This window comes from Malus sylvestris, chromosome 3 (genome assembly GCF_916048215.2).
Source record: "Malus sylvestris chromosome 3, drMalSylv7.2, whole genome shotgun sequence".
Taxonomy (NCBI): Eukaryota; Viridiplantae; Streptophyta; class Magnoliopsida; order Rosales; family Rosaceae; genus Malus; species Malus sylvestris.
In genome coordinates this window covers 30,908,861-31,053,039 of record NC_062262.1, presented here as the reverse complement: position 1 = coordinate 31,053,039, position 144,179 = coordinate 30,908,861, and the positions used below count along the sequence as shown (strand labels likewise).

Sequence of the window (144,179 nt, the reverse complement as noted above, 5' to 3'; positions counted from 1 at the left end):
CCAGTTAGTGTGGGATTATTTTATTTGTTTGAATTCACGTCATTTTGAACCTCGATTATTTATATTTATATGCCATTGTTAGGTTATATGCCGTATAAGTTAAAATGGAAAAAGTTGAGATAGTAGTCGGTTTTCTTAAATACATTACTAATTTAAAATGCAGAATAACACAAGTGGGCTCTTCTTTTATAATTTAGCTTTCCTTTGTTGGCCAACTCCCTTAAAATGACATGCTAAAATATACAACTAATAACATAGATTATTGATTTATACCAAAATTAAAATTATGAAGGTGTTAGGCTGTTAGCTAACTTTCGTTGTCTAGGAAACCTTTGCAATGCTATACTAAAATCATGTAATGGCCCCGGAAGATGAGGATATTGCCAAACCAAATAATTTTCGGCAGAAAAAAAATTAAGACTAATTAAGTAAGAAACCTTCTAATTGAATTATCAATTAATCATAAAATAAAATGAATGATAGAGTACCTATAATTTCAAATTATATATTTCATGATACTAGCACTAGCCTAAAAGTTGGATTATTTTAACGGATAATACTTGCATTCTTTTTTGGGAGGATGAGTTTATTCCTTGTTGCGGATAACGTATCTCGACTGTACAAATTTAATAATTGAAACTGTTCAATTCCTTAATTTTCATTTGAAGATTACTTGTACAAAAATCATTTCAATCGGAAATCATAAATCATTCAAATGTATAAAACAAATCGACGGTATAGATACAAAGTAATATATTGATGATGAACCATCTATTTATTTGATATGTTGAGATAACATTTTTTGTAGGATAGGTCTTCAAATGAAGGGAAGTGAGATCAACGGAGGAGATGAAGGAAGCAAGGAGAGAAAGGAAGGAAAGGAGGGAAAGGAGGGAGGGAGATGGCCAATCGGGGGGGGGGGGGGGGGAATAAGGAGGGGAAATGAGAGAAAGGGGAAACAGGGGATTCTTGACCTGACCCGATTGGCTCCTTACTCTTCCGACGACTTTCCACCATTTTCCCGATGAATTACATCAAATCATCACTTGGAAAACCCTCCATGATCTTCCATCTTCCTATTACACCTCAAAAATCAAGGGATTTGGCCTTGAAATTAGGTGAACCCGCACGATGGGGTGTAGCGGCTTTGTGTTAGAATCACCTAAATCTGAAGCTAACTACATGCATCTCCACCACTAGACCCGGCAATTTTTGACACGATAAGAAAACGACACAAAAATAGCGGGTTTCGGGTCAACACGATAATTAATCGGGTCATTATCGAGTGACCCGTTAATAACAGGTTCTTAACGGGTATACACGCGGGTAACACGTGGGTAACCCGTTTCGACCGGTTAAGAAAAAAATTATTTTGATAATTTTAAAGTTTAATTACTAAAAGATTTATTATAAAATACAATAGCCATATTAATATATACAATATATTCTATATTAAATATATAGTTTTGTATTATTATTCAATAAAGTTAAAAAAAAAAAAAAACAGGTTTTAGTCATTATTTATTTTTATTATGAGAATTCCTTATTATCATTACTAGGATAAACATGTTGTGTTTGTACCATACTTGACAAATCCCGAAACTACTGAGCACCGGTCAACGTTATACCGTCAAGGACCCAAAAGAGCTTCCCTTCAACCAGGAGGTCAATCACAATGCAACACGTGTCGACATTAGAAGCCAATCACAGCGCGACACATGTCAACATCAGAAGCTAATCACAACACGACACGTGTCACTGTCAGAACAAAACTAGAAACTCTCTTCTATAAATAGGGATCATTCTCCCACAATAATCTCTAATGTCATTTTGTACTAAACTATTCATTAGAACTCACAAAAGGAGAGCTTGAACCTATGTATTTGTGTAAACCCTTCACAATCAATGAGAACTCCTCTACTCCGTGGACGTAGCCAATCTGGGTGAACCACGTACATCTTGTGTTTGCTTCTCCGTCTCTATTCATTTATGTACTTATCTTCACTAGTGATCGAAGCAACCAAGCGAAGGTCACAACCCTGACACTTTCTGTTGTACCAAAGTCCTCGCTGATTTTGTGCATCAACATGTTGTTTTCCAAAATTAAAATAAACTAGTATAGTATTTGTATAGGCAAGAACTAAGAAGACATACATACAAGTATGAAAAATGTGAAAGAATATATAAACACTCGTGATTCATCATTATTTCTCCATGAGTAGATAATGGTTACACTTACATTATCGTTTAGATTTTTAAAATCCTCCAAACCCTCATGAATAATGTTTTTTATTTAAGGGAAAAATTAATAATAATTATTGTAGAAGTGTAAAAAAATGTAAAAAAAAATATACAATCACTCATAGTGACAAGCTTTACAACTTTCATGAGGGGGTCAGCTTCGAAATCTAACACTATAATCCATAAACCTTAAATTTTTATGTAATCGTCGATTGTCATTTACGCTTTATTCTTCTTACTGAATTTCATTTTTAAAATTTTCTTTTTTGAAAACATGATCATCTGGCGGATGTTAGAAGATGAACGGTTCAGATCTTTGATATCATGTTTCGATATTTATGGTTAATTGAAATATGAGTCGATATCATATAGTTTGTAGAAACTTTATAAACATCAAGCAATATTTTCACTAACCGTGTTGATGCACAAAACTGGATGGTCTTGGTACAACGTAAATCCGACCGTGAATCTGCATGTAATGTAAATAACACAAGATGTATCGTGGTTCACCCCAAGGTTTGGGCTACGTCTACACTGAATATGTATTTATCTGAGGGAGAGAGAGAGAGAATGAGCTCTGTAATGTGAGAGCTTTGAGAGGGGGTGAGAGGCTTAGGGTTTGTGAGGGTGAGGAAGACCTTTTATAGAATAAGGGCTCCTCTCCTAATTACATATTTGCCTATTCCTTTATTACATAATTACATTTAAGTCCCCCGAGTATTTATACTAGGTCTAAATACGAGGCCCTAAATATGGTATAAACAGTAGTCCCCCAAGTCTTCAGTCAAGAGAGTCTTTTGGCTGGAGACTTGAAATTCAGTCCATGTGTGGGCCAAAGTAACTAGATGTTGTCTTGAACTGATGCTCGATATGAGGCGGTGCTCAATCTGAAATGATGCTCAACTAGAAGTAGCACAAGCTGCGAGGCTGCTCGGCTCGTGGCTTATGTTGGTTGGCTCGACTTGTGGTATTTGAAGGTGAGAGAGTCCCTTTTATAGAATAAGGGCTCACTCCTCAATACATAAATGATGGGTTAGAAGTGATGCTCATGGCGATGCGGTTGCTCAGCTGGCGGCGGTGCTCTCTAATGAATGTGAGGAAGTCCCTTTTATAGAATAAGGGCTCGCTCCTCAGTACATAGATAATGGGCTAAGTCCCCCAAGTATTTTCATGAGTGTTTTCTAATGAAAGTGAGGGAGTCCCTTTTATAAAATAAGGGTTCGCTCCTCAGTACATAGATAATGGGCTAAGTCCTCAAAGTATTTTCCATGAGGCACAGTTGAGGCCCAATATATGGTACATAATGTAGTCCCCCAAATCTTCGGTCAATAGAATCTGTTGGCTGGAGACTTCAAATTGAATCCATGTATGGGCCGAAGTGGCGGTTGTTCGGAGGCGGTATTTGTATACCCTGCACTGAAGCTTTATAAGTGAAGCTTTTGCAAGTGAAGTTTTGAAGCTAGAGCTCTGTAAATGAAGCTTTTAAAGCTAGAGCTCTGTAAATGAAGCTTTTGAAGCTGTAGCTCTGTAAATGAAGTTTTTGAAGCTAGAACTTTTGTAAATGAGGCTTTTGAAGCTAGAGCTTTTGTAAATGAAGCTTTTGAAGCTGATTGACATGAGTGATGCTCATGAATGTTTGATTGACATAAGTGATGCTCATGGATGTTGATATGAATGATGGTTATGAATGTTTATGTATGATTGACATGAGTAATGCTCATGTATAATTTGGAGTACTAGGCGTACTTTTGATCACCTGGTTGGTGGCATGAAGGGGAGTACAGGTTGTACATTTCATCACCTGGTTGGTGGCATGAATGGCTAGTTGCCAAATTAGAGTACGGGTTGTACATCTCATCACCTGGTTGGTGGCATGAATGGCTAGTTGCCAAATGATATTTAGAGTACGGGTTGTACATTTCATCACCTGGTTGGTGGTAATAGCAACGGGTTGACGAATAATTTTGGAGTACTGGGCGTACTTTTGGTCACCTGGTTGGTGGTAATAGCGGCGGGTTGCCGAATAATTATGGAGTACTGGGTGTACTTTTGATGACCTGGTTGGTGCTATTTTGGGCTTATGGGTCTTCGCCCTCTACACAACATTCCAGCCTATTTATTTTGGGCTTTGCCGTTTTTTTTTTTTTTTTTTTTTTAGTATTATCACCCTCTGATGGGGTTTATACAGATGTCTCCGAGAGATAAGAAAAATAAATTACATCACTTTAAAGTAAGGAAAATAAATCACATCATTCTGGTATGGTGTTTGTTCCTTGCTTTTGCTTTCTGCTTTCCGTCGCACTTTCTCTGTCTCTTCACCCGGTAGACAAAAGGAATCGTAATAATAGGAACCTTATAATTTTGCCCCTTTTCTTCTTTTCTCTTTTCCTTTTCTGCTTTACTTTCTCTTTTTCTTTTGCATTGTCCCCCATATGCTGGTTGATGATTTTCTTGCTTGTCCCACCTCACATGATTTTCTTGCTTGACACTAAAGTGACAGCTGCTTTCCTGCCATGCCATGTTGTTGGGTTTCTTCTCGGCTACATCAAAGTAGAACACCGGAATATCGAGGCTCAAAAGTGGGAGGGATACACACAGGAAAGGGAAAACTGGAAATAGCATAGAGATCCTTTTTCCCATCGTCCCCGTTGAACTCAACCATAAACGGTTGGGCTTTGTTGCCAATGAATTATGCGGTTACGGTTCTTAAAGATGCTGGGGGTCTTTCAGAGGTCTCCAAACCGCCGGCAAAAATGATTTGGGAGCCGAAGACGCCGCAGCCAGGCTAGTGGCAAAGATTCTTGCCATGTATGGAAGCCAAATCTCACAGCAAGGGCAATTGACCAGCACCGGAGGAACAAAGGTCGCATACTTTGGTTGTCACGAGCTCATCGCCGCCGTCAACAGTAAGAGGTTGAACGTGAATCTTACAAGAGTATGATAACAAATCTATGAGATTGATGGCGTGGACATTGTAATGAAGGCCATCATCCACAACCAGTTCCGTGCAGAGATACAAAGACCTACACTCCTCAGATGCAACATGTTCCTTGTATCTTTCTACTTGAACTACTGGTTCGAACCGGAGAAGTAAAGCGTAGTGAGCTTAGTGAGGACCATAACTCTGGTTTGGGAGTCAACGAAGACCAAGCCGTGGCGCGACCAGACATAGCCGAGCTGAGAGAAGACTCGGAACTGGTGAGTCAGAGGGTTGCAGACGACGAGTCGACTCAACGACTCAACGACTTGGACATGGTCAGAAGAGTCTGGACTCAGGATGAGGTTCAGCTCTCTCTGTCTCTGTTCGAGTCTGGACTCGCGTTGATTACTACGATAGCCCTCCATTGAGGAACAAGTGGTCTGCGATGGAATCTTTGTAGGGATCAGTGCTGGAGGCCGTATTTGGGGTGAAGCACTCAAACTCAACAACAGGCAGCAGCAGTGCAGAATCTCCCCTTTTTTTAGGGTTTTGCCAAGCTCCGCCAATTGCTTAAGCGGCGGATCTCCTCATTCTCTTCCGCTTCTATTGTTACTGCTCGCCATGGCTGATTGATCACCAAATCAACTTTGTACTTTTAGAGAGAGAGGGGAGAGAGGAGAAAGAGAGCTTGTATTTTCGCTTAGTTGGCTACTTCGCTGGTTTCCATTGCCGACGACGTCGTAAGGACGACCTTCCGGAAGAGAAGATATTTGGTCTTGTAATTGGAGTACCAACAGAGGGTGCTGCATGGGCAAAACACTTGCCAGCAGAGACTGTGACCGTTGCATGCCCTGACCACCTTGTACTTACTGATCTTCCTATGGCAAAGGGCATTGGTGCAGTAACCACCACTACTATTTGTTAAGAATGTAGGCCACAGGTCCCGTCGCTAGCTTGGAGAACGCGTCCACTTTTGTGTTAGCTGTGATTTTCCAATTGCTATCTATGGACACCTGAGCCCTTGTGAGCATGCTTTTTGTCTGGATTGTGAGGCAGGTGAGATTAGCAGAGCGCATGGGAGGGAAATGCATGCAGTTTTGAGGGGAAAGAGATGGAGAAATGAAGTCCATGTAACTGGAACCACACAAAATAAAAGGGATATGATGTACAAAGGAATGAGGGATTTGCTCAGATCCAAAGGAAAATCCAGGTTTTGGGTGTTGGGTTTTTGCAGATTCACGATGGAGGTTGTGAAAAAAATGAGAGAGAACCGACATAGCTTTTCGTGTCGATTCCCACAGACGGTGCCAAATGTTGATGCACAAAACTGGATGGTCTTGGTACAACGTAAATCCGACTGTGAATCTACATGTAATGTAAATAACACAAGATGTATCATGGTTCACCCCAAGGTTTGGGCTACATCCACACTGAATATGTATTTATCTGAGGGAGAGAGAGAGAATGAGCTCTGTAATGTGAGAGCTTTGAGAAGGGGTGAGAGGCTTAGGGTTTGTGAGGGTGAGGAAGCCCTTTTATAGAATAAGGACTCATCTCCTAATTACATATTTGCCTCTTCCTTTATTACATAATTACATTTAAGTCCCCCGAGTATTTATACTAGGTCTAAATACGAGGCCCTAAATATGGTATAAACAAACCGTAAAACTCTAAACATAATATCAACGATCCAAACGTTCATCTTCCTACACCCTCTAATAGATCATGTTTTCGAAAAAGAAAATTCGAAAAAAACAAAATTTGATAAGAAAAATGAAGCGTAAATGTAAACAACAATCAATGATTAAATTTTGATCTATGATTTATATGATTATAGTGGCGAATTTCAAAGTTAAGCTCTTCACAAAAGTTATAAAGCTTGTTATTACGAGCATTTATGACACATCCCGACCTAGATCATGGCATGCTGGCCGTCACGTGAGGGTGACGTAGCCATGTGCATAGTGCGGAAGCAATAAAGATATAAGAAATGCAAATAAATAAAAACCAACTAACTAGAGTACTAGATAAGATAAGGTGCAAGTGCGATATTAAGTGTGAGTTCACAATCCGAGTATAAGTAGCCTAAGTGCATTCCAGCAGGACAAATACTAATTATACAACACCAAGATAATCCTACATTGGTGACAATCTGTCAGAGCTGCCATGAATTCCTCATAAGCCACCAACAAGCACTCCTAACTAGAACCTAAATGGGCGCAAAACAGAAAGTGTGAGTGGGCAAAAATAAAGCTTTTCAAAACCATTTCATTTATCAAAAGTTCTAACCCCTCGCTGTAAAACCTGTATAATTTCCCAGAAAATAGAATGTATATATATATATATATATATATATATATATCTCTCTCTCTCTCTCAAAACCATGCTCAGAAACGATATTCATAAATATGCCATGCCAAATATCTAAAAAATAACAGAATAAATAATTCAGGTGAAATAACATATCAGCCGGATCCACCTAAAGTGGCCTGTACGGCTGAATCTATAGCTCAACAGGTATGCTTGCACACGAGTCGAAACCACCAAAAGTGGTCTGTACGACAGGATTGGGTGTAAATAAATACGCTCTAGTGCTACGATCACGTGAAGACTGTGCGAATAATCGCGGGTCACTTACGAGTCGAAACCACCTATAGTGGTCTGTACGACAGGACTGTGCACCTAACTTGGATCCAAGGTGAGTGTATGGTGCAGGAGGTGAACATCAAGTGAAGACCTGTGCCCTGGCCAGAGGCTAGAGCACTAACATCGGGGTGCAGGTTTATGAATTCTCAACACATCTCACATAATCATTAAATCACATATACTAATTCATACTCTAAGTATAACTCAATATGCATGGCATTTCAAAACATAGTTTCATTTAAACGTATTTTCTAGGAAAAATACCAAGTATATAGTATATACTGAAAACCAAAAGCCCACTCACTGATATGTGGAAGGGTCGTAACCCCCTAGCCTTGCTTAATTGCGCTCGTCCTCCGGATAAGTCTCATCTATATGCGAAACAACTATATAAACGTTATTTTAAAGCGCATACACAAAAAAGGTAATAACTTCTTATACATAGCTTAATTGGGGTATTTAAATATACCACCATGACCTACTCAACTTCAGGAACACCCTCATATTTTTAGAAAAATTTTCCCAGCACCCACGCGCCGGCCAAGGCACGACCAGACGCGCGGCTCACGCGCAGGCATGTGCCTAGCACACTAACGGATTCCCTAACAGCGTTAGGGAATATTCCGTTAAAAATCAGCATATACCGTTAAAGATACCTAACGCCGTTAGCATATTCCATCAACTTTGACGGAATATTCTCCTCCTTCAACCTTGGTTCGCCGAAGTTCGGCGCCGGCCACCTCTTCTATCGCCGGATTTTGGAAAATTTTAAAAACTTATGATCTCTTCCATTTCTCAACCAAATACAATAAAATTTGTACCAAAATGAAGCTTACAATGAGAAGAATACATTCTTACCACTTTGGGGACCTAAATTCAACGGAAACTCGCCAGAAAAACTCGAGGAAACCGGCCAAACCCTGCAACTATATACACCCGAGTGTTCTTACGTCAAAACCACTCCAAAATTGATCCAACGTGCTAGAAAAGCAAGAATAATACCTTATTAGGTCTCAAAACAACTTAAAACCTTCGTGATCACGTCAGAGGAAAAATCACCCCTCGCTGGAGTTCAGGTAACTTAAGTTCTACAAGCTTTCAAGACCAACTAAGGGTATGAATCGACTCCAGGGCTTGCAAGAAACATGAAAACCACCTTCACAGTCTCGATCTGTGCCTTCAAAGGTTGGTTTGAAATATGTTCGTACAATTGTATGGAAATGGAAAGAAGTCCTAGAGGGAATGAGAGAGAGAACGGTCAACGGGATTGGTTGATGTGTGTGTGTGGTCCTAGTTGGTCACCAACAAAAACAAACAAAATCTTGAGTTCCAATTGGGTCCAAATCTTTAGGAAATGAATCAATTGGTTAAAATATTAAGCTCAAACACACAACACAACTCAACGTCCAAGGGTATACTAGTCACAGTTTATATATTTTTTCTATATTTTTTACACTTCTGCAATAATTAAAAAACTATTAAAGAAAATGTGCAAGGTTCCAATGTTCTAATGTTCCAATGTCCTTAATTTTGCAAATCTTTTGAACATTTGATATTTTGTAATGTTTTAATGTTTTTTTTTTATTATGTTCTTATTTTGGGTATGTAAATATATACTTAAAAGAAAATTGCGTTTTTATGTTTTGGATGTGACAATATGGTATGTATATACTTATTTAGTATTATGTTTTTCATTTGATTGTTTATTGGTTTAAAATATATTTTCCTTAACGGGTAACAGGTCGTGTTATATTACCTGTTAATATTAACTGGTCAATTTCAGGTTGGGTCATTTTTCCCGTTTATTTTAACAGGTGTTACACGTTACTACCCGTTAAGATATCGGGTATGACACGAAAACAACATGAACATGGAAAACACGACACGAATGCCAGGTTTATCCACCACCATTAGACTTTCCTTGAGGCCTGGAACAAAGCCCAAACAACTATAGGGACGGCGAAACACCGGAAGTGATGGATCGAAGCCACCCATTCTTAGGGTTCTGGCGGGTTTGAGATGAATTGAAGCCTTTTCCGGCCAAATTAGACTTGGCCATAGGTATAAAACTTGCTCTACTCATTGATATCTTCATTCCTGTAAATTTTGGTAATTTTTGGAAATAGTTAGATTTTCCAGTGAGTTGGGGCGGGCAGCCGACCGGCACCTGCGGCGGCAAGTGGGCCAAGGTTCCTAGGCTAAATTTGATACCCCAATTCCATATGTAAAGTCCGATTGATGAAATTTCATCGTTTGAACATAGTTATGATAGAGATCGTCACTTGATCCTTATATGAATTGACGATCCAACCGTTGGATCGTCACCAAACTTTAATAATCTATAATACGTAATATTTGAGGACAATAGGAACTAAAAGATTAGGAATCTGACATACGGATATTCTTGAACTGAATTTATAAGCTTGTAAATAAAATGTCGGCCGCCACTTAATTCTAGCAATTGGCGGAGATCCAACCATTGGATCGTAATGAAATTTTAGTATGATGTTCCAGAAGTATAATGTGGATCTTTGGAACTTACATATTGGAAATCTGAGGTGCGGATCTTCTGGATTGAGTTACATAGGATTATGGACCCTGTCGTCGACCTTTGACCGACGGTTGACTTTTGGTCAATGAGTTTCAAATCATTCTAGAACCTCTTTGGGGATGTATTTTATGTAAGTTACGTGTTCTATCGATAAGAATTATGAGACATTATTTGATAATTGTTCTAGGCGACGATGGTTCGTGACGCCTCAATATTTATGCTAGAGAATTGTAGAGCAGACTTCAGGTGAGTGGGTATTTTCCTTTTTATAGTATATATATGATTGACAGTTCCACAAATGCCTTTAAATTGATTTATGCATTTTATGCCATGTCATATATATATATATATTAAAATACTATGATATGGTTGAGTTTTAGATTGCATCAAGGCATATCCATATGCATATTACCTGCGTATAATTGTTGTGAATGCTTGGAAGTGCTAAGGTGAATGCGGGACACGCAGGTAAGTTCAGGTGAGTTTATGGTGTTATTTGAAATGATTGAGTTATGACATGACTATATTTATGTTTTATGCAACTCCGACATTGTCGTACAGATTGCGATAGGCAACTCCGATACTGTCGTACATGGTAACGATGGTGGTAGGGATGATGTTTGCAGCGAGGGAGTGGTGTTGCTAGCAATGGTAGTGGTTGGGGTGGTGGTAGTAATGGTGACAATAGAGGTGTCAGTAGTGGTGGGATATAGGTAGTGAATAGCGGGGTAAGGAGCAATGGTGGTGGCAAAGATTGGTTTTGTTAATAGTTGTGAGGGATAGTTGTAAAAAGTTTGGTTAAGAGATGGTAGGAATGATGGTCACGGAGATTGTGTTGGTGGTGATGGCCATGATGAAGGTCCTGATGGTGGGAGGTGGCGGTGGCAGGAGTGCTTTCCTAGGCCCCCGGTCATCCCAATCTGGTTAATAAAAGGTTTCTTCTTAATTCAAGTCAAGAAAGAAGAGCGACAAGCGTACTACTAGAAAATGATTCATATATGGGTGAGAGGGTGGGGGGTGATGGCGGTGGCGAGATGGTGAAGGGTGGTGGTACTGATGGTGATGGTTGTGGTGGCATACATGATTTTATATTGTTCTTAAAACTCCAACTTTGTTTTTTAATGTGTTTTTTTTATTATCCTGAATTTTTTTTTATTTTGAACAAACAATATTATCTACACTCAATGGGTGGGGGAGTGGGCTAAGCCTCACAATGGACTAGCAATAATATGGTTCAAATTCACCTTTGACGAGAATTGAACCTAAGACCTCTCAATTACAAGTAAAGATGAATACCACTAGATGATAGTACTAAGTGACAAAATTTGTTTTTGGAAACAAACCAAATTTCAATTTGATGTTCTACATAATTTAGGCTAAACATGTTTTCTGCGTTTTTTTATTTTGGCCTAATTGGATTATTAGTCCCCGTGGTGATATGGTAGTTCGAAGATAGCTCATGTGTCAAAAAAAAATTAAGATTTAAGCTCATATGGTGAAGTCGGTTAGGATTTATGCCTAAAATTGAAAATATCGTGAATTCTCCGTTAATTATTAGCATGTAAGCCAAACATTTTAGGCTAAAACAAAATTCTCCATTAATTGTTAGTACGTGTGGTTTACATGTGAGGCTAACTTTATCTTTTTAGTTTCACATGTGAGCCTTATGTGCTAACAATTAATGGAGAGTAGACGAAATTTACAATTTTGAGCCTAAATCCTAACAGATTTCATCACAAAGACTTAAATCCTAATTTTTTTTAATCACAAGGGCTATCTTTCAACTACCCTATCACCACGGAAACTATTAATCCAATTAAGCCTTTTATTTTTAGAGTTTATTTTCATTAAATGCAATTTTCCACTAATTTTTATATTAGAGAAAACGAAAAATTGTTTTACAAAACATTAACGAACATGTCGTTATGTACTTCTTAATTTGTTCTCCTTGTTTTAATGTCCTAGAAGATTTACATAAGCAGCATGGGGAGATTGAGCACTTTGCCACTTTGCCAATTTGCCGCCACTTTCCTTTTCTATTTTTTTTTTTGAAAGGAGAAAATGCATCATGAGTAAGACTACGCCAACTTCTAATGATTTTACAAACGGCAAAGAAATTATGTTCTGAGTCACCTCTAATTAAGATCGAGCTTCTTTCTCATAGTCATTTATCAAGCTCAAAAACTACAAGAAACATAAAATGCTTTACTCGACAGCGCTAGAAAGTGGCCAAAACCACAAAGCCTCATTTACAACGCAAAAGAGCGACACAAACTAGGAGATGTACATAGTTATAAGATAAGAGAAACATGATAGAGAAGAGAGGGAAGAGAGAAAATAATTGCACAAATTCAACACAGACTTGAGCCAACCGATGTAGTGAGCATCCAAAAACTTGAAAACCCAGAGCTGCATGAGACTCAATGACATCACTGCCTTGTGACATTTATGCATGTTTACATACTTGAAATCAGAATAAGAAGGAACTAAAACGAGTATGATTCGGGTTATAAACATATCATAGTGGGCATGAAAAGGAAACAAGAAAATTCAGTTATAAGGTTTACTTTTTTCTTTTTTGACAAAAATTTGTAATAATGTTTACTAAATTTTAGGAATTGAAATAAAATAAAGTTTGAACTCTCTCCCTTCCCCTAATACTAGTAAAATAAAAAAAAATATATATATGGTATAATATCTTAATGAATAAAGTGTTGAGTTTCTACTCACATGTCATAGGTTAGAAACTTCCTCATCCTCTAAATTAGTGTAACAATTTCTGTAACACCCCAACCCCCAATTATATGTATAATTTTTCTGTTCCCCAAAATGTTTATGAAATTATCAATTTAGTCTATATTCCTTTACCCAATTGAGCTGCCACATGGCAATACCCTATCAACCTTCATGTTCTCTCTCTGTCTCCTACCCTGTAACCCCGTTCTTTCTTCTCTCTTTCTTTGCAATTACTCTCATCTCTCTTTTTCTCATCCTCCCATGAACCCACACCCACACTCACGCACACGCACACACCCATCACCAACCCCGTACCTGCAACACTTCCATCATCATCATCACCCTATAGTCTATTTCTATCTCTTTTGTTGCTGCGAGGCACAGAAGAACCCAGAAAATACTCCGGCGAGTTTCTCACCTTTTCGATGACTGGTAAGCCTCGGTTCCCTTGAAATTCTTTCGTCTTTGTCCTTTTTTGCCAAATTCTAATCTTGATTATGTTTTTGGGACGACGAAATCACACTGAGGCGCCGCAGGTGTGCTAAACCCAATTTTCGGCAAGCCGTGGGTTGCGAGCCCAAGTCCGGCCACCTCCGGTTCTTTCACGGTGAACCAAAGGTAGTAAACTTCTCCTCTCACCTTATGCTTTCGTTTGGTACCTAGAACGGAGTCTAGGGTCGTGGTTTGCAGTCGGGCGGAGCTGGGAAGGCTCTGGCATTCTTCTTCATTATTTCCGGCGACACCAGGCCTTTTAGGCCGTTTCTCAAACCCACGGGCTCTGGGCCCGTTTTAGCCAGCCCAGTTTCCCTTTTGGTTATTTGGCCTGCGGGCCGTGTCATACATGGGCTCTGTGCGTGTGTGTGTTGTGTGTGTGTGTCCGTGCGTGTGTGTGTGGTGTGTGTGTGTGTGTCCGTGCACGTGTGTGTGGTGCACGTGTGTGTGTGTGTGTGTGGTGCGGTGCATGTGTGCATGTGTGCGTGCTGGAGTGTGTTGTGTGGGTTTAGGCTCAAGCCTAAACCATTATTTTTGTCCCTAAACCTATCCCAACCTAAAACCCATTTTCTTTTATTTAATTTGTTTTAAATCAAATAGGGCCCCTTGGGCCATTTTCTAATAAGGGCTTTAAGCTCAATCTCTAAACCCTTGGGCTTTTGGACCTAAGCCCTAATTCGGATCCAAGCTTAAAACCCGTTGACCTAGTTTGACCCAATTGACTGACCCGTTGACTTTGACTTTCGGGTTGACTTTTAGCTTTCGTCCGAGACCCCCTAGGCTAATTTTGACGTCCTGAATCCGTTTTCGATGTCCGTTTTCCCAAATTAAATCGTTTGAGTAGAGTTTGACTAAATGTGCTATTTATGTGCTTAGGGGCAATTATTGTGATGTTTCCGTCTTCACTAGTGGCGTAGTTTCTGGCGGCTAAGTACTGTGAGTGGACCCCTTCTAAAATTACATAATTTTATAGTTTATTAGCATAAATGAAATGCATGCCTTATGAGTTTATGAACTGATTTTATGTTAAGCATGTTTACTGAAATGTTGATTATCGTCTCGTTATTTTGTAAGGAATTAATTGTTAGCCTATATTGAGCTATAGTTTGATATATCGTATTTCTATAAAAACCATGAACTGGTAGACTATCTGATGGATGATAATAGGATGCTAGAACATGTTTTAGAAACCCTTCTTTATAGTATAGACGATGGATGACTTTATACTATGAAGTGGTTATTTATGAGAGGCATAACTATTTGTGCATACCTAGTGGACACTATGCCACCTGGGGCGAGGATCTGGTGTTGGCAGTTAGGTTGGGAGAAATAATCCCTAGCGAAAGGTTGAGGGACACAGAGACAGGCATGGGGCCGGGATGAAGTTATCTTTGGCTACGGGCACATAGACTTAGGTGCAGGCATTGGGCCGGGAGTATTATTATTCAGTGATCTTACTGGCAGCACACCGCGCTTAGGAGATGATCTGTGAGACTAGTGATGTTTTGATTTCCGCGATGTCTTCCATGATATGTCTTTTGAGATGTTTACGGCATGCTAGGATTTTCAGAGAAACCTATCATTTATTATGCTAGTAGTTTTCATTATTAAAACTTTGGGGGTTAGTATGTTTATAACTGTTTTTGTATTATGTATGTACAGAGAGCTTAAGGGGAGGGATTCCCATTTTTTGAAAAAAATGGGGATTAGGTGTGGGGCCCACTTCACATCTAATTTCAACGATCCGAACCGTCTATTTTGTTAGTCTTCATTCATAGATCATCCTTGCAAAAATTCAATTCAATCCGAAACCATTTGCCTATTTAATTATCAATATCAAATTTCATATTTTCTTATATAACAAAGTATTCGTTCATTTCCTTGAACCCAATTAGATGTCTTAAACATTTCCAATTTAGCTAATATTTTGCAAGGATGATCTATGAATCGAGACTAACAAAATAGACGGTTCGGATCATTGAAATTAGATATGAAGTGGGCCCCACACCTAATCCCCATTTTTTTCAAAAAATGGGGATCCCTCCCCTTAAGCTCTATGTATGTATGTATATAAACTTGGTCTACTCACCCTTGTTTTGTGCCCCCTTTCAGGATTTAGAATCGAGGCATACGATCCCGACATCAACGCTTTCGCATTGGCATATTCGAGTCCTCTCGGTGTAGGACCTACATCCTCTTATTTATTCAATTTTATATTAATTCTTTTAGAGTTCTAGTTAGTTGTATGCTCTGAACACGTTTCTAAATTATTAACTCATTGTATTTAAATTCATAACCCTTATTTACTTCTTATTCTTAGCTTTTGTATCAATTAATGGCTTTCGTCACCCTTGGGTGTCAACCAACACGTGTCTATCCTGGTATTCGGGGAATATCAGGGTCGGGGCGTGTCAATTTCGAACTCTCCCCCTCCCCTAATAATAGTAAATTTCTTTCAAATAAAAAATAAAATAAAAATAAAGTTGATTTCACATAACTTGTTTACTAATAACTACAAAAAATCAGAATAAAAATTAGTTTGATTACTAAAGATACGCATGTACAAAATAAGTTTATATTTCGTCATAAAAAAAAATTGAATATAGTTTTGGCATGAAAAGTTGATTCTTATTCATACTTTTACATTCCAACTCCCCTTGGTGAATCCCATTTTTTTTTATACATTAAGAATGTCATGTAGAACATTCTTATTTAAATAAACAAAGTGGTAACCTGAAATGGAAATGAGAATACGAGGAAGGGAATTGTCGTCGAACGACCCCTCGACACCGCAAAGAGTATCCCAAGCCTCTAAAACCACCACAGGATCTCGACAATACTAAAACAAGTAGATCCATCACACACAACCAATTTGGAATTGACCAACATGCTTTGAGTTGAGAGTGAGTTTTTTTGCCTACTAGTGTTGTTATTATCTTTTACTAGCGATTGTACACGCTTGTGTTTATTAAAATTTTGAAAAGAAAAAAAAAAAAGAGAAAATATAAAATAATCGGTAAAATTTTTTTGGTAACAATCTTCAAATGATTTTTCGCCGTGACGAGGCTATTTATGTCTTTAGAGATTTTTTTTAAATAATTATTTCGTCATTAAAAGTTTATTTTAATTGAGAGAAAACCGTGAAAGAGAAAATGGGGGCAATTGGCTTTGATGCTTTGAAAAAAAAGTAAAATGATTTTGTGTTTAGTTCACTATATTGCCCATAACTTTTATTTTTGTTATTTCTCTTTAATTTGTTTACAGGGTTAATTTGATACTTTTACTATTTTTTAGTTGACAAAGATGATTTTATTAATAGATAGTTTAGATGATTGGGACATAGTAGTACAATTATTAAAGGACATGAAGAAAAAGATTCAAAACACAAAAAATTATTTTTTGTTGAAAGCGGGCCAAGATTCCAAACAAAATAAATCAATTGGACATTTAAAATTGATCCTCACGAGCAAAACTATCGTTTTCTATCATGCTGTCATAACATTAAAAAACATTGTAAAAGTTTACTGAGGTCACTTCCATGTTATGGTTCAATTTAACCACGTTTAGTAAAGAAATGTCATGATCATCTTGCCTTGAATGGTTGCAGCCAATCAAACTTGGAAAAGCCAGTTTTAAGACAAGTTTGAAGAATGGAGCATGATGAGGACTCAGAAATAAATAAATTTAGTGTACCCTAAGTAACAACCTTGATTAGGGTTGGTGGTCAGTGGTCGAACTAGCATGATGTTATCTCCCTAATTAGCACCACTTCTTGATTAGGTTTCCTAGTGTTGGTAAAATGGTAAACTGAAAAATGTTGATGTCTAATTGTCTATACCATCCTCTCACATAACTAAAGGAAAATAGTGTGTTAAAATTAAGCAAAAAGTAAGAAAACCATTCTCTCAAAGAGAACAATTTTCTTTCTAGAAATTAAACATATATATCATTTATTTTATATCATATTGTTCTTGTGAAAAAAGAAAACAGAAGCAAAATATTAATAATAATACTTACGAAAGCATGAATTATTTGTGGACATCCAATAAAATTAGAAGAAAACCTCATCGAGCTTGTTCATACACTCGTATGCACGTAACAATGCAATAAGCATGCGCAAGTCCTTTATAACTTAGGACTGCACCTTTTTTTTTTTAAACAAGGTAAATTTTCGAGATATCCGTATTTTTCAGTCCACCAAAATTATCATTTAAAAAAATTTAGTCTAAATCTCTTGTCACTTTCAATTTTTTTTTACAATGGCAATCATAGCAGGGTTCAACAGCATAATATAAAAAATAGATTCGAACGATAGAAAATTTAATTGAATTTGAATATAAATATTTACATTAAAGGTTAAAGTATTAAACAATCATTCTGACTCAAAACGGTCTTATCTATAAAATCCCTTGCCACCCATCCAAAACCACTTCTTCTCTTACGACACGCTCCATCACAATTCACCTTAATAATAGGAAAAAAGATTATATTCACACACCCCAAATTACTTATCCTTCATCTTTTTAATATTTTAATATTTTAATATTTTCTACACATCACTAACACTTGATAGAAAAATATTAAAAAATTAAAATCCTCCATCCAATTTTTGCTAGCATTGCAAGGTTGAAAGAAATATAAACATGATTTTTTGCATATGTTACTTTTATACTATCTTTATTTTTCACTAAAGATGCTATTTTTATAAGCTAAAATCTTTTGATCCATACAAGATTACATTAAATTGTCAAAAGAGTACTATGAGAAAAAAGAAAAGACAGTTTCCAAAAACACCATGTAAATTGTAAAGTAATCAGTAAATATAAATATACAAAAAAAGTGGTCTGTAAGAAGGGCATTGAAGCTTAAGCAAAAGAAAGAAAAAACAGGAAAAAAAACAGAAAAATATGACGTTGTTGCTTTTGCTTAAAAAAAATCTTATCCGAAATAAACTTAAAAAAAAAACACACCAAATAAATGCGCTGGGTGCCAGCGCATTTTTTTAGGGGTGGAGATGCCTTGGTCTATTACTGTTCACTCCAGTCTATTACTGTTCATTTGAGTGGATAAATGCGTTGGGTGCTGGCGCAAAGTCCACAGGGGTGGAATTGCTCTTAACCTTCTTTCAAGGGAAGAGAGAGAGAGAACATAAAAAGGTGGAAGGGGGGGTCACTTTCAGAAGGCGTGGATGGTGGCATATAAAGGATCTAATCTACCGAAGCATCGTGCAGACACTGAGTGCCCTTGACCTCAAACCAACGGTTCTAACTTGTGTTCACTAAGTCACTTAGTATTACGATCTAATGGTATTTTACTTTACTTGTAAATGAAATGTTTTATGTTCGATTATCGTCAAATGTAGGTTTGAGCCACATTATTGCTAGCCGATTGTGAGGCTAATCTCACATTCTTTCCCTTAGTGTAAATAATATATTTTGTTCAAAAAAAAAAAAAAAAACTTGTGTCCACCATAAAACCTGAAAATTATAACAACTGCTAGAGAGGTTATGGGATAGAAACTTCGATATGTTTGTCTGATTAGGTCAATTCTTGAACTAGACATGTGTATAAAGTACTTACACACAATGCTATATATTTTAATTTTCACATATGATTATACTATCGGTGTTACATGGTGTGTGTAAGTCTATTGATCAAGGTGAAAGAAAAAATAATAAGGCTCATATCTTTGTGAGAAGTGCTTTAAAAATTAGGGTAATTAGTTGTCATAATCAATTTTTGACATTTGGTTGTAGAAATGATCAGTTTTTAGTTATGCCGACATATCGACGACATAACAATCACACAATGATGATATAATGACGATATGTAAAAACTGATCATTGTTTCAACCAACTCTTAAAAAATGAACATTCCAATTAGTTACCGTAAAAACTATGTGATTCGTCCCAACTGAAGTGTTTTCCTTCGTAGCGAAGTATTTTTTTTGTTTATGAAATGACATTCTATTCTAAAAGTGGGGGTATTTGGCTTAACCTACATAATACCTCAACCATAACTCTTTGGTTTCGAATACACAACTTATGTGAGTCAAATTTGAACCTTATACTTCCACGTGAACGAAAAATATTAATATACCATAGGAGAGTTAAAAAGAAAAGGGTAAATAAGGGGAAGGAGTCAAATTTTGGAGCTGACTGATTGAAATAAATGGAGAAAACCCAAAACAAAATAGTTTGGTCTTTTTCTTTTCGGTATTTTGTGTAGTTGTATGTAGAGAGTGGAAGTAGTACTAGTGTGGTGGAGGACGTGTAGATATACAGTAGAGAGAGAGAGCAGACGCAATGATGAGATCACAGAGATCTTTAATCCTCTTTCTGACCAAACACTGCCAACCTTACCACTGCCATCATAAACTCCCCCTATACTATACCTATAGGAGAATACCAATTAAACTGTATATTTCACTCATCTTCCCCCTATAATTCCCCCCAATTTTTCTCTTTCTCTCTCTAGAATTTGGGATTTGGTCTTCTTGTTGTTGGGTTTGCCTGCTCTGCTGGCTATTGTTAACCCCTATGACCAGTTTTGGTAATTAGGTCAAGTGAGTCAGTCCACATAATAGGGCTGAAGAAGCAAGTGCACAATTAAGAGGCACAAATACCAAAAGTAGAGAGAGAGAGAGAGAGAGATGGGTTAGGCAGGCAAGGGAGCTGGTTTAGCCTCTCTCTTTTAGTCTGGTTTGGGTTTAATTACGGGAGGACCCTTTTGGAAAAAATTGGTGGTGGTGGTGGGGTTGTTTGTGATATGGAACTGAAAACATTGAATGGCAGAACCTTTTGGGAGAACCAGAAGCAGAAGAAGCAGAACCAGGAAAAGCAGAAGCACCTTCAGGGCTCAGAGGGGAGGTGGCAGCACAAGCATCAGGAGGTCACACCAGCAAAGAAAAACCACTAGCAAAAAAAAAAGTCTATTTGCAAAAGTACTTGTTTGTAGAAGCAGAAGCAGTTGTACTGTTCCATTAAAAACTGGAAGAGGAAAATCACAAGGGTCTGACTCTGGATCCTCAAAGGATTCACCACCACCATTATCTCCACCAAAACCCAATTCTCAATTTTAACCATCTTGTCCAAGAAGAAGAAGAAGAAGAAACCCAGCAACAAACCCAGCAGAATCACCACCAAGCTTTCAACTTTCCGTATCTCCACCAAGACCCACATACCCAGCAGCATTTCTTTGGAGAAACCCGGCAGTTGCAGCTGCAAGAACAGCAGCAAACCCAGCAGAGAGCTCCAAAGAAACGCAGCTTCACTTCTTCTTCTTCTTCTTCTTCAACTTTGGTGGAACAGAGCATCGAATATGCAAGATCAAAAATGGGAGATTCCCACCACCACCACCTCAACAACCACCAAGCAACCACGTCGTCTCGCCTGGGGATAAGGCCGCCGTCATCCGGCGGAGGAGTCAGCACCGACATCGTGGAGGTGGTACGAGGCAGCCACATTGTCCGGGCGACGGGCCGGAAAGACAGGCACAGCAAGGTTTGCACGGCAAAAGGCCCGAGGGACCGCCGCGTCCGGCTCGCCGCTCACACCGCCATTCAGTTCTACGACGTCCAGGACCGGCTTGGGTATGACCGACCCAGCAAGGCCGTCGATTGGCTAATCAAGAAGGCCAAGGCCGCCATAGACGAGCTCGAGGAGCTTCCCTCATGGAACCCACATTCCATTTCGACCACCGCGGCTGTTCCAGCCATGGAGACCCAGAACCCGTCCGCCACCGGCATCCACTGCTTCGCAGCAGTGGACGCAATTGGGTCTGCTAATCGAAGAACAATGGTGGGGAGTGGAGTTTCGGAGCAGCAATTTGCTCAGAACCCAAATAGCAACTCGACTTTCCTCCCACCGTCGCTCGACTCGGACGCCATTGCAGACACCATCAAGTCCTTTTTCCCAATGGGTGCTTCCGCCGCCGCAGCTGCCGCCGAGTCTCCATCGTCGACGATACAGTTCCATCAGAACTACCCACCTGATTTGCTCTCTAAAACCAGCAGCCAGAGCCAAGATCTGCGCCTCTCCCTGCAGTCCTTCCAAGACCCAATTCTCCTCCACCACCACGACGCCCAAAATCAGCACCACCACGCTCAGACCCATCAAAACGAGCAAACCCTTTTCTCCGGATCCCAAAACCAGCTCGGGTTTGATGGGTCCCCCGGCTCGTGGGCAGAGCATCACCACAACCAACAACAGCAAGAGATGAACAGATTCCAGAGAATGGTGGCTTGGGACAGCGGTGGTAACGGCGGACCATCGTCGGCAGGCGGGTTTATATTCAATTCGCTGCTACCAACACAGCAGGGTAGTACTAGTCCTTTGCAACAGCAGCAGCCGTCGTTGTTCGGCCAAAGTCAGTTCTTTTCTCAGAGGGGACCCCTTCAGTCCAGTAACTCGCCGTCAGTTCGTGCTTGGATGGTGGACCAGCAAAACCAACAATCCATTTCTCACGACCATCATCATCAAATCTCGCAATCCATTCATCACCAACAGTCCATTTCCGGCATGGGATTCGCCTCCGGAGGCGGATTCTCCGGGTTCCACATCCCGGCACGAATTCACGGCGAGGAGGAGCACGACGGTACTTCCGACAAGCCGTCCTCTGCTTCCTCCAATTCTCGCCATTGAACCAAAGAAATAGACTGAACTTCTCTTCAAAAGGTGCTACCTTTGCAAATTTTGGTTCTGTTTTTCAAGCCCGTTTTGCTTGTTTTGGATGAATTTTCACATTGTTAGCTTGTTGTGTTGGTTTGTGTTATTGCAGGGCTCAAGCTCTCATCTCATCTCTGCCTTCCACAGAGAGATTACAAGAGCTACCTGTTGGTTCCCAATTCATATATGGCCAGGAGACGATTTTTCGGTCGCTTTGTTCAATGGCGTGCGCCTTGGGAAGAAGAAATCTGAGTGCATTTTCGGGTTTTTATCGATCCCTCGGTTCGTTTTAGCTTTTATTTCATCAGTTTGTTGCTTCTTGTTTTAGAAGTTCTGTTTTCATGTTTGAGATGAGCTTTCAAAGCTCAAACTTTTTGCTTGCTCTATGTTGGATTTGTGTTTCTGTTGCTAGACTAGCAGTATGTTGCTAAATTTGACTTGTTTCATTCCTAGAGTTAAATGCAATTCTGTGTTTTGATACATTAGCACAAACCCGAGCCTCCAAATTCTGAATTCTTCCGAAAGTTTGAGAGAACCCCAGATCACCCAATATAGGAAATTTGCAGATTTTAGCCTCTTTTATTCCAGAAATGAAAGAGAAGCACAAAGGGAATTGGGGCCTTTTTTCTTCATCTCATTTGGAAATAGTAAACTTCATTGCGAGAAAGAGAGTCTGTAGTTCCCTTTGTCATTCTTTTGTTCTTTACTACTTTTGAGTGAAAGGGTACATAGTCCTCAGCAGCTTGCCTCAAACCTTCAAAAACAAATTGAAGCAGAATGTATTGGCTTTTCCATCTCTATCATTTCCTTTCCTTTCCTTTCCTTTCCTTTTGCTTCATGCAAGTCTCTGTCCTTGTTTCCGAAGATGGAACAGAAGTCATTTTCCATAAACAGTAGAAATTGTTGGGGATGGAGTAGACTAATAGCTTGTTGTTTAAGTCCATTTTCTTCCCAAAGATGCAATCTTTGGTAAATTCCCAACTTAAGCAGGGTTTTCCCTTTTAGCTCCATATTGCTCTGCTTTGGCATTGCAGTATATAAGGAGTAAAATTTGAATGTGGAGACTAGGATTTTGAAATGGCTAAAACGGCTCGTTTGTGTGAAAGTGATAGCATAGTTTGATGAATCTTGAAAACCACATTTACCCAATTGAGTGTGAGCTGAACATGGTCCTGTCTGCACTTTGACTCCAACAAGAATAACTGTCAACCTTTCTACCTACATTGAATCCCTTTTTTTTTTTACCTCAACTGGTAGAATTTTAGTTCAACTAGCTTAGTTTGGTTTAACTGACTTGGGTAGGGTGTCTGACTGCATCATCTGTAGGGACGCCATTCATAAAAACTATTGAACCCTTGTATTTTGATATCACTGGATTTCACACTGGACGCATCCGATGTGATAGCCACCTTAGTAAAGGTTGTTCCCTTAAAATCACTGGAACAACTTGCATTTCAACTTTTTCGCATAACATTGCATCATTAGTTTGAGACACTGTCAGAGTCGCACGCCCCTGGAGGCATAACCGGTGTAGGTAAGTCTCCCTTCAAAGTTTCATTTGAGTTTTGACACAAGGGTGTGTTCATGCTTTGAAGGAATCTAAGGGTCATGGTCTATGTGATATAGAATGAGTAGGGTAAAGACCAAGTGGGGTTAAGTGGAGTACATCTGCTGGAGGAGGGAGCCATGAAAGGGAGGGTATTGGGATGATCACAAAAACTCTCAATTATGGAGAGAGAATACCCAGATGGATACCACCAAAATTCTGGTACTTGCCCATCTGTCTATAATGGTCCCCTTTCCTCTCTACCCCTTGTAAATCTCAGTGCCTAACAAAAGCCTTTTAAGACCCCCTAGCTGGAAATTTCCCCTTTTTATTTTTATTTTTATTTTTTTTCCTTCAAGATAAAACACCTACTAGCTAGCTTCTATTGAGATGGCGACACTGCAATAGAAAGTGAATGCAAGTATGGAGAGCCCCCCCTTATTGTTTTTTGATTCCATATAAGAATCAATAGTTTTCGATTATTTTTTCGCAGGATAATATTTGAAAAGAAACCTAAAAGATGGACGGTTGGAATCTGAGTTGCATTGGAGTTGTGATCGCATGTAATCCCACTTCAATTTTTTAAAAGAATTCCTTTCGAGTTACTATCACTTTTAGCTCTCTTTGTTATTATTCGTAGGATGGTTGGAATTTGAGTTGCATTGGAATTGTGCTCACTTGCAATCTCACTTCAATTCACTGGAGGGATTCCTCTTGAGTTGCTATCACTTTTAGCGCTCTTTGTTGCTATTCATAGGACGGTTGAGATCTGAGTCGCATGGGAATTGTGCTTACATGCAATCCCACTTCGATTCTCGAAAGGAATTCCTCGTGTTACTATCGTTTTTACCGCTCTTTGTTTCTATTCATAGGAATTCCTTTCGAGTTACTACCACTTTTAGCACTCTGTCAATATTCGTGTTCAAGGGAGTGAATAAATATAATGTAGATTTACACATTTTTTCCACTTCTTAAAAGAGGGGGAGCCCTATGTAGCTTCCCCGTTGGAGCAAAATAGTTTAAATCCCCATTTTCCCACCCCGGAAGTGAAACTTCAGCATTCCGAATTAAGCTCCGATGGAAGAAGATTAAAAATGATTTAAGTCGAGGAATGTATTGTCGGGGTTTAAGGATGATTTCTGCAGAAAGATTTAACAAATGATAAAAGGGTGAAGGCTTAAGAGTGTTTTAGAAAAACTTAGGTGAAACGGATTTACTGTATCTTATCATTTTAGACCACTAAAACAAGACCATGTCTCTCTTCATGTCGCATTGTTTTAGAGGCTCGGAACGCTACGATAGTACTGAACTCGTCTCCTTATATCATGTCTGGATGTAGACGACCAAACAAACCAAATAAAGCATGTGGGTAATGAATGGACAATGTGAATCTAATATGTTAATTAGCTGTAATCTAATATATTATCTGTTCACGCATGTAAGGTCGGTCCCTGCATGCTGGTTTTCTGCTCTACAGCTTTTGGGCCATAATCCACCCAACATTCATACAATTTCTAATTCATTAGTTAATACAGCATTAAAAACACAAAAAAAATAATTAGAGATTAAAAGATTCAAATATTGGGTTGAGCAGTTGCGATTATAGGTTAAGGACACACACATGATCTAGAATTAATTGCACGGGTGGGCATTAAAAATAACAAGTAATATATTTATGCCATAAAATAAGAACCATAAGAATCCAAGATACAAAGCCCATGAGCTCGCACCAACCACAAATGTACAAAAGCAGCACACAATGAAAATGACCCCTATTCTATGAGAAACTTTTCAATGTGCCAGTAACACGTCTGATACACCAAGTATCATAATTTAAGTTGTTAAAAAACAAATTCTAAGTATCCAACGACTTATGACACACTGAATTTTTTTTCCCTTTTCTACAAGAGTTGTTTTATGGGGAGAGAGAGGATAGACGTCGAGGTATTTAGGATTGGCAATGATGGGTGGGGAGAGGAGAAGAACATTCTACATATTTCAAGAGATCGTGACCAAAGATTTTGAGTTGACGAACCCTCACAATGTATTTGTTGGTAGAAAGTTTAAAGAAAGTTTAAGGAAGGTTGCAGTGTTTTGGCCGGGAGGGAGGAAGAAGACGACGCCATAAGAAAAGAAAAACCTAGACCTAAGAGAAAACCAAGATGAGGGACACCTTGTAAAATTATGTCTCCTTGTATTAACATATGAAAATAGTGCTCCTTAATACTACAGTATAATGGTATTAGTACCATACATACAAAGTTGGTAGGAATCCTACACTAATTACAATGAGAAATTACATTCCTATGCAGTAATTATGGAGAAGAACACCTGCTGCACTTTTTAAAAATTTCGCCCTTTAGTTTTCCATTTTTTTTTAACAAACGATATTATTGAATTTAGTGTAGGAGTGGGCTAAGCCTCATAATAAGTTAACAATAATGTCCTTTAGTTTTCCTTTTATTATTCAATTTAGTGGCTAGCAACGAGAAGGAAGTGTAGCTGGTTCAAGGGGAGTGCATAAATCAATTCTCTTCGCACACTATTTTTCTCGTTCTACACACTTCTTTTGATTTATGGCTATTAGATTGATTATAAATTAAACAGAAACAATGACATGATTAAACACAAATGTGCATGAGAGAAAAATGGTGTGGTTATCATCTAATTAACTCTTCAATTATCCATGTTTGTTTAGTTTAGTGGCACGCAATTTTCACTTTCTAACTATGTTAGAGGAGATGGTAGGTTAAAATCTCGTGCACGGCCACTACAACAACAACAACAACAACAAAGCCTTTTCCCACTAAGTGAGGTCGGCTATATGAATCCTAGAACGCCATTGCGCTCGGTTTTGTGTCATTTGCTCCGTTAGATCCAAGTACTCTAAGTATTTTCTTAGTGCCTCTTCCAAAGTTTTCCTAGGTCTTCCTCTACCCCTTCGGCCCTGAACCTCTGTCCCGTAGTCACATCTTCGAACCAGAGTGTCAGTAGGCCTTCTTTGCACATGTCCAAACTACCGTAACCGATTTTCTCTCATCTTTCTTTCAATTTCGGCTACTCCTACTTTACCTCGGATATCCTCATTCCCAATCTTATCTTTTCTCGTGTGCCCACACATCCCACGAAGCATCCTCATCTCCGCTACACCCATTTTGTGTACGTGTTGATGCTTCACCGCCCAACATTCTGTGCCATACAACATCGCTGACCTTATTGTCGTCCTATAAAATTTTCCCTTGAGCTTCAGTGGCTTACGACGGTCACACAACACGCCGGATGCACTCTTACACTTCATCCATCCAGCTTGTATTCTATGGTTGAGATCTCCATCTAATTCTCCGTTCTCTTGCAAGATAGATCCTAGGCAGCGAAAACGGTCGCTTTTTGTGATCTTCGCTAGATTGCTCCGGTCATTAGTGTGGATAAGTATATAAATGGATAGAGATAGGAAAGCAAACACAAGATGTACGTGGTTCACCCATATTGGCTACGTCCACGGAATAGAGGAGTTCTCATTAATTGTGAAGGGTTTACACAAGTACATAGGTTCAAGCTCTCCTTTAGTGAGTACAAGTGAATGATTTAGTACAAAAGACATTAGGAAATATTGTGGGAGAATAATCTCGTAATCACGAAACTTCTAAGTACCGGAGTGTGGTATCGTCTTGATTTGCCTTATCTGTCTCGTAGGTAGATGTGACATATTCTCTGGAAGTACTCTTCCTCCATCCAGGGGTGGTATCTTTAACTGGTGGAGATGCACAAGGTAATGTATCAATTTCACTTGAAGTTTACTTGTAGTTTCAGGCTTGGTCAAGCGCGATACAAACCATGTAGTAGGAGTCCCCCAAGTCGCCGAGCTAGGGGATCTGCTGAAAGAGGTGACAGACAAGGTAAGCAATCAGAGCTCCAAGCAATCAGTCCCAGATCAGAACTTTGATTTCGAGTTCCGGCTGATTGTTCACATTCTCCCTATCTTGCAGGCAGCATGAAGGATAAAGAGAAGAAAAATGAGAAGAGATGATATGGGATACTTTTGCTTTTGAAGAAGTAACTTTCCACAGGCTTATTCTTGAACTGGGCTGGAGGGTTTTCTGGTTTCCTCCAGAGTATAAGGCCGACTGAAGAATTTGAGGGTCAAAACAAGTCCATCAAAACTATAGTACGTTCGACCCTGCTGATATGGGATACTTTTGCTTTTGACAGAGTAGTGAATGTATCGGCACGTGTGTTGTTACGCTTGTCTCCACATGCTTCCTTGTATCCTTCTCACTTGCCCTATCTGTTTCTCAGGCAACTGCGGTATCTTCCCTGGAAGCATAAGATGTTGAAGATGAGTACTCGAGAGCAATGCCAGGTAAGTAATCAAGTAAGGGGTTCCAGGCAGTCAGTTCCTGACTGGAAGCTTGATTCCAAGTGCTGACTGATTGCTCTCTTTCTCCTTGTCTTGCAGATAAGAACAAGGTCAAAGGAAAAGACAGGGAAAAAGCATGATATGGGATACTCTTGCTTTTAACCCTGATGATATGAGATATTCTTGCTCTAGTATAACTTGTCTGCAGAGGTATTATCGGGGGGAAAGAAAGCTGAATATTTCGAAAGGCTTCGTTGGGAGTGCCCTCTCAGATATGAGGAAGGGTTGAGCATTTTTGCAGGTCTGCATGTCCGTTAGGGATAGAGGTTGACATATATAGGAGTCTCCCTAACAACGAGTAGTAATGCTATTCCTTTACCCTGCTTGGTCATAGCACGGTTGTGGGAGCTGCCAGCTTCACATGTTTTAACTCTGTTAGAGCACTTTGAAAAAGTGGTCTGTGGTATCTGGAAAGTTGATGTTGCGTGTGAAGATTACAGACAAGCTTTATCCAAGGAGATCCGGCTCTTGAAGTTGGGAAAGTGGTGCCTCTTCGGTTTTCGAACAAGTAATCCTGTCGGGGATCTGGCTTTCGAGATTCGGAGAACGATGCCTTTTCGATTTTTGAGAAATCAATCCTGCTGGGGGTCTGGCTCTCGAGATTCGGAGAGCGGTGTTTCTTCGATTTTTTAGAAAGTAATCATGTTGGGAGTCTGGCTCTCGAGATTCGGAGGGCGGTGCCTCTTCGATTTTGGAGCAAGCAATCTTGTTGGGAGTGTTTTCTCGAATGTGAGTAAAGGTTGGGCATGTTTGCTAGTCTACCTTGCCACGAAGCACAGAGGTTGACACACAGGGACTTTCCAATTATCCAGCAATGGTACTGTTCCTTTACCCTTGTGGGTAATAATATGGGAGCTAGACCTTCAAAATTTATGTGTCTAAACTTTGTTAGTGCTGTTTCTTTGCTATTCTTTTACCCTTCTTGGTCAGAGCGATGTAGTGGGAGTTGCAAGCTTCACGTGTCTCAACTTTGTCAGAGAACTTTGGCAAAGTTATTTGTGGTACCCATGAGCTAATGTTGCGTGTGGAAAGTGGGTGATTGAACAGTAAGATTCATGTGCTTTCTACTTCACCAGAAATCTTCGACAGAATGCCCATAATTTCCGCAAAGCTGAGTGTGCGTGTGACAAGTGCTGACAAGGCTGGAAAAGTAGGTGCCTCTTCGATTTCTAAGATCGACCCTCGTGGTCTCTGAGCAGCCCAGCTTTTGAGAAAGCAAGCGCCTCTTCGATTTCTGAGATCGGCCTTCGTGGTCCTTGAAAAGCCCAACTTTTGAGAAAGCAAATGCCTCTTCGATTTCTGAGATCGACCCTCGTGGTCTCTGAGCAGCCCAGCTTTTGAGAAAGCAAACGCCTCTTCGATTTCTGAGTAGGCGCCTCTTCGATTTCTGAAGCTCCGTCAAGTGCAGATTTTTATAGAGGCTGGCATTAAGTTCCAAAGCACATTTGAATCTCTACCAGTAGAAGCTCCATTCTTGCACTTCTAAGATCTTGATTTGTCCGACCTCGTCTCTCTTCACACCTTTGAAAATGTCTGGCCCCTCCGACCGTCGTTTTGACTTGAACGTTGTTTAAGAGGCAGCCACGCCTTTTCCAGACAACATATGGCGTCCATCATTCGTCTCCCCTACTGGTCCTCTTACCGTTGGGGATTCCGTGATGAAGAATGATATGACCGCTGCGGTAGTGGCCATGAACCTTCTCACTCTCAAAGATAACAGACTAATTTCCAAACGGTCTAATGAGTTGGCTGTTAAGGATTCTCTGGCTCTTAGTGTTCAGTGTACAGGTTCTGTGTCTAATATGGTCCAACGCCTATTTGCTCGAACCCGCCAAGTTGAATCATTGGCGGCTGAAGTGATGAGTCTCAAACAGGAGATTAGAGGTCTCAAGCATGAGAATAAACAGTTGCACCGGCTCGCACATGACTATGCTACAAACATGAAGAGGAAGCTTGACCAGATGAAGGAATCTGATGGTCAGGTTTTACTTGATCATCAGAGATTTGTGGGTTTGTTCCAAAGGCATTTATTGTCTTCGTCTTCTGGGGCTGTACCGCATAATGAAGCTCCAAATGATCAACTTCTGATGCCTCCTCCTTCTAGGGTTCTGTCCGGTACCGAGGCTCATAATGATCCCCATCCAGTGCCTTCTCTTTCTGGGGCTCTACCGACTGCTGAGACTTCTCCTAAGCAATCTTTGTGAAGGTTTCCTCTTGTTTGTTTATTTTGACTCATGTATATGTACATATTTGTAACTTATCAGGGATATCAATAAATAAGTTTTCCTTTATTTCAACGTATTGTGTTAAATACACCAAAGCCTTCTTCGCTAAGTTCTTTGAATTTTCTTTTGTTGAAGCTTATATGTTGAAGCTTTGTGAGTGGATCATGTAGGTTGAGGTAGTGTTCCCTTAATTTCCCGAGTGAGGAAAACTTCTTGGTTGTAGACTTGGAAAATCCAAGTCACTGAGTGGGATTGGCTATATGAATCTTAGAACGCCATTGTGTTCTGTCATGTGTCATGTCCTCCTTAGATCCAAGTACTCTAAGTCTTTTCTTAGGGTCTCTTCCAAAGTTTTCCTATGTCTTCCTCTACCCCTTCGGCCCTGAACCTCTGTCCCATAGTCGCATCTTCTAATCGGAGCGTCAGTAGGCCTTCTTTGCACATGTCCAAACCACCGTAACCGATTTTCTCTCATCTTTCCTTCAATTTCGGTTACTCCTATTTTACCCCGGATATCCTCATTCCTAATCTTATCCTTTCTCGTGTGCCCACACATCCAACGAAGCATCCTCATCTCCGCTACACCCATTTTGTGTACGTGTTGATGCTTCACCGCCCAACATTCTGTGCCATACAGCATCGCCGGCCTTATTGCCGTCCTATAAAATTTTCCCTTGAGCTTCAGTGGCATACGGCGGTCACACAACATGTCGGATGCACTCTTCCACTTCATCCATCCAGCTTGTATTCTATGGTTGAGATCTCTATCTAATTCTCCGTTCTTTTGCAAGATAGATCCTAGGTAACGAAAACGGTCGCTCTTTGGTATTTCTTGATCTCCGATCCTCACCCCTAACTCGTTTTGGCCTCCATTTGCACTGAACTTGCACTCCATATATTCTGTCTTTGATTGGCTTAGGCGAAGACCTTTAGATTCCAACACTTCTCTCCAAAGGTTAAGCTTTGCATTTACCCCTTCCTGAGTTTCATCTATCAACACTATATCGTCTGCGAAAAGCATACACCAAGGAATATCATCTTGAATATGTCCTGTTAACTCATCCATTACCAACGCAAAAAGGTAAGGACTTAAGGATGAGCCTTGATGTAATCCTACAGTTATGGGAAAGCTTTCGGTTTATCCTTCATGAGTTCTTACGGCAGTCTTTGCTCCTTCATACATATCATTTATAGCTTGGATATATGCTACTCGTACTCATTTCTTCTCTAAAATCCTCCAAAGAATGTCTCTTGGGACCCTATCATACGCTTTTTCCAAATCCTTTTTCTCATCTCTATATCTTTCCATCAATCTTCGTAAGAGATAGATTGCCTCCATGGTTAAGCGCCCTGGCATGAACCTGAATTGGTTGTCCGAAACCCGTGTCTCTTGCCTCAATCTATGCTCAATGACTCTCTCCCAGAGCTTCATTGTATGACTCATTAGCTTAATACCCCTATAGTTCATGCAATTTTGTATGTCGCCCTTATTCTTGTAGATAGGCACCAAAGTGCTCGTTCGCCACTCATTTGGCATCTTCTTCGTTTTCAAAATCCTATTGAAAAGGTCAGTGAGCCATGTTATACCTGTCTCTCCCAAAACTTTCCACACTTCGATTGGTATATCGTCTAGGCCTACTGCTTTTCTATGCTTCATCTTCTTCAAAGCTACAACCACTTCTTCATTCCGGATTCGACGATAAAAAACATAGTTTCTACACTCTTCTGAGTTACTCAACTCCCCTAAAGAAGCACTCCTTTCATGTCCTTCATTGAAAAGATTATGAAAATAACCTCTCCATCTGTTCCAAATTGAAAATTGCTTAATACAAAGTTGAGAATAAGGATAAACTCACAAGACTAATCGTGAAACCATAACTTCAACAGTTTTCTGTGAGTCCTTCACCTGGAACTCAACAGTTATGCTGCCATGCATTCAATACCAGATAATCTTAACAGCTTACAAAAATTGGATTAGATCCATTTCCCAGAACAAAAAATATCTGAAAATACATGAATCTGTCGGCCTTTTGATATCATTACTCTTTGGAAATGGACCGCCGGACGTGCAGTGATCATTTGAATTATCAAAGGACCAGACAATGCATTTGTTTTTCCCTAAACCGTAAACCCTAGACAATGTATTTTTTCCTTACCTTTTTTGCAGATGTATAGCTTGAGCTATAAGCCAAAATTGGTGACCAGAATATAGTTGGGAGACTTTACCCAAGAAATGGGTAAAGCTTCGTTCAGGGGTTCACACAAAGTATAGTGAGCCTTATGGTTCTAGTACCACAAAATATATAACCCATACAATGCTAGTTCCCTCTAATAGATGTAGTTTGACTATAGTTAGTAGTAGTATAGATTAGTTAGATACGTAGAACGAAAAAAAAAAGGTCACTTCCTAGCGTTGCCTGCTTGGCTGTACACTACTACTAAAGCAACGTTATTTTGCTATTCTACCTCTTGAAAATGGTTCCTAAAGCTACCTACTAGCGCTAGCAGGAGGTAATAGCAAAAGCAAAGCTAGTAGCCAGCCGCTGCTATCTCTTCCTATATAGCATAGCTTCAAAATAGCCCAAAGCAATTGTCCTATAGAGCTTCCACCTTCCCTACGCTAAATCAAAGGAAGGGAAGATAATGACATTGAAACAACATCGTATTCTTGGGATCGGAAATAGCCATAGGAAGAATTATAGGAATGATATCTCTTATCAATATAAAAATCAATCTCTTTTTCGCAATCGCCCATCGAAAGAGTGCAACCATGGTCCATGGCAAGCAGGACGCAAATAGAGCTGTCTTTCACAAAAGGATAGAATACTTCATTGAAGTCCACACCCTCTATCTGGCTATAGACCTTAAGAAAGAGCATCTGGTTAATCACGGTCTCAGCCAGCTAAGTCCGTGCCTGTAAAAAGCGAAGGATATGTAGCAGGTCCAGTCTCACCAATTAAAATAGAGAGGCACCGGGGCTTGTAATACAAAGAAATCGCACGGTTAAACAAAGTAAGGCTGATAGGAGGAACAAAACTAGTACTGTAGTGATTCCAGTCTGATCCTGGAGGCGGTCTTCGCTGCCAATGCCAAGAAAAGAAAAAAACCAGCTACGTATATGGAGATATAAGCACCGGTCAGGCCTTAGGTACGCAAGCTTAAGGTGAGTTGGGAGGCTGCTGTATGAAAGTCTTGAGTGCCGCTAAACCAACTGATCATGGGTGTGCATTGTTTCTTGAGTGCTCCTAAGCCTCTTGACCACCCCAACTATATGGATTGGCAACCATTTGGATTTTACTGGAACACGTACTGCTACAAGCAAGAAGGCTAATGATGCTATAAGCAAAAAGCAAAACATACCTGCAAAGGAAGGCAAAGAGAAGATTCAGGTGGCGAGTTGATGAAAATTAGGTTAACTTCCTCATGAAAACTTAAAGAGCATGGGTAACCAGAAGAGGCTAGACATACGTCTTGGGGATGCTATGAAATTGCTCATACAGAAAAACAACAAACAAAAGGAACTCGGTGCAATAGTAGTAGAGCTCTTCATTATATATTGTAGTATTTTATTTGTCGATTTCTGATTTGAGATTCTTACATTCTGCAACGTTACCTCAAGTTTCTTAAGCTTAATGTGTGTGGATCCCTTGACCATACAGTTTATCGCTAGATCAAATTTGATCTTATTCTACTCCCCTAAATGCAAATAGCTCAGTGCAGTTGTTGCTTGTACCCTAAGCGCATACTCATGCAAAAATTATAATATACAACCGAAGCGTAAAACTATTTACACGTTAGAATGATTTAGCTTAGATGCTGAAAATGCAGCTTAAATCCGAGCGACAGCTATATCTTCAATTGGTTTTCGGGGACACCAGGAAGTGCATTTGATTTTTTTGGCACCAGATCGTACCTGTCTTAGAAAATAGGATGTAATGTATGAGTGCAGATTAAAATAGTAACAGACATAAAATTTGAGAATTACAACCACAGGCAGCTCCTTTAGTAAACAATGAGCGAATTTCCAAATGAAAACCTCAATATGCTTCGATGTTCGGTCTATCTTTCAGAGGTTAAGAGCAAGTCTACCCTTAAAAAAATGCATTGGCACTTAGCCCATGTAATCCACTCAGTGAATAGTGATAGACTCTATGAACAGTAAATTGGCCAAATGCTTCTTCAACCCTAAAAAATGTGCTGGCACAAAGTCTAAAATTGCGCTGGCACAAAAGATCTTTGCTCCTACAAAATGCGCTAGCACCCAACCCATTTAAAATATTAAATAATTATTTTATAAAATAATAAATTTTAAATTTAGTTTTAATTTTGGATAGGATTTTTAACCAATCTCGTCACAGTACGTGTCCTTATCCGAACGTACTATTTTGTGAATGGATTTCCGCTAAGATTTTTAACTAATCCCGACGCGCCAAGTGTCACTATATGTTTACAATAATTTAGCCAAGATTTCGATAAGATTTTCAACTAATCTTGTCAAGCCACGTATCTTTAACCGAATGTACTATTTTGTGGATAGATTTCCGTTTAGATTTTCAACTCATCATTTCTTTTTTTGTCCATATAAACCTTACATCCCTACATCCATCATCATTCACACACCAAACTCAATCATTCTTTTTAGCTCAGAATCCTTCTTCATCGTTTTTAAATCTTGAGTTCTTACAATGTCTTCTTCAAGAAGATTGTCCAAACAATTTGAGGGGCAACAGAAAAGATTGTTGGCACAACAGGAAGAATTGTTCAATCTCGAGGAAGGTGAAGATGAGGCTATTGCAATGGAGGAGGATGAGGATGATGAACATAAAAGGCAGAGGGCCTCACATTCTCGTCGTGTCATGGAAGTTGTGGGTTAAATATCCAAACTCAGACGTGCTGCAAACTTAGTAGAAAGACGTGAAAACGAAGTAAAGGTCTATTGGAAGAATATTTTATCCCCAACTGTGTATTCCGTGATCATGTTTTTAGACGTTGTTTTAGAATGCAACGAAGTTTGTTCGACAAAATCATGAGTGCTATTTGCAACCATGATCCATACTTTGTGCAAAAAAAAGATGTTTTTCATGTTCAAGGTCTTATTCCTGAAGAAAAAAAATTACTGATGCCTTGCAGATGCTTGCATATGGAGCATCTGCAGATCAAGTGGATGAGATAACGAGGATGGGAAAATCAACTATTTTGGAGTCCCTAATGCGGTTTTGCTCCGCAATCGAAGCTTTCTATACCAATGAGTACCTTTGGACACCCCCGCCAAGGGACCTGCGAAGGCTGCTGAGGAAGGGTGAGATGAGAGGCTTCCCTGACATGATTGGAAGCATTGACTGCATGCATTAGACCTAGAAAAACTGTCCAAGTGCGTGGCAAGAAGCTTATGGCTATAGAAAATGAGCCAAAAGTATCATTTTGGAAGCGGTGGCTTCATTTGATACATGGATTTGACATGCATTTTTTGGTGTTCCAGGAGCTCAAAATGACCTAAATGTCTTTACCCAATCTCCAGTCTTCCATGAAGTGCTGCAAGGAAAATCACCCAGAGTCACATATTGCGTCAATAGCCATAGATACGAAGGATCGTACTACCTTGCAGACGACATTTACCCAAGGTGGACAACGTTGTCAAAATAGTGCCACATCCACAAAGTGAAAAAGAAAAGCACTTCGCACAATGTCAAAAGGGGTGTAGAAAGGATATAGAGCGTTGTTTTAGTATCCTGCAAGCTCGTTGGATGATTGTCAGGTCAGCTACCAGAATGTTTGTTATTGAGGCTCTAAGATCCATCATGATGATGTGTATCATTCTCCACAACATGATTGTGGAAGATGAGTATGATTATGATACCGTCGATGAATACGAGTCGGACATAATGAACAACTCAAGAACATGTATCTATTCTGCTCATGACAGCACCGAAGATCCCGTGCAACACGAGCCATTAGAACGGGATGGACGTTATAATCAATTGATCGTTGAGTGGTACACTTCAATACAAGAGCCATACTGGCATTGTACCCATCAAAGTGACTTAATTGAGCACTAGTGAAGATTGCAACAAGGTGAAGATAATTAAAAGGAGTTTGTGGTGGAAGAATAAAGTTCTTGGTTTATGTAATTTTATTTCGTGTGTTTTTTTAAGTTTATTTGGTTTCGTTTATGTAATTTTATTTCGTGTGTTCTTTTAAGTTTATTTGGTGTGTTTAAATAAAGTACTAAAAATATTTACGAAATATCATTTATTACTAAAAAAATAAGAAATTACATAAAATACTACAAATAAATAAGAAATTACATAAAGTACTAAAAATTAAGACGAAATTATATAAAGTACTAAAAATTAAGACGAAATTAAATAAAGTACTACAAATAAATACGAAATTATACAAAGTATGTGGAGCTAGGTTATGTGTGCTAGGGTCTTTGTTGCTAGGATTTGTATAGCTAGAACCCCCTCGACTTGTTTCCGTATCTCTTGCACGCCTCATTAGCACCACGTCTCTTTTTTTCGATGTCCAAAAATATTTTGAATTTGGAGACAGTCCTACTAAAGGCTTATTCATAGTGTCACGATCTGCTTGAGCTATCCTTTCTTCTCTAAGCATTTTATTTTCTCGATTAAGTGCTTCTCTAATCATCTCATTTTCTTGATTAAGTATTTCTCTTTGTCTCTCAGCTGCCGCATCACGTCTCTCAATAGCTGCTAATATTGCTCCCATAGTAGCAGTTTTTTCCTCATCTCTAGCCAATTCCCGCACCATGTTCAGTTCACCTTGGTGAGCAAGTTCGTCCATATATTTTCTGTAGTCATTTTTTGAAGAACTCCTTTTTTTCTTTGCCGCCTTTTACCTTGAGGCCTTAGGGACCAACAAGTCGGCTGAGTCTCCGCTACTTTTTCGGGCATCCCTTCTGGCACTTCTTCAAATATTTCTTCTTTCTGTGCAGCTGTGTTTGGTTCTAGCGAATTGTGTAGAGGGACGCCGTTTATGACGACGTCTGGATTTGTTGGCAGAATTTTGTATCTGGGACAATTTTTGACAATTTCCCAACATTCTCATTTGTTGAATGATTTGTTGTGGTTCTTCGAATTGTAGAATGCTTGTGTTTGTAGTGTCTACAAAATGTCAGATAAGACAATATTATAAAATACGGGTGTAACACAAATAAATTAATTAAAATATTGATGCGGGTGGAATACATATAAATAAATAAAAATATAGTCACCTGATCTGCTAAACTTGTCCCATTACGCAAATTACTGGAAGCAATCGAGATAGCGTTTTTCAAACAAGTGAAGGATATGTTGAGTTTTTTCCAACGCCCTTAAAGACCTTGACTACTTCTAGCGTCTTTTCCATGTATAGCGCAAAACGCTTCCGTAATTCTACTCCACATTTCTAGTAATTCCATCTCATTACCCGTAATCAGGTCATGAGTGACTTGAACCCAACATTCACACAACGTAACATCTGCAATGAGCTTCCACGTAGCCATTTTTTTCACACAAAAAGTATATGAAAGCTTTGGTAGAAAGTGTTGAAAATATTTTAATGCGGTGTAAGGTGGAATATGAGGGTTAGGTATTTATAGAAAAAAATAATAATTTTTTTTCTGTATTTTTAACAATTTTTAATAATTTTTATTTAGTTAATTAATTTGAACCGTTGGATTTGAAAAAGATTCAAATCCAACAGCCTATATGTTGACACGTGGCCAACGGTCATAATTATGACTGTTGTGCCTTTTTTTGGGGCGGAAAAACGTGGACCGTTGGATCGGACGGCCCAGATCACGCTATGTCACTAGCCATTGGATTTCAAATTCAAATTTTTTTTTACCATTGGAAATTCAATGGTCCAGAAAACTAGCTGTTGGAAATCCAACGGCCTAGAACTAGCCATGTGGCTTCCCCATAAGAGCCGTTAGTGGGCTTGCACATGCGAGCCCCACCCGTGTTTTCTTGTTGAGGATGTGAGCCTACTCGCACATGCTTCCCAAGCGCCTGGCACAAAAAAATAAATTAAAAGGGCATGTGATGTCATGTTGGCGTCAGCATGAAGTCACATAGGCCGGCCCTTGGCTCAGCACATATTGGGCCGGCCTATGGGACTCCTTAGGCTGTCAGCCGACCTATAAGTCTGGGCTGGAGGGGATTGGCTTAGTACGGGGCCATTTTGGCTACTGGGTGTCGGCCTAAATGACACTCCTAACCCTGATATTCCCCGAACACTAGGGTAGGCATGTGCTGGCCAACACCCGAAGGTGACGAAGCCATATTAGAATGAATGAGAACAAGAATAAAGAAGACTTATAAATTTAAGTGTAATTAATATGCAAATGAGGAACGTGTTCAGAGCATATAACTAACTAGAACACTAAAAAGAAATAATATAAAGTTAGATGAGTAAAGGAATAGGTCCTACACTGAGAGGACTCGAAGATGCCGATGCGGAAGTGCTTTGATACCGGGATTGTACGCCTCGATTCTAAATATTAAGGGGGCGCAAAACAAACATGAGTAGATCAAGTTGATATATATAATAATAAAACAGTTATTCAACATACTAACCCCCAAAGTTTTATGAAAACTCATAGCATAATATGTAATATGATTTTCCGAAAACCCTAGCAAGCCATAAAACCTTCATAAAACATATCTTGTATATAGCGTGCTAGCTAGTGGTATCAGTATTAGTATCTCTTGGCCCGAAGTCGGTAACATATACCTCCTGCCAACCATATATCTCCCTTAGCCGTATTTCTCTCTCGCCCGTAGGTAGAACAGTGACCACTTGATACACACAAAACCATGGAACATAGTCTTTCCAAACATAGGTTCATATATCTCAAAAACATCTTCATAGTATAAAGTCATCCATCATCTATATTATAAAGAAGTGTGTAAAAGCATGTTCGTAAGCAGTATAAAGTCATATATCATCTATACTACAAAGAACATGAGTTTTATAAAATATGGTAATTCAAAATATTCTAAGTAAGCATAATATCTCATAAAACGTAATCATTAAATCGTGTTTTTCATGTATACATTTCTACTATTAAAACATGCGTTTTAAAAGGGATCCACTCGCAAATACTCCGTCGTAGTAGAGCCACGCAAACTAGCGAAGACGGAAATGCCACAAATAATTGCCCCTAAGCACATAAAGGATACAATTGATAAAAATCTATTCAAACGACTGAATTTGGGAAAAGGAATGTCAAAAACGGATTCAGGACGTCGAATTACCCTAAGAAATGTTCCGAGTAAATTTTGAAAAAGTCAACATGGGAATATTCCAGAGAATATTCCGTCAGGTGGGTCAAACGAGCTTTAGGCTTAGCTGGGTTGGGTTGAATGGGTTGGCTCCCTTGGGTTTGCACACACAGGCCTGGGCTTGAAAGCTTGGCCTAAAGGTTTGGGTTTTTAACACAAAAATAAAACAAAACAAAAAGGTTGGGCTTAGGGGTTTAGCGGGCCAAAGGCCTGATGCTGGACATTGCCCGAAGGGCCTAGTCTCCTTGGTTTGGGCTTGAAAACCCGTGACTCACTGGGGAAGAAGACCGGATTTCAGCCGGAGAATTCCCGAGCTCCGACGGAGCTCAAAACATAGTCAAAACAAGTGAACCAAAAAACCAAAATGAAGCCTGCAAAGCAAGGAGTCGAAATATACCTTCCTCGTAGCCAGTCGTGGCCGGAATATGATTGGAAAATGTTTGCAAGTCATGGCACCTCGCTTGAAAACTAGAAATGCTTCACCCGAAGTGTTTTCTGCGTTTAAACCACCCCAATGTTCATCAATTAACCTAATCTAACCTAAAACAACAACTAAAGAGGTCTAAGGTGCTTACCATGGTCGAAGATTCAAGAAACTCACCGGAGGAGGAGGTGTACAATGGCCACCCACGATGCCACGAGACACGGGGAGCTTGCGTGGTTCTCATTTGCTCCAGATTTCGTGGAGCTCACGGGGAGAGAAGAATGGTGGTCGTGTGGTTCTCATGGAGGGGAGGAGAGAGTTGCAGAGAGAGTTGCAGAGAGAGTTTGTTCACCAGGGGGAATAGAAGAAAGAAGAATGAGTGAGAGAGAAAGAAGAGTGGGCCGGGGACAACATCCAAAGGTGGGCCCCTTAGGCACACCTATTAAGGCCCTAAAACAATACTTTAAACCAAATGAAATCTGACCAAAGTGAAAATACGTAAATACCCTCTTCGTTCCGATAAAATCAGGACGGGTTGTTACATTAAATGTCCCCGGTGGACTTGCTCCAACTTTTTCATAAGACGGAATCCCTGAACTCATTTGTATTAATCAAGATGCTGCTGATATGCCACAGTACAAAACAGTCACATATATAGACCAGATACCATTGAGAAAGATGCAGGGTTTACTTCACAAATCAACCACATAAATCACATGCACGCTGGCCACTACTGCAATTATAATTGGTGACATAGCACTAAATCTATTCATTATTTCTCTCATTGAAAATTTGCAGTTGCATGTAAAGATTCTAGACATTATCATTAATTCCTCCCTTCTTCCACCTATTGCTTCAATTAAAGTACAAATTGCATAAATAAATAATAAAAACATCCACAAACAAGAGAACCAAATTACAAAATATACGAAACGGGATCGAAAAAGGAACCGAATGATTCCGGATCAAAAGCCTCTCTAGATACAAATTGTTGTTGAGGAATGAGCATTGCAGTGAATTTTTACAGAAATAGGACAACAGAAACTAGAAGCAACACTTGATGTTTGGGAACATGCATAAAGAAGATGGTTGGATTAGTGGGATAATATATATGACAGAAGTTGAATTAGAATACAAAAGCTTAAACCCTAAACCTAAGAAGGAGGGTTTAAAGGTTATTTCAACACCAACAAAATTGATTTATAGTGGTATATGATCTTCGGAATTAACACTTAACAGTCGAACAACACGAAAGGGATAGAATCTCATATAATATTGCAGAATATCAAATGGTTGTTAATATGGTGAAATTTCAATGTAAAATTTAGGGAAAATAGGTCAAAAAATAAACACAAATCAAAGTATGGTCCCGGCGGGGCTCGAACCCGCGACCTTCGGCTCATAAGACCAACGCTCTAACCAACTGAGCTACGGGACCTGCTTATTGTAATGGACTCATTTACATTATTAATCTAATGTGAAAAATAGTTATACGGTTGAAACTTCTAATTATTACAGTTATTCTCTTAGTTTGTGTAATCTAAACCTGTTCATCTAATTCGTAAATGGGTTTTGTATGGACTAGAGTCCAAAAAAAAAAAAAAATAGTAATTAAGGACCGACATCCTTATTGGCAGTTGGAATTCTTAATTATTGTAGCATTAGTCATCCTTTTTTTTTTTTTTAAGAAGAAACGATAACAATTTTATTTATATAAAAAAAAAGGCATACAAACCTTAAAGAGGATATCCTAGATTATATCCGGAGGTTCCTCAAACCAATGAAAATTAGAAGCAAAAACTAATGCCAACTTGGCCAATCTATGAGCTCACCATTGGCGGAACGAGGAATATGGCAGATTTTAGAGGAACCAAAACCTTGCAGACTCTCCTGGACGTCACCAGCAAATCCATAGAGGAAGACCCCCTCCTCACGCTCCCAACTCACTGAACGACTTGCAAAGCATCGCTTTCTAGGAGAATACTCTGAAAGTTCCGTTGCATCGCCCAAAAAATGCCTTCTCAGGCAGCAAGCAGTTTAACCGTATAGGGGTTATTGACATGATATATTCGGCAAAAGAAACCTCCAACATAGCTACCAGCTTTGTCACGGAATATCACACCAACCCCCCTCCATTTTAGAAGTAGCACAAAAAGCACCATCAACATTGATTTTAATCCATCCAGTGGAAGGAGGAGACCAACGGGAAATCAAGTGCAAAGACTAAGGTTAGGATGCAGGTTGGGCTTTGGTGAAGGCGTCCAGTTGAAGACTCGCAAAGTAACTAACAAAGGCCAGATTCGCGAGCTTACCATCCCATAACAAGGCGTTCTTGGCGTGCCAGATTGAATGAATAAGCATCAAGAACAAGTTACAGAGAGTAGGAGAAAGAGAGCCAATAGACGTAGAAAACCAATCCCAAAATGAAGAGTATGCCGTAGGTCTCTAACCCAAATTCATGTTGGAGGAGAAGAACACTGCTCGGGCAAATGGACAAGCACTAAACACATGTAGCATCGACTCCGAAGAGGAACTACACAAAACACAAATATTGTCAACCGCCACCTTTTTTTTCTCCAAGTTCGAATGAGGAGGAAGGACATTGAGACAAGCCTTCCAAGCACAGATTTTGACCTTACTGAGGCTCTCCAGAGTTTGTTCCAGGTAGAGGTACCAATTGTGCTTTGATTGGATGGGGAAGCAAGATCACACAAAGAGATGACAACCTTATAAGAACTTTTGACATACAACAGCCCATTAGAATCATAATGCCACATCAGGTAATCTAGAGGCAATCTGCGACTTAACAGGATTGAGAGAATCAAGGATGCCTCGCAAGGAGGAAATAAAGAACTAATGAGATCAATGTTCCAAGAGGCCGACTCTCAGATAATCAAAGTCATTAGTCACCCATTTGGACGTTTATTCACTTGATTCATACTATAGAACGATCTATTTCAAAATTCCATTCTATGTATACGATAACTTAGGAGGACTTACCAACTCTAGCCAAGTTGGGTGAATAATGCGTTATGAAATTGCCAAGGAAAATAGAGGGGCTTAACCTTGTAGCACGTGTTTGTAGCTAGACTAAACATTAAAGTAATTTGTCGTATAAGCAGTTGAATTCAGTGCTAGACTCATCACAAGGTACACCCTGCCCACAATGGGTAGGTAGCTAACAAACATTTGATATTGAAAACAAAGAAAAATAGACGAAGTTGATTCAAAATAGTATGATAGATGATGCTTTACCATAGTAGCACAAGGCAATCATATATGTACACTCTAATATGGATTTGATCTCTATCGCTTTCTTTCTCTCGTGACGACTAACTATATAACCTATTAACGTTATCGATCTACTAAAAAAATAGTATGAGTCAAGTGATGAATTGCCCTAGTGGTTAGGGTCTTTCTCTTTAACTTATTGTGTCCCGAGTTCAAATTCACCCCTCCTCTTAATATAGATTAGTGTAAAATATCGCTTGTAATTTTTTTATCAAAATAATAAAATGTTTACACCATTTTCAAGATGGGACCAAACCATTCCGGAGACCCTATCATCCATCCATGCAAACCGCTAACACGATTATCAAAAGAAGCCACAGAGTGAACCACTTTATTACAATTTTGCGAGCATAAGAACTGCTCAATGGACTCTAATTGCTTGGCCATCTTCACAATCCCATCAATAGTAGCATACTAGCAAGTATGCCCGCGCGTTGCTGCGGGTTTTAAAGCAATATAAAACATGTAAAACGATACATACATACATACATACATACATATATATAATGAGGAACAAAATAGGTGTCCAAGAATGAGGTACTATTTACATAGATATGAAAATTCATTTTCAACCTTATTTACAATGAGGAACAGAATAGTCCAAGGGTGGAGTAATATTACATACATGAGTAACAAAATAGGTGTCTAAGGGTAGGGTTCTGCATTTCTTCTCACATGTAAGTTTTCTTTTGTCTATTACATTACAGATTGGGAAATTGGAAGTTGTTAATGTAAATAAATGAGAGTCTTAGTGTAAATGAGAGGACAAAATACAGGTGTGGTTTGAATTACAGATAAAAACAATGAAAATAAGTTGAAGAGTACTGCCTTATTTAAGACAAAAGGTCCTAAACTTTAAATCCTATATGAATCAAGTTTCTGAAACCATTCATATTCAAACCAATCAATTCAATCATGCTCAAACCAATTATGTGTAATACGTAAGGAAAAGTTAAAAATTATATTTGACACGTATAAATTAGCTCTGTTTATATAGAGTTTTTATGTGAGTTAGAAATATCCATTTAGTCGTTTCTTAGAAAAAAAATGCCCCCAATTCCTCACTCTTACACCTTAAATCTTATGTTTGTACTCCTAAATTGTACAGAACAAAAAAAAAAGATCAAACCTACCTACAAAAAATGTTATAAACTCAACAGTTGATATTTCTTTGTTCACACTATTTACCATGACAAAGTTACGAAACTTGAACAAAGGAATAGTACATGCTGTGAAAAGGCTACAAAACTTGTAATAGTAGAAAAATTAACTTGTTTCATCAACTAAAGGATTTACTACTTAAACATAGTTTGTTGTAACATGCACATGGACAAACTCAAAAGAAAATTCCAAGTAAAAACCTAAAAAATTTTGTACAATCCAGCGCAAGCAATGAAGAGAGTTAATAATGTAGGACATAAATATATGAAAAAATAATTAGGAAAGATTTTTAATTTTGGTGTTTTGGTAGAAGAAAAAGGAAAAAGATTTGAGGAAAGGTCTGACGTTTCTAAACGTATTGGGGAAAATAAACAAAGACAAACAAAGAAATACACATACGGTTCAGAGTTGTATAGGATAAAAATTAGCAAAAATTGATGAGTAGATACCTTAGCTGATGATAAGCAGAGTAACCTTGGGAGTCGATTTAATACGAAAGCTACAGTTTGCAGAAGTCACTAAAGTCAAATCCTTACTTGATGTTTGAAGTGGGAAGTACATGAAAAATGAAACAAAAATTTGATTAGTATTAAATGGTGAGAAAAAACCCATAGAGACATAATTACAGAACCAAAAAGAAGACAAAAAAAAAAGGCTGAGAATTAAAAGTCACCATGTAGGAAAAATAATAAGCAGCCATAGATAGTATCAAGGATGTAAAAAGTCTAGAGACGCTACCTCCTCCACAGGTGGTGACATTCAACCCGTTTGAAGTGTATAGAAGGGGTAAATAAGTAAATTCAATGTGCAACACACGTTAAAAACCTTAGAATGAGTGGCAAATAAAGGGCAAACTCGTCAAATCACTGTTAATAAACAGTGCTGGAGGAACTGAGTTTTGGTATATATAACTAGTAAGAGATGCCTGCGCGATGCTGCGGGATTAAAAACTGTATGAAATTTTGTGTATAGCACTATGTACATACAAAAATACTTGATCTGTATGTACATACTATTTTATGTGCAAAAGATTTGGTAGATAATCCTACTTACATACAAAAGAGAATGCTTGATGCATATGTATATGTATATAATATTTACATACAACAGATTTACGAAATTATCCTACTTACATACAAAAGATGGTCGAAAGATACTATGATAAAGAAATCTAGTCAACTATTTGAGTTTTAAGGGAATGGGATAAAGAGATCATGTTTAATAGGTCGTTTATAATTCAAAAAGTATAGAACTATGAAAGGGTATACATACTCTGTTTTGCAGCCATAAATATGGTTTCAGAGATAATTGGGGAATCTGATACATTTCTGGTTGGAGCCTTTGGAGTAAGAGTCGTGTCTGATATTTCCTTTGCTGCAACATCACTAATAAAAAGGTAAATAGAGGAAATGTTATTAAATATTGAGTAGTGTGGAATTTTGAACAATGAAAAACTATGAACTTGATATCAACGTTTGTGAGATGAATAAATTTGAGATGAAGATAATACATACTAGATTTTGGGACACATAAAAATGATTCCGGAATTGCTTAGGGTTGCTTTGATTTTCGGAGAAATGATAGGGGCACTGTCGAAATTTGAGTCATAAGCTGATACATTTTCTATGGAGCTTTTGTGTCGTCACTGAGATGTAAAACAAAGGATAATTAAAGACATTAGAGTAAGTCTACCCCTAAGGACTTTGTGCCAGCACTCAGCCCATTTATCCACTCCAGTGAACAGTAACAGACTCCAATGAACAGTAATAGGCCAATGCATCTCCACCCCTAAAAAAATGTGTTGCCACCCAATGAAAAAATGCGCTGGCACAAACGATCTCCACCCTTACAAAATGCGTTGGCACCCAACCCATTTAAAATATTTTTTATTTTTTTCTAAAAGAATAAAAAAATAAAATAGTTTTAATTTCGGATAGGATTTTTAACCAATCTCATCACGCCACGTGTCATTATCTGAACGTACTATTTTGTGAATAGATTTCCGCTAAGATTTTCCACCAATTCCGACACGCCACGTGTCACTTCTGTTTTGCAATAATTTAGCCAAGATTTCGATAAGATTTTCAACCAATCACATCATGCCACATGTCATTATCCGAACGTACTATTTTGTGGATAGATTTCCGATAGGATTTTCGACCAATCCCGACACGCCACGTGTCACTTCCGGGTTACAATAATTTAGCCAAGATTTCGATAAGATTTTCAACCAATCATGTAGTGCCACGTGGCATTGTCCAGAACCTCATCCTTTCTTTTTTTGTCCATATAAACCCTACATCCCTACATCCCTACATCCATCCTCACACCAAGCTTAATCTTTCTTTTTAGCTCAGAATCCTGGTTCATCGTTTTCAAATCTTGAGTTCTTATTACAATGTCTTCTTCAAGAATAGTGTATAAACAGTTGCAGGAGCAACAGAAAAGGTTGTTGGCACAACAGGCAGAATTGGCCAATCTCAAGGAAGGTGGAGGTGGAGATGAGGCTTTCTTCATGGAGGAGGATGAGGATGATCACCATAGAAGGCAGAAGGCCTCACATTCCCATCGTGTTATGGAAGCCGTGGGTCAGATAGCCAAACCAAGACGAGCTGCAAACCTCGATAGAAAAAGGAAAAAACGAGGTAAAGATCTATTGGAAGATTATTTTATTCCCAATAGCATATTCCCTGATCATATTTTTAGACGTCGTTTTAGAATGCAACGAAATTTGTTCGACAAAATTATGAGTGATATTTGCAACCATGATCCATACTTTGTGCAAAAAGATGATGCTTTTCATGTTCTAGGTCTTATTCCCGAGCAAAAAATTACGGCATCCTTACGAATGCTTGCATATGGAGCATCTGCAGATCAAGTGGATGAGATCTCGAGGATGGGAAAAACAACCGTTCTGGAGTCCCTGATGCGGTTTTGCTCTGCAATTGAAGCCCTCTACACCAAAGAGTACCTCCGGACACCCACGCCAAGGGACATGAGAAGGCTTATGAGGAAGGGTGAGATGCGAGGCTTCCCTGGCATGATTGGAAGCATCGACTACATGCACTGGACTTGGAAAAATTGTCCAAGTGCGTGGCAAGGAGCATATGGCGACAGAAAAGGAGCCAAAAGCATCATTTTGGAAGCGGTGGCTTCATTTGATACATGGATTTGGCATGATTTTTTTGGTGTTCCAGGAGCTCATAATGACCTAAATGTCCTTGCCCAATCCCCAGTGTTCGACGAACTGCTGCAAGGAAAATCGTCGAGATGCACATATTGGGTTAATGGTACCCAATACGAGGGATCATACTACCTTGCAGATGGCATTTACCCAAGGTGGTCAACATTTGTCAAAACGGTGCCACATCCACAGACTGAAAAGGAAAAACACTTCGCAAAATGTCAAGAATGGTGTAGGAAGGATGTCGAGCATTGTTTTGGTATCCTACAAGCTCGTTGGGCGATTGTCAGGGCTACAGCTAGAATGTTTGATGTTGAGGCTCTTCGATCCATCATGATGACGTGTATTATTCTCCACAACATGATTGTTGAAGATGAGTATGATTATGATGTCGTCGATGAATATGAGCCGGATCTGATGAACAACTCAAGAACACATATCTGCTGTGCTCATGACCGGACCGAAGATCCAGTGCAACACGAGCCGTTGGAACACGATGGACGTTACAATGAATTGATCGTTCAACGGTACACTGATGTGCAAAAGCCATACTGGCACGTAACCCGCCAGAATGACTTGATTGAGCACCAGTGGGGATTGCATGAAGGCAAAGATAATTAAAATGAGGCCTGTGGTTGAAAAATAAATTGTATATTTTTTTTAAGTTTATGTAATTCTATGTAGTGTGTTTTATTTCTAAGTTTATTTGGTGAGTTTATGTAATTCTATGTAGTGTGCTTTGTTTTCAAGTGTATTTGGTGAGTTTATGTAATTCTATGTAGTGTGTTTTGTTTTTAAGTTTATTTGGTGAGTTTATGTAATCTTATTTCATGTGTTTAAATAAAGTACAAAAATAAATAAATAATTACATTAAAATTGCATAATAAATTAAATAAAAATAAATAAGAAATAACATAAAAATTACATAAGAAATTAAATAAAGTTCAAAAGAAAAAATAAATAAATAACATAAGAAATTAAATAAAGTTCAAAAGAAAAAAATAGAAAAAACATAAAAATTACATAAGAAATTAAATAAAATTCTAAAAAAATAAGAAATTACATAAAAATTATACAAAGTCTCTCGAGTTAGGATATGTGGTGCTAGGATCTTGGTTGCCATGATTTGTGTAGCTAGAACCCCCTTGACTTGTTTTTGCATCTCTTGCACGCCTCCTTCGCATGACATCTCTTTTTTCCGATGCCCAAAAATATTTAGAATTCGAAGACAGTCCTACTAGAGACTTGCTCATAGTGTCACGATCTGCTTGAGCCATCATTTCTTCTCTAAGCATTTCATTTTCTCGATGAAGTGCTTCTCTAACTAGCTCGTTCTCTCAATTAACTACTTCTATTTGTCTCTCAGCCGCCGCATCACGGGCCTCAGTAGCTGCTATTATTGCTGCCATAGCAGCAACTTTTTCCTCATCTCTAGCCTTTTCCCATGCCATGTTCAATTTACCTTGGCGAGTAAGTTCCTCCATATATTTAGTGTACTCATTTTTGGAAGAACTACATTTTTTCTTTGATGCTTTTTTACCTTGAGGCCTGAGGGACTGACGAGTCAGTTGGGTCTCGGGCACTTGTTCAGGCGTCCCTTCCGTGTCTTGAAATGTGTCGGCTTCTTGTTCAGCCATATCTGGTTCTGGAGAACTATGTAGACTCATACCGTGCATGACAACTTCTGGACCGGTTGCCACAATTTTGTATTTAGGGCAATCTTTGACAATTTGCCAACATTCCCATCTGGTGAATGATTTGTTCTGGTTCTTTGAATTGTAGAATGCTTGAGCTTGTAGTGTCTATAAAAATGTGGGATAAGATAGTGTTAAAAAATGCGGGTGTAACACAAATAAATAAATTCAAAATATTGATACGGGTGGAATGCATAAAAATTACATAAAAATGACATAAGAAATTAAATAAAAATTACATAAGAAATTAAATAAATTAAAATATTGATACGGGTGGAATGCATATAAATTACATAAAAATGACATATGAAATTACATACGAAATTAAATAAATTAAAATATTGATGTGGGTGGAATGCGTATAAATAAATAAAAATATCGTCACCTGATCTGCTAAACTTGTCTCACTACGAAGGTTACCAGAAACATGAAAGATGGCGTTTTTCCAACAAGTAAAGGATGCGTTGAGTTTTTTCCAACGACCTTAAAGACCTTGACTAGTTCTGGCGTCTTTTCCATGTACATCGCAAAACGCTTTCGTAATTTTACTCCACATTTCTCGCTTATCCATCTCATTACCCGTGATCGGGTCATGAGTAGTGTGAACCCAACATTCACACAACGTAACATCTTCAATGAGCTTCCACGAAGACATTTTTTTCTCTTAAAGTGTAGAAAATATTGAAATGTAGATAGTATAGAAAGTGTAGAAAATATTGAAATGTGGTGTAAAGGTGGAAGATGAGGGTTAGGTATTTATAGAAAAAAAAAACATTTTTTAAAATTTTCTGTATTTTTTTAATAATTTTTCTGTATTTTTTTTATAAATTTTAATGATTTTTAATATAGTTAATTAATCTAGACCGTTGGGTTTGAAAAATATTCAAATCCAAGAGCCAGGGAGTTGCCATGTGGCCAACGGTCATATTTCTGACCGTTGGGCCTCTTTATTTTATTTTATTTTATTTTTTTTGTGAAAAAATGTGGACCGTTGATCTGTGATTGAACGGTCCATTTTAAAAGTTAAATTTAAATTTTTTTTACTGTTGGAAATCCAACGGTCTACAAAAAATAACCGTTGGAAATCCAACGGCTATGAGCATGCCGCGTCACTCATGGGGCTCTGGAGCACAAGTGGGCTGACAAACCTCTGCAACCTTGTCGGCTACTCGCCTTGAGCGCGAGTGTCGTGCACGCGCCAGCCAAATAAGCCGGCTCTTGGGTCTGTCAAAATTGGGCTGAGTGCCAGGCAACTTTGTGGGCTGGAGCAAACTGACTGAGGGCCAGTTTGTTTTTTGAACTAAAGGCTGGGACATTTTTTCTCCGGTGAACTTGCTCTTAGTGAACATTGAAAATGCAGAGGTTAAAATTAAAGGCATTATATAAATGTAAACCACACTCGCATTTATACGTAGGCAATAATGCTAACATGACACTACAGATGTAAAAATAAAAAATAAAATCTTGTCAAAACCCACTTCCCTGCCAGGTCATAATTTTACAACCACCAAAAAATAACGGAAGGGCATGCCATGATCTCTAGAAAATGATAATCGCAAAAAAACATTAAAAAACTCATGCATTCAAATTTCGAAGAGCAAACAAAATTAATAATAATAAAATTAAGAAGTGAAAGCTGACAGAGCTTGAGATTGAATATGCCCTTTCACACAGTAACAACCATCTCTGTCAAAAACCCCCATCTCTGTCATCAAACGAAAACTCCGAAAGCAACAACCCATTTAAAATTGAACCCAAAAAAATTAAAAGCTTCTAACATTTGGGCAACACAACCAAAAATGAAATCAAACTGCAAAGCAAAACTTAAGTTTAGAAATCACTAACCTTAATACGTAAAAATTCTCTCAAAAGAGAGGCTTGAAACAAAACCGTGAAAAAGACGAAATCGATCCACCGTACGGATGGCAGCCAAAAACAGAGAAGAACGGCCAACAATGGTTGCAAAAATCAAAGATCATGTCTCGCCGGACAGAATACCGCGAAACGAAAAGGAAGAAATTGAGAGAAATCAGAGCACACAACGACGACGAAGGAAAACCCAGTCGACGAAAGCAGAAAATGGAGAGCTGAAAGGTGAAGTGAAAGAGATGTATGGAAGGAGAGAAAGAAACGACACAGAACCCTTGGGATGAATGGGTAAAACCGGCAATTGACTGCACACATAAGGGCAAAGCTAAGAAAACCCGAGGGCATTACCGTCCTTTCACTGTTCATGAACAGTGAAAAACAGCCCTTGGGGGGACTGGGTTTTATTATATGAATATAATGTCTCAAGAAAATGGGTTTTTATGTAGTTGTCAAACCATGTTTGAATATTCAACAAATAAGTGAATATCGCTTGTAATTAAAAAATTAAAATAATAGGAGAAAATCATTAAAAAAAAAGAACTTTAATGAAAAGTTTTTTGTACTGTTCACTTTAACGAAAAATCACATTTTTATACTAAAAAGTCAATCCTTGTATTATTCACTTACAACACGTTTTTGTCATTTTTGTTAAAACTCAAAATTTTCAAGTCATTTTCATTAATTTTCCTTTCAAAAAAATGATTGCCAATGTTTCTAGATTCTCTTCTTTTCGTTTTAATTCAAAATCCCAATTTAAAGTGCAGAAAGATACCCTCCATTCAGGATATGATTGTTACATTACATTAAAAACATTATAAGTTATCTTTCCACAAATAAACCCAGCAAATACGTATAGAAATCTTGTTGATCATGGTATTTAAATTTCAAAACTACTCCAAACAAATGAAGGCTAAAACCGGTACTTGGATCAAACTACCATTGATTAAGGAGGGAGGATCTAAATTTAAATTTTTCTCCCTTTCAAGATTATCCCCCAAAGGTTATTTTCCAATCGCGTGTGAATTCTTTTTCACAGCTTTAGTAAGAGTCTCATTATTTATTATGTATGATTTGGCATGTGATCGTCAAGAAAATTCACTCAATATCCTAATTTAGTTCCAACTAGGGTTAAAAAACATGCAAAATAAGACCGAAATTGACATTAAAAATAGACTAGAAAAACAAATGTCATGTATGATCTTGTTCTTATATTGTATAGTGCTCTTCCTATTATTGTCACACATTTGATTTTATGGAATGCATAAGTGACATTTTTCATTGTTTTGTTCCATGATAGGCAAAATAGCATACCCTTTACAAAATAAGTATCTTTACATTATTCTCTTACTCAAAAGTAAAATGTATAAGTTAAAAAACTGCATATTTGTCTAATTTATGTTTGGTATGCAAGTGATGTGGATTAAACTGATGCAAATGATCTTCCTCTTCATCCCATTTGATCAGACATGGTTTGACAACTATATAAAAATCAACCTCATACTCAATTTTTCTGTAATGGTTGGCCTCGTATACACTGAGATGAAACGATAATGGTTTTGTTCGGTTGTCTTTTTTTTTTTTTTTTTTGGACAATAGGTAACTTTTATCACCAATAAAAAGCAAGTACAAACAAAGGCCTAGATACAAGATTAATACAAAAAGAAGGCCAACATAACACAAAGGACAAGGCCCAAAGCCAGCTTTGGAGCCTAGCCCACACAAAAACAGAACACAGAAACACACAATGCCTCCTCCTGCACCTACAACAGCTGCCACCAGAAAAGTAAACATCGATCACCATGATCCGATGCCCACCACCATCGCTAAAGGTCATACCTGCAAGAACCCCAAAATTGATGAAAAAGAAGGCCTCCTCATCCTTCAGGGACCACCATACCAACTGTCTCCACGAAGCAAAGGAAGCCCGCGAGGAAGCAAGCAGCATCGCCACCAAGGGCAAACACCGGGAAAGGCCAACTGAGACCAGCAGAGGTGGTGGTGTGAACACCCGAGCCAAAGTTCTACACACCCTCCCGTAGAATGGCGAAGTATCGCATTGAAAATAAGTGGAAATCGATTGGAAATGATGATGGAAAGAGAGATGACGGAGCCAACTAATGAAAAAAAAGATGAAGGGAGATGGATGGAAGGGTATCGAAGGGGATGGATCAAGGAGGATGAAGCAAGCAGATGACCGGGGATTGGAGTTCGAGAAGGTATGATCAAAAGCAAATATAGATTTCAGATGAGGAAACTGATATTTGCATGGATGGGGGAAAGTGTAGACAACATGGAGAGCAAAGAGAAAAGAAAAATGAAGAAAAAGTATGGGACTACCACCGACCCTAGCAGTAGCTAGGGCCGGCAATAACACTAGTTTAATCGAAAAGACCACTCACACTAAAATGAGAAAGGTTCTCACGGAAGGAGAAAATGTCTCTCACATAAGGAGAGAAAATTTTTTAGGTCATGAAGAAAATGTACAAACTTTCAAATAAGGTACCCTGAATTAAATTAATATGGTTTGACGACCCGTCCCTAATTTCTTATGTAATTTCTCCCTGAATATGTGTATTGTCGATTTTGCCCTTATTGGCAAGTGACGTGGACGTATTCATATCGCTTTTATTCTATTTCTCGCTATCACATTTAAATGGTACACGTTGTTACGAGTGTACGTAAATTTTATCAGCGTGAAAACACTATTCCGGATAGATTTTAGATTCACTTTTTGTACAAAATCTAAACCCTATCCCTAGCTTTTTCTTAGCCCATCCCGTACACCCTCCTCCATTATTTCACACACTCACCAATCCCATCCATTCCCGTATTTCTGTCCCTTAATCAGAACTCAGAAAAAGGAACTCTATCTCTCTCTCTTCCTTCTCTCTCTCCCGTATTCTCTTCTTCTCTGCAAAACCCTTAGGGAGCTTCAAAACTCTCAAATCGAACCTAAAAACCACACCATTGTACTCCCCTCATCCTTACTAACATAACCATGTTCTTGAAACTTAGGATGGACGAGTTTTTATGTTGAACTCATGAAGTCCGAACTCGGGCACATTGAGTTCGACGTATTTTCGAGCGAGTTAGGAAGTTTTGAAGCTTAGGGAAGTTTATACGCAACTCCTCGAGGCTCCTACTATAATTTGGGAGAAGTTTGAAGGTGAAACGACCGAGTTTCGAAGAGTTCACTTTTGGCCAGAACTTTCGAGGCTTTTTCCGGTGACCTCTGTCCACTTTTTGGACTCCAAACAGTGCTTTTGAAAAATTTCTAGAATTCCGGCGAAGTTGAGTTGCAGACGGCGGTGACGGAGAGGCTCGACGGAGAAGGAGACGAAATATTAGTGATGAAATATTCTGACAGCGTCAGGTAACGCCGTTAAATTCTGTTAGTTTTTAACGGAATATTCCGTGGAATATTCCTGACTGCATCAGGCTAACTGACGGCACTGGCCTGCGCGTGGGGGCGTGCCTAGTCGTGCCATTGCCGGCATGTGGGGGCACGTGAGCCATCCAAAAATTATTTTAAAAAATTGGGGATGTTCGTGATGTCGAGTAGGTCACGATGGTATATTTAAACTCTAAGTTTAAGCAAACTATGGGGGTTTTATTTAGGTTTCCGTATATGTGCTTTAATTAATTCTATTTTAGTTATTTCACATATAGAGGAAACGTATCCTGAGGACGTTTGAGGCCAAGCTAAGCTTAGGGGTTACGACCTAGCGACGTACTTGTGAATGGGTAGTTTTTTATTTTATATCTATACGTATTTATAGTTTCCAAAGTTGCATAATTACACCACTTTGCGTATATTTTACCAAATAATTGATAACTACGATATAATTGTGATAAATGTTGTTATATGGTTGAGATATTACTGTCATGGCATTCATACATATTTGTACATGCTCATCTTGCTGCACCCCGATGTTAGTAGTCGCCCGAGGGTCAGGGCCAGTCCTTCATGTGTATGTTCACATCACACCATTCGCTAGCCTTGGATCAAAGTTAGGTGCCAGTCTTGTCGGGTAGATTGCATTAGGCAATTCAACTTGTATGTGACTTGCTTCTGCACTAATCTTCACATGATCGTAGTACTAGAGCATATTGATTACATGTCACATCCCAGCTTGGGGTCCACCACATCTCGGGCCCAATCCACCACCGTAGTATGATATTGTTCGCTTTGGGCTTATCATTCCCTCACGGTTTTGTTTTTAGGAACTCACGAGCAACTTCCCAGTGGGTCACCCATCCTGGGACTATTTTCCTGAAAAGTGTTAAAGACTTGTGATTTGAGTTTTGTTATTATATATGGTTATATATATACTATTTTTCTGGGAAAGTATACAGGTTTTACAGCGAGGGGTTAGAAGTGTTATTAAATGAAATATTTTCGAAAAGCTTTGTTTTATTGACCCACTCAATCTTGTTTTGCGCCCCCCATGTTCTAGTTAGCAGTGTTGGTGGCTCCAAGGATTCCCACAGCGTTCTAACAGACTATTTAAATGTAGGACTCACCTTCGGGTGTTGTAATTTAGTAATGGTCCTACTTGACTGCACCTAGTACTTATGATCTGATTATGTGTGTTTCACACTTAAACTCACTCTAGCATGTTAGTTGGATATTATTGCTAGTAGTTGGTTTTTATTCCTTCGTATTTCTTTTACCTTTTTGCTTCCGCGTCGCATTTTTTGTTACGTCACACCCACGTGACGGCCAATACGCCCTGATTTTAGGGTCGGGATGTATCATTACACCCAGTCTTGTTCGTGTCAGAAATTATCTGTTCGAACTCGTGTGTCAGCTTAGATGGATGAGCACTTAGTTATACTTGTTTATCACATGATTATATTATTGTGGCATTCGATACATCATGACTCAGCATATTCTGGTTATAATACTGTTATAATATTGTGTTTTAGTGTTTACATACTTACATACTATGTTTTAAGGAAACTATACTTGTTTTACGGCGAGGGGTTAATATATTCGAAAATAAGGATTTTGTATAAGCATTGTTTTGCTTAGGCCTGGCAATTCCTGACACGACCCGATAACCCGACACGACACGACACGAAATTAACAGGTGTTCGGGTCGACACGATAACGAATCGGGTCGTTATCGGGTAACCCGATAAGCACCTGTTAAGATAACAGGTTGATTCGGGTATACACGTGGGTAACACGATACACGATAAGCAGAATATTAATTTTATAATTTTATAACCCTAAAAAAATATTGTAATAATTATATATATTAATTTAACAATTTTATACCCCTAAAAACTATAATAAATATATATATATATTAAATTAACTATAATAATTATAATAATTATACCCCAAAATATTAACTATCTATAATAATTATATATATATAGATTAAATTTTGAATTATAAAAACTATAATAATTATTAATTAATATGTATGCATCCATTGATTTGAATTTTGATTCCATAATTGATCCATTCCATTCCCTGCTGCAGTAGTGCCACCCTTTTTGAAGAAAAAAGGAGGGAAAATGAAAATGATAAGAAAAGTTGAAAAGGAAACAAAAAAGAGAGGGAATTAGGGAAAGATGGATGGATAGGATGGAGGGAAAAGTGAAAATTATATGAAAAGTTGAAAAGGAAACAAAAAAGAGAGGGAAAAATGAAAATTAATAGAAGTGCAGTGGTGAGAATATTTTTTTTTAAGTTATTAACTTTTTATCGCACATGATATATCCTACTATTTTTATAATGACACGTGATGTACTACTCTGTGTACCAGTCAATTATACATACAAAATAAATAGATTTAAATCTACTTAATATATATATATATACATACACCATTGAACTTGATGGGATATGAATTCTCCGAAACAAATTTCAACGATCACAACCGTCAAACTTGTTTGTATATACTTCGAGATCACATAACCAAAAAATCACAAAAAACAAACGTTCAGAGATCAAGTAACGGGACAAATCTTTTCGACGGTTATAAACGAAAAATCACGATTTAACGGTTATATTAACACCGATTTTGATTATTTTTTATAGCTACACTCCTTGACCCTATATGAATAGAATGAATGAATTCGATCTTCAATTTAAAATATTTACACAAGTGGATACCACAAAATCTTATGCTATACTTAATGAAAGTATAAATAAACTCTAAGTGTTAGTCAATCTATTGTTTTAATGGGATACAAATTCTCCGAAACTAATTTCAACGATCTCAACCGTCAAACTTGTTTGTATATGCTTCAAGATCACATCAACAAAAAATCACAAAAAACAAACATTTAGAGATCAAGTAACGGGACAAAACTTTTCGACGGTTATAAACGAAAAATCACGATTTAACGGTTATTTTAACTCTGATTTTGATGATTTTTTACAACTACAGTCCTTCACCTTATATGAATACAATGAATGAATTCGATCTTCAATTGAAAATATTTACACAAGTGGATACCACAAAATCTTATGTTATACTTAATTAAAATAGAAATAAACTCTAAGTGTTAGTCAATCTATTGTTTTGATGGGATACGAATTCTCCAAAACTAATTTCAATGATCCCAACCGTCAAACTTGTTTGTATATGCTTCGAGATCACATCAACAAAAAATCACAAAAAACAAACATTCAGAGATCAAGTAACGGGAAAAAACTTTTCGACGGTTATAAACGAAAAATCATGATTTAACGGTTATTTTAACTCTGATTTTGATGATTTTTTACAGCTATACTCCTTGACCCTATATGAATACAAAGAATAAATTCGATCTTTAATTTAAAATATTTACACAAGTGGATAACACAAAATATTATGTTATACTTAATGAAAGTATAAATAAACTCTAAGTGTTAGTCAATCTATTGTTTTGATGGGATACGAATTCTCCAAAACTAATTTCAACGATCCCAACCGTTAAACTTGTTTGTATATGCTTCGAGATCACATAAGCAAAAAATCACAAAAAACAAACATTCAGAGATCAAGTAACGGGACAAAACTTTTCGACGGTTATAAACAAAAAATCACGATTTAACGGTTATTTTAACTCCGATTTTGATGATTTTTTACAGCTACAGTCCTTGACCATATATGAATACAAAGAATGAATTCGATCTTCAATTTAAAATATTTACACTAGTGGATGTGGATATCACAAAATCTTATGTTATATACTTAATAAAAGTATGAATCAACTATAATAATTATATATATTAATTTAACAATTTTCTACCCCTAAAAACTATAGTAATTATATAATATAATTATACATATTAAATTAAATTTAAAAAATTGATGACCATTTGGATCGGCTGAGATTTAATCTTTTGAGAAAGACTTACAACCTTGAAAACAAAAACTCTTTCATTTTGAATATCCTTGCACATTTAATATTTGTAATAGATTAGTAGTGTATGTATTATTTTTTTATTAGGCTCTTATTTTCGAGTGTAGTTATAATACTTAAATGACAAATGTTTTAATGTTTTGAAGTAATATTTATGTGGCAATATGTGGTATGTGCAAATTAAAATATTTTTTTTTCTTAACGGGTCATAACGGGTCGGGTCACTTTACCCGTTGGGTAAAGTGACACGACCTGTTAAGGACCTGTTAAGATAACGGGTGTGACACGACATGATCCGTTAAGATAATAGGTGTTACACGAAAACGACACGAACACGACAGACACCACCCGTTTGCCCGGCCTAGTTTTGCTAATCCACTCAACTTTGTTTTTCAATCCTGCAGGACCTAGATAGCTATACTCTTTATGGCACTCGAGGAATCTCGGCAGTTCTGACATTTTCTTCTCTTTAGATGTACGAACTTATCACGGTTATGTAATAAGTGTACTTAGTTACTTTGACTACTCTTCTGTAGTTTCACTGTCTATTACGCTCTGAATAATTTTAGTAGGTTCTTTCCACGATTGTGTACTCTTTCACTATTTAGTATACCTATTTCTAAGTAGTTTTAATTTTATTCACTTTTTGCATCACTTACCTTTATGGTTACGTCACCTCACGATGATGGTCAGCATGCTTCGACCTTTCCAAGTGAGAGTGTGTCAAAAAAAAAAAATCAATAGTCACCATATTAATGGATATGTCTTTGTCCAAAAAAAAAAAAATATTGATGGATATGTATGTGTGACAAGCACAAAACGTAGCAAACCAACACTCCAAAACCGAAAGAGCTTCAATTTTACCACTCAGTACTACGATCTTGTGGTATTCCTCTTTACTTGTAAGTGAGAGGTTTTAGGTTCGAATATCGTAAATGACGAATTCGATACCAAATTAGGTTGTTATTGTGTGGCTTAGCCGAATTTCCCCTCTCCTTAGTGCAAGAATATATCGTTGTACTAAAAAAAAAAAAAGCTTCCATCTCGGCAACTAAAAATTCAATCACTTTATATATAACTTGTAGCATGGAAGATTTTTTATTTATTTTGAAAGTAACTCTTAGTCTAATTTCTCTTCTCAATGTTAAAGAAGTTTTAAGTTCAAATAATTCAATTTCGTTGATGAAAAAAAGGGAAGAAATTATAAAATGATCCAAAAACCAATTTCGAGATCATCATGCACAAAGAAAAATTTCACTCATACAAAACCAATTTCATATCTTGTTCACACTAAATACAACTTTAAACACACGACCCATCAATATTTATGATGCTATCAACCACAATAAATTATTGGTTGTCGAAGATTTTAATTCACCCCAAATGATTCAAATACCAAATAATGTTAAAAGAGATTCTCTCAAAAGTGTGACTTTTTATAGACTCTCTGTCACATCATTTTTTTTTTTGGCACAATGGTGTATAATATTGGCATATTAATTGACATTAAATTGTGATGCGACAAAAAGTTTATAAAAAATCTCACTTTGATAAAGTTTCTTTATAGCATTGCTCTTACATAGTACTCAATCCAATGAACAACCAATGAAAGAAAAACAAGAATGAGATAAGGCAAAATAAACAGAATCTTATTGATAGATGCCTTATATTTATGATGGATGCCTTATAGTTTGTGAATCCAACAAAATCTTTGGCTTCTTATGTGACAAAAGGAGTGGTGTCACGGAGGCTCCACAGTCCTCTATGGAATATATGGATGGTGGGTGGCTTGTTTTTCTTGAAAGGCACCATTTTTGTTTTGTTTTGAGAAAGTTGGATAGTTTGTTGTGGCCAAAGTGGGGTCTTTCAAGAAAGGTAGAGATTAGCTTTGCTCATTGGTATGTCACAAGGCAAGATTTGAGGATTCAATCATATATAGTCACCTCTCAACTTGTGGTATCTAATTTCTGTTTCAGATTATCAAATTTATGATTAGATTATGGTTACCTTAGTTTGACTCAAATCTTTGAATTACTGTCAATTTTTTATTGGATGGAATTTGAATTTAAAGTATCTAACTAACGGCTCATGGCTCATAAACCAAATGAAAAATAAATAAAGTAAATAGGATCTAGTGTGTTCAATTTTGGTAGATTTTCATTTTTCATGATAGATTGAACTTAAAACCTAAATCCAAGTTCTGATCACCATTAACTTTGAGAAATCTCCTATTCTAATCCTTTAATTATTCTCTTGATTACTATAAAACTGAATCATGCGGAACTATACGTCTTGGTTCTTAAAACATTTGGTGATCTCAAAAACCAACCAAGTGATGGTCACTTAAAAGCAAATATATCATTTGTATGAAAATTAAGCAAGCACTTTTGAAACATGCATATATATGATATATGTCTTCCTTTTTTATATAATTTACTTTTTCTTTGATGCAGTATTTACCATTTTGGAGAGCCTAATATATAACACGAGACGTATTTGTTTTGAATAAATTATATACTTGTGTTAACACATTTTTTTCTTTCTAAAAAGTGAACTTATTTTCTTCAGTTTCAAATCATCCCACACACCATCTAGTTATTATTGAAAGTATACGATTTATTTTTTTCCGGTAACAGAAAGTATACGATTTATATATAACATTGATGTTCTCACAGAAGCTTTTGATCATGTATATCCAATCGGAAGGGGGAAACATAAAAATTGATCCAGTCTGTATATCTATCTTCAACTATGTTCTTGCTATAGTTAGTAAGTAAATATGAACCGCAGAACATCTTTTCTTATAAAGCATAACTTTCAAAATAAGTTAACGTTATAAGTAAATTTCCTATTCAATTTCCATTAATAATCATTTATAATTGTTATCACTAACTTTCCATAAATAGGAAGTAGGAAATAGAAAGTAACAAGTTGAATTTAAGGTATAGGAAGGAAAGGATTAAGTTTAGGGTGACAATGGGGGTAAGTATGAAGGGATGGTAATTTAACCCATCAAATCCAATCCCCGCAAGTAACCGATCCGAATGGTTATGTTTTGGGTATAAAATTGTGGGTACCCATACCCAAAACCGAACCATTTCATCTATGAATAAAAAATATATAAATATTTATTATATGAAAAGGGGTTGTTAATAATCATGCATTATTAAATATGAAATTAATTATTTACTTTTATATCATTAATAATAGAAATTATATGCTTATAATTTTTAAGAGTGTAAATGTTTTCTGTGTGCTATTCACACCCCTTTTTACTTCTCACGCACCCTTTGTTAATTTCTACCCTTTAATCTTCTTTAATTCAGTCGATTCGACGGCCGCAAATTAAGGTGTATATGAAGTAAAAAGAGGTGTGTGGATAGCACACCCTTTATTTAATATCGTTTTTTTTAATATTCTTCATTTAGTTAATAATATAAATAAATATATAAATATCATAATGGGAAAAACCGTTCTCCATCAAAAATCCGTCACCCGACAGGTTCGATCATGAGGAAAACCCGTTCGGGAATTCTACGGGTTCGGGTATGGGGATGGCACATCTGAACCCAATCCGTCCCATTGTCATCCCTAGGTATGGCGATGGAGGATGGGGTCGAATTTGTCATTCCGTTCTCACATTTTTTTTTACTATTTTTTGCCTTGAAAAATGATACAATTTTGCTTTAAATAAAGAATGGTAGCCCAAAGATAAACGATGACATAATGAACGCACAACAATGTTATAACGACAACATGGTAAAGAATGATCATCCAACTAATTGTCCATCAAGGATATAGCACATATATTAGTAACAATGATAACTTCAAAGACATGTAGCACATATGATTGTAACAATGATAACTTCAAAGACATGTAATATGTCATTCACTCATTCTAATCAATGATATTCATTTAAAAACTTCAACCGTACGTACCAGACACAAATCTTAACAAAATTGTAAATGAAACAAACCGAAAAGGGTAAAATTAAAGGAGGCACAAACTGCATAAAAACTAAAAACTCACGTCACTAGATTAATTTCTAGTTTTCAACATCATTGCAAAAAACAAGAAGCACTTATCTCAAATTGTATAAGAATAGTTTGCATGTGGTATTTGTTTGTCTTTCTAGTGTTTCTAGTTTTCCTATCAAAGAAATTAGTATGTAAATTCAAAGGTAGTGCCAATCAAAGTTTGAACTTGTGTTATTTAAAAGGAATTTTGCCATGTGAACACAATGTCGATATTTAACTTAAAATGCATATGATACTCCCATATTGCACCACTTTATACTTTTCAAATCCCAAAAACATGCTAGTAAATATGGGTAATGCTAAAGAGACTAAATTTGTAAACAAAACTTTATAAACTAAATGACATAGAAATTGATGATTGAATTATTATTTAAACGTTAATAAACGTGCTCAATTGTATTGGTAACATCATTTAATTTGCAAATTTTATTTACAAATTTAATCTCCATAATATTATCCAATAAACATATATGTTACTACGTTAGGCAAATTTAATAGCGATGAATTTCATGTATATGTCGGTGTTGACGATACTTTAAATGGGTCCCACGTACGTGGGAGTTGATTTGGTAGGCCCTATACGCTAAAGCTGCAAAAGCCAGCCATGCATGGATGCCCAAAAATGAAACAAACAAGCAAAGCATTGGTGACACTGGTTCGTAGCTCAATTTGGTAACTCATAAACAAACCCAATTGGAATTTGAGGGCAAAAATATGGCTTTCAGCTTTTGGCTTATGGCTTTCGGCTTTCGACTTTTGGCTCTTGACTTTTGGCTCTCACTTGTCTTCTCAGGAGAGAAAGTAGTGAGTGAGTGAGAGAAAACAGAGCTCATAAGAGTCGGTCTAGGAAGCAAATGAGGAGTGGAGCGAGAATGTGGGCTACAAATTTGAGAAAAATATTAATCATAGTGTTCTAGATTTGCATGGTTTGAATTTCAAAAAAACCATACAAAAAATACAGATTTTTTGGTCATAAATTTGCATATATACTCTCTCTCTCTCTCTCTCTCTCATCTGATCTCTCTCGGACATGTGAGAAAAATCTGAAAACCTCTCAGATTATCTCTCTTCCGCTTCTCTCTCTCTCTCTCTCTCTCTCCTTTCCCTTTTTAATTTTTGTACTGTTTTTTTTGCTAAAAACTTGGCTAGGCTTTCGGGTTTGTTCCTCCCCAAGCGAGATTTTGGGCAATCTTAAATTCCTCTAAGAGTTTGTTTTCAAATCATGGTTTCTTGAAAATCAAGGATTTGGGTCTCTCTCTCCAATCTTTGTTTCGTTGTTTCCTTAAAATCCCAAAAAAAAATGATAAAAATACCCAAATTTTTATTCATGGAAGAGAAGAACAAGAGCAAGTACTACAAAAGCCACAAGAACATGTTCCTCCTCCAACTCAAATCACCATCAAGATTTAGATTTTCCCCCATAAATCCCCATTTCAAATCCTGAGTTTCTGAGTGTGATCCAGAAATCCCCTCTTTTTTATTATCAATCTTTTGTTGCTGTAAAAGTAGATGGATTTATTAACATAGCAAAAGAAATGGCTCATGAGGAAGAACAAACCCAAGACACTAGCACTGAAATTATTGGGTTGGGAAGCAATAACATCATCAGTAGTAGATCTTCATCCAAAAAAACAAAGCAGAAAAAAGTGCCACAGAGAGGACTTGGTGTTGCACAGCTTGAGAAAATCAGGCTTGAAGAACAGCAGAAGAAAGCAGCAGCAGCTGCAATTTTGTCCACCACCCCACCATCTTCTCTCTCATTACCAACAAAATCTTCTTCACATTCGTGTACTAGTTCGGTTCCGATCAGGCATTTTTATCAGCCTCCCTCTTCAATCCCATTTCCATCACTGGATCTGCCCTCCCCCAACTCGATTTTCCGTCCGCAGTTGATTCCACCGGCCCACAGCGGCGTTGATGGTAGGAAGCCAATGATCAGCAGTGGAACTTTTCCGTTTGGTGTGGGAAATAATAACAACAACAATAATATTAATGGTGGTGGGAATGGGAATCATGTTCCCAACTTGTGGAATCCATGTGAGTTTAATATTCTTGATCAGAAGGTGAGTTGTAATCCTGGGTTGGATCCTGGATTGGCATTCAGGTCTACTATGAATTTACCTTTTGAGTCCAGCAACAACAACCCCATTTGGCCGCTCTCCAATTTTCCAACAAGAACACAGCAATTTCATCACCAGCAGCCTCCTCCTCCACCGCCACCTCCTCCTCCTCCTTCAATGGTGACACATTCTTTCTACTTTATTTTCTTCGTTGTTTGTTTCAGTTTCCCCTTTCTCTTTGAGTTCTAGAAAAAAATCTAGTTATGTAAAGAAATGTTAGATTCAAGTTAGGCAAGTTAACTTAGGTAGCGTGCCTCTTTGTAGATTAAAGTAGTTTAGAATATCTTTGTATAAAAAAAAAATAGTTACATGAAGAAATTAATGAACTTTTGATGATCCACTCTTTTTAATTCTATTTGAGAATGAACTGTTGGTGTATGGGAAATATTGCAGGTTAATCTGTCAACAGCAAATTCATCATCTGTACTAAATTTTCAGATAGAGCCCCCTTCAAACCAAAGCTATTACAGCAACTATACTCCTATGTGGCCGGATGAAGAAAAGGTTTGTTCTGTTCACCTCTATATTTAGCCTATATGATTGCCTCTTTTTCCTGAAATATGTATCTAATTTTAGCATCTCAAAACTTAAAATTTCTCAGTACTTATTTTGCAAATTCTTTTTCCTAGTGGGAATTAGTCCAACAAGTGGGATTTCATTAGATTTGGAAATCCTATTTCACATATTGGAATTCAGAAAGAATTTGTATACTTTTATATTTCAGTTTGTTTTATTTTGATGGAATTGAATTTAAATTTGAGTACAATCTGTTTGGTAATTTTGTGAGGCACCTAAGAGATTAGTGTTCCTGCATACCTAGGCGTAGCCAAGTTGACTATAACAATGTGGTCCTCCTTCTGAACCCAAATTGTAATTTTCCTCCTCGTAATTTAGATTAGAATATAATCAATATATAGAATATCACTCAAATAATGCTTCATTTGACTAATTCTTACTATCTGTAATATGTAGTAGATGGTTGGCATGAAGAGGCCATATCCATTTTCTCTAGAGAATCCACCTGTCCCCTCCATCAAGTTCCCTACATTTGTTGCTCCTCCTATAAGAGCCGATGAAGCAACTTCATGTGGGAACAGATCTGCCTTCAATTTTGATCCCGCAATCAAAACAAATTTCAGGTCAGTTTATCTCTAATTATCTTCCATTTATTTACACCAAGCACATTATTTGGCTCACATGGATTTTCTTTCCTTTGCACCATATTCAGAGAAGGACCTTCATGCTCAACTTCAATTTCTGAGTCGAATTCAAGAAGCAGCATCAAAGAAAATGGGAGTGTCAATGGAGATTTTCTCACCCTAGCCCCTCCTTCAACTAGTTGGACATGTCCCAGCCCAAAGCTCAACCTCCCTCCATCTTATCTTGCGTTTCATAACCGTGAAATTCCGGATTTTGAATCATTTCACTATCAAGTGCGATAATCAACACAGCCCACTTCTCATTTCATTAACTTTGTTTAGCAGTTTCATTTCATTAATTATCTAATTTTTTTTTTCGTTCATTCGTATTGTTATAGGGGAATAATGCAGATGACACAATTTACCAGCCCGGACCAAGTGTTCCAAATCCACAACAAGCTTTCTACAGCTTCTTCCCACTAGCAAAGGCACAAAATGATAGGGCAGCGACCACTGTAAACAACAATTGCAATGGTGAAGTAGGAGAAAGTGTTGATCTCAATTTGAAGTTATAAAATCCGATTTATTTATTAATTAGGCCATTTCTTGTGGATCTTGTTTTCTCTGTAAACCATATTATAAATTTTTTTTTTTTTTTTTTTTTGCATCATTTAAATTTATACTTAGATGGGTCTTTTATTTGCATATGTAAGCTTGAGCCTTGTGAAGGGTGAAGAGTTTGGGAAGGAAAAAATGGACATGGAGATGCAGATTTGTCTGTATGAGTGGTTACAATTGTATTCTTATGAAGTCAAAAGTTCTTGTGTGCCTTGGGATTTTGGGATCTTTTGAGTTATGTTTCGAGTTTGTTTTTTGGTTGGTGGATGACCGAGGCACTGCAGTTGCTAACAAACTTTTGCATGTGGATTGTGGAAGATCTGACTGTGCTTTGTCCTATCGTTTTTTATGTGGGGTAGGCACATATGACATCCACTATAATTGCAAGCGTTTGATGTAGACCTGGCAATTCCTGACACGACCTGATAATTCGACACGACACGACACGAAATTAACAGGTGTTCGGATCGATACGATAACGAAACGGATCGTTATCGGGTAACCCGATAAGCACCTGTTAAGATAACGGGTTGGTTCGGGTATACACGTGGGTAACACGATACACGATAACAGAATATTAATTTAATAATTTTATAATCCTACAAAAATACTATAATAATTATATATATATATATATATTAATTTAACAATTTTATACCCCTAAAAGCTATAATAATTTTATTTATATATATATATATATATATATATTAAATTAACTATAATAATTATAATAATTATAATATACCCCCAAAATATTAACTATAATAGTTATATATATATATATATTAAATTTTATACCCCTAAAAACTATAATAATTATACATACAAAATAAATAGATTTAAATCTACTTAATAAGTAAATATATATATACACACACACACACACCATTAAACTTCATGGGATACGAATTATACGAAACTAATTTCAACGATCCAACCGTCAAACTTGTTTGTATATGCTTCGAGATTGCATCAGCGAAAAATTACAAAAAACAAACATTCACAGATCAAGTAACGAGACAAAACTTTTCGACGGTTATAAACGAAAAATCACGATTTAACGGTTATTTTAACTCCAATTTTGATGATTTTTTACAGCAACACTCATTGACCCTATATGAATACAATGAATGAATTCGATCTTCAATTTAAAATATTTACACTAGGGGATACCACAAAATCTTATGTTATACTTGATGAAAGTATGAATAAACTCTTAAGTGTTAGTGAATCTATTGTTTTGATGGAATACGCATTATACGAAACTAGTTTCAACGATCCAACCGTCAAACATGTTTGTATATACTTCGAGATCGCATACGCCAAAAATTGAAAAAAACAAACATTCAGAGATCAAGTAACGGGACAAAACTTTTCGACGGTTATAAACGAAAAATCACGATTTAACGGTTATTTTAACTCCGATTTTGATAATTTTTTACAGCTACACTCCTTTACCCTATATGAATACAATGAATGAATTCGATCTTCAATTTAAAATATTTACACTAGTGGATACCACAAAATCTTATGTTATACTTAATGAAAATATGAATAAACTCTCAAGTGTTAATGAATTTATTGTTTTGATGAGATACGCATTTTGCGAAACTAGTTTCAACAATCCAACCGTCAAACTTGTTTGTATATGCTTCGAGATCGCATACGCCAAAAATTGCAAAAAACAAATATTCAGAGATCAAGTAATGAGACAAAACTTTTCGATGGTTATAAACAAAAAATCACGATTTAACGGTTATTTTAACTCCAATTTTGATGATATTTTACATTTACACTCCTTGACCCTATATGAATACAATGAATGAATTCGATCTTCAATTTAAAATATTTACACTAGTGGATACCACAAAATCTTATGTTATACTTAATGAAAATATGAATAAACTCTTAAGTGTTAGTGAATCTATTGTTTTGATGAGATACACATTTTGCAAAATTAGTTTCAACGATCCAACCGTCAAACTTGTTTGTATATGCTTCGAGATCGCATACGCCAAAAATTGCAAACAATAAACATTCAGAGATCAAGTAACGAGACAAAACTTTTCGATGGTTATAAACAAAAAATCACGATTTAACGGTTATTTTAACTCTAATTTTGATGATTTTTTACATCTACACTACTTGACCCTATATGAATACAATGAATAAATTCGATCTTCAATTTAAAATATTTACACCAGTGGATACCACAAAATCTTATGTTATACTTGATGAAAGTAAGAATAAACTCTTAAGTGTTAGTGAATCTATTGTTTTGATGGGATACGCATTCTACAAAATTAGTTTCAACGATCTAACCGTCATACTTGTTTGTATATGCTTCGAGATCGCATACGCCAAAAATTGCAAAAAACAAACATTCATAAATCAAGTAACCGGACAAAACTTTTTGAAGATTATAAACAAAAAATCACGATTTAACGGTTATTTTAACTCCGATTTTGATGATATTTTACATCTACACTCCTTGATCCTATATGAATACAATGAATGAATTCGATCTTCAATTTAAAATATTTACACTAGTGGATACCACAAAATCTTATGTTATACTTGATGAAAGTATAAATAAACTCCTAAGTGTTAGTGAATCTATCGTTTTGATGGGATACGCATTCTACGAAACTAGTTTCAACGATCAAACCGTCAAACATGTTTGTATATACTTCGAGATCGCATATGCTAAAAATTGAAAAAAAAAAACATTCATAGATCAAGTAACGGGACAAAACGTTTCGACGGTTATAAACGAAAAATCACGATTTAACGGTTATTTTAACTCCGATTTTGATAATTTTTTACAGCTACACTCCTTTACCCTATATGAATACAATGAATGAATTCGATCTTCAATTTAAAATATTTACACTAGTGGATACCACAAAATCTTATGTTATACATAATGAAAATATTAATAAACTCTTAAGTGTTAGTGAATATATTGTTTTGATGAGATACGCATTTTGCAAAACTAGTTTCAATGATCCAACCGTCAAACTTGTTTGTATATGCTTCGAGATTGCATATGCCAAAAATTGTAAAAAAACAAACGTTCAGAGATCAAGTAATGGGACAAAACGCTTCGACGGTTATAAACGAAAAATCACGATTTAACGGTTATTTTAACTCCGATTTTGATGATTTTTTACAGCTACACTCCTTGACCCTATATAAATACAATGAATGAATTCGATCTTCAATTTAAAATATTTATACTAGTGGATACCACAAAATCTTATGTTATACTTGATGAAAGTATGAATAAACTCTTTAAGTGTTAGTGAATCTATTGTTTTGATGGGATACACATTCTATGAAACTAGTTTCAACGATCCAACCGTCAAACATGTTTGTATCTACTTCAAGATAGCATACGCCAAAAATTGAAAAAAACAAACATTTAGAGATCAAGTAATGAGACAAAAATTTTCAACGGTTATAAACGAAAATCACGATTTAACGGTTATTTTAACTCCGATTTTGATGATTTTTTACAGCTACACTCCTTTATAATATAATGAATGAAATCGATCTTCAATTTAAAATATTTACACTAGTGGATACCACAAAATCTTATATTATACTTGATGAAAGTAAGAATAAACTCTTAAGTGTTAGTGAATCTATTGTTTTGATGGGATACGCATTCTACGAAACTAGTTTCAACGATCTAACCGTCATACTTGTTTGTATATGCTTCGAGATCGCATACGCCAAAAATTGCAAAAAACAAACATTTAAAGATTAAATAACGGAACAAAACTTTTCGACGGTTATAAACGAAAAATCCCAATTTAACGGTTATTTTAACTCCGATTTTGATAATTTTTTATAGCTACACTCCTTGACCCTATATGAATACAATGAATGAATTCGATCTTCAATTTAAAATATTTACAGTAGTGGATATCACAAAATCTTATGTTATACTTAATGAAAGTACGAATAAACACACTAGTGGGTCACTTTCATTAAGCTTTGAGTTCCATTGGCAAGGTTTAAACTTTTGAGAAAGGCTTCACAACCTTGAAAACAAAAACGCTTTCATTTTGCATATCCTTGCACATTTAATATTTGTAATAGATTAGTAGTGTATGGATGTATTTTTTATGAGGCTCTTATTTTCAAGTGTAGATGTAGTACTTAAACAACAAATGTGTTTTAATGTTTTGAAGTAATATTTATGTGACAACGTGTGGTATGTGCAAATTTAAGAATTTTTTTTTTTCATAACGAGTCATAATGGGTCGGGTCACTTTACCCGTTGGGTAAAGTGACCCGACCTGTTAAGGACCCGTTAAGATAACAGGTGTGACACGACACGACCCGTTAAGATAACAGGTGTTACACGAAAACGACACGAACACGACTGACACGACCCGTTTGCCAGGCCTAGTTTGATGTGAGACTCTGCGCCTATGTAGTCTTACATGAAAAATGTTATCATTAGTCGTGCTAGTTAATTCTAGTCGTTAATTTTTGTATATTTCATTCGTGAGCAAACAATTATAATTGGTTCTTCAAAAAAATAATAAGATTTCGATTGAAGTTTTACTAATTGGAGTGGAGGATTATGAAGTCGAAGGGAACAACAATGAGGTGGGTTTTGAGGGGCAGACAAGAGAGGTGATAAATTCTCTAGAAGCTAAGGATATGGAGGATGATCCCTTTGAGTTAGCGCCTATTATTGAGGCGGTAATGAATGAATCAAAGAGGAAAAAAAGACCCTTTCAGGAGGTGGAGTATACGATGGTGGAGCAGTGTGTGGAGCCAAAAAACTCCAAGCCGAGGAAAAGTCTTGCTGCTGAGGCGGAGGGGACCAACCTTAAGGGGTCCCCCACGTTTCCATGAAAATAATCGCCTGGAACTGTCAGGGTATCGGGGGTGACCTGACAATTGACAACTTGATGGAGCAAAACCGGCTCCACACTCCCGACATAATGATCCTGCTAGAAACAAAGAACAACAGCAGAAACTATGTACACTTGAAAATGAGACTTCAAATGGAACACCTTTTTGCAGTAGAACCAAGAGGAATTGGAGGTGGCCTTTGTGTGTTCTGGAGGGATGATGTTCCGGTTATCCTGATGAAATTAGAGGAATTTATGATCGAGTTAAAGCTTTGGGATGAAAAACTTAACAACTACTAGCGTTTGTTTGCTATTTATGCTAGCACTGATGAGAAGAAAAGAAGAACCCAATGGCAGACTCTGGGTAAACGAATTGAGCAAGACAAGGGAAGATGTCTCATTTTAGGTGACTTTAACGATATTTTGTGCAATGAAGAAAAGGAAGGCGGCAACTATAGAGGTGCGGCTAGTATGAAAGATTTCAGAGGGTTCGTGGCCGGTAACGATCTCATGGATCTGGGGTATGAAGGATACCCCTTCACGTGGTGAAACAATAGGGAGTCTCTTCCCATCCAGCAGAGGCTTGATCGTGGGTTAGTCACCCATGGGTGGCACGACCTCTACCCCGATACTACTATCAGACATGTTGTCCTCGAAGGTTCAGACCATGCTTTGCTGCTTCTATCTACGGAGAAGTTTCAGGTCTGGAGAGGAAGGAAATTTTCGTTTGATGGTCGTTGGAGCAAAACGAATGAGTGTCGCGAGCTTGTTGTTGGGGAATGGAAAGATAAAATTAGTGGATCCCATGCTTACCGGTTCTGTGAGAAAATAAAAACGCTCAGGAGAAGATTAAAGTTCTGGTACAAAGGGACTGGCAAGAATTCTAAAAAGAAGATTGAACACTTGAAGAATGAGATCAGAGTGGCTCTTCAGTCTAAGGAATTTGCCTCTGAGTCGATTAAGCAAAAAGAGAGAGATCTTAGAGCTGCCCACAAGGAAGAAGAGGTTTACTGGAAAGTAAAGTCTAGAGTTCAATGGCTTAAAGAGGGTGATAAGAACACCAAGTTCTTTCACGCGCAGACACTGAAAATACGAAGGCTTAATCTTATCCGGGGGATTGAAGATTCCCATGGGGTGTGGCATGAAAAGGACAAGGAGATAAATGACACGGCCATTGCCTATTTTGCTGACCTGTTCCAGTCTTCTAGACCTAGTCAAATTGAAGACATTGAGAGAAACGTGGAGGCCAGGATCACACATGAGGACAACATTGCTTTGACTGCCCCGGTGTCTACTGGGGAAATTTTGTTGGCAGTCTCTCAAATCCCTCATTCTAAGGCCCTGGGACCGGATGGGTTCTCTGGATGTTTTTATCAAGATCACTGGGATACAGTGGGGGAGGATGTTGTAAAGATTGTTCAAGCATTTTGGCACTCAGGTACTCTTCTGCGGAAACTAAACCATACCAATTTGGTGCTTATTCCAAAAGTGAAATGCCCCAAGAACATGGTGCAATACAGACCCATTGCTCTGTGCAATGTAATTTACAAGATCTTTGCTAAGGTTCTCACCAATAAGCTAAAACTGGTGATGCCTAAAGTGATTGGTGATAATCAATCTGCCTTCGTAGCTGGAAAGCAAATCCAGGACAATATTCTTGTGGTTCACGAAGTCCTTCATTCCCTACTTCATCAAAGGATGGAGGATCAGGCTGGTATGGCTACTAAACTAGACATGGCTAAAGCCTACGATCGAGTTGAATGGGACTTCCTTATTACCATGATGACTAAGATGGGTTTCGCGCCTCTCTTTTGTAAGTGGATAAAGGAATGTATCTCCATTGTCTCTTTCAGCATTCTGGTTAATGGAACCCCGACTGGATACATCTTGCCGCAGAGGGGGTTGAGACAGGGAGACCCACTCTCTCCCTTCTTATTTCTCCTTTGTATTGAAGGTCTTTCGATGTTGCTCAGGAATGGGCTAAAACAAGGTGCTCTACATGGCTTTAAGTTCACGCCTAAAGGGATCCCGCTTACCCATCTATTCTTTGCTGATGATTCTGTAGTGTTTGGCAACGCCACTGTGGACGAAGCGAAAGCTGTTGTTGAGGTTCTGAAGGTGTATGCCCGTGGTTCTGGTCAAGAAGTCAACTTGACTAAGAGTTCGGTGTTCTTTAGCCCTAAAACCTCAAATCGAATAAAGATGGAAATTGAGGAAACATTGGGGATCCAATGCAAGCAGGGTTTTGGGAAGTATTTAGGGCTGCAGGCTGATTTCGGACATTCCAAAAAAGTTGTTTTTGCGGAGGTGCGTGACAAGGTGGAAGCTCGGTTGGCTGGATGGACTGAACAATTTTTATCTCAAGCTGGAAAGGAAGTCTTGGTCAAAGCTGTGGCCATGGCTTTACTGAATTATGCCATGAGCTATTTTAAGCTTCCTATTGGAGTTTGCAGGGATGTTGAGAAAGCCATTCGGAACTTCTGGTGGAAAGGCAACGATCAACGCAAAGGGGTTCATTGGGTTTCCTGGGAGAGGATAACGAAACAAAAGAACTCAGGAGGCCTGGGTTTCAAGGATATTCAATGCTTTAACTTGGCGTTTCTGGCTAAAATTGGATGGCGATTGTCCCTCAATTCGTCGTCCCTTTTAGCTATAGTTTTGAGAGACAAATACCATCTTGGGAGATCCTTTAAAGAAGCAGGGAGAGGAAAGAATACTTCATGGGATGGAAAGGTATTTTTGAAGCCCGTAAGGTTCTGCAGAATGGGATTAGATTGAGGGTGGGAAATGGAGAATGCATCAATATTAGGGAAGACCCGTGGTTCCCTAAACCCTCAACCTTTTGAGTTCGTCCTAGTGAGGACCTTGATGCCACCATGGTTAGCGATCTAATTGATCCGGGCTCAAACTCTTGGAAGGCTAACATCATTAATGCCGGTTTTCACCGTGAGGATGCTGATACTATTCTTAGTATTTCGTTAAGTCATTTTGGTTGTGAAGACAGATTGGTGTGGCATCATTTTGTGAACGGGGTTTATTCCGTGAAATCCGGCTATGGGGTGGCTATGGACTTGTTGGTAAATGGTGCTTTGGGTAAGAAGGGCCGGGGTGCCCCTAGTGAACAACAGCAGCTAAACCAAGTTTGGTCTAGGATATGGCGCCTGCAGGCCCCTAATAAAATCAAGCTCTTTATTTGGAGATGTTGCAGTAATGCCTTGGCTGTGCAACGCAACCTACAGATACGACACATGAGAGTAGATAATGTGTGTGGTGTGTGCAATGCGTTGGACGAAACGGAGAACCACCTATTTTTCTGATGTAACTTCAGTCATCTATTCTGGTTTTGCTCTCATTTTCACCTGAATTCCCACGAATTGGAAGGAGTTGATTTTCTTGAAAGTTGGGGAAAGTTCCATGAGTGTGTCAAGGGTAGGGAAAATGCAGATGAGATATGCCAAGAATTTGCTTTTGGTTTATGGAGACTTTGGAAAAACAGAAACGATGTTGTCTTTAATGGGCTGCATCGCCAGCCTTTAGAAGTTGTGGATTTATGGAGGAAGAACATCAATGAATTTAGAGCTGCTTCAGCTAGTGTGGAAGGTGACGATTGGGCCAAGGAAGTATGATCCTTTACAGCTGCTGCCCGTCCAATCCTTCACTGGCAAAGACCAAAGTACGGGACCATCAAGATCAACACGGATGCGGCCTGGTGCAAGAAAACTCATTGTGCTGGTGTGGGTTGGGTGGGGCGTGATTTTGCCGGAGTGCTCCAAGCTGCGGGTGGCTTGGGTACTGTGCTTTGTCACAGCGCAGATGCGGCCGAAGCTATTGCGATCCGCACTGCTTTGGCGGCTTGTATTAACCACAGATTCAATCATGTTTTTGTTGAATCCGATGCTAAGCTGATTATTCAAATGATCAGAAAGGAAGTGTCTGCTGACTTTAGCTTGGATTGTGTTCTTGGCGATATCAAGATTCTAGCGCGAAAGTTGACATTGGTGACGTTCGCATTTGTGCCTAGGGAGAGCAATCATGCTGCTCACTTGGTGGCTAAGTATGTGTTCAAGGAAGGTTGAGACTTTATTTGGGATTGTGTTGGCCCAGCTTTTTTGTTTAATGCTCTTGCTAAAGATGTAAACCTTAAGATTCGTCTTTAATATATTCTATCCTTTGCCAAAAAAAAAAAAAATAATAAGATAAAATTATTCCAACTGTCACAATAACTCTCTTACTAAGTGCTCTCTTGCACTCTTCATACACTTACCGACGACGATTTCGATTGAAGTTTTATCGCCTAATGATTAATTATGGTTTGAACCTCGTCATCAATCTCGTTTTGGTGATTTCTTCTTACTCTGGTTTTTATTTGTCTCAAATCTCAACCATCTTGTTGGATCCACACCACCCACTTTATATACACGACTAAATTTGGTGTTTTAGGTAGGATGGCGACACTGCTATACCAAAAGTATGAGTTCTGATAATCGAGAGGGTTATGAGTTTTAAGATGTATAGTTTAGAGCGTTTTTATTAATAAGTTGCAGAAAGAAAACTCTAGTTTAATTTTGTTGTTAGTTTTGTTGCATCTCTCTAAGAGAGTTTTTAATTTACTTTCACTTCAGTATGGATTTTCCGCTTTAGGTCGTTTTATCAATCTATATGTGTGACTCAAGAGATGTGATTTTGGCAGGTGAATTAGAGGTTTTCTTGTGTGTTGATTTCAAGACGATCCTCTCTATATATATCATTTTAGCTTTCTGTTTAAACTCGTTATAGAAAAAATATTGAGGTTTCACTAGGGAAGGATTTGATTCCATTCTTGCTCATCATATCACTGTCTATTGCAATTAGGATAAGGGAACTTTAACGAAAAGCTCCCGGTACTGTTCACTTTAATGAAAAACCAAATTTTTACACTAAAAAGTCGATCCTGGTACTATTCACTTTACCCTTTATTTTGTCCTTATCGTTACAACTTAAAGTTTTCAAACCCTTTTAATTAGTTTTCCTTTAGGATAACTCCTGTTTGTTTTTAATGTTGTATTACTTGGGCATCATAACTTTTTTAGACTTAAGGTCCATTTGAAACTACTTCTCTATGAATCACTTTTGCTCATAAGAACTTTGGCTATTACTTTTATGTGAAATGTGTTTAATTTTTATTAAAAAATCCAATTGCTTCTCGAATAAGAGAGCGGTTCTATGATTCGTAAGCACTTTTAAGTTTTTTCTCTGTCAAACATAGCCAAAAACATTTTTGTTTGTTAGAAAACCAACGTTTAGATTCTGCTAAGAATGATTTGGCTTATTTTCTTGATATTCTTTCTTTTCATGGTTTTTGTCAAATATATTGGAAGCGAATATGTCAATCACTAAGAAGATATTGAAATCACAAACTTCTTAAGAACAAAATTTTTGTTGAAAGCAAAACGTTCATAAGATCAAAACGAGCAATCCACTACAATAATACACGTGAAATTGAAACGTGCTCAAATCCTCATGCCACAGACACACTGCATAAACTGAAAACACCCTCCTAAGTTCATATGGCCCCTCTAGTCTATGACCAGCCCAAAATATAATCCAGGACATAAATCAGTGCGATGGAGAATGGGTAAAGTAGGAAAGCGATCGAAGATGTCCAAAGAGGGAAGACAGTGCGGAAACTGCAGAAAACCCCCATCACGATGCAAACAATGAGAATAATAAGGACTTCTGCTGAGAAGTCCCACGTTAACTCTCGAAAGTAAACAAGGGCCAAAAACACCGACAGGCACATGACGTTGTTCATGGTCGCTGATCCGTACAACTGCAACGAGAAACAAAAGAGATAAAGAGGTCTCATTTCAGCATCCACTGCAGTTTCCATATGTTACAGCTAAAAACAAAGCATCATAGCAGAATAACTACTTGAGAAAAGAATTTGACATGTAAGTACATTCTGATTTTTGTTGATTTAGAAGCCTATAGTTAAAATTGGACGTTTAGTGAACTTAATAATGATGAAACTGGACTATTAAATTGGAGAACAGTCGAACCTATTATGGATATAGTCTTAGCGGTCCACTTCTAACCACACCGATTATATTGTGCCCCAACTTGCATTCTACTAGCTGCCCAGCATGGCAGGGTCGAGGTTTTGTCGAAAAGGACCTCGGTGTAATAATTAGTAGTGAAACTACTCAATAAAAGTCATGTATATTTTCTGATGTAGAATTCTTCTATTCTTCAATAAGTTATTGACACAAATTTTCGCCATGTGAAGTACTGTCACGTTCACAGAGTGATAAAACATAGAGTGCGATTGGATATGTGATATACGAACCTGAGAAAATGTTAAAGAGGCGGTTCTGATCTTTTTGCGGCTAGCAAACATTATTGCAGACACAGCCTCACAAGAAGTAGCCAGAGGTAATGCAATGAATGAGATGAAGAAAGTCGGAATGCCTGTGGCAGTTGAGAAATTATCAACAACGTCAATCAAGGGATCTGCAGCTGCAGCTGCTATAAGAGTTCCTATCAACAACATTAGAACTGCTTTGAAGGATGTCCACTTGGGATTTTCAACACCTTCAATGATCTCATCACTTTGCCCCCCGAGAAGATCGTGCTCTTGCTTAGTTTTCTGCACGTTAGTTTCTGAGTAGTTAGTGTTGAAGTTAGAGCATGCAACTCAAAATCAATTGGAGATATCGAACCTTACCGAGTGAAAGTCAAACAAAAATTTCATCGTGCGATGATCATTGTCATCACCCGAACGCTTTGCCTCATGAATCCATTTTGAGATACCGAAGAGAAACTCATTCTTATCGATTTGAGAATCGTGAGAAGTGTCAAAATCATTCATCACTTTCTCCACAGCATCATTCTTATCCAACTCTATTTCGTCGAACTTGAGACCTACAATCATTGCTCTTAACTCATTACCTGAAATATGTCCATCCCCGTTCTGATCCATTGCATAAAACAACCTATACACGAAGAATGTTGTAAGGTCAAGAATGGACAGTATAAATAGTAACGTCATATGAACGAGGTAACTGAATTATAAAAAAATTAAAAAAAGTGCATTAATCCTAGTGAAAAATTTGACAAACAATGCTAACTTTATTATATTTTCTTCATTAGGTTCACCGTCATCCGTAAGGAGACTTCCGAAGCGCATTTTTAGATGTTGTAAGATTCCTGATATAACATGTTTGTGCTTTGCATACGCAATTCGCCTACGCTGGATCCAAGGCTGAAACACCTGCACCACAATTAAATGTGTTTTGTAAGTTCAGATTAAGCTTGAGTGGACATATCAGACTAGACAATTATGTAATTGATTGCTGCATGAACATCAAATTTACCTGATAAAGGCAGTAAGAAATAAATAGTGCGACAGAGATAACAAGTGCAACTAAAACTGCGATCTGGCTCCCGGATTTTGAATTGATAACCGCTGGTAATTGAACAATAATGAAAGGGAGGATAGATATAGTCATAATCCTTGCAGCATAGCTTGTCCAGATATCAGTACTCACACCAGAACCTGCAAATACAAAACATCTCCAAGTTTATCATTCCTCAAGTGAGAAACACAGTTATTTAAAACATTCAGGCAGCAAATACATAGGTATGTCATGTAAATTGAACGAGTTATTTCCGATTCCCAGTTCACAAAAGCTATTATGAATTGTGATTAATTATATTAAACTCATGCGCAAATAAACTACTAAGTAGAGGGTCAAGGGTTGAAATAAAGACGGTAAAAACGGGAGTTTTGTTCCATTTAACTGTTGAAAAAGGAGATCATGCTAGTCCATATTTTTTGTTTGAAACATGATTTGTGTTCTCTCATTAGCTTTTCAAAACTTAAAGGGTCTCTGAGGAGCGAACAACCATTTCGTAAAGTAACACTCCACTCTGCTGGAGGAGGTCGTGTTCAAATCTCATGGACGAGGACTGAAAAAAATAAAAAATTAGCTCCGAGGTTAAAAACTAGATGGAAGGTTTTCAAATATTGAGCATTGATCCTTTCCTCTTCATGTCTTTTGATGTGTTTCTGAATCCTCAGTATAGGAAATGATTTTACTGTAAGAACTTAGTATCATGTTTGACAAATGTAGACTGCATAGGAAAGAAAAAATGTAAACTGTATAAGGTGGACGAATATACCAGTTAAGCTAAAGCCTTTTGTATCTTTGTTATCGATGGCAACCGAGTTCCGGATATCGCACTTGCCAACGACAACGCAGGAACCCCAGATTAATGTGAGAATCAATACAGTTGAACCAGCTAGCAACCCCATTCCAACTGAGACCTGACTTTGAGCTGTTTCTTTACTCCCAGAAAGTCCGGATACTGCAAATTAAGAAGACTAGTTTAATTCAGAAACAATTTTATCCCAGTCTGTCTTCCGACACTAAAATTAACTACGTCTTGTAAACATTTTTGATAAATGCTAAAGGGACCCTCTGAAAAAATGACTCTCCGTCATCTCATAATTTAACATCAATTTCCGTACCAGCATTATAAAACACTCTACCGAAAAACACAAGGTAAACATGATGTGGCAGAGGATCCATAAAAAGTCTAATTTTTTATAGAGTTCTCTTGGCATTTCTCAACATTTTTTTTTAATATTTTGTCATGTTCATTGTTAATTTGGATAATCCAATCAAATTATTCCAAAAACTCCAACATTTTACGGTTATTTACTAATTCTGTGCATCTTGTTAACATTTTTTATATCTTGTCATGTTCGTTATTTATTTTTTTTCAATTGTCATGTTCTTTGTTAATTTAAGTATTTTTGTTGATGGCTTTTATATTATATATTGAAAAAAGTGTTTGATTATAATGCTTCTACGTTGTATACAATCAGCAGGATACTAATATACCACAAAATGTATTATAATTTACATAATTATTTTACAAAATATGATTGAATTGCATACAGAAGCAAAAAGATCCATGTAAACACATCCGAAACAAACAAGATGTAGATATTTCAAATTATCATCCGAAAATTCCAAAAGAAAACCACCGATTCCAGAAAAACGAAAGCTTCTAACTTAAAAGAAAAGTTTAATTTCAAAACGCTTTAAATAAAATATTGAAAACCTTATTTCTTATCCGATCTGTCTGAAAGTCACCCTATCATTGCCAATAATTTAATAAAAGAAAAAAATAGAAGACGTGTTTCCCTAATCGTGGGCCACATGTTTGTCTAAAAAGTAACTAACAATTTTCAATTTTTCATGCTTCCTCACTTTTTCAACGCTGTCCCCGGCTTTTCTTTCACTTTTTTCCCAGACTTTCCCGCCCAAAACCAAACAGAGAATGCAAGAGAGGGTAAGTCAGAGATATTCACCGAGAATGAGAATGGCGTCGGGAAGCGACCCGAGGACGGGGAGAAACAACCCTCCGACGATACCGGGGCCGAGAATCTCGAGCAATAACTCGCTCCCATTCGACAGGTACGTTGCTGCCAAGTACATCAAGTAACCGTACACCAAAATCAGGAACAGGTTCCCTAGCACGCTGTCGGTACAAGGTAAGAACCCGTACGTCTCCTCACACTCCCCCTCCACCTCCGCCGCGATGTCTCCGGGCCGGTTGAGAGTAAGGTAGGGCACAGTGGAGTTGTTAGACCGGCGGTGTACCCCATCAGACACATTTACATCGTGCGGTGAGGATTGAGGCCTGGAGATGTTGCGGCCTGCGGCCGCTCCGCCGCAGAGGATAAGAAAGAAGAAGAAACGGTGAAATAGCAGTGTGTTGGACATGGTTTTTTCAGGTGGATGTTGAAGTTCTTGTAATTCAAAATTTTTAGGCTCTTCAGATTGCAGTCCCAACTTTATGATAATCTGCATGCCACATAAAGCAGATTTTCAGCAGCAAGTCAACCGAGGTCCTCAGCCAATCGTGTGGCCACGTCAGCAATATTTGTGCCCACATTATCTTAAAAAATGTCAGCATATGAGTGGCCAAACTTGTAATTTATCCTCGAATAGTTGGCGATTTTGCCCCTCAATACTACGATATGATGATATTCCTCTTCACTTAGATATGAGAGATCTTAGGTTCAAATCTCGTGGATAGCGAATTTGATACCAAATTAGGCTGCCCATTATGTGGCTTAGCCTAACTCCCCCTCCCCTACCCTTAGTGTAAAAATATCGATGTACGAAAAAAAAAAAAAGTTTAGCTTCCGACACTTCCAGTTTGAGTATTTTAGTGTCCAAAGATAAACTGGGATAAAACCCCTAACCGTAATCGAAGTAAAAAATGTTTAGGTCAATCAAGATAGCAAGTGACCATTGACCACAGTGGTGGAAATGTGTTGAGTTCTTGCATAATAACGTAGGTTCAAACCCATTCAATGACTAATCTAACAAAATCTATTGTTTGACAAAAAAAAAAATCAAGATAACAAATTTCAGAAGGTATAACTCGAGATGTTAAAATTGCAATAACATATCAGGGTCTTGCTTATACGGAGAAAATTGTCTGATAATACAAGTGCCCCTACAAATCTCAAGTTCTGACGAAAATGAAACAGGCATACTCACAAGAACAGTATCAAAGATCATGGAAACCATAAGAAAATTGAAAACTGAAAAAACATGTCGATTTATATAAGCCGAAGAGCACTCAAATGGATTCGTATGACCTCATGTGTCTATGACCAGCCAAAAACATAGTCCAGGACATAAACCAGCGCCAGGGAGAATGGATAGAGTAGGTAAGCAATTGAACACGTCCAAAGAGGGAAGACGGTGCGGAGACTGCCTAGAAGACCCATCACAACGCAAACGATGAGAATCACCAGGACTTCCGATGAGAAATCCCACGTTAATCCTCTGGCGTAAACCAGGGCCAAAAATACCGCTAGGCAGAGGAGGTTATTCATGGTTACTGCACCATATAACTGCAACAAGAAACACCGATAAAGAGGTCATATTTCAACAATCGGTTCATTTGCTAAATATTACAGTTGACAACGGCATGATAGCAACAAAATCATATTGTGCATTACTTTTCACGTTCACGAATTGGACTCAAATTATGCAGTACTTTCATATATTCATTTTTTTTTTCTTTTTCTGTTCTTTTGGTTAGATGCAGCACCGTCAATAGCACCTTCAGTACAATAGTTATCAAAATAAATCTACCATGCAAATTATACTAGTGCTCTCGAGCACCCATCCATTAATATAGCATCCCGGCTTCAGTCAAATACTCAAAATAAAACCTTCTTGTAACATGAGTGCGTTATGTCAATCAACTACTACGATGGAGGGTGAAATCACATATTCAAATCCCTACTTGGAGTGTGGAAAAATGATACATTACTATGTAAGACACAATTCAAATCCCTACTTGGTGTGTGGAAAAGGGAAAGAAAAAGCAAAATTAAATATCATTCCTCCATCAACATAGTTAAATCAAGACAAACAGAAGATTGTTAATTGGCTAATTGTGCAGGATACCCTAAACAATGTTGGAATTGGTCAATAATATTTTAACAGGATTCAGTTGGACACTTTAGGAAAGATTTTGATCTTAGTGGAAATTTAAAACTTAAAGCTGTAAGTTTATGGCAAACTTGTAAAAGCTCCGACTGATAAATTATACAACTGTTGGAGATGTGAAACATTGACAGGCTTGCAGATTGGTAAAACATCAAGAGATGGGATATGTGAGACACAAACCTCAGAAAATGTTAACGAGGCAGTCCTTATTTTTTTGCGGCTGGCAAAGATAATCGCTGATACAGCCTCACTAGAATTAGTAGCCAGAGGTAGAGCAATGAATGAGATGAAGAAAGTTGGAATGCTTGTGGCATCGGAGAAATTATCAACAGCATCTACCAAGGGATCTGCAAATGCAGCTGCAATAAGAGTTCCTACCAACAACATTAATCCTGCTTTGATAGAGGTCCACTTCACATTCTCAACACCCTCAACAACCTCATCACTTTGGTCATCCGCCCTCAAAAGAGCGTGCTCTTCTTTTGTCCGCTGTACTCGACAAAGCATAAAAAGATTAGCATAGAAAAGTCGTATCAAATAAGCAAACCTTAACTCTATTTTCATAAGCAAACATTACCTTGTGAAAGTCTGTTAAAATCTTCATTGTACGATTACTGGGGTCAGTATTGATATCTCCTTGACGCTTTGCCTCATTGAGCCATTTTGAGATGCCAATGAAGAACTCAGGCTTACTGATACGGGAATCATGAGAAGTGTCAAAATCACTCATCACTTTCTCTACAGCTTCATTGTTATCCAACTGTATTTCATCAAACCGGATTCCTACAATCAGTGCTCTTAATTCAGAAGCTGAAAGAAACCCATCATTATCCCCGTCAATTGTACAAAACAATCTGACACATATACAATCAGAAAACGAGTTAGAACGAATTCCAACAATAAAATAAAAACAATGCAACAATCTCTCAGAACAAAGACACACAAAGCAGAGACATGACTAACTACTCCATTGGTAATACTACTATAAAATACTAACTTCCCGATAATGTCTGCATCAGGTTCACCCTCATCATTAAGAAGCTTTCCCAATGCACGCTTCTTCAGATGTTGTAAGAGTCCTGATATTACATGCTTGTGCTTTGCATAAGCAATTTTTCTCCTCTGGATCCAAGGCTGAAACACCTGCAACAACAATTAAATATAAGTCAATCGCAGTGAAAATAAGCGTGAAGATCCAATTTGTAAACTAGGAAAAAGAAAATGGAAACAGTTTATGTTACCTACGGAACTAGCATGACAGAATCGCAATGGGTATCCAAACCTTTGGTATAAAAGAACTTACAGAATATTAACGCACTTAAAAGTACTCAGACCTTTTAATAATGAAACCTATAAAGCATAGGCGGTTGCTCACCCTTGATTAATAATAGGGCTGTCCAAGCTATCCTGAATTCGCATTAGTAATTGGAGTTCATAGTTTAAAAATTAACAAGCGACAGTTCCACCAATCTAGTGATATGGAATCCTTATAAGAAACCAAGATAAATTCTGTGATCTTAGTTTATAATACCTATTAAAGATATGAAACAACCCAAACACCCCCTCTTTCACTAAAGGAGTGACCAATTGTTATGTCATCCTCAATTATTTTTCCTTTTTCTTACAGGTTGACAAAGTTAGCTTTACTAGGCATAAGTACCAGCAATCAATCTTCACATGAAAATGCAAATTACATAGATGGAAGAAAAGCAGACAAATTTGTTTGCCATAAATTACAAATAAGCTTTATAAATTAAGCAAACAGAAAAAAGAAAAAAAAAAAAAGAAAGATTGGTTACACTACACAGTGTATGTAATTGCTGACTTGCTGCATCAAATTATAATTACCTGATAAAGGCAATAAGAAAGCAATAGTGCTACCGAGACAATGAGTGAGATCAAAACTGCTAGGTGTCTACCCGAGGTGGAATTGAGGAGCTGCGGTAATTGCACAATAAGAAATGGGATGACAGATACAATCATAATCGTTGCAGCATAGCTTGTCCAGATATCAGTACTGACACCAGAACCTGCAATTACCAACAGTTCTGCTTTAGTTCATATCTACTTATATATCAGACATTCAAAATTTATGATTCCTGAAGTGGCAAACACAATAATTTAAAAGATTCAGTCAACAAGGCATATAAAACTGGGTTTTTTAAGATGAACAAGAAGGTCAAGTAGTCCAGTTTTCTTGTTGAAACATTCACAACTTGCTCTCTCTTGTTCATATACAGAACCGGAGATTAGGAAATAAATATACAACTAGTTCAACAAAGCATCTTTCCCACTACATGTCATCAGGAATACAAATTTTGTCTTAATTTCATTTTTCAATCTTTGTTTAGAATTTCATCACTTATGAAACTTTAACTGGTCAACACATGCATTGACTAAAGATGAAGATGCCACATCATGACTAGAGTTGGTTATTAGTTGTTATAAGTTTGTTACAAATGTAATTAGTTTGTTACACTATGTAATTAGTCTTAGATAGTTAACTGTCAATAGCCAAAAGGCTATATATATATATGTGATTGTATTATTCATTAATGTTTAATGAGAAAATACATCTTTCTTCTTCTCTAAGAAAACCTCTCTCAAGAACTCTGAGTTTCTGTATGGTATCCTTCGCCTTTTGCCTCATGGCCGATTCGATCCTCACTTCCGCTTCGTCTCTCTGATTCTCGACGATCTGTTCTTGTAATTCTTGCCTCTGACTGCCATGGCTTCTCTGTCTGATGCTTCTTCTCATAATGCATCTCTTCAAAATTCGGCCTCAAATCCCTCGACAAACCCTAATTTATCGAATTCGTATGCTTCTCTCACAATTCAAAAAATTGGAAGCATGGTTCCAATTAAGCTCAAGAGATCTAACTACCTTCCATGGCATGCTCTGTTTGCACCAAACTTCTCAGAGTTGTTAACGGTTCTGAGTCGTGTCCACCGCCATTCCTTCCAGATCGCTCTATTAATCCAACTTTTGAGATCTGGTATGGAAAGGATCAAAATCTTCTGATTTGGCTCAATTCTACACTCTTGAAAAATGTCATTCCTTTCACTGTTTGTGTCTTCCTCTCGAGATCTCTTAATCAAGCTTGAGCAGCATTTTGGTGGAGTCTTCGATGCCCACATCCATCAACTTCGGTCTCGTCTTTAAGCAATTCGAAAAGGTACTCAATCTATGGCGGATTATCTTCAACAACTCAAAGAAATCTCTGATTCTCTCTCTACTGTTGGTGCACCTATCTCTAATCGAGATTTAATGGCGGCTACTTTTGCTGGATTAACTGATGAATTCGAATCATTTATTGATTTTGTCATGTTACGTCTCTCTTCAACATCTCTGGATGAGTTACATGGCCTTCTACTCACCAAGGAGCTCTCAATGTCTCGCCATAAGAAACTTTCTTCCTCTAGCACTAAGTCTTTTCAGGCATTTTCTGTTCAATCTCAATCGCCCCTTCTTCCAACTTTGCCGCCTCAAGTTTATGTTGCACAACCTCAATAGTCTTTTCGATTCAACTCTAATCGTGGAAGGAATAACAATCGGGGCAATAAATATCACAAACTGGCCGGTTCAACAACAATCGTGGACACAGAGGAAATTATCGTGGTCAATCCTCCAATCGCACTCATGTTCCTTGCCAAATTTGTGGCTCTACAAGTCATGAAGTCAGTGACTGCTTCGATTGCATGAACCCTGACATTTCTGGGAAGATTCCTCCTGCAAAACTTGCAGCAATGTGTGCACACTATACCTCCAAGCCTTCCACCTCTTGGCTTCTGGATTCTGGGGCTACATCTCACATCACTAATGACATTGCCAACATTTCTTCACCAACACCGTACACTGGAAAGGAAAAGTTTATGTCGATGATGGTAAAGGTCTCTCTATACACCACATTGGTCCTTCTTTGCATCTTCTAATGCTGATTTTAAGTTGAGCATTGTGCTTCATGTTCCTCAAATGAAACATAATTTGTTATCTGCATACCAATTTCTTAAAGATAACTTGTGCCTTAACTCTTGACTCTTATAGATTTGTTGTAAAGGATCGTGCTACGGGGAGGACGCTTTTGCAGGGTCCAGTTAAAGATGGTTTTTACCCTTTGCAAAGTTGTCCCTCCACTAGTCAATCTCCTGGATCTTCTCATGCTCTTGTTAGTGCTTAAGGTTCAATTACACTTTGGCACAACAGGTTGGGCCATCCTTCCTCTACTATATTTTGAAGAGTAATCTCTAGTAATAAGCTTGCCATTCAAGGTACAAAATCTGTTGATTTCTTTTGTTTCAAGTGTGCTATAGCTAAAAATCATAAACTGCCATTTGGATCATCAACTACATCAACCTCTCATTCTCTTGAGCTATTACATTGTGATTTGTGGGGACCAGCCCCTGTCACTTCAGTGAGTGGTTTTCGGTATTATTTCTCATAGTTAATGATTTTAGCAAATATAGCCGGTGTTTTCCTTTAAAGACTAAATCGGAGGTGTACCCTACTTTTGTACTGTTCAAAGCTTATGTTGAGAATATTGTTGGCAATAAAATCAAGATCTTACGTTCAAACTCAGGGGGTGAATTTACAAGCTTACAGTTTAAATCTTTTCTACATACTCATGGTATTGTGCATCAACTTAGTTGTCCACACGCACCAAAACAAAATGGTTGTGTGGAGAGGAAACATAGGCATCTTGTTGAGACAGCTCGGACTTTGTTAATTGAATCTGGTGTTCCCCATCACTATTGGGTTGAAGCTTTTACCACTGCCATTTATCTCATCAATAGGCTTGCTATATCTGGAAATACTAAATCACCCTGGGAGTTGTTCCATAAGTATCCAGATTATTCCAAACTTAAAGTTTTTTGTTGCAGTTGCTATCCATGGTTAAAACCATATAGCTCATCTAAGCTTGATGGAAAGAGTAAGAGATGTGTTTTTTTGGGCTATAGTTTACAACACAAAGGTTATAGATGTTTGGATTTGGACACCAATAGGGTTTATATCTCAAGGCATGTCACATTTGATGAGGGCACCTTTCCATTTAAAGATGTCAAGCCTGTTTCATCCTCTGTTGATCATTCTCCCTCTCTGTCCTCACCTATTGATCTCCACTTTTCTATGCCCACATCACCTATATCCACCACACTTGTGCCTCCATCAACATCCTCCTCCACTGCTCCACAACATAATGCATCTTCACAATCTGTGCATTCTTTTCATTCAGTAACTATACACCAACCTGTGCACTCTTCTTTCTCTGCACCAAATGTTCATCCCATGGTTACTCGATCAAAAAATGGCATTTATAAACCCAAGGTCTTCACTGCTACCAAGCATCCACTTCCTTCCTCCACATACTACATTCCCAATACTTATCTTCAAGCCTCTAAGTTTGAAAATTGGAGATTGGCAATGCAAAATGAATTCAATGCTCTCTTATCTACTGGTACTTGGACTCTTGTGCCTTCCTCACCCTCTCAAAATGTAGTTGGTTGCAAGTGGGTCTTCAGAATTAAAAAGAATCCTGGTGGCTCTATTGAGAGATATAAAGCAAGACTTGTTGCTAAGGGTTTTCACCAAAAGGAAGGTCGTGACTATAAAGAATCCAATTGCCAAGCCAGTCACTATCAGGCTTTTGTAATCATTTGTCATCCAATTTAACTGGTTTCTCAATCAACTGGACATAAGCAATGCATTTCTGCATGGTGAATTAAAGGAGGATGTTTTCATGACACAACCCCCTGGTTTTCAAGATCCCAGCAAGCCACATCATGTTTCTAAGCTCAGAAAGTCTCTCTATGGGCTTAAACAAGCTCCAAGAGCTTGGTTTGACAAGTTATTTCAAGCTCTCAAATCTCTAGGATTTAGTTAATCTTCCTCTGATGCTTCTCTATTTGTTCTTAAAGCTCCAACTCTAGTTATAGTACTAGTCTATGTTGATGATATTCTGGTTAGTGGCCCTGATTTTAATATCTGTAACCAGTTTATAGCCAAGTTAAGTACTCTATTTCCTGTCAAAGATCTGGGGTCATTGCATTACTTTCTGGGTTTAGAAGTCCAAAGAACCACTGATGCTATGTTTCTTCATCAAAGTAAGTACTTGTTTGATCTATTATTGAAAACAAACATGGCTGGAGCTAAACCATGTTCCACTCCCCTTAGCTCTACCAAGTTAGATCACAGTGGTGAATTACTTGCCAATCCCACTTAATACAGATCCCTTGTAGGTGCTCTCCAGTACTTAACTTGGACAAGACCTAACATCTCATTTGCAGTGAATCAAGTCTGTTAATTCATGCATGCCCCTTCTGTCATCCATATGCAAGCAGCTAAACACATATTGAGATTGCTCAAAGAACCATTGCTCATGGTCTCTGGTTTAAGAAAGGTTCAATGCACCTGTCAGCCTACTCTAATGCAGATTGGGCTGGTTGTACTGATGACAGAAGGTCTACAAGTGGTTCCTGTGTTTTTATGGGCACCAATTTAGTTAGCTGGAGTGTCAAGAAGCAATCCACCGTGGCTCGTTCATCGATTGAGGCTAAGTATAGATCCTTGGCTCACACTGTTGCAGAGGTAACTTGGATATGCAAAGTGCTCAAAGATTTTGGTTTCCCTCTATCTCACAAACCCACTCTCTGGTGTGATAATATCTCGGCTATATCACTTGCATCCAATCCTATATTTCATGCTAGAACTAAGCATGTAGAGATTGATTATCATTATATCCGTGAGTTATGAGTTAGTGCTTGCAAACTTGGTTTCAGTATGTTTGTAGCCAAGATCAAATTGCAGATATTCATACCAAAGCCTTATCTAAAAGCAAGTTTATGTTTCTGCATTCTAAGTTTTCTCTTGGAACATTTGATTCTTCCAAGTTTAGCTTGAGGGGGTGTAAAGATGAAGATGCAACATCATGACTAGAGTTGGTTATTAGTTGTTATAAGTTTGTTACAAATGTAATTAGTCTTGGATGGTTAACTGTGAATAGCCAAAAGGCAATATATATGTGATTATATTATTCATTAATGTTTAATGAGAAAATACATCTTTCTTCTTCTCTAAGAAAACCTCTCTCAAGAACTCTGAGTTTCTATATTGACATCATGTGGATCTTAATCAATCCTTCGTTAATTGTCATTGTGTATTTCCCATTTACCATAGGTGAAAATAATTTATGACCACAGATAAACAAAATAATGTTTGTAAGGTGCAAACAATGCATAGAAAATTTGCAGTTTACATTTCTCAAGAAACGTGAAAAGAGAATATAGACATACCAGTTAAACTCAACCCTTTTGTATCTTTGTTATCTATGGCAACCGATCCCTCAATATCACACTTTCCGACAATAACACAGGAACCCCATATTACCGTAAGAAGCATTACAGTAGAACCAGCTAACAAGCCCATTCCAACAGAGACCTGACTTTGAGCAGTTTCTTTAGTTCCAGAAAGTCCGGATACTGAAAATAATACATTACATATCAGAAGCCAATAAAAGTTAGTTATTAAATAGATAATCTAAATAGGACGGATAAAACATAGAGCATCCTTTTTGTGGAACACACCACACATCCCCGAAAACCGAACATGTATAGCTAAAACTAATGCGAAGGTTTAAGGTATTTGAGAAAATGATATATTAGACTATTGTATAAAAGTAAGAGCCTATTTGGTATTCTACTTGAATCCAACTTTTTAGACTCAAAACCATTTTTTAAGTTTTACAACTTGAATACTTGTTTAGTAGGACTGTTTTAAAAAAAATGAATTCAAAACTAACTTGAAAATTAGCCTACTTCTAGAATACACAGAAAGTGAGTTTTTAAACTCCAAATACACTACTTTTTCTCTCTCTTCTCCTCTCACTCCCTATTTTTCTCTCTTATCATATTTTACTCTTTCCTCCCTTCCAGATCTCTCTCCTCTTTCTCTCTCCTCCCCTCCTCCCTCGAATCTCTCGCTCCTACTTTTCTCTCGTCCGTCTGCTCTTTCTCTCTCATCTCTCTCACCTCCCCTCCTCTCCCGAATCTCTCCTCTCACTCTTCTTTCTCTCTCATCTCTCTCGTTCTCTCTAATCTCCCTCTCCGCCCTCTAATTGAGTTGTTGTATGATATTTTTCTATTCTTTTTAATTATTAAAATTTAAAAACTATTCTTTTAAAGAAAATTGTTCTTAAAACATGTTCTTAAGAAATGTTTTGAAAAATTATGAAAAAAAATTTAATACGATACCAAACAGACCCTAAAGTTCCAAAATTTGCATATGCAAAGGGCTAATTCAGCACAATTTATATTGCAGAAACACTCTCTTCTCTTCTTGATTTAACTTTTAAGCATTCGATCTTTGTTCGTTAATTTTAAATTTGCTTTTGAAGTACGATCACTAAACCGAAACGGGTACAATTATTCCAGATCAAAATCTTCAAATCCGAGCAAAATTTTGGTATTAAGGACAAGGCATAAAGCTAAACAACTGGGGCCAATCCCAAATTCGAATCGCAAACAGATAGAGCAACTAACAAAAGTGGGATCCAATCTACATCACAATTCAAAATTCATATCGTTTTCTCTCTACTGGGATCCAAATGAAAAGATACATTCGAAAAAAAGTTGAGAATTCAAATTTGTTTTATTTAAATATTGAAAAGAAGAAAAGAACACAAAGCTTGCAAAAGTTTAAAGGTATAATCTTTCAATTTCAAAAGGAAAAAAGTTGAATTATCAGAAAGCAAACACAAACAAAACAGTGTGCATATTACTATGGTCTATCACTGTACATCACTCACATAAAGTCGATATTTAAAAATGCATAATTTCATCTGAAATAAACAAACAAAAAAATTATAATTTTCTATCAATTTATCGGCAACCAAACAGCGAGTAAGAAAAAAAGACTGGAAAAAAAAGACTGACCGAGAATGAGCATGGCGTCGGGAAGGGCGCCGAGGATGGGGAGGAACAAGCCTCCGATGATACCGGGGCCAAGAATCTCGAGCAACATCTCGCTGCCGTTGGAGAGGTACGTGGCGGCCAAGTACATCAGGTAACCATACACCAGAATCAAGAAGAGGTTGCCGATCACGGTGGTGGTGCAGGGCAGGAACCCGTAGGTCTGCTCGCAGGTGGAGTCCTCCGCCGAGAGGGCGTTCTTGAGAGTAAGGTAGGGCGCGAAGGTGTGGGACCGGTGGTGGTGGTGGACTCCATCGGAGATCAGATCGGATGACGTTGATTGGTTGAAGTCGGAGAGGAGCAAGCGGCCTCCGTGGGCCTGGCCGCAGAGGACCAGAAGGAGGAGGAGGAAGGACACGTCAGAGGGTTTAGACATGGCGGGAGGCGGGTGGGTTCGGTGCTGCACACCAGCGGGGGATTGGATGTGAGGTGGCGATTGGTGAGTGATAAGGGGAGGGACTGGGGGAGTCGGTCAGTGTCTGAATCGTGTTTTTCGGTTGGTGGTGGGGGATATGATATGACGTGGAGTGGGGAGACGATCTGTATTACTTAACTTTTAAGCATTAATTATGATTTAGAAGACTAATTTTTCCAACTATTTCTATTTATATTTTTAAAATGATATTTTAAATTCCAAGAAATTCCAACCAAATTTAAAATTTCTATTTTATCCAGATTTTTTTCCTTTTTAAGGTGTGCTCCAATTCTTATAAAAATGCTCCGTTTCTTTTATTTTAAAACGGTGATAACCACACATTTATTTTTATTTTTTTTCAGGTTCTGCTTAATTTTCAATTATCAAATCGTATGAATTAAAAAATATCAATAGACAAAAATTAACAAATATGTGTGAGAAGTAAAAAAAAAAAAATTTGGATAGCACTACTCTTATTTTATTTGGTTGAAATCTTGTGACTAAATATGACTCATTCAATCTTCTATGTATGGGCCACCCTAAACGAAGATTTTGTTTTCTTTATCAATTAAACAAAGATGAAAAAATATATTTAAACCCAACACATAAAGTTTAGGGGCTTGGTTTACTTTTATTTTTTATACAACGATAGATTTTATATTAAGAAATGAGGAAATATGTTAGTATCGAACTTGACATATATATTTTTATTTTCTATGCAATCATAAATTTTTTTTTTTTTTTGAACAAGCGATATTACATGCACTAAGGGATGGGTGAATGAGTTAGGTTTCACAATAAGCAAGTCACAATAATGATTTAAATTCGCTTTTAACGATGGATTTTATATTACAAGTAAGAGGAATATGTTAGTATCGAACTTGACATCTTTGAAATTTAAAATCTTTCACTTACAAGCAAAATAAATAAAATTGCTTTTAAATTGTCAAGCCCTATCTATGTTTCACATAAAAAAATTTAAATGTTTAGTGATTAAAAAATATATATTTTATTAAAAATATTATGTGCTTCTAATAATATGTTGCCACTTGTGAGGATTTTTTAAACAGACACGACCCTAGGGTTGGTTCTTATATGGTAAGATTCCAGGGATGCCTCCATTAATTGCATTACGTGGGAGTTTTGTACTTATCAACACGTGGAACCATATCTACAATAAATTTCATGTCGGTCATTCAAGTGCAAAAGCAATCAACCTACACATATAAATTTCTTCATAAATAGTTAGGGTAAATTACACAAAACGATCTTAATTATTGATCTCAAGACCGTATCATACCTCATTTTTAAAATTGACATATCATACCTAGTTTTTTAAATTTGGTCTAATGTTATACCTTCTGTTAGTTTGGCCGTGAATTTCTCAGTTAAATGCTGACGTAACTTGATCCAGGACCCACTTTCTATTAAAAAATTAATAAAACATTAAAAAATAATAATTTACCCTAAAAAAAATAAATAAATAAACCCAAAGACCTATCTTCCCTGACCCCTTTCCCTTCCCTGCAACCCAGATCCCTTCCCCTTCCATTTCCCTGCAACCCTCGACCATTTCCCTACCCACGCCAACATCACCCCCAGACCCACCTCTTCCTTCTCTGCCGCCCACCCCTCTTCCCAAAATGGACCAACCCAGATTCGTAATCGAAGCTTCCGAGGCCGAATCAATGGCCAAGCAGTCCAACCTCACCGTCTTCTAGCTCCTCTCCTCCTTCGTCAAGTCCACCCAGGCCCTCGCCCACCTGCCGCCTACTCCAACCAAACCCCATTTCGCCACCACCATCAAATGCATCTCCACCTCCACCCCTCATTCCTCATCCTCCTCCGACCACCCTCACCACAACATTCGCGACGAAGCTCGCCACCATAACACCACCCACTCCAACCACTTCTCCGCCCATTACGTTCCATTCAATGTCGACCCATCTTCTGCCACCACCACCAAGTCCTACTCCCTCGACAAGATCGTCTACCGATCCAACTTTGGCGGCCTCTTTGACGTCCCGCGTTGGTAAGTACTGGCGAGACCTCTTCGACTTTCACGTCGGTAAGACCACCTGGCCCTACCCCTCCAATGTCTGGAGCAAGAAGAACTGGGTCCTACCCGAGATCGAATTCTCAAATCCAAAAAAAAAAACCAAAAACATATTTTCCCCATTAAAACTCCAACTCTCCCTAACCTCCGTCACCGTTTGGTTTTTCAGCGATTCGACCTTTCTTTCGACCACCCTTATCCACCACACTTGCTCATCATTTCCTTCCCGTCAACGTTGCACGCCTCAAACAAGCTCAGCTGGCGCAACGTTGCAGATGACTCTCCTGTTCTTCACAGCCCATCTGACCTTCTGGGTTTGAGACTCCAAGATTTCCATTTCCTCTTCGATTGCTTTTGAGGTTATTAAACGGTTAAACGATCCGAAATTAGGGTTAAACTTCTTTAAGCTCAATAGGGTTAATTTGAGTAGTGTATGGACTTACAATTCTCTTTTGAGGTCTCTGTGTCAAATGGGGCTTCAAGATTTGTTAATTTTGATTTGTGGGTTTTGGAAGAAGTGCACACATTTATGGGGGTTTGGAGGGCAAAGAGAAGGGAGAAGGAAGAAGGAGGAAAAGGAAGAGCGATGGTGGAGAATGAGAGGAACAATGGTGGGGAAGGAGATGAGCTCTGGAACTCGAGGGTCCATCTGAGCCTGGTTGAGGCGGTACGATGTCAATAGGAATGAAGGAATGGGTGGGGAAGACGATTTCTTGGTTTTTTTTTCACTTTTCTTTAGTTAATTATTTTAATTATTTAATTTTTTATTAAGTGTTTAGCCACATGGCACAAATGTGGCACCACGTCATCCTAAATGGGGACCCCATATTTGCCACATCATCACTTAACGGTTTACTTAACGGATTTTCTAACGGATGTATGAAATTGAAATAAAATGATAAGTAAATGTATGAAACTGAAATGTTTTAAAGATGTTTTAAGTAATTGAAATCGACCTCAAATCTGAGTGGGTAAAATGTAATTTACCCATTAATTTTCTATAATATATTTACAAATTAATCTCTACGTGTTGGTTAAGTGGTTGACTGGTTGAGTGGTTGAAGACTAATTTCAGGCTCGTATCTCACACGCACTCATTGGTTCGATTTTTGGCGCTTGTGTATCACACGATGGTGGTTAAAGGGAGGCTGAAATGCCTTAGTGAGTCTTTTAATGCCCCAAAATGATAGAATGTCATGCCGAAGCTATCAGCTGGTCCTCCTTTAAAAAAAAATTAACGCTTTTATGTCATGCTAACAACAGTTCCCCAAAATGATTGGCACAATTCGCGTGCCAATATTATAAAAACATGAGGTAGCGTAGAGTTCATAGAGAGTCCCACTTTAAGAAAGTCTTCTTAGCATTTCTATATACAAAATAAGTTTAAAGAGTAATACAAGGTTGAATTTTGTAAACTAAATGACATGAAAATTGATGATTAGATTATTACTTAAATGTTGATTAACATGTTTATTTCTTATTGATAACATATCATTTAATTTACAAATTTCGTGTACAAATTTAATTTACCTACAATTACTATAGTTTAAATAGTTGATCTCCGAGCATTACTCAAATTTTTTTTTTCCTCAATATATTTACCCACTTGCAGATTTTTATAGCTTTACCACAAACGTTTCACTATCATTTACAACAAAATTCGTCATTTGGATATTTCAAACCATTTCACATTAACTATGGTGGATGCTCATCATCTGTCTTTAAGATAGCCACGTGTCTATTTTTAACTGTAGTTAACATTTATATTAGGGAACTGTTATTAGCACTCCACAAATCACATTCTACACTCCTCACAAGTGTATTTTTCTTTTTAATTATAGAAAGTTTGGAGTGCAAAATGAGATTTTTGGAGTGCCAATAATAATTCCTTTATATTAAAGGTTTACTAGCATTTACCTACACACTTTATGTGTATGAACACATTTTTATAGAAAATGAGAAGGAGAGAGGGAGAGAGAGAGAACGTGGGGGGAGTGGAAGGTTTTTGTTTTTTGGTTTTTTTTTTAATATTGGAGGTATTTTAACATCGCATGTAGATGAGGCTTCAATAAAAAATAATAAAATTTGAACATGTGAAATTACAATATTGCCCATCATTTTTTTTGTATGATAGAAAACTAATTTGTCTTTTCACCTTCTTTTGGATGACAAAGATGATTTCATTCATTAGTAGAGATTATTAAAATTTTAAAAGGTATAAAAAAGCTAAATAAACATTAAAAATACAAAAACCCAACAGTCAAGAAAGCTGCACCACCACCATCACCTTGCCACCATCGACGAACCCACAACAATGAGATTCAAACGCTCAATTTTGATTTAAAAGATTTACAAAACTAAGTAATCATGAAATAAATAATTTCAACAATCACCTAACCCAGTCACATCACCTCGCCTGTAGCAGCCATCTCACCTCCTTGTCGCCGGCTATTTTCTTCCCTTCAACCTCTCCTTCTTCTTCCCCCATCCAACCTCTCTCTCTCTCTCTCTCTCAACATTGTTCTAGGGTAAAGATAATCTGAAATGGGAGGAGGAGAAAGAGACCGCGTGTGGATGACAACGAAGGAAGCGCGCAAAAGCTCTAATGGGTTGTAGGTTTGGAAAAGAAGATGGAACAGTCAATTAATATATATATATATATATATATATATATATATATATATATTTAGGGTAAATTACACAAAACTACCTTAACTATTGGTCGAATCACAATCTCATACACCATGTTTTAAAAATTACAATGTTATACATCATCTTACAAATTTGTTGTAATGTCAGACCTCCATCAGTTTGTTTAGTTTTTCTATTAAATGTTGACGTGACTTAAAGTGAGAGCCACTCTTTGGCCCAAATGAATAAAAATATTAATTAAATATCAATAATTGAAGATAAAACTATTTATATATTTTTGTAAAAACATATGGGACCCACCCCCTTCTCTCCCCTCTCTGACATCCGATCTTTCTCCTCTCCTTCACATCCAATCTCTCTCCTATCTCTCTCACATCTGATCTCTCTCCTCTCTCTCTCACATCTGATCTCTCTCCTCTCTCTCACATCCAATCTCTCTTAGGGATGGCAATTCTAACCATTAACCGTGGATAACCGTCCGAATGGATTGAATTTTGGTATGAAAATTCGGGTATATTTTGGGTATCGGGAAAAACTGTGATTATTATTCGGTTATGGTTTGGATTTGGTTATAAAGGTCCCCAATCCGTATCCATCCCAAAATCCTCATGGCCGGCCCTGAGGGTAGCCCAAGTGGGCGCCCGCCTAGGGCTCCCACTTCTGAAGCCCCCAAAAAAAATTTATATCTTGTAATTAACATATAAATACAAAAAATATCATAATTCATTTGTTAGTGCAGTGGAAATGTTGGCTTCATTTTTCTTTGGGGTGTTGAATTTGAAACACGAAGCTGCCTTTTAGTCACTAGATTTTTCTTGATTTTTCTTGTTTTTCAAATTCACTACCAAATGCATTTAAAGTTATAAAATTCAAGTCTCTTTGCAATATTTTTTCTTTCAACTTCTCATTCTCTCCGTTTCTATCGAATATTTAAACCAACTTCTCATTCTCTCCATTTCTATTGAATGTTTAACCAACTATCATACAGTCTTAAAGATTGTACTTCAAGGTAATCAGAACTTTGAATTATATATTTTTCTTTTCAATAACTTTTTATTCAATGGATTATTTTAATATTCAATTCGTTAGTGTGATGTTGATTTTAGAAGAAAAAAAACACAAGAGAAACAATTGGCGTTGAATTAATTATACTCGTCAATCAAGTTTTATTGTTATTTACTCTCTTGATCATCAAGTTTTATTGTTCTTCACTCTCAATCTTAAACTCTTGACTGCAAACATTTAGTACATTTGTGTCTAAAAACGTAAATCGTGTAATGTTTAAATAATGTTTGTATATTTATCTTCTTTTGATATTAATTTTTAATGATATTTGATGTGAAAATATAACTTTTTATGTATTTAGCGAATTCTTTTTTATACAAATCAATATACAAAGAACCGAAGATCAGAGAATTTTAGGGCCTCACTTCGAAGGCTCGCCTAGGGCCCCTAAATTCTCAGGGCCGGCCCTGCAAATCTGAACCGAATAATACATATTATATATAATATTAAAGTATTAAAAAATATATATATATATATATATATATATATATTATTGACCGAATCCATTACCTTGAGAATACAAAAATTGCATTGTGTGAGTTGTAATTTATGGAAAAGTTCAAAAGTTTTAATATGAATCCAAATCCATGAGAATTCAATGGTACTTATGGGAGATATCAAAAGATCAAACCAACATTATCAACGTTTAACTTTAATTTCTATGCTTCACAAGATCCATTCATTAAATCATTTTATACATCAAATATTTAATGACGAAATTAATATTTACTAAATTATCATGCGTCAATTGAATAAATATATTTTTTTAATTGACGAAGATGGATATAACCGTTAACCAATTAGGAATCCATTACCCGGTGGGTATGGTTATGGATAATACCCGATGATTAATTTACGGTTATGGATATGGTTAGTTTTCGCAGTTATGGGGATGGATAGTTGCCATCTCTAATCTCTCTCATATCTCTCTCTCACATCCGATTTCTTGAGATTCTTTCTTCCTCCATTCTTAACCTTCATCATTCAGATTTCACAACTCATTTCGTTTGTTTCCCATAAATTCAAATCGGTAGAGCGAAAAAAAAAATTCACCACTCTCCTCCTCTTTCTCCCGAAAATTTTCACGTTCATCCTCCAAATTTCACCACTCATTCTTTCTCCCCAGGAAAAAAAAATTGGACTAAAAAAACCCTATTTATTTATTTATTTTTTATTTTTTTTGCAAGCAGGTTTGTTAGGCCTGGGGACAGGGTCGAATTTAAGGATCTGGAAGAGAAGAGGTAGAAGGCCAGGATGCAAGGGTCGAAGTAGAGGTAGAAGATGTTATGAGCGAGGCGACGAGGTTGGCGACGATGAGGGGATAAAAATTGAGGCTGTTCTTGATTCCGAAAATGATGAGGAACCCATCATCGTAAATGGGCGACTCAGAAGTTATCTTGATGTTGTTGAGCGAAACTAGGACGTTGATGGGCGGCGTGGTGACAGAGAGTAAAGTCAAGATCTTATGCCCGCATGGAGGGATTTGAGGTTTTGAGGTTTTGGATGAGGGAAAATGGATGAGGGTGATGGGTTTATAGGGGGTGGGTTCAACGGCAGGGATTTGGTGGAGAAAGAGGAGGGGGAGGAGCTCCATAGGAAGGAGGTGGAGATGGCCAAGAAGAATGACCCATTGGAATGGATCGGGAGAAAGGGGAGAAAGAGAGAGAATTATAGGGAGTGGGTCCCACATGTTTTTTTAATAAAAATATTAAAATAATTTATCTTTAATTTATTAATATTTAATTAATTATTTTATCTAGTTGGGTCATGGAGTGGGTTCCACTCCAAGTCACGTCAACATTTAACAAAACAATTAACAGACAAACTAACAGAGGTCGACATTGCAACAAATTCGTAAGATTAAGTATGACATTGTAATTTTTAAAACATGAGGTATGCGATTGTGATTCAATTCATAGTTGAGGTGGTTTTGTGTAATTTACCCTATTTTTTATAAGTATTTGTATTAGCACTCCAAAAATCTCATTTTGCACTTCAAACTTTCTATAATTAGAAAGAAAAATACACTTGTGAGGAATATATAATAAAATTTTTGGAGTGCTAGTAACAGTTCCCTTTTTATGTTAATCTGTTTTCTCTTTCCTCGTTTTAAAAATTTAAGAAATGGAATTGTTATTAGCACTTCAAAAATCTCATTAGGCACTTCAAACTTTCTATAATTAGAAAGAAAAATACATTTGTGCATAATGTAGAATGAGATATTTGGAGTGCTAATAACAGTTCCCTTAAGAAATTATAGAATTTTATTGCTAACTATAGTTATGCTAATACACACCAGGCAATCTTAGGGCTGGTTTGTGATTGTGATACTTTAAAAAAAAGTTGTTTGTTAAAAAATTTGGAATATCAAATGTGTTTGGTAAAATAAAAAAGAAGTGATTTTTTTTTTTGAAACATTATCGTTAATGACAGTAAAAAAACATAGCAAAGAAAAGCAGGCTTTACCATGTTTCTAAAAATAGTGTTTTTTTTCAAAGCATAGTAATCAGTGCTCATTTAATGAAATTTTCAAATGACAAATATACCTCCACATATTTACAAAATTACAATTATTACCCCTACATTTTTCTCTTTGACAATATTATATCACATTAAATAATATATCTTTTTTTAGTCATTTAATATATTCACAGTAATTTATATAAAAGTTTACTAAACACTCTAACACTTTTTTTTTTTTGCTAAAAACATTGTTACAAAAATAAGTTTACCAAATACTCAACAACTTTATTTTACAGCTATTTATTCTCACAACACAGCAAAAATGATTTTTTTATTTAAAACACAACAATACCAAACAAGCCCTTAAAAGATAGTAATAAGCACTCACTATAATTTATAATGGTGAGCAAAAATACTCCCTTCAGATAAGTTAAAAGAATAATATTAGACGAACAAAAATTTTAAACCAAATTTTATAAACTCAATGTTCTAACGTTACTTTAACTGGAAACTCCTGCTTGTCCAGCCAGCTCCTAAAGAAACAACTCGTTGGGAAAACGACACGTTGGCTGTTAGCAATAATATTTTGGGAATTTTAACGAAGAATTCGCGGTACCATTCATTTTAATGAAAAATCACATTTTTACACTAAAAACTCAAATCTGGTACTATTAATTTTACCCTTTATTTTATCGTTATCATTAAAACTCAAAGTTTTCAATTAATTTTTATTAGTTTTCCTTAATATTTTTGCGTATAAAGCAGGATGTCTGTGAAGTAAATCACAGTCGTACCGTTATATTCTGCAAAATTCCTATATATATTCAAATTTGGGTACTCTGTAGGATTTACCTTAAAAGGGAAACAAATTTTATTCTATGTTGGCCCACAATGTCTTATCAGATATTACTTAAGATAGGGATAACCTTAAAAGAAGGAGAATAAATAGGTCCTAATCAGAGTGGATTGCTTGCTTTCCTTTTGTTCTGTTGCTGGATTCCTTTCTTTGAAGCTGCCATTTTTCTTTAACTACATAATATTTTACATTAATTAATGCCAATGAAAAGAAAGGAGGACTTGAATCTGCTACGTAATTAACTGAGGAAGAATCCGCTAACCAAAAAGGCAATTCATCGCTTACAAAGCTCGCACATTTTTATATGGGATGATTACACTTTTTACTTGTGTAATTAGAGACCATAACCTCTTTTATATTTGTATTTTAAAAATTAGCAATAATCACTCGTAAAGTTATAGAATGTTTCACTATTGATTACTTTGTTTAAGTATTAAGTTAACTTTCTACTTCTTGATGTGACACTTGTTGAATTTTGTATTTACTTGGTGTCATGTGAATTCATGACCCCTAAAGACAATGAATTTTCTTTTTCTAAAAAAAAAAATCCTCTCTTAATATCCTATATATAAAAGTAACGAAAAATAAGATAGTTAGACGAATAAGAAGCCAATATTGTAATACTTTGTAACTTTAACGGTTATTTTTGCCAATTTTTAATACACAACGACAAAAAAGGTAAAAAAAATTATAGATAAAAATAACCTTTAAAAGTTAAATTATAATACATTTCATTCATGAATCATACGCAAACAATAGTACAAGCTATAAAATTCTAATTCAAGCGTCTACGACAATGTTTCATAGTCTGAAAATGTTCCATTTGCAAATATGCTCTTTGGCTTGAAAAACCTTTCCATATTTCTTATCTCTACACTACACATTAACAAAAAAAAAAAAAACCACAAAAAAATATACCAATTAATCAATAAATAAAATTCCAATAATTAAATGAGTATACAAACATAAAACATATAATCATATCAATAATAGATTATAAATCTCCATCAATAGATAATATAATTTAGTTGAGATAAGATTAGATTAGAATACCAAAAAATCTTATTTGAATTTTGAACCAAATGGTGGTGGTGTGGATATTTGAAACAAATTGAGATATGATATTCGAGTAAAATTAAAATATGAGATTGGGTGGGATTTTAGGATTTTAGGGTTTTGAGAATTGGGAAATTGAGGATTGGATATGTGAAAATGGGGGGTTTCAGGTTTTGGATGGGGGAAGGGATGAGTAAGGTATGGAGATTTGGGAAGAGTGATGGGGGCCTTAGGGACTTAAAACAAAAAGGAAGCAAACGGCAACGTTTTTCCATTGTCTAATTTTTATTTTTTTTATTTAACAAAAGGTTTTAATCAGTTGGCCAAAACGTGCGTTTTGGGCCAAGGCTGAAAAGGGCAAAATTTTATTTCTTCCTCCGCGTGTTCGTCTTCCCCATGAGGACGCCATTGCTGTAGCTACACAACCTTCATCCAAGTACGAGGGGTCCTTGAAAATTTTCAAGCAACAATTCAAGGGTCTTCGAGGGGTCATAGGACCTCCCAAGTCCCTCTGTGGATCCGCCATCGGTTGTAGCAATACCTACACAAAAATCGGAAGTGACACCTTTTGTACAACTACGTAGTTAAAGTTGCGATTCTCATTCAAACTTTGTCCAAAATTGCATATGAGGCTCATAGACAGAGTGAAATTGTCCATATGTCCTTCTTTTGACTAAAAAATATATTTTTGATCTATGTGGTGTAAAAAATGTTAATCATATTTGTGTAATTAATTTTAGTTAAAATCACAACTTTTGACACAAATGGAAACGTGTTGGTTGACACTCGAAGGGTGACAAAGCCATAGGTGAAAGTGATGAGTAAGAATAAATTAAAGTAAGAGAATAAAAATAAAAGAAAGTAGAGTAGACTAGAGTGAGTAGATTGCACTGAGAATAAAGTGATGAACCATCAAATAAATGTATGTAATGAACACTAGAGATACCAAACTGACATCAGAGCAATCTAAATATCTAAAGCGGACGTAAACTAATGTATAACATCTCAAGATGTTCATTACAAGATTACTAAGAGAAGTCCCTATACGGGTGAGGGAAGATTAAGCCACCACATCTCGACGTCAAGAGCTCTGAAGCCTACTAAATCCTAGAAGGATGCAAAACAAAAGATGTGAGTGTGCAAAAATAAAGGTTTCTAAAACATTTATCTTTAGAACATACTAACCCCATGCTGTAAAAACATGTATAGATGTCAAATCATATTAAATTGTAAGTATGAAAAACCAAGCAATAAAGTAGAAATATTTATTCCAAGAAGTCGAGTAAAACTCATAAATTCTCAATGTAAAATCATTCCAAATAAACTAACAAGTAGAAATCGCAATAACAAAGTATCACAGTCTGAAACCGTAATAATAATAAAAATAAAATAATAATAAAGTACCATAGCATTATTGAAAATCATGTATGACTAAAAAACAGGTATATCACAATCATCAATAAATAAGATATGGTATGCTCACCAGACAATGAAGACATACAAACTCATGCATAGATATTTTAACATGAATAAGCTGGGTGTATAAATCTACACTCTACTACATACACGATAAGTTGGTGCTAGGCGCTCATATACGAGTCCTAGTTGCCTAGGCAATTTAAGGATAGGCTGGCATTTATTATGGATCCTAAGTAAACGTAACGGTGTATGTAAGCATACGCGTAAAGCTGATCCTGGCCAGGAAAGTACAAATAAAAGGAAACACCTTGTAAGCATACATGATAAGCAGACATGTCATATGAAAACATGCCATGGATTATATCTTAAATCACAAGTATCACTAGTCAGGGTGTCACATAAAGCATTTCAAAACCCAAGTAAAGCACAATGTTGAAGCTTTTCAAGGACAGTTTCACAGGTTCAAGTCACAAAAATCAAAATCTGGTAAAACATTTACACAAGCTAAGTATAAGAAAAGCAGAGAATAATGTGAAAACATATTGTAAAACCACTTTAAAAAAAAAAAACTAATGAAAATGTCTTGAAAACTTTGAGTTTTAATGATAAAGACAAAATAAAGGTTAAAGTGAATAGTACTAGGATTGACTTTTTAGTGTAAAAATGTGGTTTTTCGTTAAAATAAACAGTACCGGATGCTTTTCGTTAAAGTTCTCTTAAAAAAAACATGTAATAGTATGGTTTAGAAAGAAAAGCCCACTCACACACATCGTTTGGTCGTAGCCGCTTTTCCGTACACGTCTATAACGCTCCCAAAGTAGAAACAACCTCTACTTAGTAAATCAATTAAAAACTACAAGGAATATAGAATTACAGGGCTCGAACTACCGAAATTCGGATCGAAAACCTATGATCGCCACAGTGTACCACTGTGCGCCGCTATACGCTCCGTTGAGAGATGGCGCATGTCGTGACACGCCTCCACGTGTTGACATGGGCCTGTGAGATTGGTGGTCCCCGGTGATGGAATATTTCTTCACTGGACAAAATATTTCGTCGGTATCTCATACTTAGAATTTTCGACTTGGATTCAGAAATAGGTCCAGTTGTCAGGTCGGACTGAATTTGGATCGAGACAATATTGAATTTGGATTCAGAATAGGCTGTCGAGTTGGGTTGACTTGGTTAGGTTCGCGGTCATCGCTGTAACTCCAACGAATTTCTTACGAGCTCGCCTCACCAATCTCTTTCGTCTAAATTCCTATCAAGGAGTTGAGTTTGGCTCATTGCATCAACAATGACATGATGGTACAAGCCTTGAGTGTTAGATACTCGCTGTTTGGTTGGAAAACCCTTGTTGGCCTTTAGTTTCCTTGCCAGAAACTGGGGAAATTTCCATGTCGTCGATATACACGATTTTCAAACCAAACCACACATACAAGATATGAAAATTCATCCTCGACAAGAGGAATCCAATGGTAAATGTTAGAGGCCTAACCTTGGCCAGAATCAGCGAGAAAGTCGCCATGAAAGTCACTTTGCTTTGGAGCTCTTTAAATTGGCGTCTTAAGTTCAAGTTTCACAAGCCTGGCCTAGTGCGAGCTGGGGAACCGTCTAGGCTTAAAAAAATTGGTGGCACCAAAATTATTAGGATGGTATATTCATATATGTTTTCATAAGAATACAAATTTATAAAATTTTAATGACTAAGTTTAATCAGAAGTAGAGGTTGCTGTTGTTTAAAATTAACAAGGAGGTCTTGGTTTTGATATGTTATGTGTGTATTTACTTTCTAATTTTTACGAATTTCTTTTCATCAGAGTATATGTCACATCCCGACCTGGGCCCCCATCACATCCCGAGCTCGACTCCACCGTAGCACAATATTGTCCGCTTTCGGCCTCGACCATGCCCTCACGGTTTTGTTTCTGGGAATTCACACAAGAACTTCCCAGTGGATCACCCATCATGGGATTGCTCTTGTGCAAACTCGCTTAACTTCGGAGTTCTGATGGAACCTGAAGCCAGTGAGCTTCCAAAAGGCCTCATGCTAGGTAGAGATGGGAATATACATATAAGGCTTACAAGATCCACTCCCCTGGGCGATGTGGGATGTAGATTGCTCTTGCACGAACTCGCTTAACTTCGGAGTTCCGATGGAACCCGAAGTCAGTTAACTCCCAAAAGGCCTCATGCTAGGTAAAGATGAGAATATATATATAATGCTTACAAGATCCACTCCCCTGGGCGATGCGGGATGTAACAGTATAAATTTATAAAATTTGGTCAAATGATCAAGAAGTTTAACCATAAGTTGTGATTTATGCTGTTTATAATTAATGAGGAGGTCTTGCATTTGAAATGCTACGTTCGTTTATTTACTTTCTAATTTTTACGAGTTTCTTTTCATTAAAGTATAAATTTATAAAAATTGGTTAAATAACCAACGAGTTTAATTAGAAGCATTGGTTTTTGTTGTTTAAAATTAATGAGAGGTCATGAGTTCAAAATGCTATGTGCACTTTTATTCTTTTACAATTTTCACGAATTTATGTTTAGTTGTTAATTTCTTTTTAATTACTATTTAATAGATATGTGGGTTGCATTTTCTAGGCATTCATTCCAATTCAAGTCTAACCTTCAATATACAGTAGTAGACCAAATTTGCAAATCATATGGTGTCTCACCAAAATAAAATAAGCACATTAATCAACACTTAAGTAATAATCCAATAATCAACACTTAAGTAATAATCCAATAATCAACAATCTCATCATATTACAAAATTTGGTATCCACAACATTAGCCATCAAGAAATTAATGTATGTATGTCTTTGACCAACACTAGGTTTAATTTAGTGCTCATATTGCTTATACATATCAATTAAAGTCTAACAATTATGATTATTTTTTTAGTCCCTTATTCACAAGTTTAGTAGATAAGAAAAAACATATCACGATTTATATAAAAAAAAATTTAAAAGTTCTTTGTCAAAAAAATAAAGAAAAAAAAACTTTAAAAGCTCAGATAGAAAGGAAACAAAACTCATTATCTATCTACTTGTAAGCCTAGAGTTTTTTTGGTTCCTTTCTCTCAATACAAGATAAATTGGTTTTTCTGTGTTTCTAAATTATTGAGTTTGAATTGTTTTTCTAAGTATAAGTTTATTGAAGTCTTACATGTGAAAACAAATAATTTTTCTTATAGGATGTTAGGGTACATTTTTTGGCATCATCCCAAACCTCAAAAATCTCAGGATCGGCCTTGAGTTTCATGAAACTATGGTCAGGATTGAGTTTGTGGTGATGAGAGGATGTGATGGTGAAGGTTTGGCGGTCTGGGTTGTCGGAAAACAACGTTGAAGCAGCCGTCAGTGTTTTTATGTGGTACAGATAAAAAGGAAGAAATGAGAGAAGAGAGAAAGAAATGAAAGAAAATGAAGTGAGAGGAAATGCGAGGGTGAGTGAAGGAGTACCGTGAGATTAGAAAGTTAGTGTGTCTCACAGGATTCAAAACCCAAACAGGAGTAAAATAAGATTGGAAGTGTCTTGAAGTATCATAAAATTAGGATAATGCTCTCGAACCTTCCCCTTTGAGGGCCATTTGGGTCATTTTATACATTTGCAAATTAAAAATGAATAATTTCCAGAATAGATCGTAACAATTTTTGTTGAAATTTTGGTTAATATTGTAAATTAAGAAATATACGGCAAAAGTAATAATAATATAAAAATGTCACATTGAACTATCTTCTCAACTACATTTGTACTTCTGGGTGGGAATGGACTGTTTGTCAGTGGTGGTGGCTAGCCAACTTGTGTTGAATGATAGATCATTTGGCAAACATCTTTCTTAGAGATATGCCTTGGAATACATAACACTTGAGCTAATTAAATTTCAAATGCTTTAAAAAAGTAACATCTTCTCAAAAACTACAGCCAAAAGATCTACAACAGTTTTCTACAAGAACAATAATACATAAGGAAATAATTTTTGCACGTCAGTTTTCTACATTTTTATTCAGTCATAGAAATGGGAATATCAACACTCTTATTTTATTTGGTAGAAATTTCGTTGAAAGATTTGTCACTACTTATGACTCGTTCAATCTTTCTATGTTTGGGTCGTCCGAGAGTTTTAACGAAACATTCATGGTACTGTTCATGTTTAACGGTAAGAACGTTTTTACTGTAAAAAGTCACTTCTGGTACTATTCGATAATAACACATTTTTGTCATTTTGGTTAAAATTTAAAGTTTTCAAACCCTTATCATTAGTTTTCCTTAAAGTTTAGGGGTTTGGGTTTATTTTTCATTTTTATACAACTATGTATTTTATATTAAGAAATGAGAGAATATACTGATATCGAACTTCACATTTTTTAAATTCAAATTTTTTTTCTCTTACAAACAAAAGAATTGAAATTGCTTTTAAATTGTCAAGTTCTGTCGACGTTTGACATAAAAAATAGAAATGTTTAGTGATTAAAAGTTATACTTTGTTGACAAAAATTATGTTTCTGATAAAGTGTTGTCACCTGAGGATTTTTTCAAGAGGCATTCTCAAAAGTGTTGTCATACAGTAAAGATTCCAAGCATTCCTGCTAGCATGCCTAATTAATTGCATTACGTGGGAGTTTTGTACTTGGCAACACGCGGGACCATACGTACATTAAATTTCAAAAGCAATCAACCTGGTCTGATAACTTGTCAAAGTTTCGAAAAATTTAAGGTCAACAGTTTACTAATAACTATTGATAGATTAAATTGTTAGACCATATTTACAAATTAATTTGGGTAAATTACACTGTACTCCTCAAGTTTGGAGTTTATTACAATCGCATACAACATCTTTAAAACATTTCACTTTCATACTTTAACTACTATTTTATTTCAATATAGTACATCCGTTATATTTTCCATCTATTGATCTGTTAAAAGCTGGCGTGGCTGCCACAATTGTGCCACGTGGCTGCCAAATGTGTGCCACATGGTAAAAAAAATAATTTTTTATTCATTTAAAATATTATAATATTTTACCCTTAAAAAAAAACCACTCACCTGGAGTCTGTGCTATAATTTCCTAGCACAACCATCGAGGCGTCTCGAACGATTGGTGCCTAGGACAATGATCAAACCACATCTCAGAATTCTTATCAATAGGTCATGTAATTTACGTAAAACACATCCCTAAAACGTTTTAGAGTGATTTAAGCCCCATTGACCAAAAGTCGATTGTCAGTCAACGATCGACGGTAGGGTCCACAACCCTACGTAATTCACTCAGGAAGATCCGTTCCTCGGATTTCCGATCCGTAACTTCCAAAGATACACATTATGCTTATAAAACATCATCCTAAAATTTCATTGTGATCCAACGGTTGGATCTCCACCAATAGTCAAAACAATGTGGAGGTTAACGTTTATTTTATGAACTTACAAATCCAATTCGGGAAGATTCGTAGATTGGATTCCCAATCCGTAAGCTCCTATGGTCCTCAAATATTACGTACTATAACATACTAAATTTTGGTGACGATCTAACAGTTGGATCATCGATTCATATATTTACCAAGTAACGTATCCTAATGAGTTTAGGTCCAAACGATCAACCTACGATATACAATTGCCAAAAATGAACTCAAGACATCTAATTTAGCCTAAGGATGACATCTACGGTCCCCTGGCAACGCGTCGCCGCGGGTGGCGGTCTGCCGTCCCGACTCGCCAGAAAATCCAACTATTTTCAAAAATTACCACAATTTACAAAAATGAAGATCTCAATGAATAGAGTAAGTTTCACACCTGTGACCAAGGCCAATTTGGCCGAGAAACACCTCAATTTTACATAAATCCGTCGGAAACCTTAAAAAGGGTGTGCTTCGATTCGACCTCCATGCTCACTCTGACGCCTCCACAAGTGTTTGGTCTTTGTTCCTGAGGTTGAGGGGAGTCTATTGGTGGTGGTAGTTGGAAGAGGTAGCTTCAAATCGTGGCGGAATAGAACCCAACCCGTGCGCCCCTTTTTGTACAGTTTTACCCAAAATTAACCAATTTCCACCCAATTTTCACATAAAAATGGAAGAGGGATCGGTTGGTCTCGTGGTAAGGGTCATTTTGACATTAACCTTGTCGTCCAAGGTGGCCGGAGATGGGAGAATTCACCGGGTTGGGTGACGGGTTAAGGGAAACCTGGTTTCCCCCATTTTTCTTTTCTCCCTCCTTTCTTTTCCTTTCATTCCTTTGATTGGTCACCTTCACTTTCTCTCCCTTCCTCTTTTATTGGGCAGCCAATAGCCCTTCTTCTTTTCCCCCCTTTTTCTCCCCCTGTTTCTTCTTCTCCTTTCCTCAATTCTTATCAAAGTTAACCTAAAAATAGTGTAATGGTACTTAAAATATATATATATATATAATAATAAATGGTAAGAGCAAGTCCACCGTTGGACCTTGCTCGGGGGACATGCGAGAGGAAAGGGCCCGAGGGCTGGTGGGTTAGGCTCCAGCGTTGGGCAGCCCGAGTGAGGGTAAGAGCCCGAGGGCCAGGCCCGTGAGGGATTGCCAGCCCTTTAGCCCGAGGGGTGTGACGTCAGGCTGACGCCATGCCTGGCGTCGGTCTTTTTATTTATTTATTTATGTTGGCAAAACCTCTGTTCAAGACCAGCAACAATGACTGTGGGGGTTTTAGAGTGCAAGCCACATACTTTGTGCCTGGATTAGTAAGCTTTGGCATCACTCAGATCTACCTGGCAGCCTTAGTTTCTAACCCTTTATTATTTAGTTTACGGAAAATTTTATTCTAATCTTTGTCTAAGATTACTTATTGAATAAAACCTTGTCTACAAGATTAAAAACTAATTATAATCCTTAGCATTTAATTGTAATTTTTAATATTAAATAAGTTGTAATAATTATTGAGTTTTTGTTTGTAGGTTATATATTGATTCTCATCAATAATAAAAATGTTATTTATCATTGATAGTTATTATTAAGTTCCCATAATAAGAAAAATCATATATTATTATATATTTTTCATCGTGTGTGAATTTGTTCATATATATGTATATTTTTTTTTGCATATATGCATATTACGTACATACGTATGTTTAGATACTATAGGTATGTATCAATGCATTTGTACCGATACATTCACACTGAAAATTATGTACCGATACATTCGTACCGAAACTTACGAACATATACTTATGTACCTATGAGTAAAATAAGGTACCCAAAGTTATGTACCGATACATTTGTACTGATACTTTCGTACCTATGAATAAAATAAAGAACCGAAAGTTATGTATAAATTGTTTTTGTTTTGTTGTAGAATTTTTTTAATAATAAGAAGTTGAATTTTGAATAAATTTTTATATTTTAATATAATTGGAGCACCTAAAAAAAAAATTAATTATGGATGGGTAAAGAATTTTGAATGGTAAGTTTATAAATAATAAATGTGCTATAATTACTTAAATATGGTAAGTTTTAAAAATAGGAACTTATATTAGATTTTGAAAACCATTCAGGTTAAAATCTAAAAACAATCTTAGTAAAGCTCTAAAATCTAAAAGTCCTTTTGGTTTATTCAATTTTAACGACAAAAGAGAAAGAAAAAAAAACGTGAATGGAGATAAAAAGTGTGAAAATTATTTTCTTAATACAAATACAATTTGTCTCTACAATATCTGGACAATTTCAATAGAGAAAAAACCCTTGAACTATTCGTAACCTTTCAATGTCGGTTTTATTTTTTTTTTTATGTATAATTTTTTTTTTAAATCAAAATCTTCAATTTCTTATACAATTCCAGGCGAGAATGCATTGTTTGTTCGTTAAAATTAATTTGATCTCTTTGTCGGCATTGGTGAAGTGCAGCAGAGATGGTTTGTCAAACATTATCGTAGTGTCTGATGCTCGTGAAGTTGTTAGGATGATAAGGACGGAGATCGGTGTTGATGCGGAGCTGGAAAGCATAGTGAATGACATTTGGGCTTTACAAATGATGTGGGGAGTTTCGTTCGAGATTGTTCGTCGAGAAGGCAACCGAATGGCACATTCTGTTGCAACGTTTATTTAAAAAATTGGGGGTTCTTTTAGATGAGATTATATTGATCCTGAGTTCCTTTTTAACATATTGACTTAAGATGTAAACATTTCAATTATAATTTAATAAAGTCTATCTATTAAGAAAAAAAAAAAACAAATTGACATCTTATCATGAGAATGTTAACTAGTGATTTAATTGTTCTGACACATAAAGACAACTAAACGGTCTCCAAATTGAATAGGGATGGATTTTAGAAAATAAAGAGAATAACCGGTTCTAATTCCGACATTTATGCCGTAAATAACGTCACATCATCGTTGAAGAAGAAATGACTCAAGATATGCCTGTATTGTCCAACAAGTTCAACGCCCAAAAGAAAGCAAAGAAAAGTATCATGATTAGCAAACTTTGTGCAATTAACACTGATGATTGACTATCACTCTTTTTCTTTAAAAAACAAAACAGGTTTCTTGTTTTACTTGAGTGATCATTTGGTTCAATTTTATTAGTGATCGGAAATGAGTTTTAGGTAGACAGAAATTCTTTAACATCAAAGGAGAATACGATAATCTAGTTCATTCTTGCGACCCTAAAATCGATTAGCCAACCCAATCACATTGTAATCGGAGAATTTAAGTCACAAAATCGGACTAACGCTAACAACTCGTTTTGTAATACGTGTTTTCGCATTTAAAGAGAACTTGAAGAAGAGAGTTTCAAGCACTCACTCTGGCATCTCCGAAGGCAGATGTCATTCCAGTTGGGTACTTGATGCTGGTTTACACATACAGTGCGTGCGCAAGCATCAGCACACGCATCAAGCTCAGATACACCGCAGACTGTAACACAAGTATCAGGAATTGGGTCCTTTGAGAATGCACCAACCTTTTTCAGCATTCTCTTCGACGTGCATACCCTTTCGCAGACAAAAATCTCATCAGAACTCTTCTCCCTTCCTCTAGCGCTCTTTATTCTCTGCTCTTCGGCATGCCTTTTCTTCACTCGAAATGCTTGTCCTGCAACCACTGCAGGGATAGCAGCTAAGAGGGACCACCACACTTCCACCATCACAAATGCAGGGGTCAACTTCTTCTTCAGCAGCCTAATACAACAACAACAACAACAACAACAACAACAACAACAACAAAGCCTTTTCCCACTAAGTGGGGTCGGCTATATGAATCCTAGAACGCCATTGCGCTCGGTTTTGTGTCATGTCCTCCGTTAGATCCAAGTACTCTAAGTCTTTTCTTAGAGTCTCTTCCAAAGTTTTCCTAGGTCTTCCTCTACCCCTTCGGCCCTGAACCTCTGTCCCGTAGTCACATCTTCGAACCGGAGCGTCAGTCGGCCTTCTTTGCACATGTCCAAATCACCGGAACCGATTTTCTCTCATCTTTCCTACAATTTCGGCTACTCCTACTTTACCTCGGATATCCTCATTCTCAATCTTATCCTTTCTCGTGTGCCCACACATCCCACGAAGCATCCTCATCTCCGCTACACCCATTTTGTGTACGTGTTGATGCTTCACCACCCAACATTCTGTGCCATACAACATCGCTGGCCTTATTGCCGTCCTATAAAATTTTCCCTTGAGCTTTAGTGGCCTACGACGGTCACACAACACGCCGGATGCACTCTTTCCATCCAGCTCGTATTCTATGGTTGAGATCTCCATCTAATTCTCTGTTCTCTTGCAAGATAGATCCTAGGTAGCGAAAACGGTCGCTTTTTGTGATCTTCGCTAGATTGCTCCGGTCATTAGTGTGGATAAGTATATAAATGGATAGAGATAGGAAAGCAAACACAAGATGTATGTGGTTCACCCAGATTGGCTACGTCCACGGAATAGAAGAGTTCTCATTAATTGTGAAGGGTTTACACAAGTACATAGGTTCAAGCTCTCCTTTAGTGAGTACAAGTGAATGATTTAGTACAAATGACATTAGGAAATATTGTGGGAGAATGATCTCGTAATCACGAAACTTCTAAGTATCGGAGTGTGGTGTCGTCTTGACTTGCCTTATCTGTCTCATAGGTAGATGTGGCATCTTCTCTGGAAGTACTCTTCCTCCATCCAGGGGTGGTATCTTTAACTGGTGGAGATGCACAAGGTAATGTATCAATTTCACTTGAAGCTTACTTGTAGTTTCAGGCTTGGTCAAGCGCGATACAAACCATGTAGTAGGAGTCATCCAAGTCGCCGAGCTAGGGGGTCTGCTGAAAGAGGTGACAGACAAGGTAAGCAATCAGAGCTCCGACTGATTGTTCACCTTCTCCCCATCTTGCAACAGCATGAAGGATAAAGAGAAGAAAAATGAGAAGAGATGATATGAGATACTTTTGCTTTTGAAGAAGTAACTTTCCACATGCTTATTCTTGAACTGAGCTGGAGGGTTCTCTGGTTTCCTCCAGAGTATAAGGCCGACTGAAGAATTTGAGGGTCAAAACAAGTCCATCAAATCTAGAGTACGTTCCACCGTGCTGATATGGGATACTTTTGCTTTTGACAGAGTAATGGATGTATCGGCACGTGTGCTGTTACGCTTGTCTCCACATGCTTCCTTGTATCCTTCGCACTTGCCCTATCTGTTCCTCAAGCAGATGCGGAATCTTCCCTGGAAACATAAGATGTTGAAGATGAATACTCGAGAGAAATGCCAGGTAAGTAATCAGGTAAGGGGTTCCAGGCAGTCAGTTCCTGGCTGGAAGCTTGATTCCAAGTGCTGACTGATTGCTCTCTTTCTCCTTGTCTTGCAGGTAAAAACAAGGCCAAAAGAAAAGACAGGGAAAAAGCATGATATGGGATACTCTTGCTTTTAACCCTGATGATATGAGATATTATTACTCTAGTATAGCTTGTTTGCAGAGGTATTATCGGGGGGAAAGAAAGCTGAATATTTCGAAAGGCTTCGTTGGGAGTGCCCTCTCAGATATGATGAAGGGTTGAGCATTTTTGCAGGTCTGCCTGTCCGTTGGGGATGGAGGTCGACATATATAGGAGTCTCCCTAACAACAAGTAGTAATGCTATTCCTTTACCCTGCTCGGTCATAGCACGGTAGTGGGAGCTGCCAGTTTCACATGTTTTAACTCTGTCAGAGCACTTTGAAAAAGTGGTCTATGGTATCTGGCTCTCGAGATTCGGAGAACGATGCCTCTTCGATTTTTGAGAAAGCAATCATGCTGGGGGTCTGACTCTCGAGATTCGGAGAGCAGTGGCTCTTCGATTTTTGAGGAAGTAATCATGTTGAGAGTCTGGCTCTCGAGATTCGGAGGGCGGTGCCTCTTCGATTTTGGAGCAAGCAATCTTGTTGGGAGTGTTGTCTCGAATGTGAGTAAAGGTTGGGCATGTTTGCTAGTCTACCTTGCCACGAAGCACAAAGGTTGACACACAGGGACTTTCCAATTATCCAGCAATGGTACTATTCCTTTACCCTCTCTTCGATTTTGAGAAAGTAGTCATGTTGGGAGTCTGGCTCTCGAGATTCGGAGGATGGTGCCTCTTCGATTTTGGAGCAAGCAATCTTGTTGGGAGTGTTTTCTCGAATGTGAGTAAAGGTTGGGCATGTTTGCTAGTCTACCTTGCCACGAAGCATAGAGGTTGACACACAGGGACTTTCCAATTATCCAGCAGTAGTACTGTTCCTTTACCCTTGTGGGTAATAATATGGTAGCTAGACCTTCAAAATTTATGTGTCCAAACTTTGTTAGTGCTGTTTCTTTGCTATTCTTTTACCTTTCTTGGTCAGAGCGATGTAGTGGGAGCTGCAAGCTTCACGTGCTCAACTTTGGCAGAGAACTTTGGCAAAGTTATCTGTGGTACCCATGAGCTATTGTTGCGTGTGGGAAGTGGGTGATTGAACAGTAAGATTCATGTGCTTTCTACTTCACCAGAAGTCTTCGACAGAATGCCCATAATTTCTGCAAAGCTGAGTGTGCGTGTGACAGGTGCTGACAAGGCTAGAAAAGTAGGTGCCTCTTCGATTTTTGAGATCGGCCCTCGTGGTCTCTGAGCAGCCCAGCTTTTGAGAAAGCGAGCGCCTATTCGATTGATTCGGAGAACGATGCCTCATCGATTTTTGAGAAAGCAATCATGCTGGGGGTCTGGCTCTCGAGATTCGGGGAGCAGTGTCTCTTCGATTTTTGAGAAAGTAATCATGTTGGGAGTCTGGCTCTCGAGATTCGGAGGGCGGTGCCTCTTCGATTTTGGAGCAAGCAATCTTGTTGGGAGTGTTTTCTCGAATGTGAGTAAAGGTTGGGCATGTTTGCTAATCTACCTTGCCACGAAGCACAGAGGTTGACACACAGGGACTTTCCAATTATCCAGCAATGGTACTGTTCCTTTACCCTCTCTTCGATTTTTAAGAAAGTAGTCATGTTGGGAGTCTGGCTCTTGAGATTCGGAGGACGGTGCCTCTTCGATTTTGGAGCAAGCAATCTTATTGGGAGTGTTTTCTCGAATGTGAGTAAAGGTTGGGCATGTTTGCTAGTCTACCTTGCCACAAAGCACAGAGGTTGACACACATGGACTTTCCAATTATCCAGCAGTGATACTGTTCCTTTACCCTTGTGGGTAATAATATGGTAGCTAGACCTTCAAAATTTATGGGTCTAAACTTTGTTAGTGCTGTTTCTTTGCTATTCTTTTACCCTTCTTGGTCAGAGCGATGTAGTGGGAGCTGCAAGCTTCACGTGCTCAACTTGGGGAGCCCAGCTTTTGAGAAAGCGAGCGCCTCTTCGATTTCTGAGATCGGCCTTCGTGGTCTTTGAGCAGCCCAACTTTTGAGAAAGCAAACGCCTCTTCGATTTCTGAGATCAACCCTCGTGATCTCTAAGCAGCCCAGCTTTTGAGAAAGCAAACGCCTCTTCGATTTCTGAGCAGGCGCCTCTTCGATTTCTGAAGCTCCGTCGAGTACAGATTTTTATAGGGGCTGGCATTAAGTTCCAAAGCACACTTGAATCTCCACCAATAGAAGCTTCATTCTTGCACTTCTAAGATCTTGATTTGTCCGACCTCTTCTCTCTTCAACACCTTTGAAAATGTCTGGCCCCTCCGACCGTCGTTTTGACTTGAACCTTGTTGAAGAGGCAGCCCCGCCTTCTCCAGACAACATATGGCGCCCATCCTTCGTATCCCCTTCTGGTCCTCTTACCGTTGGGGATTCCGTGATGAAGAATGATATGACCGCTGCGGTGGTGGCCAGGAACCTTCTCACTCCCAAAGATAACAGACTACTTTCCAAACGGTCTGATGAGTTAGCTGTTAAGGATTCGCTGGCTCTCAGTGTTCAGTGTGCAGGTTCTGTGTCTAATATGGCCCAACGCCTATTTGTTCGAACCCGCCAAGTTGAATCATTGGCGGCTGAAGTGATGAGTCTCAAACAGGAGATTAGAGGGCTCAAGCATGAGAATAAACAGTTGCACCGGCTCGCACATGACTATGCTACAAACATGAAGAGGAAGCTTGACCAGATGAAGGAAACTGATGGTCAGGTTTTACTTGATCATCATAGATTTGTGAGTTTGTTCCAAAGGCATTTATTGCCTTCGTCTTCTGGGGCTGTACCGCGTAATGAAGCTCCAAATGATCAACCTCTGATGCCTCCTCCTTCTAGGGTTCTGTCCAGTACTGAGGCTCCAAATGATCCCCCTCCGGTGCCTTCTCTTTCTGGGGCTCTACCGACTGCTGAGACTTCTCCTAAGCAACCTTTGTGAAGGCTCCCTCTTGTGTGTTTATTTTGACTCATGTATATGTACATATTTGTAGCTTATCGGGGATATCAATAAATAAGCTTTCATTCATTTCAACGTATTGTGTTAAATACACCAAAGCCTTCTTCGCTAAGTTCTTTGAATTTTCTTTTGTTGAAGCTTGTATGTTGAAGCTTTCTGAGTGGAGCATGTAGGTTGGGGTAGTGTTCCCTTAATTTCCCGAGTGAGGAAAACTTCTCGGTTGGAGACTTGGAAAATCTAAGTCACTGAGTGGGATCGGCTATATGAATCTTAGAACGCCATTGTGCTCGATCCTGTGTCATGTCCTTCGTTAGATCCAAGTACTCTAAGTCTTTTCTTAGAGTCTCTTCCAAAGTTTTCCTAGGTCTTCCTCTACCCCTTCGGCCCTGAACCTCTGTCCCATAGTCGCATCTTCTAATCGGAGCGTCAGTAGGCCTTCTTTGCACATGTCCAAACCACCGTAACCGATTTTCTCTCATCTTTCCTTCAATTTCGGCTACTCCTACTTTACCCCGGATATCCTCATTCCTAATCTTATCCTTTCTCGTGTGCCCACACATCCAACGAAGCATCCTCATCTCCGCTACACCCATTTTGTGTACGTGTTGATGTTTCACCGCCCAACATTCTGTGCCATACAGCATCGCCGGCCTTATTGCCGTCCTATAAAATTTTCCCTTGAGCTTCAGTGGCATACGGCGGTCACACAACACGCCGGATGCACTCTTCCACTTCATCCATCCAGCTTGTATTCTATGGTTGAGATCTCCATCTAATTCTCCGTTCTTTTGCAAGATAGATCCTAGGTAACGAAAACGGTCGCTCTTTGGTATTTCTTGATCTCCGATCCTCACCCCTAACTCGTTTTGGCCTCCATTTGCACTGAACTTGCACTCCATATATTCTGTCTTTGATCGGCTTAGGCGAAGACCTTTAGATTCCAACACTTCTCTCCAAAGGTTAAGCTTTGCATTTACCCCTTCCTGAGTTTCATCTATCAACACTATATCGTCTGCGAAAAGCATACACCAAGGAATATCATCTTGAATATGTCCTGTTAACTCATCCATTACCAACGCAAAAAGGTAAGGACTTAAGGATGAGCCTTGATGTAATCCTACAGTTATGGGAAAGCTTTCGGTTTGTCCTTCATGAGTTCTTACGGCAGTCTTTGCTCCTTCATACATATCCTTTATAGCTTGGATATATGCTACTCGTACTCCTTTCTTCTCTAAAATCCTCCAAAGAATGTCTCTTGGGACCCTATCATACGCTTTTTCCAAATCTATAAAGACCATGTGTAAATCCTTTTTCCCATCTCTATATCTTTCCATCAATCTTCGTAATAGATAAATTGCCTCCATGGTTAAGCGCCCTGGCATGAACCCGAATTGGTTGTCCAAAACCCGTGTCTCTTGCCTCAATCTATGCTCAATGACTCTCTCCCAGAGCTTCATTGTATGACTCATTAGCTTAATACCCCTATAGTTCATGCAATTTTGTACGTCGCCCTTATTCTTGTAGATAGGCACCAAAGTGCTCGTTCGCCACTCATTTGACATCTTCTTCGTTTTCAAAATCCTATTGAAAAGGTCAGTGAGCCATATTATACCTGTCTCTCCCAAAAGTTTCCACACTTCGATTGGTATATCGTCTGGGCCTATTGCTTTTTTATGCTTCATCTTCTTCAAAGCTACAACCACTTCTTCCTTCCGGATTCGACGATAAAAAGAGTAGTTTCTACACTCTTCTGAATTACTCAACTCCCCTAAAGAAGCACTCATTTCATGTCCTTCATTGAAAAGATTATGAAAATAACCTTTCCATCTGTCTTTAACCGCGTTCTCTGTAGCAAGAACCTTTCCATCCTCATCCTTGATGCACCTCACTTGGTTTAGGTCCCTTGTCTTCTTTTCCCTTGCTCTAGATAGTTTATAGATATCCAACTCTCCTTCTTTGGTATCTAGTCGTTTATACATATCGTCGTAAGCCGCTAACTTAGCTTCTCTGACAGCTTTCTTCGCCTCTTGCTTCGCTTTTCTATACCTTTCACCATTTTCATCGGTCCTCTCCTTGTATAAGGCTTTACAACATTCCTTCTTAGCCTTCACCTTTGTTTGTACCTCCTCATTCCACCACCAAGATTCCTTTTGGTGTGGGGCAAAGCCCTTGGACTCTCCTAATACCTCTTTTGCTACTTTTCGGATACAACTAGCCATGGAATCCCACATTTGGCTAGCTTCCCCCTCTCTATCCCACACACATTGGGTGATTACCTTCTCTTTGAAAATGACTTGTTTTTCTTCTTTTAGATTCCACCATCTAGTCCTTGGGCACTTCCAAGTCTTGTTCTTTTGTCTTACTCTTTTGATATGTACATCCATCACCAACAAGCGATGTTGATTAGCCACGCTCTCTCCTGGTATAACTTTGCAATCCTTACAAGTTATACGATCCCCTTTCCTCATTAGAAGAAAATCTATTTGTGTTTTTGACGACCCACTCTTGTAGGTGATCACATGTTCTTCTCTCTTCTTAAAGAAGGTGTTGGCTAAGAAGAGATCATATGCCATTGCAAAATCCAAGATAGCTTCCCCATCCTCGTTTCTCTCCCCAAAACCATGGCCACCATGAAAACCTCCATAGTTGCCTGTCTCCCTGCCCACGTGTCCATTTAAATCTCCTCCTATAAATAACTTCTCCGTCTGAGCAATTCCTTGCACCAAGTCTCCAAGATCTTCCCAAAATTTCTCCTTCGAACTCGTATCCAACCCTACTTGAGGTGCGTACGCACTAATCACATTGATAAGTTCTTGTCCTATTACAATCTTGATTGCCATGATTCTATCTCCTACCCTCTTGACATCTACAACATCTTGTACCAAGGTCTTGTCCACGATGATGCCAACACCGTTTCAGCCTAATAGAAAAAGGAAAATATGATGAACTTAGATAATCATTTAGTCATCATTGAAATGTCAGTTTACACATTACTTTGTAAAATCTACAGGTCACTTTGACTTAACGAATAAGGTTATGTTTTATATACATAATAACAAAGGTAGACAAAGTCAGATCATCACGAGACAATCCTCGAATTGCATAGGAAGAGACAATATCAATAGCAACAAAATGCCTATACCAGAAGTTCTAGAGCAAAATTTATTAATCCCACACATAAACAAAAGGCCACAGACAAAACATGCAAGCATTAGTCCAACATTTACTGTAATCAATTCCTAACACGAGACCATAACCAAGCGGACTCATATCATCTGATACACAAACAGTAACAGGAAGATTGCTACAAGAATGCCGGAGTGTCCATCAGGCATTTTTGTTTTCCTTAATATGTTCAAAACATTATTGCCATCACCTATAAAAACATTTGAACATTCTGTTTTCCCTATAAACAAAATCTTCCAACAAAAAATATTACTCTTACAGTTGGTTTTAGAATCCAATGCAGAGTGCAAGGAAAACTGCTTCAGCTTCAGGGCTACAGGTTCTTCTGCACTTGAAAAATCAACTGCAGAAGCGGGGCACCAAGCTGTCAAACACAAAGCAACTCGCCGACATTACACGCCTCTCTCTCAGGTTCCATTGGTAGGCCTAGATATTCATGTCAAGTAGACATTTCTTTGGCCAACTCTTAGCACAACAACATCGCCAAGGACATGACCAGATGAAGTAATTTCAAGAAAAACAACCCAGTTGAAGCACAATAATGCAATTAATCCATCTTACCGAAAACCAGTATATTCAAGTCCTCAGTATCTCTTTTGTAATGATCCACAACTCGATTTTTTTTTTCCTCTCTAAAGCGCTGAAATTGATCAGTTACCGGCACCTAGTAAATAAAGAAAAAATCCACACAGCTAGATTTTCATCCTAAACCCTAAACCCTAAACCCTAAATGACAAAAATAAATATAATACATGAATGCCTTGCCCACATCAAAATTTTGCACAAAAGAACAAAAATTACAGAGAAAAATCCACAATCACAAAATTAAAACCAATTTTCAGTGGTGGAAAGGACACAAATTGATTCAAATTTCTGGAGAAATGGAAGAGTAACTCACTGAAAAGTTTGAAGCTTTGGAGTGGGAGTAAATTTGGGGGCGTTTGTGAAGTTGCAGAGCTTCTGGAGGTGCTTGTGAATGCCGTGAAGGTGAAGAGCTTCTGAGGTAGTGACGGAGTCGACTGACAGAAACGAAAATTATAAGAGGGCTCAAGGCCCATTTACCATAGACAGAAGAGGCCAAGCCCAATTTCTAATATAAGTGGAATCTTCAAAGATTTATGAAAAAAAAATTAATTAATTAGAAAAATGCTTTATTAAACATCATGAGAATGTATGTAGTATATCACAAACTATTCAAGTCCAAACGTGAATATCATGAACTATAGTTGCGTTTTTATACTTACCAACATAATATAATTTTTTTTTTGGGGGGCCCTAGGCGGCCCATGTTCTGGTTGCCCTACGGCCTTGGTGGTTCCGATCATCAGCCCCCGGCTCCAACATCGATAAACAACGCAAGAAGTTTCGTCGATACATCCCCAAATGGTAAGTGACTATATATTAGTGTAAATAAATTACAGTAAACATGCATGCATTGGCCAATGAAATATATTGCTTGGTGACAATGACAAATCTCTAGCCAAAGTGGGAAGGGGGAGAGAAAGTGAACACTAAACAGCCCATAAATCGGGCAACTTATTTCTCTCCCAAATGCTTATGTGAGGTTCTAACTAATAAATCGTTTGTTAGGATGAAATTTTATTTCATGGAAACTTATTTTTATTTGACTTGATGAACTCTTTATGTTCCGAAAAACTTAATCTTTCGAGTGAATTGGAATGCGTTAGATGTGTGAACGTTTAGAAGATTAAAACTCTTAAAATGTTGAACGTTTTTCAAAAATTGTGTTGAAGAGGCTTAAACCGATCAAACCAAACTGAATGAAACCGAATAATGATTTAGTTTGGTTCGGTTTGAATGGTGGTATTGATCAAAACCGAACCAAACCAAACCATTGAATGCTTGTTTGTTTCGTTCTATTTTTGGTGTCAAAACTGAATCAAATCGGTCTGCACCCACCCTTATTAGTAGCAAACTTCTTATTTGACAATTGTTTGATATCGGACGGTACCGAAACCGCACCAAAACTGATCGGAATGGGATCGGTTTGGTATCAAAACTTAACATTGACAAAACCGAACCGTGCCAAACTGAGCGAGAATTTTGGTTTTGGTTTTAGAATCAGTCCACCCTTGAACCGTACAAGAAGCTAGAAACATGCATGGAATAAAGATATACCAACTAAATAGTCTTACATATCGAATAGGCTGAACCTTTGAAAAACAAAAAAATTATGGGTAATGATAGGGAGATTAAATTTGTAGATAATGTTTTGGAAACTAAAAGATATGAAAATTGATGATTGATTTATTACTTAAATATTGATAAATGTGCTTATTCTTATTGGTGACACATAATTTAGTTTGTAAATTTAGACTCCCTAGCATTACTAAAAAAAATTTGTATAGAAGAATTAAAGGAATTACATAGGTTGCACAAAAGAAATAACAAGTTGTAATTTAGTATTTTTGACTCATTATTTTAATTTCGCATATATATATATATGAGTCACATACAAATATACCAAGGGATTATAAAAGCAATTGGGGGTATGTATGAGTATCTAATGACCCCATGTTGGCTCCGTCCCATATTTTTCATCCCCGTAAAGACATGAAACCCTAATCTTATAAAGGAAAAAGAAATATATACTTAGAATTTTATTTCTATCAAAAGTTTCACATTATTAGTGCATCGCTTCAAATCCAATCTAACAAAAAATGGTAAAATTATGGCCTTTAAAAAGAGTTAATTCCAAAAATTTGCAAAAATACTATATCCTTGGACTTAATTCAGGTATACTTGACAACATCATTGAGAATATAGAGTAAAAGCAATGAAATTGGGTATAGAAGGTAAGCCAAGAATGATGTCCAAAGGGAAAGGGTGGAGACAAAGCTTGCAATGAGACCCATTACAGTGCAGGTAATTAGAACTACCAAAACTTCAGCAGAAAAATCCCAGGTTATTTCACGAGCATAAATTATAGCTAGCAGCACAGAAAATCCCAGAACATTGTTCATAAACACCCCACCATAAATCTGCATCCAAATAAATATGTTCCACATAAAACATGAAAAATATATATATATATTAGGTTTCATATAATTGAAAATGAAAGAAAAAATAAAAAAATTAGGCACAAAGACAAACCTCAGAAAATGTCAAAGATGTGGTTCTTGGAGTTTTTTTTGCAGCTGCCTTAATTGCTGAAGTAGCTTGTCTGGCATTAGTTGCCAAGGGGACTAGCACTGCACAAATGCTACAAGGAAAGAAGGGATGCTTGCAGCTGTGGACAAATTCTGAACACTATCTATAAGAGGTTCTGCTAAAACTGCCAATACAACAAACCCTAGAACCAAATATGTTATAGCTTTCACCCAAGCCCATATTGACTCGTCAATAGCTCCACCACTGCTTTTCTCTTCATCCACCAACTTATCTGTTTCTTCCCAAGTTCTCTACACGATCATTTAAAAAAATTAAGCTTAACATATGTAATCATGTAAACTATAGTTTGATCCGTGTGCATCAAACTTTTCTTTTTGTATCTTTAACGAGAGTGATTTCTATATATCTGTCAGATGAACAATTTGCATATAAGGAGAAATGAGTTTCTTATAGGATTAGAAGCTCAGCAGTGTTCATTTCAATTCCTTTCCCTTATAGTTCTCAGAGTTACTTACTTGGTAGATATCGTCCTCAGATTCAGGTGAAGGAGGAGCTTGATCGTTGGATTTGTTTATCCATTTTGTTAATCCAGTAACAAATTCTTCCTCGCTAATCAACTGGTCTCCACTTGTGTCAAGTTCTTCTATCAGTTTTACAACTGATTCATCCACGTTTCTAGGAATTTTACCAAACTTGTTATCCCCAATCAGTTTTCTCAATTCTGATTGGGATATAAAATTATTTCCATCAAGATCAATCTTTTCAAACAACCTGTTTTTCCATGTTGAAGAAAGTGGTCAGTAGGCTCAATGAGACAGCAAAAAGATTAACAGATTTTCTCTCCTGCGCACCGGGTTTGTGCATGGGTTGTACATGACTTGAATTAATTTTAGGACACAAATAGAGTGGGGTTAGGATATTTAAACTATTATTTCTCTTTTTCTATAGCCAATGTGGGATTCGATTAGTGGGCCACATATGGAAAGTCCACACCTTGGCAACCACGTGGAGCCAAGGAGACTTATCCTACATCCGGGGCCAAGGGACCCACCCATCAGGTGGCAGTACGTACGGGCCTTCTTCCTAACTCTGATACCATGTAAAATTATTAGAGAGACGGGCCAATGACCCACTTCCAACAACATACCGTCCTCAACTTGGTAATTACCACCTGTACAATCCGTCAAGTGTGAAGTTTTATCACAAAAGACTTCGGTGTTAGTTAGAGTGAGATTAAAATGTTTAAACTATTATTTCTCTTTTTATATAGCCAATATGAGACTCAACACAATATTCTATGACGCCACAAGAATATAAATGTATACATAGCAACCAACGAATTAATCTAGGGAACTTTAACGAAAAGCACTTGGTACTGTTCACTTTAACGAAAAACCACATTTTTACACTAAAAAGTCAATCCTGGTACTATTCACTTTACCCTTTATTTTATCCTTATCATTAAAAGTCAAAGTTTTCAAGCCATTTTCATTAGTTTTCCTATTAATCTATGGTACCCTTTATAAAAGGGTACTGTTACTCTTTATTAGACGAAATGTAGTTCGAACCTTCTAATATTGGGTATATCAGGCCTGCCGTCATTTGTGACAATGCTCCCGAGTGAATTGATTTGGACATGTCTTAGTACTTCTGACATTAAATTCTTCTTTATTTCTCGTTCTCTTCTTCTATTTATAATCCAAGGTTGAAAGACCTGCTCATCAGATATAAATTATTGAGTAAATTAATATGAAAAAGGCAAATGATCTTCTTCACATACTGCATTTCATTAAAGTTCTAACCATAATCTGGGCAAGCATGATATATAGGCCTCGTTTCAAGGTGTGTCGAAAGAAGAAATGAAAAAGGAGGCCAACTTGGAGGTAGATGAGTTACCTCATATATGTTCTCCAACGATCTTTCGGTATTATGTTTATGCGCTGACTTGATCTCCTCAATCCATTTTATGAAGCCATTGATGAATTCGTCTTTATTAATTTTCCCATCATGATCAAGATCAAACTGTTTCATCACTTCTTCTGTTCCTTTATCCTTCTCGTCTTCTGTTGATATGAACTTGATTTCACAAAGTAGTTCTCTTACTTCAGAAGGTGATACGTAATTGTCACCATCTTCGTCTACTTCCTCAAACAGCCTGCAATATTTAGTTGGTGACCAATCAAACAGTACCCCTATTTATGCAATTCCACATGACCAAGACATTATTTGATTAGCAAATTTGGTGACTCTAACACTATCGACCCGCGGCAAGACCCAACGAGACCTCACCTTCTTATAGCAGGTATATTTGGTGCCCCTTTTACGGTGAGGACTCTTGCCAGTGCATGTTTTTGGATATGTTGTAAAATGCTTGAAACCAAATGCCCAAGTTTCACAAATTCTAATCTTCTTTTTTGAACCCATGGCCGGAAGATCTGTAAGGTTAGAAGTAAATATTTTACATGAATACTCCAAAGACATCAATATATAATAGTAACAATATTATTAGTTCATGCATAGAGATATTCATGAATGCGTACCTGATAAATGAAGTACAATAACAGGAATACAACAGAAACACTGAGAGCAGTCAAGATTGCAATGCGTTCCCCGGAAGAGGATGGAAAGATTTTTTCCATTTGCATCATAAGAAATGGAATTACTGAACAAACCATAATCCTTGAAAGGGAGCTGGTCTCTGAATCCGTAGTAGTACCCCAATCTATATATGGATTCAAAGGAGTTAAAAAAATGTAATAACAAGTTGTCCACGGACATTCTTCTCTAAGGTAGTGAGGAGGCTGAGGGCTGACCTGTCAAAGATGCAGACAGTCTTTTCCATGAAAAAGAGGATGAATTTGAATCATTGGAAGCCTTAGAGCTTAGATTATGTGAAAACTCTTGGCTACTGACTATTACACAGGTCCCCCATATAGTTAAGCTCAAAATTGATGATCCAGCCAATAACCCAACTCCAGTATAGACATATTCCTGAGCAATCTCCTTGGAGTTAAAAAAACCAGAAGCTGCGTGAAGAAGGTGAAGGGTTATATAAGTGTAATAAGTGTGTTAATTAATTTTTCTTGGGTTTTAAAAACAAAAAACACATGACATTGCGTCAAATCAAATAGTGAGTATATAAGGTACTCATTACTGAGTACTTAAATATTATTAATGGGTCTCGTGAGTCTTGATCTTAGATCATTTCCAAAGTGGATGTCAAATTTAAACATAAAATTTGAATTTGATAGTTATGTGACATTTTGACATCTTTCAAAATTTTATTCTCTACTTAGTATGTTAAATTAAATATTATTTTATTATACTATTTTCTTTTATTTTTATTTTATTAAACTAAATCACCACCGAGTCCTCTCTCTGGTCCATGGGTGACAAGTTATGGTTATCTACCTCTTCGGGCTCGGAGAGGCTATGAGAAATTTTGGATATCTGTATTTATGTTGATTCAATAATTAGCAATTCAATAACATAACATTTAAGATAGTTTGGCATTCCAGACAATATTCAATTAAATTATGTACGTAGCACATTAATCATATATCAAATGTAATCCATTTGTTACGTTGTGTGACCAATAACAAATGATCGTGAATGTTAGACATTCATTTTATGCAACAAGTGCATGAAAGTTTTTCTCAGGAAGCCAAAATAAGCAGACAAGTAAAGCATTTAGCAGATCATCATCTATGATTTGTGACAACAAGAAAGAAGATAAAAAATTTGTGAACTGTGTACGGAAATTAAGAAGAATAAGAAGATTTACATACCAAGAAGTAATAGAGACTCAGGAAGGGCACCGATGACGTGAAATGCACTAGCACCAAACACACCAGGACCCAAGATCTTGAAAATCTGTTCACCTCCAGCAGCCAAATAAGACTCACCATGAAACAACAAGTATTCATACACAATCATTAGAAACACATGCCCAAAAACACTGTTGGAGCATGGCAAGAACCCGTAAAGCTGCTCGCATGATGACTCTGTTGAATCGATATTCTCAATTCCTTTGAGAAGTAAGAGGGAGCTGCTGCTTTGGTTTTGATATTCATGATCTGTACCATCTGAAACCAATTGGGAAGACGCAGTACTCTGAGTATTGAATCCTAAAGAACGACCTCTGACTTCCACTGTTATTACAAGAAGAACAAAAACAAGCCAATATGCAGTTTTGGTGATGTTGCTCATTGATGATCTTCTCTTCTTGATCTGCTTGAAAAAGAGGGAAGCTAGCTAGCTAGAGGATGATATGGAAGTTGATTATTTTATGTTTCCATGTCAATTGTCATGCTTATGAGCTTAGGAAAGTACTAGGAAGACCAATGTGAGTCAATAAGATAAGGTCAATTGTTTTATTGCTGATTTTTTAGTGGTTACGGAATTTTTTGTGAGTTTATTTCAAGTTAGATATGATGAAGAAAGTTAGGGTTCCATTATAAAATTAATTGGTAATATAGAAATTAGTCCAATGTTTTAGACCTTGCAATATTATATTTTTTTATTTATGTAAAACTCTTTTACCTTTAGATCCTCACATTTACAATTTTGAACAATACTGACAAGCTACATATATTATGAGTTATTTGGTCATTGTGGGCCCATTAATATAGGTCCATGGGTTGTTGCCCATTTGCACAGTTGTGGTGGAGACTACTTATCGTTGTGGGCCCATTAATTATCGTTGTACATGCAGCCTCATTTGACGGGCAATAATGAAAAATATTGTTATTTAATTTATGTTTATTTGCTAACTCATTGGTAGGCTAGCCAATCTCAAGATCATAGCATATCACAAGTCTCTTTAAGAACTTATAAAGATGGTTTTTAACTTTTTTTACAAAATGCTTTATTAAACATCATGATAATGTATGTAGGATATCACAAACTATTCAAATCCAAACATGAATATCATGAACTATAGTTGCATTTTTATTATAAAAGACACGCGACATGATTACTGTAAGAGGAAATAAAATACAAAGATGCACTAGCATCAACACTTTACTATATACCGAAGCTGCCAAAAGAAAAATACAATACGCTAGGCCGTTTACATTATCGATGTGGGACTGTCCAAAAACCTTCCAAAAAAATCTACTTCGAGATAGAAAAAAGAACACCGCGCCCACACATGCTTAAACCTTAACATACACCAATTAATTGAACACAAAATAATATTAATAAAAACCAACGCATGAAGAATCAAACCCAAGCGAAAGATTAAAAAAGACACTGCTTACACAAATAAATTGGTGATATTCCATTTAGTTGTTGGTTATTTATAATTACCAACATAATATAATTTTTTTCGGGGCGCCCTAGGCGGCCCCTGTTCTGGTTGCCCTCAAGGGTGGCCTTGGTGGTTCCGATCATCAGCCCCGGCTCCAACATCAATAAACAACGCAAGAAGTTTCGTCGATACATCCCCAAATGGTAAGTGACTATATATTAGTGTAAATAAATTACAGTAAACATGCATGCATTGGCCAATGAAATATATTGCTTGGTGACAATGACAAATCTCTAGCCAAAGTGGGAAGGGGGAGAGAAAGTGAACACTAAACCCAGTGGCGAAGCCAGGATTTGCCGAGGGGAGGGACGAAATTCAAAAGAGTCCAAGGTTCAATCGAAGCGGTTACTTTCACATTGAATAGTGCAAAGTTTTGACTCAATATTCATAGTAGAAAATAGTATCTCCACCTAAGCGGTTGTAAGCAATAATATCTAAGCCAATGTAAGAAACTTAAATTGGCTAGGATTAGATCCCAAAAAAATGTTAGGTACTAATCAAACAGCAGACTGAGACCTAGCAGCTAGGTGCCTAGGCGAGATCTAGGCAGGAGCCTAGATAGATTTAAATTATCGTAAATTAAGCATTAAACAATATTTACATTGTTTTTAAAAGTAATACAACATTTATAAATAATGTGAGAATTTAAGATAAATACGGTGGAAGTCTTAAAAGAGAAAATAAAAATACATACAAGAATAAAAAAATAAAACCACAAATACTTGTTATCTTGTTAACCAAACACCCAACTTTACACTACTACAATATTAGCTTTAGGTGGCGGATGATGGTGGCGGTTTTAGAAAAATCCTGTAGGATAAACTGTATCCGACACATCTTTTAATTAGTGGCGGATATTAGAAAAATCATGTTGGCTATATCCGACAGAAATTCCTGGCGAATATTTAGTGGCGGATATCAAAAGAATATTGTTGGTTATATCCAACAGTATTTTTGAATCTTTTTTTTAAAAATATTTTTGAAAGATTCTAGCGGCTTGTATGTTAATGGTGGCGGTTATAACCGACAGAAATTGATTATTTTATTATTTTACTTTCTGGCGGTTATTATTTTAGTATTCTGGAGGTTACAACCGATAGAAATGAAAATTTTATTATTTTAAAATGTTATATTTGTTTATACCATATTTAGGGCCTCGTATTTAGACCTCATATAAATACTCAGGGGACTTAAATATAATTATGTAATAAAGAAAGAGGCAAATATGTAATAAGTGAGGAGTCCTTATTCTATAAAAGGACCCCTCATCCTCACAATAGAGGGAGGCCATTTCTGAGGCCAATTCCTAGGCCCTTTCACCCCCTCTCAACGCTCTCACTCTCAGAGCTCTCTCTCCCTCAAATAAATACAATCAGTGTGGACATAGCTCAAACCTTGGGGTGAACTACGATACATCTCGTGTTATTTACATTTCATGCAGATTCACGGTTGGATTTACGTTGTTCCAAGACCTCCGGTTTTGTGCATCAACATTTGGCGCCGTCTGTGGGAAACGACACGAAAAGCTGTGTCGGTTCTTTCTCATTTTTTCACCTCCGCCGTGGATTTGCAAAATGACAAAAACCTAAGAAACCAGTCCTATCTCTCTTCTCTCTCAGTCAGCCACACACAGAAACCAATTTGCAAACCCAAAGAAAATGTTTCCTCTATTTCCTCTGCTTTCTTCTGCTTCCCTTTTCACCATTAAAATCATGGCTGTTGAAGCCCGGCATCTCAATCTTTTCCCTTCCCAACTCATACCCAACAGGGACATAATGAATCTGATTAAGGGGAACGGAGATCTGTACAAATACCCAGATTAGGTACGGAGTGCCGTTATCCACCGGAGGAGTGACGGCGGAGGCTTTGCTACCGACGTATAACTCCGTGATCGTCGATTCCATAATGCCACCGAAGACCTCCGCCATGAAGTCCGAAATGGTGAAGCCACGGAGAAGGTCTCACCCGTGTCCCTTATCACTGTGACGGAGTGTCACCCTCGTCTCTCGATCAAGGCACCCAATGGCGAAGATGCCATTACGTTCTACGTGGCCATCTTGGGCGCTGTGGAGCTTGAGCATGAGACTAATCTCAAGCACAAGGCCGACCAGAAGCGTCTGTACATCTACAATGCGAAGCTCAAGCTTGGGTCCTTCACCTTCCTTGTGACTGAGTCTGCCTCGGTGGTCGACTCCGGCAACGGCGAAGTTCTAGCTGACGTGATTTTAAACAAGGCGTTAATCTGCTACTTACTGTTGCGGACGTCGATGCGGCGGTGTCCAAGGTCGTCTAGGCGGGAGCTGCAGCGGTTGGAGAGATCAAAACGGGTGGTGCTTTCTTTGGCGACGAGCAACGTTGGGCTCAGATTAAGGATCCATTCGGCACTTGCTGGTTCTTTGTCACTCCCATTGAGAAGAAGGCCACTGTCCCTGAAACCCCAATTTTCTTAAACAAAGGATCCTTGACTGTCAACAGCGACACGGACTGTTGCAACAAAGTATCCCCCATATAAGGCATGATGTTGTAAGCTATGCAAGTTGTAGTTCCAGCAAATATCAGCTTCAATATCCATCCAATTTTTCTTTCAGCTTCCTCTTCGAGGGAGAGCTCATCTCTACCGTTATGAGTTGAGAAATTGCGGGGCGGCGCATTTTGCACCGGGCTTCTTGTATAGTAATACTTCAAATAAATGGTGAGCTTGGATGCTAACATGCGCATGGTGCGAAAGGGTGACCCATTCGAAGCTCGGTTTTGCAGCTACCGGTTGCAGCTACCAGTGAACTGAGACAGAGGTAATCAAGCTGAAGCCAAAAGTCGCTGCCGATGTCGCGACGAGACCACAGTATGGGGCTTGAAGCAACTAAGAGCTTTTTTGCATAGCCTGGACAGCTCAGGACCGGTTTACGGGTCGGACTGGCTTAGTGTGATTTTTTGGCCCATTTTATGGATTGTTCATGCTGTGATGCTTGGACGGCTTGGGACTGGTTCGGAGTCCGACGAGCTCTCCCCGGTTCAAATCAAATTCAATAATCACGGAACAACAACTATAGGGCCCTAATGGAACACCACACTCTCAGTCCTTAATCTCAAAGAGGTCCTTAGTATTCAAAAAATAAAAAGTAGCCAGAAGATGCCACCAACAATGAACTTTCATCATGAAAAGGCCATTCTGAAAAAGCCACGGAACAGAATAAGCAGAAAGGAATGGGTCTTGGCTAAAGGGAGGCTTTGTTTTTGAAAACCCTGAGAGTTATAAGGATGCTAAAGTTGGCGAATCCAATGCTACTTTAGAAAAAGAAGTCACAGACTCAGCCTCAACGGCAGTAACCAGTCAAACCCAACTCAGAGGGGGTAGGCATCAAAAGCAAAAGCAATCAAGTGAGCTGCGACATTAAAACAAAAGAGAAATGCGCAGTGGAAACAAAAACAAAAGCAAAGCATATAAGAAAAGAGAAAGCAAAAGCAAGGAATAAACACCCCACCAGAATGATGTAATTTACTTTTCTTATTTCTGAATGATGTAATTTATTTTTATTATCTTTCGAAGACATCTGTATAAACCTCATCAGAGGGCAATATGTATAAACCCCATCAAAAGGTAAAAAAAAGAAAAGGGAAAGCCCAAAATAAATGGGCTGGAAGGTTGTGTAGAAGGCAAAGACCCATAAGCCCAAAATAGCTCAAAACCAGGCGATCAAAAGTACGTCCAGTACTCCACAATTATTCGGCAACCTGCTGCTATTACCACCAACCAGGTGATCAAAAGTACGCCCAATACTCCAAAATTATTCGGCAACCTACCTCTATTATCACCAACTAGGTGACCAAAAGTACGCCCAGTACTTCAAAATTATTCGGCAACCTACCGCTATTACCACCAACCAGGTGATGAAATGTACAACCCGTACTCCAATATCATTTGGCAACTAACCATTCATGCCACCAACCAGGTGATGAAATGTACAACTCGTACTCTCCTTCATGCCACCAACCAGGTGATCAAAAGTACGCCCACTACTCCAAATTATACATGAGCATTACTCATGTTATTCATACATAAACATTCATGAGCATCACTCATGACAATCATCCATAAACATTCATGAGCATCATTCATGTCAACATTCATGAGCATCACTCATGTCAACATTCATGAGCATCACTTATGTTAACATTCATGAGCATCACTCATGACAATATCCATGAGCATCACTCATGTTAATCAACATAAACATTTATGAGCATCACTCGTGTCAATCAGCTTCAAAAGCTTCATTTACAAAAGCTCTATCTTCAAAAGCTTCATTTACAAAGCTCCAGCTTCAAAGCTTCACTTGCAAAGCTTCAGTGTAGGGTATACAAATACCACCTCCGAACAACCGCCACTTCGGCCCATACATGGATTCAATTTGAAGTCTCCAGCCAACAGACTCTATTGACCGAAGACTTGGGGGACTACATTATGTACCATATATTGGGCCTCAACTGGGCCTCATGAAAAATAAAAAATAATTGGGGAACTCTAGCCCATCACTTATGTATTGAGGAGCGAGCCCTTATTTTATAAAAGGGACTCCCTCACCATCATTAGAAAGTAACGCCGCCAGTTGAGTAACCGCCTCGCCGCGAGCATCACTCCTAACCCATCACTTATGTATTGAGGAGCGAGCCCTTATTCTATAAAAGGGACTATCTCACCACCATTAGAGAGCATCGCTGCCTACTGAGCAACCGCCACGCCGCGAGCATCACTCCTAACCCATCACTTATGTATTGAGAAGTGAGCCCTTATTCTATAAAAGAGACTCCCTCACCACCATTAGAGAGCATCGCCGCCTACTGAGCAACCATCTCGCCGTGAGCATCACTCATAACCCATCACTTATGTATTGAGGAGCGAGCCCTTACTTTATAAAAGGGACTTTCTTACCATTATTAGAGAGTATCACCGCTTGCTGAGCAACCGCCTCGTCGCGAGCATCAACTCTAGCCCATCATTCATGTATTGAGGAGCGAGCCCTTATTCTATAAAAGGGACTCCCTCACCGTCAAACGCCACAAGTGAGCCAACCAAGGCAACATAAGCCACGAGCCGAGCAGTCTCGCAGCATGTGATACTTATAGTTGAGCATCATTTCACTTTGAGCACCGCCTCATATCGAGCGTCAGTTCAAGACAACATCTAGTTACTTCGGCCCACACATGGACTGAATTTCAAGTCTCCAACCAAAAGACTCTCTTGACTGAAGACTTGGGGGACTACTGTTTATACCATATTTAGGGCCTCGTATTTAGACCTCGTATAAATACTCGGGGGACTTAAATATAATTATGTAATAAAGGAAGGGGCAAATATGTAATAAGTGAGGAGTCTTTATTCTATAAAAGGACCCCTCACCCTCACAATTGAAGGAGGCCATTTCTGAAGCCAATTCCTAGGCCCTCTCACCCTCTCTCAACGCTCTCTCTCCCTCAAATAAATACAATCAGTGTGGACGTAGCCCAAACATTGGGGTAAACCACGATACATCTTGTGTTATTTACATTTCGTGCAGATTCACGGTCGGATTTATGTTGTTCCAAGACCTCCAGTTTTGTGCATCAACAATATTGATTATAAATAAATAAATAAACACATATTTTAAATATTTTTTTTTCACTCATGACCCTAAAGTCTAATAAACCCAATTCCCACGAGCCATAAATTTTCTGAGAGAATAATAATAATATACTACAATTTGAAGTTCTATCATTTTTGTAATAAGGATTATGCTCCCTCACAGGCAAGCAACAAGATACAAAGAAATTCAAACAATTTTTTTTTCAATGCGTCACAAAGCACATTGTCTGGCACATAAACACACATGAACATCTGGTGTCACATCCCAGCCCGAGGCTCCACCACCGTAGCACGATATTGTCCGCTTTGGGCCCCGACCACGCCCTCACGGTTTTATTTCTGGGAACTCACGAGCAACTTTTCAGTGGGTCACCCATCATGAGAGTGCTCTGGCCACCTCACTTATCTTTGGAGTTCCCATATGGGAGTATGTATGAGTATCTAATGACCCCATCCGCCCCATATTTTTCATCCCCGTAAAGACATGAAACCCTAATCTTATAAAGGAAAAAGAAATATATACTTAGAATTTTATTTCATAATTTATTTCTATCAAAAGTTTCACAATATTAGTGCATCGCTTCAAATCCAATCTAACAAAAAATGGTAAAATTATGGCCTTTATAAAGAGTTAATTCCAAAAATTTGCAAAAATATTACATCCTTGGACTTAATTCAGGTATACTTGACAACATCATTGAGAATATAGACTAAAAGCAATGAAATTGGGTATAGAAGGTTGTTAACCTATATCAGATGATTAACATATACTGTAATCTTGTATACTGAATCAAGAACAGAGAAGAAAGAAAGAGAGACTCGAGAGAAGTTTAGGAAGAGAAGAACTATATGTTGTATTTCTTACTGATTAAGTAATTACATGATGAGTTCTTATATATATACTATTACATATAACAGCTAACTAACTAACTATACTAGGATTGTGACAAGTGTCACAATATTAAAACACTATACTCTAACATCCCCCCTCAAGAACATGCGGTGATGAACCAAGCATGAGATTGCGGCAATGAGTTCGGAAAAGAGGACCACTCAAGCCCTTGGTAAGAATATCGGCAAACTGCTCTTGAGAAGATACAAATTGCACGGATAGTTGTTTCTGTGAGACCCTTTCGCGAACAAAATGGACGTCGACTTCGATGTGCTTGGTCTTTTGATGTTGGACAGGGTTGAAAGACAAGGCAATGGCTGACAGATTGTCACAAAAGAGGACAGGCACACTAGGTAAGGGAATGTGCAGAAAAACTAACAACTGTTTGATCCAATCCAACTCAGCAGATGTAAACGATAAAGCTCGGTACTCAGCTTCGGTTGAGGATCGAGAAACAGTTTGTTGCTTCTTAGAGGACCAGGAAATCAGACTATTACCCAAAAAGACCACCAAACCAGTAGTAGATCGCCTGTCATTAGGGTCCCCTGCCCAATCAGCATCACTAAACGTCTTCAACTGCAAATCTCCTTTAGTATATGATATACCAAACTGCATTGTGCCCTTCAGATATCTTAAAATGCGTTTAACCGCAGTAAAGTGGGACACCATTGGATTCTGCATGAACTGACACACTTGGTGCACAGAAAAAGCAATGTCAGGCCGTGTGAAAGTCAAGTATTGAAGAGCTCCTACAAGACTTCGATACAACGTAGGATTGGAATAAGGTTCCCCATCCTCATTCAATAACCTGTTGTAAGGAAGACATGGGGTATCACACGGTTTGGCTTCAATCATTTCAGATTTAACCAACAAATCCTCAACATATTTGGTTTGGGACAGGAACAAACCATGTGCAGTCTTAGTGATTTGAATCCCTAAGAAGTAGTGGAGTAGGCCTAAGTCCTTGATATCAAACTCAGTGGTGAGAGCACTAATGACCTGTGTAATTGCATCAGAAGCATTGCCAGTTATAATGATGTCATCCACATAGAGAAGCAACACCACAATTTCATGACCAACATGCTTAACAAATAGAGATGAGTCAGAATATGTGTTCTCAAATCCCAAAGAAGGAAGAAACTGAGTAAAGCGGTCATTCCAGGCCCGAGGAGCCTGCTTGAGACCATAGAGAGATTTAATCAGCTTACACACCAGAGAAGGATGATTTGGATCTTCAAAACCTGGAGGTTGAGACATGTAGACCTCATCTTGTAGAAGTCCATGCAAAAACGCATTTTTAACATCCAACTGGCGAAGAGACCAATTAAACTGAGCAGCCAGAGCAAGAACTAACCGTACAGTAGTAGGTTTCACTACAGGGCTAAAAGTCTCCCCATAATCCAATCCGGGTTCTTGACTGAAGCCCTTAGCAACTAACCGGGCTTTGTGTCTTGCAATAGACCCATCTGAGTGTCTCTTAATCTTGAAAATCCATTTACAGCCAACCAGGTTCTTGTTTGCTGGTAAGTGAACTAGACTCCAAGTGCCTTGAGCATGTAAAGCATTAACTTCTTCTTTCATGGCTGCTAACCACACAGGTACTTTGATGGCAGACTTATAACTAGCTGGTTCCACCAAGGATAGATCAGTGCCCCCAGAATCCTGAACACTGGCTAAGAGAGCCTTCTTTTTGAAAATCCCACTTTTGCTTCGGGTTTGCATAGGATGCAAATTAAGTGGAGGAATGGGCAACACTACTGACAGAGTATCAGGATTAAAAATAGGTATTTCTGATGCAGAAGTGGAACTAATATCAGGTACCACAGGGATCTGAGAAGAGACTTGGATTGGAGCAGTAATGGACTGAGAACTTGGAGAGACTTCAGGTAAATCCAAGGCAGAAGGTTGATGAGGTGATTCTGGGATAAATGAGACAATTCTATTTTCGGGAGTAACTATAGGGGCATGACAATTGAAACTAGGAGATGGATATACAACTCTATGTGCAGTGGAAACTGTGTTGGAAGATGCAGTCAATAAATCTGTGTAGGGAAAATGTTGTTCATCAAAGATAACATGCCTAGAAACAAACACTTTCTTTGTAGACACATGATAGCATAGATAACCTTTATATTTTGTGGTATACCCTAGAAACACACACTTTGTGGTTTTTGCTTGTAGTTTGGTACTATTATAGGGTTTGAGAAGGGAAAAACAAGCACATCCAAAAATTCGAAGATGTGTAAGTATTGGATATGTCCCAAATAGGATCTCAAAAGGAGATTGGTTATGAAGGACAACAGTAGGCATTCGATTGATGAGATAGGTGGCTGTTTGACAAGCATAAGACCAGAACTGATGTGGCAACTTGGCTGTTTGGAGCAGTGTGATAGTGGTTTCAATGATATGTCTATGCTTCCTTTCAGCTACCCCATTTTGTTCAGGGGTATAGGGACAAGATAATTGATGTGAAATGCCTTTGTCAAGAAGAAAATGTTTCAATTTGAGACTGGTATACTCTCCCCCCCCATCAGATTGAAGAATTTTAATTGAGGCAGAAAACTGAGTAACAACAAAGGAATGAAAAGCAACAAACGTAGAGAACAAATCAGACTTGTTTATTAAAGGGAAAATCCAGCAATATCTGGTACATTCATCTATAAAGATGGTGTAATATCTATAACCATCCACTGATATACATGGTGCAGGACCCCACAAATCTGTATGAATAGTTTCAAAAGGAATGACTGACTTCTTGACATGCTTTGGAAAAGGGAGCTTGCTAAATTTGCCTTCTAGACAGGTATGACATAGCATAGGTAACGAGGATTTGGGAACAGGTACATTAGATTGATGCAACATCAGAGAGACAACATTATTTGATGGATGACCTAACCTATGGTGCCACAAATCAGATTGAACAAGTTGTCCAAGAAAGGCCTTAGCTTGATTATTCTTCTGGAAATTGGAAGTGGACAAAGAGTGGATAGGATACAGCCCATTACTGCACAAGCCTTTGTAGAGGATCCTCCCTGTGGTTTTGTCCTGAATCCAAAAACAAAAAGCATCAAATATAAGCCAGCAATTATTGTCAAGGCAAATGCGATGTACTGACAACAGGTTCTGAGTTAATTGAGGAACACAGAGCACAGAGGTCAATTTGATTGGAGAAACTGATGTATGAATAGTAGAATGACCAACATGAGATACTTTCAAACCTTCCCCATTTGCAGTGTGAATTGTTTCATTTGATGGATATGGTGATGCCAGGGACAGATTAGTCAAATCAGCTGTCATATGATTGGTGGCCCCAGAGTCCGTGAGCCACACTTGAGAAGGACCTGAAGAACTGGATGACTGAGGTGCAGAGTTGTGCACTGTGTGCATGGCTTGCATAGGGGGTTGCGGTGCATGAAACTGAGAAGGTGTGAATGAGGAATGCTGAGGAGGAGCTTGATAGGAATTATACTGAACAGGCGGTGGTTGCATAACATATGATGACTGTGGAAACACAGAAGAAGGGTTATGCATTCCCATGTAATTGGGACCCTTATCATTATGGAAGCAATACCAAGTGGTATGGTTACTTCGACCACAAATGTGACATTTTGTTGGCTCATGTGAAGAGGCTCCACAGAATGGGGCAGTATGTCCCGCAGAATTGCACAACTGACAAATGTGAGGCATGGGTGCAGAAGGACGACCAAACGGTTGACCAGGAGATGGACCAAGAACTCCAGGATTAGAGGTAGGAAGCATATGTGCCATGGGGGAAAACACTGGTCTAGAGTTATAAAATCTCGAGCCCTGATTGAAACGACCTTTGCCCTTGTTCTTGTTCCCATTATAGGGTCTAAAGCCTCCAGTGACTGCCTGAGATTGACCATGATGAGGAGAGAAACCCTGAGACTGAACCGAAGCCCCTTTTGTGTAAGTGGAACCTGTATTAGCAACCATAGCTGTCAGAAGAGGATTATGTACTGAATTATCAACAATGATTTCCTCTGCAAGTAACTGTGACCGAAAATCTTTCAGTGAAATCACACTTTCACGCCCCCTGATAACACACCGGAAAGTGTTATACTCAGCAGGTAAACCATTCAAAGCAAGAATAACAATGTCTTCATCCGCAAAAAAGACCCCAGCAGCAGACAAATAGTCTCGAGCTTCCTTAATGCGATGAAGATATTGAGAAATCGAATCGGACCCCTTTTTAATAGTTTGCAAATTGGATTTCATCTGAAAGATGCTAGTCCGAGAAACAGTTGAAAATTGTTCCTTTAACCTAAACCACAGATCCTTGGAGCTAGTACTACCAATCGCACAAGACATGGCAATAGGAGATAAAGTAGCAGTAATCAATTGCATAATAGCTCGGTCATGCATTTTCCATACTATATATTCATCATTCAGAGAAGAAGAAGAGATACCAGATTCACCGGATGACGAAGCATATTGAGATGGACAGGCAATCGAACCATCAACATACCCCATGATGCCATTGCTATCAAGCAAAAGTTGCATCTGGAAGTGCCAATTGAGATAGTTCGAATCATCAAGCTTGACATTAACCGACGTAGAAATGGAGGAAATCAAGCCCGTAATTGGAGATTGAAGGAGTTGTAGTTGTGAAGCAGTCACCATCGTGAATTCAAGATCAACTTGTCAGTGAGACAATACAACAAACACAAGGTGTGCAGAATTGAGCACGTACCAAAGAAGAGCAAAAGAACGATAGGAAACCCTAGAAATTGCAGAAATGAGAAATAGAAGAAGACGAATTCGGATCAAGAAAGAAGAAAGAAACCAATCCGAATCAGAGAAGGCGGAAGCAACAGAGGATCGTATCTTCAAGCGTAAGCAACAATGGCGATTGATACCATGTTAACCTATATCAGATGATTAACATATACTGTAATCTTGTATACTGAATCAAGAACAGAGAAGAAAGAAAGAGAGACTCGAGAGAAGTTTAGGAAGAGAAGAACTATATGTTGTATTTCTTACTGATTAAGTAATTACATGATGAGTTCTTATATATATACTATTACATATAACAGCTAACTAACTAACTATACTAGGATTGTGACAAGTGTCACAATATTAAAACACTATACTCTAACAAAGGTAAGCCAAGAATGATGTCCAAAGGGAAAGGGTGGAGACAAAGCTTGCAATGAGACCCATTACAGTGCAGATAATTAGAACTACCAAAACTTCAGCAGAAAAATCCCAAGTTATTTCACGAGCATAAATTATAGCTAGCAGCACAGAAAATCCCAGAACATTGTTCATAAACACCCCACCATAAATCTGCATCCAAATAAATATGTTCCACATAAAACATGAAAAATATATATATATTAGGTTTCATATAATTGAAAATGAAAGAAAAAATAAAAAAATTAGGCACAATGACAAACCTCAGAAAATGTCAAAGATGTGGTTCTTGGAGTTTTTTTTGCAGCTGCCTTAATTGCTGAAGTGGCTTGTCTGGCATTAGTTGCCAAGGGGACTAGCACAAATGCTACAAGGAAAGAAGGGATGCTTGCAGCTGTGGACAAATTCTGAACACTATCTATAAGAGGTTCTGCTAAAACTGCCAATACAACAAACCCTAGAACCAAATATGTTATAGCTTTCACCCAAGCCCATATTGACTCGTCAATAGCTCCACCACTGCTTTTCTCTTCATCTACCAACTTATCTGTTTCTTCCCAAGTTCTCTACACGATCATTTAAAAAAATTAAGCTTAACATATGTAATCATGTAACTACAATATGATCCGTGTGCATAAAACTTTTCTTTTTGTATCTTTAACGAGAGTGATTTCTATATATGTGTCAGACGAACGATTTGCATGTAAGGAGAAATGAGTTTCTTATAGGATAAGAAGCTCAGCAGTGTTCATTTCAATTCCTTTCCCTTATATAGTTCTCAGAGTTACTTACTTGGTAGATATCGTCCTCAGATTCAAGTGAAGGAGGAGCTTGATCGTTGGATTTGTTTATCCATTTTGTTAATCCAGTAACAAATTCTTCCTCGCTAATCAACTGGTCTCCACTTGTGTCAAGTTCTTCTATCAGTTTTACAACTGATTCATCCACGTTTCCAGGAATTTTACCAAACTTGATATCCCCAATCAGTTTTCTCAATTCTGATTGGGATATAAAATTATTTCCATCAAGATCAATCTTTTCAAACAACCTGTTTTTCCATGTTGAAGAAAGTGGTCAGTAGGCTCAATGAGACAGCAAAAAGATTAACAGATTTTCTCTCCTGCGCACCGGGTTTGTGCATGGGTTGTACATGACCTGATTTAATTTTAGGACACAAATAGAGTGGGGTTAAGATATTTAAACTATTATTTCTCTTTTTCTATAGCCAATGTAGGATTCGATTAGTGGGGCACATATGGAAAGTCCACACCTTGGCAACCACGTGGAGCCAAGGAGACTTATCCTACACGCGGGGCCAAGGGACCCACCCATCAAGTGGCAGTACGTACGGGCCCTCTTCTTAACTCTGATACCATGTAAAATTATTAGAGAGACGGGCCAATGACCCACTTCCAACAACATACCGTCCTCAACTTTGTAATTACCACCTGTACAATCCGTCAAGTGTGAAGTTTTATCACAAAAGACTTCGGTGTTAGTTAGAGTGAGATTAAAATATTTAAACTATTATTTCTCTTTTTATATAGCCAATATGAGACTCAACACAATATTCTATGACGCCACAAGAATATAAATGTATACATAGCAACCAACGAATTAATCTATGGTACCCTTTATAAAAGGGTACTGTTACTCTTTATTAGACGAAATGTAGTTCGAACCTTCTAATATTGGGTATATCAGGCCTGCCGTCATTTGTGACAATGCTCCCGAGCGAATTGATTTGGACATGTCTTAGTACTTCTGACATTAAATTCTTCTTTATTTCTCGTTCTCTTCTTCTATTTATAATCCAAGGTTGAAAGACCTGCTCATCAGATATAAATTATTGAGTAAATTAATATGAAAAAGGCAAATGATCTTCTTCACATACTGCATTTCATTAAAGTTCTAACCATAATCTGGGCAAGCATGATATATAGGCCTCGTTTCAAGGTGTGTCGAAAGAAGAAATGAAAAAGGAGGCCAACTTGGAGGTAGATGAGTTACCTCATATATGTTCTCCAACGATCTTCCGGAATTTTGTTTATGCGCTGACTTGATCTCCTCAATCCATTTTATGAAGCCATTGATGAATTCGTCTTTATTAATTTTCCCATCATGATCAAGATCAAACTGTTTCATCACTTCTTCTGTTCCTTTATCCTTCTCGTCTTCTGTTGATATGAACTTGATTTCACGAAGTAGTTCTCTTACTTCAGAAGGTGATACGTAATTGTCACCATCGTCGTCTACTTCCTCAAACAGCCTGCAATATTTAGTTGGTGACCAATCAAACAGTACCCCTATTTATGCAATTCCACATGACCAAGACATTATTTGATTAGCAAATTTGGTGACTCTAACACTATCGACCCGCGGCAAGACCCAACGAGACCTCACCTTCTTATAGCAGGTATATTTGGTGCCCCTTTTACGGTGAGGACTCTTGCCAGTGCATGTTTTTGGATATGTTGTAAAATGCTTGAAACCAAATGCCCAAGTTTCACAAATTCTAATCTTCTTTTTTGAACCCATGGCCGGAAGATCTGTAAGGTTAGAAGTAAATATTTTACATGAATACTCCAAAGACATCAACATATAATAGTAACAATATTATTAGTTGACGCATAGAGATATTCATGAATGCGTACCTGATAAATGAAGTACAATAACAGGAATACAACAGAAACACTGAGAGCAGTCAAGATTGCAATGCGTTCCCCGGAAGAGGATGGAAAGATTTTTGCCATTTGCATGATAAGAAATGGAATTACTGAACAAACCATAATCCTTGCAAGGGAGCTGGTCTCTGAATCCGTAGTAGTACCCCAATCTATATATGGATTCAAAGGAGTTAAAAAAATGTAATAACAAGTTGTCCATGGACATTCTTCTCTAAGGTAGTGAGGAGGCTGAAGGCTGACCTGTCAAAGATGCAGACAGTCTTTTCCAAGAAAAAGAGGATGAATTTGAATCATTGGAAGCCTTAGAGCTTAGATTATTTGAAAACTCTTGGCTACTGACTATTACACAGGTCCCCCATAGTATAGTTAAGCTCAAAATTGATGATCCAGCCAACAACCCAACTCCAGTATAGACATATTTCTGAGCAATCTCCTTGG

The 144,179-nt window shown here is 37.7% G+C and overlaps 7 protein-coding genes, 1 non-coding gene and 3 pseudogenes across 9 annotated transcripts; 4 read left to right on the top strand and 7 right to left on the bottom strand.

The window, feature by feature from the left end:
• Positions 1-19,864: 19,864 nt before the first annotated feature.
• On the top strand, positions 19,865-22,732 carry LOC126614358 (transcription factor TCP4-like). Its single transcript, XM_050281972.1, has 2 exons — positions 19,865-22,261; positions 22,365-22,732. Exon 1 carries the CDS (start codon positions 20,921-20,923, stop codon positions 22,226-22,228), a length of 1,308 nt encoding a protein of 435 aa, XP_050137929.1. The 5' UTR covers positions 19,865-20,920; the 3' UTR covers positions 22,229-22,261; positions 22,365-22,732.
• A 3,843-nt stretch (positions 22,733-26,575) lies between these two features.
• Positions 26,576-31,698, bottom strand: LOC126614366 (uncharacterized). The gene is made up of 2 exons (XM_050281991.1): positions 30,829-31,698; positions 26,576-26,751 (listed from the first exon to the last, which is right to left on the bottom strand). The coding sequence occupies exons 1-2, from the start codon at positions 31,504-31,506 to the stop codon at positions 26,605-26,607; spliced, it is 825 nt and encodes a 274-aa protein (XP_050137948.1). The 5' UTR covers positions 31,507-31,698; the 3' UTR covers positions 26,576-26,604.
• A 9,817-nt stretch (positions 31,699-41,515) lies between these two features.
• TRNAI-UAU (transfer RNA isoleucine (anticodon UAU)) lies at positions 41,516-41,589 on the bottom strand. The gene has a single exon. It is a non-coding gene; the product is annotated as a tRNA-Ile (tRNA).
• Positions 41,590-63,511: 21,922 nt separating this feature from the next.
• LOC126614357 (verprolin-like) lies at positions 63,512-66,859 on the top strand. Its single transcript, XM_050281971.1, has 5 exons — positions 63,512-64,996; positions 65,270-65,380; positions 65,852-66,015; positions 66,105-66,309; positions 66,414-66,859. The coding sequence occupies exons 1-5, from the start codon at positions 64,292-64,294 to the stop codon at positions 66,588-66,590; spliced, it is 1,362 nt and encodes a 453-aa protein (XP_050137928.1). The 5' UTR covers positions 63,512-64,291; the 3' UTR covers positions 66,591-66,859.
• A 7,524-nt stretch (positions 66,860-74,383) lies between these two features.
• LOC126617159 (uncharacterized) lies at positions 74,384-75,583 on the top strand. Its single transcript, XM_050285200.1, has 3 exons — positions 74,384-74,777; positions 74,889-75,127; positions 75,224-75,583. The coding sequence occupies exons 1-3, from the start codon at positions 74,384-74,386 to the stop codon at positions 75,581-75,583; spliced, it is 993 nt and encodes a 330-aa protein (XP_050141157.1).
• Positions 75,584-76,904: 1,321 nt separating this feature from the next.
• On the bottom strand, positions 76,905-81,352 carry LOC126614354 (sodium/calcium exchanger NCL-like). The gene is made up of 7 exons (XM_050281966.1): positions 80,866-81,352; positions 79,668-79,853; positions 78,860-79,041; positions 78,614-78,756; positions 78,211-78,478; positions 77,833-78,132; positions 76,905-77,316 (listed from the first exon to the last, which is right to left on the bottom strand). The coding sequence occupies exons 1-7, from the start codon at positions 81,278-81,280 to the stop codon at positions 77,068-77,070; spliced, it is 1,743 nt and encodes a 580-aa protein (XP_050137923.1). The 5' UTR covers positions 81,281-81,352; the 3' UTR covers positions 76,905-77,067.
• A 579-nt stretch (positions 81,353-81,931) lies between these two features.
• LOC126614355 (sodium/calcium exchanger NCL-like) lies at positions 81,932-92,494 on the bottom strand. Its single transcript, XM_050281967.1, has 7 exons — positions 91,955-92,494; positions 90,317-90,502; positions 84,878-85,059; positions 84,027-84,172; positions 83,607-83,883; positions 83,210-83,518; positions 81,932-82,425 (listed from the first exon to the last, which is right to left on the bottom strand). The coding sequence occupies exons 1-7, from the start codon at positions 92,364-92,366 to the stop codon at positions 82,177-82,179; spliced, it is 1,761 nt and encodes a 586-aa protein (XP_050137924.1). The 5' UTR covers positions 92,367-92,494; the 3' UTR covers positions 81,932-82,176.
• A 20,124-nt stretch (positions 92,495-112,618) lies between these two features.
• On the bottom strand, positions 112,619-121,994 carry LOC126614372 (uncharacterized protein At5g64816). Of its 2 annotated transcripts, none has more exons than XM_050282030.1 (2): positions 121,838-121,994; positions 112,619-113,121 (listed from the first exon to the last, which is right to left on the bottom strand). In XM_050282030.1, exon 2 carries the CDS (start codon positions 113,085-113,087, stop codon positions 112,710-112,712), a length of 378 nt encoding a protein of 125 aa, XP_050137987.1. In that variant the 5' UTR covers positions 113,088-113,121; positions 121,838-121,994; the 3' UTR covers positions 112,619-112,709. The 2 variants fall into 2 exon arrangements, with proteins under 2 accessions (XP_050137987.1, XP_050137988.1); XM_050282031.1 differs by lacking the exon at positions 121,838-121,994 and adding an exon at positions 120,674-121,135.
• A 1,583-nt stretch (positions 121,995-123,577) lies between these two features.
• LOC126615082 (sodium/calcium exchanger NCL2-like) lies at positions 123,578-128,358 on the bottom strand (annotated as a pseudogene).
• A 1,811-nt stretch (positions 128,359-130,169) lies between these two features.
• On the top strand, positions 130,170-131,894 carry LOC126617158 (uncharacterized protein At5g48480-like; annotated as a pseudogene).
• Positions 131,895-135,606: 3,712 nt separating this feature from the next.
• The window catches only part of LOC126615086 (sodium/calcium exchanger NCL2-like), a 12,507-nt pseudogene continuing 3,934 nt past the window's right edge, over positions 135,607-144,179 (bottom strand).

Bases quoted from the DNA above. Each gene is read 5' to 3' on its own strand.
- LOC126614372 (XM_050282030.1), bottom strand. From the start codon at position 113,087: ATGGTGGAAGTGTGGTGGTCCCTCTTAGCTGCTATCCCTGCAGTGGTT.
- LOC126614358 (XM_050281972.1), top strand. From the start codon at position 20,921: ATGGGAGATTCCCACCACCACCACCTCAACAACCACCAAGCAACCACG.
- LOC126614366 (XM_050281991.1), bottom strand. From the start codon at position 31,506: ATGGATGAGTTAACAGGACATATTCAAGATGATATTCCTTGGTGTATG. The intron at 26,752-30,828 runs GTTCAGGGCCGA...TACGGGACAGAG, and splicing joins GATGCGACTATGGGACAGAG to GTTCAGGGCCGAAGGGGTAG.
- LOC126617159 (XM_050285200.1), top strand. From the start codon at position 74,384: ATGGTTAGCGATCTAATTGATCCGGGCTCAAACTCTTGGAAGGCTAAC. The intron at 74,778-74,888 runs GTGTGTGCAATG...ACGAATTGGAAG, and splicing joins GAGAGTAGATAATGTGTGTG to GAGTTGATTTTCTTGAAAGT. The intron at 75,128-75,223 runs GTATGATCCTTT...GCCTGGTGCAAG, and splicing joins GTGACGATTGGGCCAAGGAA to AAAACTCATTGTGCTGGTGT.
- LOC126614355 (XM_050281967.1), bottom strand. From the start codon at position 92,366: ATGTCTAAACCCTCTGACGTGTCCTTCCTCCTCCTCCTTCTGGTCCTC. The intron at 84,173-84,877 runs GTAATTATAATT...TTGTTGTTGCAG, and splicing joins TTTCTTATTGCCTTTATCAG to GTGTTTCAGCCTTGGATCCA. The intron at 82,426-83,209 runs GTTTGTGTCTCA...TTCTTGTTGCAG, and splicing joins CCTCGTTAACATTTTCTGAG to TTATATGGTGCAGTAACCAT.
- LOC126614357 (XM_050281971.1), top strand. From the start codon at position 64,292: ATGGCTCATGAGGAAGAACAAACCCAAGACACTAGCACTGAAATTATT. The intron at 64,997-65,269 runs GTGACACATTCT...GAAATATTGCAG, and splicing joins CTCCTCCTCCTCCTTCAATG to GTTAATCTGTCAACAGCAAA. The intron at 66,016-66,104 runs GTCAGTTTATCT...CACCATATTCAG, and splicing joins GCAATCAAAACAAATTTCAG to AGAAGGACCTTCATGCTCAA.
- LOC126614354 (XM_050281966.1), bottom strand. From the start codon at position 81,280: ATGTCCAACACACTGCTATTTCACCGTTTCTTCTTCTTTCTTATCCTC. The intron at 79,854-80,865 runs GTGAATATCTCT...CTTAATTTGCAG, and splicing joins CGACGCCATTCTCATTCTCG to TATCCGGACTTTCTGGGAGT. The intron at 78,479-78,613 runs GTTAGCATTGTT...CTTCGTGTATAG, and splicing joins AATGAAGAAAATATAATAAA to GTTGTTTTATGCAATGGATC.